Raw genomic sequence first — 144,179 nt, 5'->3', positions numbered from 1 at the left:
TTGGTTGTTCTAATAATCTTGTTCAACTCATCATATATACATTTTAATAAAGTATAGTTATTTTTTCTGAATGCTTATTCTTGTGGTATGCTGCCCAGAAACATATTGAGTTGGGCAGCTTTATAAATGCTTGGAATGAATGAATGAATGAAGGAATGAATGAATGAGATCACAGCAAACTTTATGTCTGAAGCAGGAAAATAATTATGTAAAACATAGTAATAAAAATAGCAATAAAATAGCAAAATGAAAATAATAACATGAAAAGAACTGCCAGGGGGTGAGATGATATGATGTCATTTGTGTTCTTAAAATGTGGAGAGGTTATCCTCCTGCTGTGGTTAGTAGGATGTGAAGATGAGCCTTAATCAGACCAATGTGATCACAGCTATTATGTCAGATACCTTGTCTAATACAATATTTGTTTTGCTCATGGTTAGACCAAGGTAGATTTCTTTTTCTGACAAAATGTGGCTATGTGAAAAAGCTGCTGTCTGGTTCTAAACTACACCTAGTCAGTTACTCCCTTTCTTTTCGATCCCCATGTTTGCCATGGTTTTATCTTTCTCCACAACAGTCCAATATTTTGCACTTCCTGAGCTTGCTCAGTTTTATTGAGTTGTTTTGGGTTTTAGTGAAATTAAGTTAAGTTTAAGTGAATATCATTAATGTCTACGTAATAGTATTCTCATAAACTGGCTGATATCTATTCCTTTCGTATGGGTACGAGAGAATGTCACCTTCTGATGAGACAGTGATGGCGCACAGGACCTCTGGTGGTGCCGTGGTTGAAGTGCAGTATTGGAGGCAAACTCAGCTCATAGCCTGCAGCTCAATCCTGGCAGGGCTCAAGATTAATTCAGCCTTCCATCCTTCTAACGTCTGTAAAATGAGGACCCAGACTGTTGGGGGCAATATGTAAATAATGCTTACATTGTAAACTATCCAGAGAATGCTGTAAAGTGTTATGGGGTGGTACATAAGCCTAAATGCTAATGCTAAATGCTGTTGCTTTCTTTAGAAACCTTTTCAACTGCTCCCTCCTTCTTTAAAACTGTGAAATCTGTAGGGCTCCACATTTACTAGATTTTAGGAAAGTGATTAAAACCTGCCTTTTCCATCAGTACCTGGTGATAGGTGTGTTTTGAAGTAATCCCACTAGGAATGTAGGATATAGATGTTTGTTTACGCTATAGATATTTGTTCTTGGCACAGAATTATGGATTATTGATTGTTATGTGTATGGTAAATGTAATTTTATAGAACAGGATATGTAACCTTCTTAAGGTTGGTTATATGGGAGCCTCATAGATGCCCAGCAAAATAATGAAATAAACCTATGAACTTTGAGTTTACGGTATTGTGATAGTTTCGGACAAGAGATACATCAAATTGTATAGCTTTACAAACATCCAGGAGAAAATGGACTTTTGCTTTGGTCCAGCAAGAGAGGGAGGCTTTAAAAAGGTAAGAAAATCTCCAGATGAACGCACTCTTATACGATGCTAAAGCTCAACATTTTTTATTGGCCTGAGACCAAGCTATTATTTTAGAAAGGCATGGAGGCATTGTGTACTCCCCACTGTTTGTTCAAAAGGCATTCCAAGGGGATTTGTGCTCTCTTGTTTCATGAGCCTCCACATTGTTGATGCTGACTGACGTTGAAGCACACCAGCTGGTCATGTCCATCACTGCAGCCAAGTCGGAGGATTCCTGCTTATACTTAGAACCCATGAGTCAGTGTCTGAGCAGAACTTTGCAACAAACCATGTTTTAAACTAAGCAACCAAGAAGAAAAATGCCTATCTTTGGCTAAAGGGGACAAATACTCTCCCTCAACCGTCTCTGGATAAATCATGAAAGATTGGCTCAACATTCCTCTTATACAGATCTTCACCCTGGCAGCCTTCAGCTTGACAGAGAAGCTCCCTAAAGGTAGGTGTCAATAATGGGTCATCTCTTTGCTTTGCCACTGGTTATATATATTATATTTGATCCTGTGGCAGCCCAGGCTCTGGGATAAATATATAAGCTCCTGGGATTCCTATCAATAAACTCATTTTGCCTGTGAGTGCATTTGTAATTGTCTTTGGAGAATCACCATAGAACAAGAGGAACTGAGGCACTGAGCTTGTCTTGTTTGTACATACCGTATCCTTGCTAGTGAGCAAGGAATTTCCCTATGTAGGTTTTTTGTTTATAGTATGTATCAAAAACAGTTTTCCAAATATAAATAGCCAGCAATGTTGAATGTTTATTTGGGAATAAATCCACGTAACGCAATTGGGACTTCTAAGTAAATATGTATAGATACAGAGATGCTTGAGGAATTTGAGTGAGGCAGATGCTTGTACGAAGTGACATAATATATATCTCCTTGATTAATGTTCAGATTAGAATTTTGAGGATAGCTCCCTGCATTGTTGCTTGCAAGGAAGGCCCATTAAGGTCATGTTGCTGGCAACCAGGTGATCATAGCAAGCTCCTCTACAGATCAACGAAACCGGAAGTCTTGCTGGAATTTACTCCCAAATAAATTGGTATCCAGATTGCAGTTGAAATGATCAGTTGGCCTCTCCATTTCTTAAAAACTTTGCTGCTTTTTTCAACGCTCAACCTACATCATAAATTGCACCTGGCCAATACGTATGTCCAGAAATGTTTGCTGTAAGAAAAAAGAAGCAAACTGAAATTACTTTTATGGATTTTTTTTAAAAGAACTTAAATACAGAATACAATGGAGCATATTTAATAACAGAATAACAGAGTTGGAAAGGACCTTGGAGTTCTTCTAGTCCGGGGTTCCCAATCTCCAGTCGGTGGACCGGCACTGGTCCACAGAGTGGCAGAAATTGGATTGTGCAAACAAGTGGGATGTAGGCAGCACGTGAAACCACGTCCCCTCCAGTCCATGGAAAAACCTCTCTCCATGGAACCAATCCTAGTGCCCAAAGGGTTGGGGGCTGCTGTTCTAGTCTAACCCCCTGCTCAAGCAGGAAACCCTATAACATTTGCAGGACAAAATGATAATAACTCAGAAATATATACTTCTTCTCTGTTGTATGTAGGGACTTGAAAAAAACATTCTCATTGTCTTTATATAGATTTAACAGTCACAAGTACAAAGATTGATTACAGCAATAGCAGCGATTAAACGATGAATTCCATCTGATTTCAATGTTTGTTTGTAAGAGATTTAAGGAGGCTGAAATATGAGTGATGATTAAATACACAGTGCTAAATTCTTTGTTTGCTCTGCCTTCTATCAAACTGCTTTCCCTCTCATCAAATAGAAATTTAGGAATCTTGTATATATATTTGCTCTATAGTTTGAAACTTGAAATTTTGACTTACTGTAGACCAGAAAGGAAAATCTTCAAATCAGACCAGAGTGTTTTTCACTACTAGGAGCTGCAGTCTCATGAGAGTACTTACAAAGGAAGAGAGATACGGGAATAGTAGCATTTTGCAATATTATGAATTTTGGGGGATTCTTTTCTCTACTCATAACATGCCCATTGGTATGTGTCAAAATGAATGCCAAATGCCAGGGACAACAGTCAATATCTTTTTAAAAATTGGGGTTTTTTTTCCTTTTGGCAATTGTGTGTAGTATGTCATTTTCCACCAAGAACAAAAGAATTCATAAATTCTTTGGATATCTATCAAACAAAATTATGTGATTACGAAAACATTTCCATGTATTTTTAAAGCCATAACCAGAGTTACATTTATCTCTGCTAATGTAATACGTAACATATACAAAACGTCCAGTGATAAAGAAATTAGGTATGTGCAGTAGAATTAAAGTTCCATGCTTATATAAATATTGAAGAAAGTTGAAAGGCATTTCTTGTATCTTTTCAAACAGTTTATGTTAAGGGAGGTGATCATTACTTTGCTTGGCACTATCAAGTTTTTTGGCTGTGTCAGACTACATAGATAGCCTCCACTCAGATCTATAATTGGTCATTGTAACATAGCAAACTATGATTTCTATCATCTGTCATGAAGCCAAATTACACTGAAATGTGATTCAGTGATTCATCCTGATCTCAATCTTTGCTATTAAAAAAATGGTGTTCCTGAGAAGCAATCATTTGTTCAGAATTTTATTTACTTACATAATTTGTATCCTGCCTTCCAAGCCATAAAGGGTTCAAAATGGCTTTAATTTTTTTAAATAAAAAAAATAACAGAAATAGTTACAACCTTTAAAATAGATTTTGAAACCATTGGAGAAATGAATTCAAATTGAAAAGGCGTAGCTATAAGGAGGATCTGGATTCCTTTCCCAGAACAGAAAGAACTGTGAAAGAGTGTGATCCCCACTTTTCATATCTGGGGAACAACATAGAACGCCTGCCTTTCATATCTGCAGGACCTAGTTTCAGAAAATGATGGCATCTTTGAAAAGCCTTTTTAATATCCAGAGATTACAATGATCTGAAATAGATTGTGTTTATTAAGATGCTTGGAATATTCAGAAATACTATACAAAGTGGAGAACCTTTGCCATGCTTCAGAATGAAAGAATAAGATAATGTACGAATAAATGCATTTATTTGAATAGCTTTGCTCTATATCTTGACTATTTTCCAGTCAAGTGGAATTGGTTTTGGATTTGTAAAAATTTGCTTCGTCAAGCTGCAGGATCTAATGTGAAATTTATTCACTTTCTTATGCTGTCTTTTTTGGTCACAGCACCAATCATCACTACTCCTCTTGAGACAGTGGATGCACTGGTTGAAGAGGCAGCCACCTTTGTGTGTGTCGTAAAGTCTTTTCCTCAGGCAGAGATTACCTGGACACGCAATAACATTCCTATCAGGTATGAATTCAGTGTACAAAAGACCACAGTATTGGTCTCTACCATATTATTACATCCTATCTTATTTCTGGTCACCAGAGCAGCATTCTATAAAGTTAATTCATGCATTATTTTTATAGGTGTATGATAAATATAAAACATATAATGGTATTTATAGGAAGGCAGGAGGAACAGCTGCAGACTAGACAATAGTCAGATAAGAAGCTTAGCTTGCAGAAATAATGTGGGCATGGCAAACATCTCAGAAGAGCCCCACCTTCTAAGACCAGTTATTTGGACTGTAAAGGCCAGGCTGGGTTGGGGGGGGGGGAGGGAGAAATGTACATTCAGACTTGCAATTTTAAATAATGATGTATCTTAATATGTTCTCAGGTTTTTTGATACTAGATATGCCATACGAGAAAATGGGCAACTCCTAACTATTTTGAGTGTGGAAGACAGTGATGATGGGATATATTGTTGCACCGCAAACAACGGTGTAGGAATAGAAGCAGAAAGCTGTGGGGCATTACAAGTGAAAATGAGTAAGTATACCTTTCCTTTTACTGAAGTAAAAGTCACTTTGAAGTTCAAGTGAGCTAGAAAACAAGGCAATATTTTATTTGAGTATTAATATTTTTATTTTGAATGAATTTAAATTTAAGCAATGTACAAGCAAAGGAATAAATTATCAATACATATAACCCAATATCAACAGTAAAATGATACTGTCATGGATCCACCCCCAGACCTCTCTCCCAATGCAAGTTCAGAGGAGGAGGATAAGTTTAAGTCAGCGGAGGAAAGCACAGTCGCGTGATGGTCCAGATCATAGAGTCCTAGCCTGAAGGAGCAGCCTCAGCTGGGCTGATCAGACAAACAACAGGCTAAGGTTGAGTGAGGCAAACCCACAGCTGCAGCGAGTTGGCCAGGAGGCTCCAGGCAAGGTCCAGGAGCAACTGCCTACAGTTAGTGATGAAGAGGAGGTGAAATTCACACTTCCTCCCGATCCAAAGAGATGTAGGGCAGAGGGGAAACAGCTAGACTACTCGTGAGGAGGCAACCTCACCCCTTGTGGGCATCGCCTACTTAATTCTGCCCTGAGGACATGAACATTGCTGGAGCAACATGCCCAGTTCTTTATCTTGTGTACTTGTGCTGTGTATCCTGACCCATTTGACTTGTGGATTGTTTCCCTGGACTTTGTGTGTGCCCATTGGACTTGGTTTACCCAGCGACTCTTGTGCTGAGATTGGAATCTGTACCTGTGCAACATGGGTGCTTTCTGAGGACCTGTTTGGGGGGTTTGAATAAATATCTTTAGAACACTCGCTATGCGTGCATGTGTGTGTGTGAGGGGAGTGGGGCAGGACAAATACAGATTGTCTTCAACTTACAACACTTTGTTTAATGGTTCAAAGTTACATCAGCACTGAAAAAACTGACCTGATTGTTTTTCACACATATAACCATTGCAACATCCCCATGGTCATGTGATCAAAATTCAGACACTTGGCAACTGACTCATATTTATGACAGTTGCAGTGTCCCAGGGTCATGTGATCACGTTTTGTAACCTTCTGACAAGCAAAGTCAATGGGGAAGCCATTCACTTAACAGCCATATTATTAACTTAACAACTGCAGAGAATCACTTAACAATTATGGTAAGAAAGGTTGTAAAATGGAACAAAATGTACTTAATAACTGTCTTACTTAGCAACAGAAATTTTGGGCTCCATTGTAGTTGTAAGCTGAGAAATGCCTTCCATTTACGACCACATCTGAATATCCATAAGTCACTGCAGTCATAAATCAAGTCGGACCTGATTTTGCGACAATTTTTATGTTAGTCATTAACCAAATCACACAGTGGTTAAGCAAATCACACCATCATTAAGTAAACCCAGTTTTCCTAATGGGCTTTTTTTGCTGAAAATCGTGATCACAAAACCTGATCATTTGAATGCAGGACACTGCATCCGATCTTAAATGTGAGCTAGTTGCCAACCCCCAGATTGCAATGTGACCACAGAGGTGGTATGATAGTTGTAAGTGCCAATACAGGTTGTAAGTCACTTTTTCTACCTAGGCCATTGTAACTTTGAACTATTGTTAAACAAAATTTGTAAATAGAAGACTACAGTACTTGTTATAAAGCAATTTATCTAATCCTAACTCTACTGAATTTCAGTTGGTATCAGGTACCGGCTACTCATGAAGTTTCCTCAACTTCATAAAGATCCTAAAAAAAAAAAAAAGAACTACATATAAATCTTAGGAGATCAGATTCCAAGCATAGCTCAATGAAGACATTGATACCATAGGGTAGGAGGAGCTAGATGAGAGAAAGTTCTGAAATGTAAGGTGGCCATTTTGAAACAAAGAAAAACTAGCAGATTCTGAGCACAGAGAAATATGAATTGTAATCATGTTTTTCAATACATGGCCCAGAAGATCAATATTAGCAGTTTAAACTGGGACCGCTTCTGAAGTTTAGGCAATGTAAAAATTGGCTTCAGAGCAAGATTTAAACACTCTTGTTAAAATTTTAGAAAGAAAAATATCAAGTTTTATTTTGCTGTTCTACCAACATACTTTTTATTTGTGAAATCAGTACTAGCTTAAGCTTTTTGAGCAGTGGCAATATTAATGTTTTCCCCTCACCAGCCCATAAGTTGCAATCTTAGCTAACTTTTCCTGAATTTCCACGATCCCCCTACAACTACATATATTTTCCTCAAACAGGGAGATAGTGTGAGTTCCCTGCTTCTACACTCCTTTGAAGGTGTTTGGAAGATAGCAAGCTCTGTTGCTTTTCCATTGCTTTCTTAGAAGAGAGTGTGAATGCTGATGACGAAAATGGACCCATCATCCTGTAATAATATAATGTGAGTTTAGCACAAAGGGGTCCAAACTTGGCAACTTTAAAACTTGCTGGCTGGGGAATTCTGGGAGTTGAAATCTACAAGTCTTAAAGTTGCTAAGGTTGGACACCCCTGTGCTAAAAATGTGGTTTTAGCATATTTGACTCTATTTCATTTTGATCTTTAAAATTGTAGAACCGAAAATAACCCGTCCACCTTCAAATCTGAAAATCATTGAAGGATTAAAGGCTGTTTTCCCATGCACTACAATGGGAAATCCCAAGCCTTCAGTTTCCTGGATCAAAGGAGAAAATGTGATAAAGGTGAGTACTGTATGTATTTAATTACAACCTGCATCTTTTTGCAGAACTGGTCAGAGAAAAATTGTTGCATTAGTTGTTATTTCATAGAGAGGATGAGTAATTAAGGTATTGGACCGCAAACCTAGAGTCTGTGAGTTCTAGTCCAAACTTAGATGTGAAAACTGAGTGGCTGACTTTGATCCAATTATTGCCTGTCAGTCCAAATCATTTTACTAAGGTGGCAGTTGTGGGGAAACTAGGAAGGACCATTATATAAGCTGCCTCAAATTATACAAATGAAATAGGAATCTAAATCAAATGAATAAATATATACATCTGGGTCATAAGATATATTCTACCTCATTTCACTTGAAGCTTTATATTTTGTGGCAGGAAAATTCTCGGATTGCTATTCTTGAATCTGGCAGTTTAAGGATTCATAATGTGCAGAAGGAAGATGGTGGACATTACCGCTGTGTGGCAAAGAATAGTCTCGGGACAGCCTACTCTAAACCTGTAATTCTGGAAGTGGAAGGTGAGTGATCCATTTGGTCATGTGATCACTCAAATACAGAATCTGCATTCATCTGATATCCGTACTGCAAATATATTTTTGCGAAGTGTTCAGGACAAAAATGGAAGTCTTTGAAACCCAGAGATCAGCTTTGAATGTATGAGTGAATAGAAACTAACAAGCAAATCTAATCAATGAGATAAATCTAATCAACCTAATGGCCTTCTTACCAAAGGTTTGTTCATCTGTCTGCAAGAAATTCATGTTGATGGCCAGTTCTGAACAAATATACTTCTGAAAGAAATACATTTGGGAATTTATCTTATAACATTGCTTCCCATGGGATAATATTTATGGCTTTTCCAAGAATATTTGCGTATGCATATGTGTGTGGGGTAATATATTTGGATAAATGTGATACATTATTCTGAATGACAGGGCTGATGTCAGCTCTTGGTTTGTTCTAGTTCTTTTTCCAGGAATACTTAGATTTGTCTTTCTTAACTGGATGACTTCCAGAGATGTTGGATTTTAACTCCGGAAGTCTCAGCCAGCATGGCCATCCCTCATGCTGCAAGGAAGTTTTAGTCCATCATATCAGAAAGGCTTTAGCTCAGCAAAGGATGGCTTAAATCTCCAACCAGCTATATTAATAATGCACCTCACGGATGACTTATCCACAATAGAAATGGGTATCACTAGCAGCATTGTATACATTGTATACATTGTATGGAACCATGCAATCTAAAACATAGTACAGAACCTCACAGTCCGAAGATTTAGATATAACTGAGAAAAGCACAAGAAGAAGCATAGTACGACAACAACTGTGCTATTTAGGCATAAACTGTAAGTTGCCTGGAGTTGCCTCTGCAAGATGGTTGGCATAGAAGTCTAATAAATAAATAAAAAACTAGGTCCACACCAGCAGCTTTCAAACAACAGGATCTGGATTCTTCTCTGCTGGGTCTGTATGGACCTTTGTACACCAAAGCCAGGTATAAAATGATGAAATGCTCTGCTTGTTTCTAGCACCCTGATAGAGTTTATTTTGGGTGTAACTCTTGTGACTAAAAATGTATAAAGTTTCCCAGTGCTCCTTCCTTTTCTGTTATTTATTTCCATAGACAGGATTATTGTTTTGGTTATTATCCAGCAGAATAAAATTAAGATCTCATTTTACTGAAAAGTACTTACTACTACTTTTAGGCAAAATGGGTACAGCTGGAGCACTGTTCTTGGACTCTTCTATTTGTACAATTTCCTTCTGATCTGTGCTTTTTTTTTTTTTTTAACAAGTGAATTTTGTGCACTCAGCAATTACTATGCAGTAATGCAGTCTCCTGTTCCCAATCCAAATGAGACTTCAGGTCCTCTCCTGTAATAGTTCCTATTTCAGATTTTTCCAGCAATACAGCCTGGAGAATTAAAGAGAAAGAAATTTATCTAAAGGCCACTGCTACATGATGAATAACAGCAACTGGGTTGAGTTTGTTTTTCTTAGCCAATAACTTTTAGGAGAGTTTTATTATAAACTTTTGTGGATTATCTTTGGTTCTTATTTATTTGAAGTCACTGGGAAAAGCCATTAAAAATTTTTTTTAAGGCATCTTAGATTTAGTAGGACACAATTTTTCCTGAACTTTAGGCTATTTTATCTGATGCACAGATTCATTGGATGCACTTAAGAACTAAGCCAACAAGTAAGACATAACTTGACTCTACACTTGAGCTCCTTAAATGCATCATATAAGACAGGGGTAGTTAACTTTGGCTCTTTTATGACTCGTGGACTTCAATTCCCAGAATTCCTGAGCCAGCTAAGCTGGCTCAGGAATTCTGGGAGTTGAAGTCCACGAGTCATAAAAGAGCCAAGGTTGACTACCCCGATATAAGATCTAGCTCTAGCATCAAAAGAGCGTCCTTACCCACTTCCTAGGGAAGGTAATTTGAACAGATCTTATCCTTGCATGAACTTGCCTTTTGGAATTTGCTGCGATATATTTTTCATATGTGGAAAATGAGTCATTTCGTACAGCAGATTTATATAGACACCGGACATTAAACTGTTTTAGTGTTATTTATATTCCCCATTCTCACTACAGCCCCAAGTGAGGACATGTAGATTGTACTGTTTCTGCAGGTTTCTTTTGGATTCACCCATGGAAAGCATACCTCATATAAACTCTTTTTAACATTGACAAAGGAATTTTGAAAGCCTATAGTTAACAGAGGAATTTTCATTTTAAAAGGAATTCAAGCAGTCCATAAGGAAGGAGGGCAGGCTGGACCTTAGAGGTTATCTACTCAGAAAAGTGTGCACCTTATTAGCCTTTGCAAGTCAGGAAGGGTTAAATAAACTCTGAGAATAAAACCCCAATATATCTTTTTTTGTTTTTCTTTCAAGACTAAAGGCAATTCTTCTTTTCCAGAAATATTTTCACAGATATAGCAAATGTTTCTGTTATTAGGGCTCATAATTCAGTTTAGGACTGGACTTTCTGGGGTGATTGACACAAATAGTGATTAAATATCCTTGTATAAAAAAATTAAAAAATTAAATATTCAAAGAAATAATAAACTAAGGGAGATGAGCAATTTAAAAATAGAAAAAATGAATGAATGAATGCATGCATGCATGCATGCATGCATGCATGCATGAATACATACATACATAAATCAAAGTTATGGAAAAATTTATAATTTGTACAATTCATTTGCAGAAGTAAGATTTTGAGAAGAGCATTTGAGTTTCTGTGATACCAAACATTGTTTTCTTTCTAGTGAGGGTAGATACAATTCTCTCTATAGAGGACTAACAATGATGGGAAATACTTTTGTTTTATTTTTTAAAGAACTTAAATCCAACAGTGCACTCTTAGCCCAATGCTTGGGGTGTTTTTTTGAGTTCAGAAACGTTTGGGTGCTTTGGATTGGATCCATTTTCAACTATTTTGTGAGTGTGGGAAACTGCAAATTGTGAGCCGAGGTGGCGCAGCAGTTAGAGTGCAGGCCACTTTAGCTGACTGTGTTCAGCAGGTCAGTGGTTCAAATCTCACCGGCTCAAGGTTGACTCAGCCTTCCATCCTTCCGAGGTAGGTAAAATGAGGACCCAGATTGTTGGGGGCAATGTAAATATATATACATTGCTTACTGATGTACACTGCTTAGAGAGTGCTTGCACTTAAAGCGGTATATAAGTCTCATAAATAAATAAATAAATAAATAAAATATTTCACCAATAGCAGATCTCAGTTTACTAATGTTTTTGCTTTTTTTTCCCATTTAGTTTTTGCTCGAATTCTGAAGGCTCCTGAATCCTATAATGTCAGCTTTGGCTCTGTGGTAACTCTGCAGTGTGTAGCAACAGGCATTCCAACTCCCACTATAACATGGCTTGAAAATGGAAAAGCTGTAAGTATCTCTGCAATTCCTAAATTCTGATGATTAATCCTTTAACCAAATTCAGTTGGGCTTTGAAACAGGGTGAAACCAGCAGAGAAAAGTTGGAGGCTCTTGCAAAGCAGAGATGCAATATGGAAATACAATTCATTTTTCTTTCTGATGTGGCTGGATTATTTAACTTAATAGTTTGGAATCTGTTTTGAGTAACAAACTTCTCATGTGCAAACACCTCCATATATTGTTTACATGGGAAAAGGCCAAGATTATGATATTTTGGCATCTCTAGGTAAGAATGAGAAAGGGTGTTTGATACTCCAAAGATCCTCTACAATCTCCAGAATTCTAGAAAGTGTTTTGCAACTTAAACTGTTTTAGAAAACCCTACTATCATAGATACTTGGTACAAGCTGCAATGGTATCACATGTATCATGAGATGGCACAGTTGATATGAATTATTTGAGCCAGTTGCATGAAGTAACTGACATAAATTACACAATTTGCATAGCAATGCCCTGATTCATGCCACCTTCCTCTCTGACCATGGTTGCCCGTGATTGCTGTGGACTTTTGGCTAACGGATACCTTTTTTGATGTCGCTGGGCTCTGACTTGGCTCTTACTATGACTTTGTTTATTTTTGGTAGGTCCTGTAAACACTATCAGTGTAATTATATATGAAGTAATGAGTTTGTTGTCTTCTATAAATGTAATATACGATTGGGGATTCAGGGTTCCACTTTCCAATCTTTGTATCATCCTTTTAAGCCTTGCCTATGGATAGAGGTTTATTTTGTAAGGTGTGTAGTTCCTTGGTCCCAGCATGATTCTTGCTGTTATCAAGGTGCCTATATACCAGCGGACCCCAATCTTTTGGGCATCAGGGACCTGTTCCATGGAGGGAAGTTTTTCTGCAGATGGGGGTGTATGGTTTTGGGTGTTGCCTGGATCTCAGGCACGTGTGGATGTGGCTCCGCTCACTTACATGGCCCAGTTCCTGGAGGCATGGACTGGTGCTGGTCTGTCGCCTGGGGTTTAGGGACTCCTGCCAGATACTATATGTTGCATGATGCCACATTATGTTTCAGATGCACTTGATTGATAAAAGTCGAAGCAAGAATTTGTATAGCTTCTTTAAATATCTGGCTAAAGCTTAATTTCTTTCCGCAAGGCCTTGCTCCATTAATCCTCCAGGACAAATTTTCCCAGTGGTGGGATTCAGCCAGTTTGCACCAGTTCGGCAGAACCGGTAGCTAATTTTTGTTGCCCAGGCCCAGAATGGACTTCCGGAAGCGGCATCCACACAGAGAACTGCTTGTTCACATATCTGAATCCCACCACTGAATTTTCCTCATCATGGATCAAGGTAGTCGAGTCCAACCTTGCCAAATTAGGCTTCTCTCCAGCCTCAATACTTAAAGTGGACTGCGACCAAGCAAAACAAACCTTGCGACAAGCGGACAAGCTCCAGACTCTATTAGATATGTTGTTACTCCCACCAGTTATCTTAGCCAGTTGGAGTCAGAAAGTATTTTCTGAGTCCAGAGTCAGAAACCATCAGAAAGTATTTTTGCTCGCACGGTACACATGCGCTTCCATCGGCCGTCTTTTATAGCAAGTATAAAAAGATACCATTGACTGAAAGACTCTGCTCCTGTGGCTCAGGAGAGGTGGAGACCTTGGACACATATTCCTTCAATGCTCTTTCTATAGAGATATTCAAAAAAACCATATTCTCCCAATAATCGATAGGTATCCTGGCTATTCTGACACTACATATCTCCAGTGGCTGCTTAAGGACAAACAGGCTATGATTATGGCGCAGGTGGCTAGATTCTACGCAGCAGCACTGGGGATTCGTCAGAAACATAAATAAGATAAATATTATTTTTAGATCTTTTAAATAATTTTTTTATTTTAAAATTAATGTTATCATATGTGTTCTTATTCATCATTAGATCATGCTCAGTGCATGTGTTCTTATTCATCATTAGATCATGCTCAGTGCATTTGTATGTATGTATGTATGTATATATGTATGTGTGTGTGTAGCCTTCAATTGGATATTTTACTGTTTCTGGCCATATGGCTGTAATAAACGGATTTGATTTGATTTCATTTATTTGGGCACTGAAAAACTAGGAAACTACAGGATTGTAAAGCAATGTGTGTGTATGTGAACAAAACCCAAATACTGCACATTTTTTATCAATATGTATATTACAAATTGTTAATTTTAGCCTACATGGGCTCTCCTACTTAAATTAAACACAATAACTTTTGAAGAAGAATTAAGCTAACAAAAAGGATGAAATTTGCCCCTGGGTAAGATAGATGCCATGAATCTTATGTGTAAATATATATTATTTTTACTTCAGGTGCTTATACATGAGTGCCATGTATTGTGTAGGCCAAAAGGCATCACCTCTGTACAACTGGGCACAAGCTTGGGAAAACCCTGATGTTTGCGAATAGAAACACAATCTCACCTGCACATCCAAAATGCCAACAAAAGGTGCAGAACAAAGGACTTTCCACTTAGAATTCTGATAAGACCTGATTGTGTTCAGTATCCACAGACTTCAGTTTCTGGATGGCTTTTATTTTTGAAATGCCCATGATCGTCTAGCTCAGTTTATTTTTATTAATGAATTTAAAACATTAATCTATGTCCACAGGAAAACGTATGAAATTCACATAATGGATGAACCAGGTCAGTCAGTTGCAGTTCAATACTGCAACTAAGTAACCTTGGTTCACTCTTCCTGTGAAATTATGGTTTACTTGAACTTGGATTATTGTATAAACCACAATACTGGGATGGTTTGGCACCATATGCTAAGCCACAAGCAACCAAACCATGTTGCAGTTTTGCATGATAAGTGAGTGCTAACTCTGAGAAAATGGCAGTCTCTTACAAAGTGTTTGCCCTAACACTGTCAAACACCTTGAATTGCTTATAGAATTATTATTAGATAATAATTCTAATAATTAAATAATAATTATCTTTTTCATGGATTTCTAATGGTTCTTTGACTATGAGTCATGGGATTTCTGCAAACAGTTGCAAAGTGCAGCCTGACAGTCTCCAAATTCAAACAGGAAAACTATCATCTTAGAAAAGCTAAAAATACAGTTTTTTAACAATGTGCAACCATTTTTCATTAGTTTCCATAAAGCAAATGGCAAGCTGCAATATCTAACTCCCTTTCAAGCTGTTTTAAAATCAGCTGTGCCGGGGATTCCTTTACCTAAGGCAGACTTGATGAGAGATTGTCCATAAACTGAAACTGTTTGCAATCTTCCCTAACTTATTTTCCAACGCTCTGTGAGTTCAATCAGTGAACGTGGCAAGGAGAGTTTTCTGAGCTGTGTGGTCCAGGCAGAATGAACTGTTCTGACTCACCCTTCAGATTCTCATATTTCTTCTAATAAAAAGCCTTTACCCAGAGCAGAGTATCATAAACATATCAACTTTCTTCAAGTCCTAGAAGCAACCTTGTTACTGGATTCAGAAAACCAAAACGAAATCTAAAGAGGAGAAAATAGAAAGAGTTGCAGTAAACCTATTGAGCAATGAAGCTTAATGAGGCTACATGCTATTTTAATTGATAAAGCTTCTATCTTCATGTAGGATCCCCCCAAAAACTCTGTGTAACGTTTAACATAAACATTTAAATATTTGGGGAAAAGTTCAGGCTAAGACTCAGAACCTGAAGCATAATCCTGAATAGACTTTGTGTGAACCATCAGACTGTGTGGCAAGTATATGTTTATTGTGTTGTGCCAATTCAGAAAATGGAGTTAATTGAGTAACTCATGCATAAGCTAATTGTGGCTAACCAAGTCTATTTATTTTGGTTTATTTAGCTTACATTACCTGCACAGCTATATCAGTTTTACAGGACTGGGCTATGTATATGAGCAAACCAATAAAAAAGGCATATATACTTTTAAAAATTGCAAAACTCCCCAATAAAGATAGATAGATGCCCTCCCACATATTCTAAAAAATCTAAAAGCCTACTGAAATAAAATCCTCCTTCCTTTCCTGTCTCCCTAGTACAGTGTTTCTCAACCTTGACAATTTTAAGGCATGTGGACTTCAACTCCCAGAATTCCACAGCCAGCAATGCTGGCTGTGGAATTCTGGGAGTTGATGTCCAAATGCCTTAAAATTGTCAAGGTTGAGAAACACTGCCCTAGTGTAAAAATACACATTTGCTCAGCTGCAGGTGTATGAATGGTCTCTTTGCAGAGATATCTATTAATTCCATGTGGGAAAGCAGTTTCACTTGGGAATATTATTTAATCTGATGCGTTAGGTCAGACATTACAGCACCTGGATGAACTGAAGGAAAACTGAGTTCATGCTTTGAGGAAATTACTTCTACACTCCAGTAGGAATGGTTTTGGCACTGTTAAATCCAAAAATGATTTCTGCAGGAAGATATTCAATGATTACATATTTTATTCAGAATGAAGTGAAATGTTTCAGCAAAAATGGAAAAAGCAACTCAATTGCCTTGGGATTTAACTGACATAATAGGCATTTTTTCATGACAAACTTTTGATTTTTTTTGTTTTAAATTTTAGCATGAGAGGCAAGCTTATTAATGTAGGAATTACAATACTCTAATACTGTATGTAATTAAAGGAGTGTGTGTGTGTGCAGATATTCATGCCAGTCAGAGTAAATCATTGAACAGAAGTGCTAAATTATTAGCCTTTTTACATCTCTATTCTTATTCAATCAAGTATTGGGGGAAATGACATTTTTAGGGAAAATATTTCCATATTAGTTCATTTATTATACATTCAATACCGTTAAACATTTTAAGTTTAAAGCATTATGTTTAATCTTAAAAGCAACATTATCTCTTGGCCCCACTGAATCTAGAAAAAGGTACAAACTTCAGACAAATTAATTTTTTTGTGATCCTGTACGGGTTAGGACAAAGCTAAGCAAGTTGTTATTCTTTCTTCAAGAATTTTAGTTCTATTATATGAGATAAAAATCCCAAACAGACAACTTTTATGTTCCTTGATTAATCCCATTTCCCAAGATTCTTTGGTTTTAAGTTTTCACATTAAGATTCAGATTCCTGACATAATTGTCTTCCGGCTTCAAAATTCAGTCCCTCCAGATCTCTTGTGAGATGGTATTCTCATTTCAAATCCAATTAGATTTTGGTCGTTATGTGCAAGATCACCAAACTCGCATGAGATTTGGAAAATTTGTGAGTTGTAATAGGTTTTTTTTTTTTAAAAAAAAATGTGTTTGTGGGTCCATGTATATGTGCTTTCAAATCAGCCTTAATTCCTGGGACTATATGGAAAATCCTATGCAGTTTTCTTGGCAATGGTTTCTCATTCCTTTCTTCCTAGAGCTGAGAGACCATGACTGGCTAAGGGTCACCCATGTTGAAGGCCAGATTAGAGCTTCTGTCTCACTGCTTAGCTACTAGATCAAATTCTCCTATAGTAGTAGTAGTAATAGTTTTGGAGTGAGGTTGATATATTAAAAAACAATGTACAACTATTCTTTTTTTCTCTATCGATCTTGAAAAAAGTATAAGAGCATTGGGAAACATTGAAAGTTACCAAGGTAACCGTTAAGAGTAGCAGAGCTGGAAGGGACCTCGGAGGTCATCTAGTCCAAACCATTGCTCTCGCAGGAGACTATACTATTTCTGTCCAGTCTTTTCTCAAAAAGCTCCAGTGATAAAGTACTTACTGCTTCAGAAGGCAAGCTGTTCTCACTGTTAGGAATTTTCTCCTTAGTTCTAGGTTGCTTCTCCCCCAGGTTAGTTTCTTTTGTGATTGCTCTGGATCTCCTATAGATCAGTGATGGCGAACCTTTTAGAGACCGAGTGCCCAAACTGCAATCCAAAACCCACTTATGCATCGTCGGGTGTTGGGTGGGTGTGGCCCATTGGCTGGGCATGGCCCATTGGCTGGGGGTGGCTGTGGTGGTAACAGCAGACTGGGTGGGACTAAAAAGTTCAACCAATCAATTCCAACTTTGCAAGATCTTTTTTTTCCCTGCAAGAAGTTGAAATTGACTGATTGATTGAACCTTTTTTTTTTTTTTTTTTGCACACGGTGGTGGAGGCCTAAAGCGAAAAGGTTTTATAAAACCCAGCTGAAGGCCTAGGACTGGGGCGACGGCGCGCGTGCCCACAGAGAGGGCTCTGAGTGCCGCCTCTGGCAGCATGCCATGGGTTCGCCACCACTGTCCTATACATTTCCCTAAACATGGCAAGACAAGTGCGTCATCAAATAATAGTTTTACAGAACCATGACATTTAAAGCTGTTTTAAACTTTAAAGACCAATGTGTTGGAGAGATGAGACACAGGTTTCATAAACTAATAGATACATAACTTGATTCCTATCCTATTGTCAATGAGTATATATTCTTTAATTATATTGTGAGTGGGCCATTTTGCCTTAATTGCATTCATGCTGAAACGATGCATACTTATCAGTCTCCCTGAATTTACTCAAACATAATTCTGATTGAACATATGTAGAACTGCCTTATGAATCCCCTCAGTTGTTGAAATAGTTTCTTAATGGAACTACAGGTAGTCCTTGACTTACAATGGTTCATTTACTGACTGTTAGCAGTTACAACAGCACCGAAAAAGTGACTTATGACCATTTTTTCACATTTGTGACCATTGCAGCATCCCCATGGTCACTTGATCAAAATTCAAACGCTTGGGAACTGACTCACATTTATGACACTTGCCGTGTCCCGGGGTCATGTGATCACCTTTTGCGACCTTCTGACAAGCAAAGTCAATGGGGAGGCCAGGTTCACTTAACATCCATGTTAGTAATTTAACAACTGCAGTGATTCACTTAAACAACTGTGGCAAGAAAGATTATGAAAAGGGTTAAATTTCACTTAACAAGTGTCTCACTTAGCAACAAAAAATTGGGGCTCAATTGTGGTCATAAGTCAAGGATTACCTGTATTCCAAGGGATGGGGATACACAAAATGATTAATGTTCTATCTCCAGGACTATGCAGGAGATCACATTCCCAGTTTCTCGTTTCTCTCTTTACTTTAGGTGTCAGCAGGATCCATAGTAGAAACAGTAGAAGACAAAATGATTGATTCACGGCTGCAGGTTTATGTCACTCGTCCAGGTTTATTCACCTGTATAGCCACCAACAAGCACAGTGAGACTTACGGCACTGCAAAAGCTGCAGCAACTATTAATGTTTCAGGTATGCGTTAGAAAAAAAAGCTTCTCTTGAAGGATTAGCTGACATTTAACTCTAGCCTAGGATTTTATTCGTGTTCAGAAACCTCGTGGAATGTGAAAGGCACACAAATGTGAGAGGCGTTAGCTTCCTTGTAATTTCCTCCAGGATAAACACAATTTTGAGAATTGGTTTTGTTCCTGGCTGTTTCCCCCTATAATATATTTCAGATATTGGCACAAATTTAGCTACCTACATGCTTGCTGCCATCTTCATTACACTGTCCTAAAGACCACTTTGTAAATTCATCCAGAGGAAGGAAGCAAGGGAGGGTGATGAAGTGTTATATTAATATCCCCTAATGGCCATGCGGAAATAGTTCAGTGAGCTTTTATCATCTTGAGTATAATATTTATGTTGGTAGTATGTTGGTCTCCAAGGAAAACAGAACTCCAAAGTATTCTTCATTCACCAGGACCATGTACATAACTCTTTGAGGATGGAAAATCATGGTGAACTTAGTCTGATTTCTTTTTAATGTGATGCTCTCATAAAAGATGATGGAATGGAATGGTGATTTGCAGCCCTACCACACTGGGGATACTTTAATGAAATCCATTCCTCCATGCAAATCTAAACCATGTGGTAGCTTTTCATGTATGTCATACTTCAAAAAGCTTTTAAATATTTCCTCCCCATTATCATATTTTGCTCTCTTCCAGCTTTAACTACTAGGATAATTAATTTTCTGCATTTCTGCTCCAGTGGAGCCTCATTTGTTTTTTTGTGGCTGTTTTATCAAATTATCCTTAAGTTTGTTTTGGGCTGTGTTTGCAGTGTATGGTTTCTGACAGCTACTAAGAAAAAGGAAAATGTGATCAAGTACTTTCAAACTTATTTCTATTCATAAATATATTAATAGATTTTTTTTTTAGCACAATGCAAATTGCGCTGACAATTTCCTTGTCTCTCCCCAACTCAACTCTTTGTTTCAATGAACCTTCTGCCTGTTCCTGTAGAATGGAGGTAAGAAAAATCTTGGCATAGTTATTACTAATACCGTGTGAGAAATGTATGTAATCACTTGGAAAACTTTTTTTTTTTTTTGCCCAGGATGAAAATGGGTGCTTGCCAAGAGCAGTTGTGCTCTTTTACTTTCAATTAAGTCCATTTAAAATACAGATCACAATATTCTCTTGGTTCACTTCTTTCTTTCTTTGCAAAAAGCAGCTTGTGATGGAGGATTTTGGTGTATGTCTGAATTTAATCAAGAAACAAACCTGTGGAATAATGAAATATTGATAAAGCTACAGGATAAATATATATTTTATAGTATATCAACTTGTCAAGTAACTTTAAGTTGTTTAAACATCACAATTTAGCATTATAATACAAATTAATTTCTGTTTTACCTTAATTGTTATAGCAATTAATTACCTTGCATGTGTGCTTCAGAAATACAAATAAATGATATTGGTTAAAAATTCAGGGGTCTGCTTATCAGTGGATGGGCTTATCTGTGAATATATATGGAATATCCAGTTACTTTTAAAAAGTTGAAGAAAAAACCTCAATTAAAAACCTATTTAATTTAGGATGTCCTCTGCAGATAAGCCAAATCCAATTTTTAGGGTGTATTTAAGCAGCTAAAATTCGCAGCTTATCCACAAATATATACAGTACGATTAATTTGAGTGTAATCTAGCCATAGTAGATATTGAGGTCAATTTCAATAAGGCTATGAAAGAATAGTTATTAAAAATAAAATTTATCATTCATCTTAGGCTCGTAACAATCAGAATAGAAATATACATTCAGCGGCTCCCTTTCTTTTGGGGCTAGTGCACTCTCATAAAATGGCTGCCGTTTGGGAATGGCTTTTCTTGTTTATTAACTGTATAGTATATTGAATGAGATCAGTTAAAAAAGACAACTGATGGGATGTAGTCCTCGACTTACAACCATTCATTGGGTGATTGTTTGAAGTTACAAGGGCACTGGAAAAAGTGACTTATATGTTTTTTACATTTACGACCATTGCAGCATCCCCATGGTCACGTGATCAAAATCCGGACACTTAGCAACTCATCTGTATTTATGTGATCCCCTTTTGAGAACTTCTGACAAGCAAAGTCAACAGGGAAGCCAGATTCACTTAAAAATTGTTTTTCTGACTTAACAACTGCACTGATTCACTTAACAACTGTGGCAAAAAAGGTCGTAGAATGGGGTAAAATTGAGTTGAGAACTACCTGGTCCCACTTTTGGTCCCCAGAATGTTCACTGTATTGAAGGCAATAAAGTTGATGCTAGAAATTAGTATTTTGCTTGACCATTTGTATGTTTCCTGTGTGTGTGTGTGTGTAATGTATGTATATGCATACATACATTAATATATTTTATGCATTTTAAAAATATTGGTTAAAATTGATTCAAGTGGGACAGAAAGCCAAGCTGGTGCTGTGGAACACCAAAAATTTTGGAACATTTGCAATTTAATAAAAGTTAAAACCAGAGCCTGAAGAGGCATAATAATAAATGCAAATTTACTGGAAATAAGGCTGATCTTGAGAGAGACAGGATACAAATATAAAACATACACAAAATAAATATGTTATATCATCCTGAACTTTTCTATTATGCCACTAGAAAGATTTACTTGTGAGTGATATTCCAATAGAAGCAAGACTAGGACAGAGATTTTAAGTCATTCAAAAGTGAACACAGTGCAAAGTTGTTAGGAATGGAAAGCAGTAATTTCGGAAAACCCATCCATCTGCCTGAAAATTGTATTAACCCTTGGAAAACCTGAATTGCATGCTTCTGGTTAGAAGACTGACAGAAGACATAATGAAGTTATTCTGTCTTTTAAATAGACATTTTTTCTGGTAACCAGGAGAGAGAGAGAGAGAGAGAGAGAGAGAGAGAGAGAGAGAGAGAGAGAGAGAGAGAGAGATTGGAAAACACTCCAGGGTTGTAAATTGAAAACATCAGTATCTTATCCTATTAAGATCTGATGAATAAAGGATGCTAATTGCCCCACAAATTGCCTCAGAAACAAAGTCTCTTGAATGGAGACTTTGTGTTCACTAAAACAGACAAATCTTGCTGGATATATACATTTTCTAGACCTTATTACATTCTAATTTTATAACAACAAAATTACAAAGTACTCCATGTCAAAGCTATTAGAATGAATCATATGCCTAATTTTCAGAAACCATGTAATTTGATGAATTAAAGTTGATTGGATGTATTTCATTAAACACATTTGGGGGAATCTGTTTGCAGGCATGTTCAGCAATTGAATAGAATAGATACTAATATGTTATGTGTTCTGCTGGTAAGATATTTCTTTCATCTCCCCAAAACCCCAAGTTGTGTTTCCAAAAGTATCTAACAAAATTGCAAAGTTTAGTGAAATATAATCCCAATTACAAAAAGACTTGAAATTTTGGAATATAGCTTCGATAAGGAAGTAGTTTAATCATCTTTGTATTTTCTGATTTTTTTAGCTTTTTGCTAAAGTGGGTTTTAGTTTTGTGCACAAGAAAGTAAACTCATTATCAGAGGAACTGAAAATAATGGCCCTATAGACTAAAATGAGTTTTCCAAAAAATATTGGAACAGCTTATTATTGCCATTTTTAATTTATTTCACATTCAATTATCCAGTTTAGTTTAATTATTAGATATTGTCTTATTTCATTGAGTTAGTTCTCTTATAACTCTCTTTTGTTAATTATTAGGCATTTTAATGTTTTTATATTTACCATAACCATGTTAACTGTTACAGATGTTTTTATTGATTGCTTTGTAAACAATCAGCCTATATTCAGTGTTATCAAAATAGGACAAACAAACAAATTATGGCTGGATTGTACTGGCAATGGACTAAGCAGAAAGTGCACATCTGGCTAGAAACTGGATAATTTTAGTGAAACTTACTGATATATGCATAACCTCCTGGTGGTCCTCATCCACAAGTTGATAAACAGTGGAAACAGAGTATCAGAAATACCAGATGTTTGCCAAGTTTATAGGCCAATGTTGAATAATAGCTGCAACGAAAGAAAAAAAAAAGAGAATAAGTACAAATAAAAGCAAAAACTCAGATCCAGTCTCTAAGCTTTTTCTTCCTGGCATAAACAGAGCATGCCAAAAATTTGTAGTCTTGACAACATTTTCCAGGATCCATTCTTCGTATAACAAAAATATTCCATGAAGGATAATAGGTTGTGGCAAGATAGCAGCCAAATCTGTCAACCAAATTCCCACAGTTGGAAATGCAGCTGAGAAGACCTTTGAGCAATGTTCATATGACCTGTGATTGACACATAGTGTGCTGGTCAAGACCATCCTTTTATTTTGTTATTGCTGTTAGAGGGATTGGAAGCAACCTCTTGAAGGCACCCATCGGGTTTTTTCTGCCAGTCTAGATTCCTTTTGCAAGAAACCCAGACTTGCCTTCTTGTAGAATTTGCGTTGTTTCTAGAGCTTAAGAGTGTCAACTACATCCAAAGAATTAGTTACTTTCTGTCAATAGCATTTTTAGCATTGTAGTTTTATTAAGGCTGTAGAAGCATGGAGCCAAATTAGGGTACACAATCTGGAAAAGGAAGCAGCAAATCCAGAAACAAGCAGCAGACCAAAAAAACATTGCTAATCTGCATGGACCTAATAATGAACAAGCTTTGCCTGCTAGATGGATGAATAATCTGATTCAATTCAAAGTGATTAACTTTACAGATAAGCAATTTTAGGGGGGTTGCTGGTGGTGGTGGGGTTAACATTCAATTACTTTTGTTTACCGAAAGTAATATGTTATGAGCCCCATCTGGCTAGGTGACAAAGGCAAGCTTTCAGATCAATAGTTTTCTTCTTCTTGTTATTGAAGGGAGTCTTTTGATTTAAATTTGGCTTAAATTAAATTGGTTTAAATTTGGATATCTATTGGTAATTAATAAACGCTATTCAAATCTCCCAATGGGGCATCAAAAGAGCCATTTTCCCATGTAATATAAAGGCTGATAAGAGCAAGCAGAAAATCAACTGGTCGCAGTCAAATCTGCAGTGGGACGATATAAATTCAGACTTGATTTCATAATGCTTTTTCCTCGTTACTTAAAGCAAAGCCTAAATCAATCTACTTTTCACATCTCATAAATAAATAAGAAGATTGAGAAAGATAGCACATCGTTCTCACATCCCCTCTATTCAAGGGAAAGGGATAAAAAAAAATATAGACCGGTCTATCCGCTCGCCTTCTGGCCTATGAGACCTGAGGTGAAGCTATATTTTCACTGTTCTCAACAAGGATCCCATAACTTTCAGGTGTGGAAGACATGAAGCTGGTTTCCTGAGAGACAGTCGGGAAGGCAAAACTCCCCTTCTCTACTGGGACAGAAGGGAAAATGAGCAGTGGCCCAGAATCTACCCCACTCTCTGTGCTGAGAAAGATTCAGGCCAGGGATGTCTGCAGGAGGGGGCCAAAATCAGCAAGGTGGTAGAAAGAATAGTGATGCCCCTTTTGCTTGCAATGACATTGCATACACTTTCAAAAAGGGCTTGCATTGCCCCATTCGGTCCATCATTCCTCCAATTTTGATACCCCCCCCAACACTATAAATGCTCAGCTCTACCCCAATAAAAGGGATTACAAGGTCACAAAAAGAAAAAAAATCATAAGAAGACAGTCCACAACCAGTCCACATAAAATAATAAAGTCCACCCCCTAAAGGGATACCATTAACATATAACAATATATACTGTACTTACAGAGGACAGCTGTCTAATAGGCATCTGCTAACAACTCTTAAATGTGTAATACCTATATACCATTAGTCTGGTACTTTGACCAAAAGATACTTCTCTGATAGCAACGTGCCTTGAAATGAATTAGACTGGCTCAAAAAACAAGACTAAAGTATTAGCTGACTAGATACATACTCAGATAGGCAAAATTCAAGGACATAAACCCAGGGCCTGCTCCTACTCAGAGGAAGCACTAGACTAATGAGGCCTGAGCTTATTCAATAATCTTAAGGACCCACTTAGAGGAAAACAGTAACAAAGTGCGGATGCAGACAATGAACAGGCTGCTTATAGTATCCCCAGAGATTTGGCTGGCAAATGTGAATTCTGAATTCTGAGCAGGGGCTTTGTTTTTAAGCGCTGAAGATGTCCTCCTACGTGTTGTTGCAAGCCCTGCTAGTTCCCTTCATTCAGAAGCCTGTCTTTGACACAATGAAGGCTAGGAGCAGAGCTTGTAAGACTACTGGCAGCATCTCTGTATATCATTCATAAAATCGGAATGGAAAAGACTTGAGCACAGGAAGAAATAGGATTCCTGACTTGCTCTGCTATATCCGCAGGGTTGCTGCACAGCGATCAAGTTACAGTCATCATTAATCACTTCCTTTCCTTCAAACTTGAGCTGAGGGAAAAAGCCATCCAGTTCTGGATGGTAGGCAAAAAAGCTGTAGAACTAAAGATGCAAGTTAAGTTGCAACGCCGGAGAAAGAATTCTAAAACGGAGAAAGCTGACCGGCACTCTTGCAGCTGGAATTCATCTGTAAATATGGAGCGTTTGGAAATGCTCTTCATCTTGTCAAAAGCAGGCAACTTATTTTCCTCCAGGCAGATGGATTGGTGAATGTGAAAGGTTCTGCAAAGGTGCAGTTAGCTGGCATTTCCAAATATTTAGAATGGATATAAATTGAACTCTGTGACCTTTGAGTAAAGCTTCATAAAATAATTGTGGCTGAGCAATCCTGTATGTGTTTCATATGAAGGGAGCTGAGTTGTCTGGAGGAAGAATAGCCTTTGTTTTATTGTGTACTGTCAGCGTCAACTTGTGCGAGATGGGCAGCCATATAATTTTTGATAAATCTATAAATAAGTCTCTGCCATGAAAGGGTTACCATTAGAATGGATGTGCAAGTGCATTTAACAAGACATTGTAGGCTAATGATTTTTGTGCACTTGCCTGTAAAGCAACTGTGGAACAAAAAACAGTCCTCAACATTATAAATGCCTTAAGGACCTGGCTTTTCTCCCAAAAGTTGAGGGATTAAATGATATATTTGCAGTCATGGGCGCCAGGTTTTCATTTTTATTATTTTTTAAATGTTTTATCTTTTAATTGAGTGCGTTTTACAGTCTTTAAAAATGATTTTATTGGAAGCCGCCCAGAGTTGTCTGGAAGATGGAGGGCTACATAGATGCTTTAAAAAAATAAAATAAAAGTGAAATATTGGCAGAAATGCCTTGGTTTGCCATCCGTGTCTAACATCACATTGGTAATCATGATTTGCCAGAGTCAAATGGATTCCTTGGAACAGTAATTTCCTTTAGTAATTAGCCACTATGGGCAGTCCCCCATTTTGAACTGAGTAAATTTGCAATCCTTGAGCAAGACAAATGGGGATAGGGGTATTAAAAAGCAGTCAAGATGGTAGTTGTGGCCTTGCAATCAAAGACCTGTCCTTTTTGCAACAAGCATAAAAATAGAATCACTTTTTTCAGTGCCATTGTAACTTTAAATGGTCATTAAAGGAACTGTTGTTAGTTGAGGACTATAAGTATAGACCTGAGACCTACTGCTTTTTGCCTGAGGCAGGATTAGAATACAGTCTCCCAGTTTTTAGTCTGATGCCTTAAACCAGTGATGGCGAACCTTTTAGACACCGAGTGCCCAAAAATCGCCCTGCCCCCACCCTGTCCTGCCCACTCCACCCCTACCCCGCCTGCCCGCAGGGCCACCCACCGCCTCCACGGCCTGCCGCAGCAGATCACCCAGGCAGCCCTGCAGCACCATGGCAGCCACACCCTCCACCCGCACCCTACGTGCGATGGGACACGTGCGATGGGACGCGAGGGTGGAGTCTTGTCCCTGCTGCCTGGATGACACGTCTTTGGCTGCGCTGCTCTGTATGGGTCGTGCCCAGGGGCGACTCTCCTCTGTGGGAGCTGCTGGTGAGGAGGGGGCCACAGGGGGAGGCGGGACTGGGGCAATGGTGCACGTGCCCACAGAGAGGTCTCTGATTGCCGCCTCTGGCACGCGTGCCATAGGTTCTCCACCACTGCCTTAAACACTACACAAATTGTCAGTCTCTGTCTCTGTCTGTCTGTCTGTCTGTGTCTCTCTCTCTGTTTGTGTCTCTCTCTCTGTCTCACTGTCTCTCAGTCTCTCTCTCTCTCTGTCTCTCTCTCTCTGCAAGGACAACTGCACTTCACTCTTCTGGAGGCTAGGTTAGGTTGACATATTTAAACAACATGTGTGTTCAATTACTATATTCAGATACTTTTTATTTGTTGGGCAAATGGCCCAAAGGAAGAAACTGTGCATGTACAGTTGAAAATATTTAGCATCTGCCAGACACACCAGAGTCCTGATTGCATTGAAAAGGCCACATACATTCCACTTATTGAACAGAGATTTTCCATAAGATCTACTTTCTAATATACAAAAGTTTAAGGATGCCACTTGCAGAGATCTTTTTTTTTTAATTTCTAAATTGCAGATTTTAAACAAATGAGTACATAGCTAGTTTGCTATACATAGTGGATTTGCTTTTGAGGGTCCAAGCAACTCTCTATCAGGTGTCTTGATTAAAAGCTGGTATGTGTGTGGAGGGAATAGGGAACTATGACTGATCTTGGGATGTGTGCCTGTTAGTTTTAGCATTATTATTGGGAAAGAGAATGGATTATTAGACAAAATTGGGAAATTGTTAGATTACTTTGGGAGTTATCCTAAATCTTTCTGATAAAAGAGTGTTGATTTTAACAGCTGGGATTAATCATTCCAAAAATGTGAACTTCCAAAATATTTGCTTGCTTTTTCTTTCCAACAAACCTGGGAGAACCTCTAGGAAACTCTTAACTAAATTCCGGACTTGACCAGAATCTGGTGACTTCAATTTATTCTAATTAAGAATGTCAACTGCAAAGATATGGATTAAAGATCAAATATGCTGTTTCTTTCTTTTCATCTGTTTTTTTTAAACCGTTAGCCTTCTCACTTGATCCAGAATTCTGAGGATTATGAAAGGTTACAATTATTTTGAAAATCTTGCCTAATCTACTACAGGGGTCCCCAAACCCCAGGCTGTGGACAAGTATTGACCAGCAGCCCATTGGAAATCGGGCCACGCAAGCAGTGGGCAAGGGTGTGAAGCTTCATTTGTACATGTGCGGGAGCTAGGTTGCATGTGTGAAACCACCCCTTTCCCCGCTCCCTCCGCTGCTGCTGCTGCCAGTCCACGGAGCTGGAATGGTTGGGGATCGCTGATCTACTAGACATAACACTCAAACATATATTGTACAGGTAGTTCTCACTTACTGGCCACAACTGGAATTAGCAACTCTGTCATTAAGTGATAACGATTGTTAAGTGAGACATCATGTGACTGCAACTTGCAATTTTACTGCTGGTTTCTCCACTGATTCTGCTTGTCAGAAGTTGGCAATGGAATGTGCAAATGGTGATTACATGCCTGTGGGATGTCGCAACAGTTATTAAATACCCATTGGCTGTGAAGCATCTGACTCTTGATCACCTGACTGCAAGGAAACTGTGACATTGTGAAGGCTGGTCATAAACTTTACTTTCCATAAAGTTATTGCTTTAACTTTGAACAGTTGCTAAACTGGGCAATTAAGCAAGGACTACCTCATAGCCCTCAGAATTGCCATTGTTATTTCTTCAGTGGCTGTACACCTTTGCTCAGTTCCAGCCTGCATGGAAATCCTTATCTACATGTGTTTCTCCCATCAGCAAATTCTACAAAGGTGATGCAGGCTACTGCAGTTCATATCGGGGAGACGTGTGCAGTGCTTTGTTGGCAAAGGATGCATTTGTTTTCTTTAATACTTCCTATGGAGACCCGGAGGAGACCCAGGAACTGCTTGTTCGCACAGCCTGGGCTGAGCTGAAAACCATGAGTCCGTTCTGCCGTCCAGCTGCTGAGTCACTGCTCTGTCACTACATCTTCCAGGAATGCAACCCCTCCAGGATTGGACCTGCTCCAAAACCTGTTTGCAGGTAACAGAAATCAGCAAAACACTTTGCTTTGGATTCTTGGTTTATTCCACAAATTATATGCCGTTCCGTTACACAGCCTGAAGTTGAGTTGTGTGATTCAAGTAGTCTTCTTTTCTTGAGAACGTGATGGTGGTTGACTTCACCACTATTCTATACACTGTAAAATAAATATGTTCATGTAAGCAATGATCCAAGTGCATTTTAGGATTAATTGATATAATATTTGAAATTGAGGGGGTCGGCAAAAAGAGGACAGGCATATTGTATTTCTAATTCTTGCACAAAACGCAACTTCTGTTCTACTAGATCAAAGCAAACATTCTTTTTAATTTGGCATTCTGTTTTTAGAGTGGGGCACTTAGATAACACCCCCCCCCCCGGAAAAAAAACCCCAGACAAACAAGAAATACGCACAATGTAACTTCCCTTTCTCGTTATTTTATTCCATCATTTCACAGTAATTACACATTTTCCTCATCTGGTCCTTCGTGGCAATGACCAGAAAGGCTATGTTAAATGTTTGCATCCATTCAGGGCCTCTATCCCATGCCATTGAAAAACAGGCTTTGGACATGTTCTGAGTTTAAAGTTGTTTAGCATGGGGTAAGAGGTTGCATGGAATTATTGGAATCTGACCACCAATGTTTTCCACTTTTGAATCAAGCAAGAGTATAGATTCCCAGATCATTCTGAAAAAATTAAGCCTCCTCAGATCTTTTCTGGAGTAAGTTTCTTCCTTCACCTAGCAACTCTGTACACAGAGACTGTCAACCACCTGTTAGCAGAGTAAGATGTATAGCTCTCTATTTATCATACAACTGCAGTTGGCTTTTTGTGAATGGGTGTTCGGCCATGGCTGTTGACAAAATATGCTAATACATGTATGCAAAATGAACGAAGAAAACAAAGCCAAAAGGTGGCATAGCAGTACCAAAAAAACAGACTCCCCGGCAAGATTTAAAAGATAATTAATTTCAGTGTACAAAACAGATCCTCCACTAGTTTAAAAGAGATTCATAATCGATATTCCTTTGCTTATCTTATTTACACCATTCTGTGGCTGTGTGTTTATGTAACAATCCATTGTGACTGCAATATTGTGATTGTATGGCTGACTATGCATTCCACTGTTTATAAACGATGTAGAGAGCATTGCCTTGCTGTAAAGGATCTCTACTGCTTTAAGGAATGGCTTGCGATGGAAGAAAATGCCCGCAGAGGTATTTATAAGCCGGCACTGATGTTGCTTACTTTGCCAGAGTGTAATAGACTTCCCAGCATGCACCAAGATCCCACCGTCTGCACCAGGATCCCACATTTTGGTAAGTGCCTCAGTAAATTGCAGGATAGTGTAATAAAACTTACCTTATGGAACACCCTCCTCCCAGCAATCTGGCTGACCCTCACACTTTTTAGCCTTCTGGAAAGCCATCAAGAGCTGACTCTTCACACGGACACTGGACTAGAGTGAGGACAGCTGGGGGATGGTGGTTGGGGGCATCCTGGGAGGATGAGGTAGTCCTCAACTTACAACAGTTTGTTTAGTGACTGTTCAAAGTTACAACAGCACTGAAAAAAGTGACTTATGATCATTTTTTTACACTTACAACAACTGCAGCATCTCCACGGTCACATGATCAAAATTTAGATGCTTGGCATCTGACTCATATTTATGACGGTTGCAGTGTCCTAGGGTCACGTGATCACCTTTTGCGACCTTCTGACAAATCAAAGTCAATAGACAAGCAAGATTCACTTAACAACCCTGTTACTAATTCAACAACTGGGTGATTCACTTAACAGCCATGTGAGGAAAGGTCATAAAATGAGGTAAAACTCACATAACCCCTGTCTCGCCTAGCAACATAAATTTTGGGCTGAATGAGGTTGTAAATCAAAAACTACCTGTTCTGTATTTTTAGTTTCAGGTTTTCTGGTTGGAGTAGTTTAATTGTGATTGGAAGCCTCTCAGAGCTGTGTTCGAAGATGGATGGCCATACTATTTTTTTTAAATAAATAAAATAAACATCTCCCCACTTGCTCCACAAAAGTTCTTGTGAAAATTATGTATTTGACATGAGTGCTGTTAGATCCAGAGTCCTGCCCAATTTCCCTTCCCATCTGTTTCCCAATTGATTACAAGGGTAGGGCATATATTAAAAAAATGTAATAAATAGTCATGGGTAACAGGATTCTGATTTAGCCTCTGAACAGTCAAGGACACCACAAGGCAAGAAGTAAAAGTTTTTCTCTTAGGTAGAGGCACGTATCTGGCAGCTTGGGCATCTATGAAATGTTCAACCTCCACATATCACTGAATGCATTTTAATCAAAATGTTGAGGATCTCTTTCATCAATTGGAAGAACAATGTATCCCACAGAAAAAGGTTGGGTTAAAATGTTCTTTCCATGATGATTTATACTTATCTGCAAATGGTGGATCATCTAGCTGGGGATAAAGGCATAGCTATGATGATTGGTTGGTAACTTAATGTTCCTTTAATTATGTCATACTAAATACCACAGCACCAAACCTTTTATCTCGGGGATTACTATATAGGATCTTGATTACATTTTTTTCTATCTTTTTCTTTCCTCAGAGCTGAAAAAAGAAGGCACAACAAGTAAGCAGTTCTCTTTAGAATATGAAGTTTTAAAAGAATATATGGTTTTGTAAAAAGTGTTGGGCAATTTAGCAGGATGGGCAGAAGGCTCTTGACTGTAATAGTAAAAATTTAAATTAAATTAACTGGTCTTATAAAAAAAAGAGAAAGAGTCTGAGGTTTAAGACAGCTGTTACAGCCGCCCCATAAATTATCCTGCTGAGTTCCTGATCTGTCAAAAAGACGCCAGTGAACCATATTCAGTCTCCCCATTTAACCCTTGGGAAAAAAACTTTATTTTTTTCAATATTGCCAGAGCAAATATGGTTTGTCCCCCAAATGGAATATATTCTATAGACCATCCTGTTTAATTTTGTTTCTCTTCAGAAACTTGTTACAAAGGGAATGGGGCAACATATGAAGGTTCGGTGAATGTCACAGCCTCTGGCATTCCATGTCAGAAGTGGAGTGCACAGGTAAGAAAAACTATTTTTCAAGGTGGAGGAAAGCTTTCCTGTAAAGTAGATTTGAATATATATCTTCCTCTGGGAATCACTGATATCAAATCATTTCTGGGCAAGGAAGTAGATTAGCCTTTGTGTACAGGAGAAGAAAGATGTGGGCTTGTTTATGTCAAGTTTATTTGAGATTAAAAAGAGCTTTATGTTGGGAGATGAACAGCACAGTTTGAATTGTAGGAGGAACTTCCTGACAGTGAGGACAATCAACCAATAGAACAGCTTACCCTCAGCAATCGTGGGCGCTCCATCGCTGGAAGTTTTTAAAAAGAGACTGGACAATCTTCTGACTGAGATGGTACAGGACCTCCTGCTTCTGCAGGGGGCTGGACTAGAAGACCTCTAAGGTCCCTTCCAGCTCTATTCTATTCTATTCTAAAATGAGAAACACATTGCTGGCATGCTTGGGGATTTTGTTCTTTTTGTGTTGCAAAATGAAATGGACTGATCTTCCTGACTAATAAAATACAATTCTCTTCTGCAGCTCTTACTGATTTGTTCTGGGGTTCTTTCTAATGAAAAAAAAAAGTACTAAAAATAAGTATGGAAACAAATCAAAAAGGTGGTAATGTATTTTGAAAAGCGGAGAAAATCAACTCATCTTCATACTTTCCTGCAGAATTTTCTTTTAAATAAATTAATGTGGCAGCAGAGTAGACAAATGGTGGGATATGAGAAACATATGGCCGGAAAACAAGTTGATCATTCCATTCATATTTTTAAATGGGGAAGATATAGCCTAGTACTGATTCATCAGCTCTTCCCCCCTGGAGTTTTCATTCGCTCCAAACTTCTGCTACGATTGCTTCAAAAGTGCCAAAAAGTTGAGAAAATACTTGAAAAATATTTACTCTCTTCTCCCTTGTCACTAGGTTCCTCATGCACATAGAAAAACACCTGAGATTTTTCCAGAGCTCTTTGATGCAATCAATTATTGTCGTAATCCAGGGGGTGAAAATGCACGGCCCTGGTGTTATACAAAAGATCCTTCTATACAGTGGGAATATTGCCACATACCTCAGTGTGAAGATGGTGAGATCCCATTACAAATATTATTCAGTCAAAAAGAGTGTTTGATATGAATTTTACCCAGTGGATCTAGTCCAAAAGCTGCAAACTCACTATTTCAAAACTTATTTTTTAAATATATATTTTATTGATTTTTTTAATATAGTCACCTTAATATTTGGTAAACAGCATGTTGGCTGGGTTTTCATTTAAAAAGCAATCAATAACAGTTAATTTCTATAGTTCCATAATCCACATAGTAGCTTTCTTTCATTTTTTCTTTTTCCGAAAATATTCTCTTTTACCAACCTTAAATTAGTACATTTTTTAGTATTTTGATAGATAACAATTGAATATAAATGTTTTTCTAGTATTTAACAACTACGTCAATATAAAGCTTCTTTTTCAAAACATTCTTACCAGTTAAGATTTTCTCAGAGTTAATTACACTTAAGTATTTAAGTCTTTTTTTCTCATACAAGCCATCACAACAATTTTACGTTTCTCATATCTTAAAAAAAAAGAAAAAGAGAAAGAGAAAAAAAAGAAGGTAATAGTATACTACTTGAGAAACATGTCCCTCTTAAGCTAAGATACATTTATATCCAGAATTTTTCTATTCCTTTTATCTATATTCAAACAAATGTTTAATCTTTAAACATTGCATCTAATAAATCCAATCATCTAATATTTTGAATCTATTCAGAACATTCTTATCAATTGAGATTTTCTCAGGATCAATTACACTTAAGTATCTAAAACATTTCCCTCATATAAACCATCCCAACATTTATATATTTCTCATATCATAAAAAAATACTATGTTACTTGAGGGGCCCATCCCTCTTAAACTAAAATACATTTATATCCAGAATTTTTCTATTTTTTAAAACCATATTCAAACAAGTGTTTAATCTTTAGATATTCCCTCTGATAAATCCCATCATCTAATTTCTTAATTCTAACTTTAACCTTTTCTTTTTTTGCCAAACATTTTTCCTAATCAGTATGCTCTGCTGGACCAAAAAGTCTTCCCATAGTCTTGTAGATGTTGTTGTAAGTACAAGAGACAAATCCAGTAAGATGTTTTTGTGGGAGGGTTTCACCCCTTCGTATTCATTGAAAATCTTTTTCTTTCTCTCTGTCTTAATTTATCTTATCATTTTTTGTCTCTCAGGTTCTCGTAGTTCTCCTGACAGCTCTATAATCCGTTTTGTCAAATCTTTTTTCTTGTCCTCAGACTTATTTTGCAATCTTGAAGTGTAGGTTATCTTTTCCATGTCCAATATTTCCTGCAAGTTTTTCTCTCCCTTGGTTAAGTCATAATTCCTTCCATTGTTGGGTTCCATCTTTAAATCTCTTTTCTCTGGTTTATGTTCAGTTGTCTGCTTTATCTGATCGCTCTCTATTTTTATTTTCTGAGAGATTTTTTTGTTGTAAGGTTAAATTGAAGATGTGTTCATTTATATTTTCAAAGTTATTTTTAATTTCCCCATGGTTTGAAATCATTGTTGTTTGAATTAGTTGCAACATAGCATACATTTCCTCCTGGAAGGTATTTGTTTTCTCTTGATATGTACTTTCTGCAGATCTCTGATGTTCCATGATAACCAAAAATCAAAGTTTTCCTTTCTCTGCAAACAGAGTCACAATTAAATGAGTATTTATAATTCAGGAAGGTCAATTTTTTTCCTAAGGTTTATAGTTCTTGCCTTGTAGGTAGCCCAAAATGTTTTTTTTTCTTTGTTTCAGCTGTTCTCTGTTTAGTTAAGACATTGAAGGTCACAAAAACTAGTTATCTTTTTCTAGGCTTTCTGCCAATTCCTGTATTAGAGCAACTACAGTTGTATATTATCATCCAGCACTAGAGGTCAGCAACAGTTTGTTTTTCAGTTTTCAGAACAAACAATTACTTTCTTCTGTTTTCATCAATAATCTTTTGAAAAGAAAATCTTAACAAATTCTACCAATTTCAAACTTATCCAGATTTAAGCCTTATATTCATTTCATTTCAATATATTTCTGTCCTCCATAAGAAGCCACTTCCTTCTGTGGGTGGGTGGGGCAAAAATCCCCCTCCTTCTCACTTCTTAGTCCTCAAACGACAAAAATAAAGACTGTTGTCATGGATTCCGACAGAGATGAATAAAGCAGAACTCCAAGGCTTGCAAATTCCTCAAAGAACATGCTTATTAGTTACAAAGTATTGGCACAGTCAAGAGTGAAACCAAGTCTGGAAACACCCATTTAGGATCCCCAAACAGGAAAAAAATCAGCCATAGGGTATAGAGCCCCGCAATCACTTGGCTACTTGCGTTACTGGGCAAAACTGGAAGTCCACTATTTCAAAGCTTAATTCAACGTTACTCTATAAACTTCTGTTTCTGTTTTGAATTTGGCTGTAAACAATAAAAATGGTTCTGAAATGTTTCAGTATCTTTTTTATCAGTAACTTACCACAATAATTAAAATTGACTAGTATCAATAATTAAATCTGATAATCGATGATGCTTTTTTCAGGATGGAAGAAAAGTTAACCAATAAAAAACCATCTGTTTTTGAATTCACTAAGTTGCAAGGGTTTAACCTGACTTGCTATACAGTAATAAAAATAAGTCCATCACTGAATCTTAGCTATTCATATTGATTTCCTTCTTTCTTTTGAAAAAGCTTGGTGATGTATATGTCTCTGGCTTGTTTATTTTTCTCATATTTCATTAAAAGCAAAACAGTGGAATTATATTATGAAATTAGGAGTGGAGATTGATTTGATTTGGAGATTTGGCACTTGTAAAAAAGGGGGATTACTTAATACTCCTTATCTGCAGATTCTTCCTACAAACAGTACTATGGTATTTTAATCTCAGTTGGGCATATTGGTAACTAAAATCATTTTGAAGTCACATGTGTTGTGAAAATTAAAACAGTTTTAGAAAGGTTTGGTGGCCTCTTTCAGGACTGTTTCAGAAAGGTTGCTTGCAACCAAACATCCCTCCTTGGAACATCAGAGTAGCTGTGATCTGTAGAAGGTTCATGGAGCTACTGTGAAGACTGTCCCCAGCTGTCAGTTCATGCATGCACATGTACAGCTGTTTTGCTGGCAATCTCCATGAAAGCTGGTATGTGTGTTATTGGGCCTTTAAAACAGCTGCAGTCTGGCTTTCCAGAGAAGGTGATTGCTTTAATGTTACAAGGGGAGGTGTTCTGTTTGGACCAACGAATTTTGAGCAGTGGCTCTGTCAAATACATTGTTGCACCCCATTAAAAATATTTATGTCCATTATCACTTACAAAACAGTGCAGACTGCAGGCTGGGCGTTGTGTAAAAAAGCCCACCAAATAATTATATTTGCTTGCATATTTTTATGGGTGGGACTTTTAACTTCATATTGGGGAATTGTTACATGTGTCTCCAGGCTTGGTTTCACTCTTGATCGTGCCGATACTTTGTAACTAATAAACATGTTCTTTGAGGAATTTTCAAGCCTCGGAGTTCTGCTTTATTCATCTCTGTCCATCGGAACCATAACAATAGTCTTTATTTTTGCCATTTGAGGACTAAAAAATGTTATGATTTTATCCTCAAATATTTTTCCCACACTAAATACAAAAGCCCAGTTCCTATTCCCTTCAATTTACCAGACAGTGCTTTTGCTTATGGAGGCTGCTTTCATACTAATTTCTATGGCAATATGATAATAGCAACAATGCCTCTAAAAGTGAAGTCTGATTTGTTTCTATTTTAGATTCCTTGGCATTGGGAACAACAAAGTTGAGTACAGTATCTCCACATTTCCCTTTCTTCTCCTCTCTCTCTCCCACCTACTCCATGACTGTCATCATCTCCATCATCTCCAGCTTTGCAATGGTCATCATTCTCATTATTACAGTCCTTGCTTGTTGTCGGAGACGCAAGCATTGGAAAAACAAAACAAGGTAAGTGTTAGTGAGCACAATCAGATTCAGCAAAATGAAGAGTTACATCAACTTTGCTGAATTGGGTAGCCAGTTTAGTGTTGTGATTAAAGTGCTGGACTAGAAACCAAAGGAAACCAAAATCTTCCCTTACGTGTGAAAGCCATCTGGATAATTTTGGGCCAGACTCTCTCTTTCTTGTCATTCTATTTCTATTTGCAGGGCTTTGTATTTTGGGATTCCCCCCCCCCCCAGTTTTTTCTCTTCTCTTCTGTTGACTCCAGACACTGTCACATTTACTATCCAGACTTTTTCTTTTTGTCTTTCTTTTCAGACTTTTTGTCTTTCTTTTCAGACTTTTTTTTTTGTCTTTATGAACAATTGTTAAGTGTGGGATGCAGTGCGGCAGGTGCTGTGTGTCTCACTTCTAAAGTCCTATGGTAATTTAGCTTCTTCAATATAGCTTCTTCAGTGTTGTTTTTTCATTATTATTACATGGCCAAAGATGGGGATTATGTGGCCTGAAGTCCTTTGAAACTGGAAGGATCAGTTTAGGGAAGAGAGCTTTTTGTATATAGGCAGATTTAGCCTTTTATAGGTGTCATCATAGTGTCTTGGATATAGATGCTTCTGAGAGTAATACTGGAGACAGGATTACATACCTTAAATGACAGGGAAATAACCTCATAGTTTAATTTGTGTTTTATCAATATTATTTTCGTATATTTTTGTATATTCCACATATCCTGGCTGAATGGACGCTAGAACTTTGAGTCACAAAAAGTTGTTGGTCGGTTTGCAAGGCTTATTCCAATTAAGCCACAGATTCTTTCTCTCTCATTCATTTCAGGGAGTTGGTACCACCAGCTCTGACCACTCTTCCTTCGGAGCTCTTGTTGGACAGGCTGCACCCCAATCCTATGTATCAACGCATGCCTCTACTTTTGAATCCCAAATTATTCAGTTTGGAATATCCACGAAATAATATTGAATATGTAAGAGATATCGGAGAAGGTGCTTTTGGGCGGGTCTTTCAAGCAAGGTAAACAAACTTAACCAGTCATGATTTGGCAGCTATCATTGAGTTTTTTCTGTTTAAAGTCCTATAGGGTTAAATAGTTTGAAAATAGGGATGTATTTAAATGAATTGTATATCACAGATAGATGGCACTACATAAGCCAATATTAGTGATATCCTCCTAAATTCCCTTCCAGTAAGAAAGCTTTCCCACTTATTCCAGGCACGCCAAGGCCTTTGCTGCTGTGGTACCATTGTGATTAAGGGGGAATTCTGACTTAGATGCATTGGCTCCTCAAACACCAAAAGTCTGCTGTTCCTTTTATACTGAGCAGAATGACTACTGGGGGAATATATTATCACTAGAGAATATATTATCACTTCATATGGTGACTTCATATAGCCATATGAAGAACAATTGCAGGAACTAGGTATATCTAGTTTAATGAAAAGAAGGACTAGGGGTGACATGATAGCAGTGTTCCAATATCTAAGGGGCTGCCACAAGGAAGAGGGGGTCAACTTATTCTCCAGAGCAGCTGAACAAGAAGCAATGGATGGAAATTAATCAAGGAGAGAACCAACCTAGAACTAAGGAGAAGAACAATTAATCAGTGGAATGACTTGCCTCCAGAAGTTGTAGGTGCTCCAAGAAGAGATTGGGCAACCATTTATCTTAAATAGTATAGGGTTTATTACCTGAGCAGGGGGTTGGGCTAGAACAGCAGTCCCTAACCATTGCTGCTTGGTGACCCAGCTGGGGGAGGGGAAATGGGCCGTGTGAGTGGCAGGCTGGTGTGCATGCATGCATGCGCAGCTCAGCTCATGCAAGTCGAGCTGCATGTGAAGGTGTGTGTGCCAGCCCACCACTCATGTGGCTTGGTTGCAAATAGACCACAACCTGGTAATGGCCCGTGGCCCAGGGATTGGGGCCCCCGAGCTAGAAGACCTCCAAGGTCACTTCCAACTTTTATTCTATTATTCTGTTCTTATTAATAAAATTAATCTACATCAGGTGTGGACAACCCCAAATATGCAGACTGCACTCAACCACTCAAGATCTAACTTATAGTCCTCCATTCCTCAAGACAGTCCTACTCAAATTTGGTGGCCCAATGTTGTTATTTGGAATTTGTTGTTATTTGGATGGGAAGTCATTTCTTCCATGAAATCCTTTAAACTTGCTGGACTGGCTAATATTGCCCATTGAAATAAGCTGGCATTGATGAGGGGGTGGTGAGAGTAATACAAGTCTTTTTAAGAGTGGAAATGAATGTGATTTATCTTGCGGAGGTTTCCCTCTCCCATTGCCACTCATAGTCCCTCCCCCAAAGTCTTGTAAATGGGCAAAAAAAGCTATCCATTCACCTCTCAAGATGTCTTATGTAACCATTTAGCTCATTGGAAGAGTGGCGCTCATTGGTTCTTGGAAACTTTCATCAGTAATATATCCAGTTCATTCTTAATAGTTAATTTAACACTTTGTTGAATGCTGCTTCACCATGATAGGAAGGGGGCCCACTGAAGGATTAGAAAATATTATCATTGCAAGGCAAAAAACAGTTACCCAAGTATTCTTTGTATATTGAAAGGATGTTTTAAAGATAAAGGTGGAATTATTTGTTCAGTTTATATTACTTGTGGCTTCTGAAGAAACTGCAATAATTGATATCAGAATATATTATATATTATATCATGCTGACGGAGACATTGAAAACCTATAACAGCATATTATATGGCTTTCTTGTTTGTACAGTGATCCAAATATGAAATAATGTGAAGATTTGTTTGCTATTTTAATAGATAAATCCTGATCAGGTGGATAAAGTCAGTAATTGTTCAGTATCTTAAATGCTAAAGAGATCTGTTAAAAGAGAGAGTAGAGGATTTGCAGTAAAAGATTCATCCACTTCTGCAATGTGATTGAATTTTGTTCCATCATTGATATAAATTGATAACTGCCTTCTCCCCAACATCAAGTGATAACTTGGAACCTGAAACAACCAAATGTCTTCTCAATATTAGTTGTATCTTGCAAGAGAACAGAGTTTTAGGAGATCAGAAGACTGAAAGATGGATGAAAACAGAAATTGATACTGAATGATGCAATATTATTTCCCAGTGTTAGGCCCAGAGAACAGGATCCTTTGGACCAGTGTTTCTCAACCTTGAAACTGTAAGATGTGTGGACTTCAACTCACAGAATTCTCCAGCCAACCAAGCTAGCTGAAGAATTCTGGAAGTTGAAGTCCACACATCTTAAAGTTGTTAAGATTGAGAAACAGTGCTTTAGACAGAATCTTGCCATACTACTAGCTTATTTATTTACTGTTGTGGGAATGTATTTGGTGATAGAAAATAGAAATAGAAAATCTAATATTCCAAATTGCAGAATTTTAGTTTTGTAGCTGCAGAATTCCAGAGCTTATGTTTTGGCTCTGGAAAGCAATTAAGATTCCCCAATCCAAATTAGAAGTCAGTTGAATTTCCATTGCTCCAACTGCTCAAGGAAGTCATACCATTTTCCTCGTCTCTTTCTCACAGATCAAAATATGTTGCAAGTACATTAAAAGAGCTTCCTGTGGTTCATCACCGGAGCCCAACAGTTTCCTGAAGACATTTCATTGAGCTTAAATATTTGCAAAGAATTTGATGCTCTTGGTTGTAAAGTTAAATAGGCCTGGCTTGCAGTTGTATTGCCACTTGGGGTGATTTGATTTCAGACTGGCATTTTGCCTTATGCTAGCATTTGACAATGATGTGACATTTGCGGCATTCAGCTGCACCTGTCTGGCTGCCACATGGCCAGAGCAGCTATCATAAAAGCTAGAAATATGTTTTGGAGACTAGAACCACTGAATGGCTCCAGAATAGTAAAACAGTTTGACATTTAAGCCAACAGCTGAGCAGGAGGATTGTATGCACTTACTGTTCTTACTAGATAGAAGTACAGAGAGTTACTACATGACTAGGATATCTCTTCCTTCTGGTCAGACCAGATGTATCTATTAACATGAGATACTTAGAAGTAAAAATTCCCTTTAATCATATTCTGTTTGAAGCGTGGTCCTAATTACCAATTGCTCTGCATATTCTTTTTATTTTATCAATAGCTATTTGAACTTCAGGAAGAAATGAAAATAAAGAAGCATACTTTATGAAGCCAGAACAGATATCATTTCTTGCTATGTGCCCTGTTATCTTAGTCTTCCTATATAGGGATGATATACTGGTAGTGATATGCTGTGATTTCTTGCTACACTCTGCCATATCCTACGTTCTGTCAGGGTGATAATAGTGGGATGGGAATGCCTTCCCATCATAACCAATGAGAAAAAAAATGCTTTCCATGCAATGCTAAATTGTAGTTTGAAGTTAAACGGAAACGGGTGTGGCTATAGTAATCTCTTTTATCATTCTCTAACTCATCCTCTTTTAATCCTCCTGTCCCACTAAATCACGACAGTTTAGCAACTGCTTGCTGGAAATTTGGGGAGTTGCATTCCATAAAGGACTCCATCCAACCTGTAACTTTTCTTTCTACATCTTCCCTTAGGGCTCCTGGACTGCTTCCCTATGAACCCTTCACAATGGTTGCAGTGAAGATGCTCAAAGAAGAAGCCTCAGCAGACATGCAGGCCGATTTTCAGAGAGAGGCAGCTCTCATGGCTGAATTTGACAATCCAAACATTGTCAAACTTTTAGGTACCAAAGCCAAATCTCTCGGTTTTCCCTTTCGTATGGTAGACATAAATTTTAAAATGTACCTTTAGAGTGCTGGCTTAATTATATAGACAACTATCAAAGATGACTAATTGATGAAGGATTTGGCAGTATTAGAACGTGAGTTTTGATCTGGCAAAGCTTTGGATACATCTGGCTCTTTAGCATCCTGCGCAACATTACTTGCAATTTTTGAGAGTCTTCTTGCCCTCAACCTAATATTTCAGAGGATCCAATACTTCCCTTCCTTTCTTTCCATAATACAGTGCATCATTTGATAGTTTCGTTCTGGCCCTTTCCTTCTCTGTCATTTCCCATCAAAGGCTATTGAGTGTTGTTGCAATCTGAATCAAAACTGATTTTCAGTAGAAATAACACCTGAAGGTTTTGTTGTGTCTTCCTCTGGCTGAAAGGATTGTCTATATTTCAGCAGCAAAAAAGGAAAAAGAAAACAGGAAATTGACCCTCTGCTGGAGAAATGTGTGTGTGTTTTTATTAACACCATATTGGATACATTAGGAAAGGCCAAAGGGTTATGGGACTGCTGAGCATCCTTTGACCCAAAACTTTCATGTGGACACTTTACTTTGAGTCAGATCTAGATGTTTTCACACTAAGAAATGCTTCCTTTTTCTTTAAAAGTTAGTTGAAGGCAGTAGCAAAAATTCAAACCCAACTACTGAATGTTGATTAGAAAAGTATGATACATATTTATGCATTTCTCAGTCTCCATTTTTCCCATTTTAATAGTACTAGTAGAAGATTGCATGTTCTGATTATATATGATGAACAAAATTCATCGGCTTGATGTCCAGTGCCTCAGTTAACTCACAAATGACAATGAGCTTGAATGATGAGAGAAAATCACTTTGTATACACTTAAGTGATTCCTTGTTTTATCATCCACATATTCCTGGCATGCTAAGCTAATTACGTCATCCATTGTTACTGGAAGCTAAGATGTTTTAAAAAGTGGGATCTGTCGCTAGTGCTGTTGCAAAAAAAAAAATCATTTTGGTTAATACAAAAGAAATTGTTTTGGGGATTTTTTTCAACAGCGAGAAAAGCATCTTTGCTACTTTTCAAAGAGGAAGTGTGATGCTGGCCATTTTTTTTACTTCATATTTTTTTATAAACAGCCTCTTTTTTCTCTTCCTCTTTTCCACCATCATGAAATGGTTACTTCTGTCCTATAAATAATGAGTCTTTAAAACATCTGTTTTTCTTTAGGATAACTCTTCTCTCTTGCAGATTTAATTTTATGTCATTTATTTATTTATATTTAATTCTAAGAATTTATATGGATGCCCATCTCACGGCAGTGATTTCATAACAGGAAAAGCAATCTTCCTTTTGGTAGCCCAATCTGGCAATTAACCCAGTGGGTTAAGCTGCAATTCTCATTGTATCTGGTAAGCCAACAATGTCGGGGAAGCATAATATGTATTCAACTGTTACAGAAAACAATATACAGACAGTCCTTGACTTACAATCATAATTGAGCACCAAATTTCTGTTGCCAAGTGAGGCAGTTTTTAAGTGAGTTTTGACCCATTTTATTACCTTTCTTGCCATAGTTGTTAAGTAAACGACTCCAGTTGTTAAGTTAATAAAACAGCTGTTAAGTGAATCTGGCTTCCCCACTGACTTTGCTTGACAGAAGGTAATAAAAGATGTTCACAAGACCCCAGAACACTGCAACCATCATCAATATTTGTCAGTTGCCAAGCACCTGAATTTTCATCACATGACCATGGAGATGCTACAATGGTCGTAAGTGTGAAAAATGTTCATAAGTCACTTTTTTCAGTGCTGTTGTAACTCCGAACAGTCACTAAATCAGAGGTTCTCAACCTGTGGGTCGAACGACCATTTCACGGGGGTTGCCGAACAACGCGATCCGCCATTTTTTCCGCCATTTTTCCCCCTTTTCCTTAGCTCTGCTACTCCCTCTTATTCTATTGGCTTTCAAAAGCCAATAGAATAGACTCTCTTGAACAGGGCGCAGGGAGGGTTGCTGGCGTGCGTGGGGCCCGGCAGGAGCCTTACCTGCCTTGGGCTGGTGGCCCAGCCGGTGGTCGCCCTGCGCCGCCGCTGCCGCGGCCGCCCGGGAGTGCCTGCCGCCGCCCCGAACGGCTGGCGGCCAAGGTAAGCCTAGCGGGGCAGCAGTGGGCGCAGGGAGGGTTGCTGGCACGCATGGGGGTGCCTTACCTGCTTTGGGCTGGGCCAGCTGGTGGCCCAGCCGGTGGTCGCCCTGCCTGCCGCGGCCGCCTGGGAGCGTCCGGGCCTGCCTGCTACCGCCCCTTGCCGGCTATGCCTCAGCCGGCACAGGGGGTGCTTACGACCGGGGTCGCCGGTATAAAAAGGTTGAGAACCACTGCACTAAATGAACCATTGTAAGTCGAGGTCTACCTGTATTATGAGACATAGACTATGAAGAGAACCAACAGGTACTATTTTTTTCAACTCTTCTGTTTCCTGGCATATGGAATGACTCTTTGCTCTTGCTTTTGAAACGACGGCAAACAAATCGTGTTTTATCTAACAAAGATTCTTGGTTTCAGGGGTGTGTGCTGTCGGAAAGCCAATGTGCCTGCTTTTCGAATACATGGCGTTTGGAGACCTGAACGAATACCTGCGAAACCGATCGCCACGCAGCCTCTGTAATCCAACTGGCAACAACCTTGAGCCAAAGATCAGACCCTCCAGCCATAACGTGCCCACTCTTTCTTGCACTGAACAACTCTGCATTGCCAAACAAGTCGCAGCTGGAATGGCCTATCTTTCAGAACGCAAGTTTGTGCACCGGGACCTGGCCACGAGAAACTGTTTGGTAGGAGAAAACATGGTGGTTAAAATTGCTGACTTTGGTCTCTCCAGAAATATGTACTCGGCGGACTATTACAAAGCCAATGAGAACGACGCCATCCCCATACGTTGGATGCCCCCTGAATCTATCTTCTACAACCGTTATACGACAGAGTCTGATGTCTGGGCCTATGGAGTGGTCCTGTGGGAAATTTTTGCCTTTGGCATGCAACCCTATTATGGGATGGCTCACGAGGAAGTCATTTATTACGTAAGAGATGGAAATATCCTGTCGTGCCCAGATAACTGCCCTTTGGAGCTGTACAACCTGATGCGCCTTTGTTGGAGCAAGTTGCCTTCGGATCGGCCGAGCTTCGCAGGCATCCACCGCATTCTGGAGAGGATGTATGAGAGGGCGATGGCTGCCGAGCAGGTGTGAACTGTTCTCTCAAGCAAGGGACTCCTGAGCTGAACCCTTCAGGTGTATTGGATAACAAATCTCAGAATTCCCAGACAGATTGACTACTGTAGTCCAATACATGGTGGTGATGGTGGTGGTGGGAATTGAGTTGGCAAAGACAGGTTTTGAAGGCAGCGGTTCCTTACTTCTTTCCTGAATGTTTAAATTTGGAAAAAGAAAGAGCTTGCATCTACCGCATCGTCTGTCTTTGTCATTGTGATTTAGGCAGTGTTCCCCATAGGGAAGGGAAGGGAAGGAGGGTCCGAAAGAGACATTGCTACAATTTTTTTTAAAAAAAGTAACTCATTATCTAAATAATATTTTTAGTTTTAAAACTTTTTTTAAAAAAACTTTTTGCCATGCCCCAGAATCCAAGGTGGTTAGAAAATACATTCTACATCAAAATGGATACTAAAAACAAAATAACAGCTAACTCAGTAGCAGAACCTCGAGTACAAAATATGTTGAAAGAACAGACAAGAAGCCTCAGGTGTTTCAAGCTTCAGATTATTTCTGAAAAACCAACTCCAAGAGATTTCCAGAACAAGAACATCACTTTTGATTTTACACATCTTTCTCTCCATATATAGCTGTTTTACCTGAATCTGAACATTGTCTGATCTAGCTTTGTATCATAGTCTGACTGTATGGGCCTTTGGACAGTGGTCTTTCCTGTTTTCTCTTAAATTGTTTAATAGGTGACATGAAGGACTGTATTTGAGATTACTACTGTACCATGGAAACTGTAGGCTCCAAACTGATTTCTTCCCAGATGCAGGGAAGGCTGTTCTAATGGAGTCAGATGAATACCACAGCTATAGCTGGGAGGCTGGAATGAAAATGGAAGATATTTGTGCATGTCAGGTAGAACCTATGCTTCTGAAAAAAAAAGAAACTTGTTTGGAGGGGGAAAAACAATTGTGCAGTGAAAGTTTGCACAAAAGTTCTTCTTTTCAATTCATAATTTAGTGACTGGAGGATATGGACTGTTGAATTTTCTCCACTTTGTCAAATTCAGGGTACATTCTAATATCTGTTACCAATCGCGTTTTCATAACTTCTCACCCATATTCTGCACCCCAAGCCATCTTCTTAAGAAACATTTTGTTTAAAGCTAGATTCAGCAGGAGACTTTGCTATTATACATTAAGAGGTTTTAGAACCAACTGGTTGCATTTTCTCTTTTCTGAGATATCTCATGAAGCTGCCCATTACCAGCTCATTTCCCTCATTGAATCCCATATATGCCTCACATTCTTCTAGGACGGAAAACAAACACCTAGATTATATGGCCATAATCCCAAATCTCTTGATGGATGGTGCTAAAAGCAAACATCATTGCCCTATTGGAGGCTTTATTAAGAATGGATTCATACAAGTGGTGAAAGGTAAATAAATGTTTTCATAGCTTTTTCCTTAATAAAGCCTTCATTGGTATCCTGTGGGTTGGCCTCATCCTGCTGAATTTGGGTGATGATGTAATGGTGGAGTTGGAGAGAAAATGTGGCTCTTTCTAGCCTAGCATTCCAACCTTTGTGGTATTATTAGTGGGAAATAGAGAGTGAAAGTCTATGATGCTTATTAGCCTCTAGTTGCAAAGCAAAAGAGCATAGGTTCCTCTAAATGTGTAGAACACCAGTTTTCAGGAAACTGGTCCAGTATATCTGCAGAGCATCAGGTTAGGAAAGGTTCCTGAAATCCTTTCTTGCAAATAATTAAGAGGGAATAAACAAAGACAAATCTTGTTTTATATATATTTCAGTGGTGAATGCTATTATATGCATAGATTAGGAGCTATTATTTTGATTAAATAGTAGAGCCATGGTGGCACAGTGGTTAGAATGCACTATTGCAGTGTTTCCCAAACTTGACAATTTTAAGGCATGTGGACTTCAACTCCCAGAATTCCACAGCCAGCAACGCTGGCTGTGGAATTCTGGGAGTTGAAGTCCTCATGCCTTAAAATTGTCAAGTTTGGGAAACACTGCAGTATTGTGGGCTAATTCTGCTGATTGCCAGCAGGTTGATCCTGACAGGGCTCAAGGTTGACTCAGCCTTCCATCCTTCCAAGGTAGATAAAATGAGGACCCAGATTGTTGGGGGCCATATGCTGACTCTGTAAACCACTTAAAGAGGGCTGTAAAGCACTAGGCAGTGGTACATAAGTCTCAGCACTATTGCTATTGCTAATAAATACAGTCTTGGTTACAAAATTTTTTATTAGTTTATCCAAATACAATATAAAATACAAAAAATACAAAAGAAAGTAATGGGAAACTAAGGAAAGGAGAAGGGAAGGGAAAAGTTTAGAGCAAAGCAAAGCAAAAAAAGAAAAGGTGTTGATTTCCAACTCCTTTTGGTGTAGTAGAATAAGATAATAGCATCAAACCTCAACTTCCATTTTTGTGCGTAAAAAGGTAATCTTGCTACCATCAACATATATAACATCAAAGTCCCATTTTTTTTTTCAAAATCTTTTCCCATTAAACCCCAAAGTCTCTGGTTTTATCTTTATATTCACTCTAAGAATCTTCTGTATTAAGATGTGAATACTACTCTAATATTTCTTTTCTTTGTCACATGTCCACCAGATTAAATTATTGTTCAAGGGAAGATTACATTGCCTCTCTGTTGTCCTTTTATAGTTTTCTCTCATTTGAGTTTGAGTATTTTAATATATCTCATGCTACATTCCCACCATGTCATTTTGACTTGAAGAGGTAGGTGCAGGTTCATTTCATATTGTTTACTAGATTATTGCTGTTTTACTGATAATATATCAGATTTCTGAATTAAGGTATCAGTGCAGCTAACCAAAACACATCCCTAAAACAAGAAATTTAAAGTTTATGCTTGGATTTAAATACTGAATGGGGAACCCAAGTAGAATCCAGAAAGGGTGAATTGACAGGTTTTGTGTGATTGGCGAACCTAAGCCTCAAAACTCAATATTTGCTAGTTTTGTATAACCAGATATCATGCAAATCAAACAGGGAGTGACAAATCAGAAACATCTGGTCCAAATCTCATTACCTTCTGCCATTTTGTTTAAATACAAATGCAAAGGCTCTCCCAAGCATGAAGAGAACAACGTTTCAGGCAGTTGGGATAGGCATATTTAAACAATAAGACATATCAGAGTTTTCAAAAGCCAAACTCCAAAGTCTAGAGCAGTTAGGGTTTTTTTGTATGATGTTAACTGGGGCTTGATGAGGAGGTGCAGGTTTTCCTTTTTCCATAGCTTTGCCCACCATTACAAAGATACCATATCAAGGAGTGATTCTGGTAAGCAGTGTATGCAATGTATAAACCTGTTTCTAGTTTTATAACTTTTGTTTCGTAAAACATAGAAATAAACTTTATTTTGCATTGATCGTTGGGAGCCTTATTTTGAATGGCATATTATCCGTTGTAGTTCCTCCTCAAAGTTAACTTATATGAAAAGCAAAAAAGTAATCTTTCTGCGTGGCAAACCTATCACGCACTAATAAATTATTACCAGAGTCGAAACAAGCCCCTTCTATTCCAAGGTTCAGAAATGGACTTAAAATATACTTATTTTAACAATCTAATATTTTTAAGTTTACACTTGGGGGGGGAAGGCTTTATAGTTCTTATTTAAATGTTTTATTAGTGTTTTTGTAGTATTTTTCTAGGGCATTCATAGCCATTAAGGAACTGGACAGCATATGAGCTTACTAAACAAAAAGCAAATATATTACTTTTTTTTTTAATATGAAGAATTGTGTTTTTGCAGTCTGGTTGGTTAGTATCAGATTTCCAGAGTGCAGCCCTTTGGAGCTATGAATTGCTCACCTCTGTTCTAAATGATTTTTCTTACAGCTGACTTTATATTTGGTTTGAATACTATGGGAATTTGTCCCCAAAGAAAAGGTCATGGGAAGATGCATCAGATTTTTCTGTCTAAAAATTCAGTCCCACTCATTTATATGTAGATATTTACATGGTATTCCAGAAGCAGTCACCAATTAAATATCAGTCACTGACATTAGTATTGCCAAATTTTGACTGCCACATTACTTCTGGGACTACAAACATGCACACTTTGTGTCATATAATCTACCATCACATAAAGCATGAATGGGTGGCAACTGTACTTGCACACTGAATCACAGCTTGTTATGAATGACAATTTTACATGTGGTTAAAACATAACAGCTGCTGTGGAAATACTGCGAATATAAGCTCATTTCAGGCCTCATATGTTGATTTTGATTGCAAGGGGAATACACAGTATGTTTTAGTCACAGAGGACTTTGAATTTTTGTGACTTTAGCTGGAGGATCAACATCCTGTGTAAACAAATAGCTTGGTGAAGAGCTGATCCAGTAGGGCTAGTGAATGAAAAGAGTATCATTCATTCTCCTTGGCAGTGTTATCACTGACTTCTAAATTTACCAGTTGTATTTTGGAGCTGGGTTTAGTTCATGATATGGGATGCCAAGAAATGAGACAGGCAGGGTTGGATTACAGAGGAGGAGGGTGGGGATCTTCAGCCCAGAGAGCAGAATGATACAGTGTGTCTCCAAGAAAAGAACAGGAAGTTCTTAAGGTCCAGACATTGACAGTCTGTTGAGGAAAACGCCAAGTGCAATTCACCCCTGGTGAAAAGTCAGCAGAGCTATGGAATGGCTGAAAATCCTTTCACATTCACTTACACATTCACGGTAGCTGGTCCAAGAAATAGGATGTAAATTGCAGCTGTGGACTTGTAAGGCCCTAGACAATTCCTAATTATGCGATCAGAAAGATTTCATCTTTCTGATGCAATCACAGAAAGGATGAGTTTTGCCTGCAAAAGAAGTGCTCACATGAAATCTCACTGCACTTCCTTATCATTCGGATAATTGAATATTTGTGCCTTGAGACATGCAAGGTTGGCCTTAGGCTAAGCTGAGTAGGCACTAGCCTAGGGTGCCAAAGTTTACAGCAGCGGTCCCTAACCTTTTTGGCACCTGGGACTGGTTTTGTGTAAGACAATTTTTCCATGGACCAGGCAGGGGGGGAGGAGGAGCACGCAACCTAGATCCCTCACATGTGCAGTTTACAGTAGGCTTTGCTCCTATGAGAATCGAATGCCAGATGATCTGAGGTGGAACTGAAGTGGTGATACCAGTGCTGGGAAGCAGCTGCAAATACAGATGAAGCTTTGCTCACTCAGTCGCTGCTCACCTCCAGCTGGGTGGCCCAGTTCCTAACAGGCCATGGACTGGTACTGGTCCATAGCTTGGGGGTTGGGGACTCCTGGCTTACAGGATCCTGCAGTGCCCCTCCTTCAGAATCCTTCTAAAAATGTACATCTTCAATTGATGGCAGTAGATGCCATCAGTCAATGTGGCCTAAAGGTGCCATATATCTTGAGCCAACATGGGGGACAGGGTTTCAGAAGGCAGAAAAAATAATGAGCTGCTGTTTTAGCCCTAACGTTTAAACCACTTTTGCAATAGAATTGTATTATTTTCCAAAAAGGTTTTATGGAACCAGATCGGGGAATTACCCAATCCAAGATCTTGTTCCATATGGTAAAAAGCCCAATGATTCCGGAAAGATGCCGGCAGTTACAATAACAACAGACATCAAGGGCACATCTTTGAGTGGAATGTGTTGTCTTTTCAGGAAGTGTCTTTTAAAATAAGCATATATTTTTGGGGATTGAGTGGATTGAACTAAAGGTCCAACAGAGATGTATTGGTCATCCCTGCAAGCACATCAGAGAGGTACCTGCCCCACTTTACATCAGAGAGGACTGTGTGGAGAGAGTTTCCTCCTTCAAATTCTTGGGAATCTACCTCTGTGAAAATTTTACCTGGAAAACTAATACAGCCCAGGTGGCCAGAAAGGCCCAACAGAGACTCCACTTCCTCAGGGTTTTGCGGAAGAACAGGATAGAATGACGACTCATGACCTTCTTCTACCGGTCTACTATTGAAAGCATTCTCACATATTGTATTGTGGTTTGGTATGCTGGCCTGACAGCTGTGGACAGGATGGTATTGCAGAGGTTGGTGAGCCTACACAAGACATTGTGGGCTGTTCCCTGACTCCACTGGATGACATCGCCAGGGCCCATTGCCTTGGCAGAGTGAGGAAAATTCTCAGGGATGATTCACACCCTGGTTGCTACCTTTTTACTCCCCTACCATCGGAAACATTGCCAGCCGTACCAACAGGCTGAAGAACAGCTTTTATCCATGGGCTGTCAGGCTTCTGAATGGGACATAACTTTATAACTTTATGCATGACATACTCGTGAGGGTGGCGTGATGTGCAAATTAGTTCACAGGGTGAAATAAGTTGGGGGTTTGTAGTCACCGTGAGTTTGTGGGGGGGGGCACAGAGGGAGGCTCATCCAATTTCACTGTATACATATTATACTTTGATAATAAAGGGTTTGTTATTATCATTTTTATCATTATTATCATATTATTTATTATTATCATTCTTGCTCAATGGAACACTGACCTGTCTCTGATCTTCTGATAGACAGAAGCTGCTGTTACCCAATCCAGCAAATCAGCACAGCATTCCTTTGGTCAGAAGCTCAGCTCATGGTATTTGTTGGAAACCATATTTCCTTGAATATCTGACAAAGAAAAACAGCCTTTTAGGGATTGGCACAGCCTCTTCTATTACAAGCTGCAATGTTTCAGTTGCAGTCCTGTTTTATTAGTGACTTCCATGATAGAAACCCATCATGCCAAACTAATGAGGCTGTTGTTTATTCCAAACCATATGTTGACTCAGCACGATGTTAGCACAAATATTTTTTCTTGGCTAACTTACTGTATAATTAAGCACCCATTTTGAAACAATGTTTCTACCCCCCCACACCCCATTCCAACGAACATACTGAATAAGTCCAAGAGTTTCCTAATTTGGCAGCAGTGTTTAAAATGTTTTAAAGTATTTGGAAAGACACGGCTCTTTTTTTCAAAAACATAGGACGTCTATTATGGAATCAAATGGATGATTCCATGAAAGCTAACAAAAGAATAATTTTTTTCCATTGAGAAGATTGTTTAATCAGCCTCTTCCCAATTTGACATCTTCCAGATACATCGGGATTATAGTTTCCAAAATCCAAATGATTAACCTGGAGATCCTATTTCTTGAGTTAAAATTCAACTTCGGTATGTGTACGATGCACAGCAGAGTTGAGGAACAAAGAAAGGGAAGGAGGGGTCATAAGCAATCAGAAAGAATTATAGAAATCAATCTGCATTAACAACTTAAAAAGAAAACCTCTTAGCCCATTTTGAAATTCAGTTTCTATTTTAATAAAATACACATTTCATCCCTGTCTTCTTTTCCCAAACCTCACCATGTCGCCTTCCCACCCTCATGCCCCTTCCCCTACCCAGCAGAAGCCACTGACCTGTCTGCTGATCTGCATGTGAGCAACCTGGAACTTGCAATTTCCTGCCAGATTCCGCACTGACTTGGTTGTGAGAAGACAGTACGATGATCGTGGGATTTATCTAACTATGGCAACTGGGTCTGCAGGGATTGCTGTCATTAAGTGATACGGTCACACTTTATGATCATATCACTTAACAGTGGAAATTCTGGTACCAATTGCTGTCTTAAGTTGAAAACTACCTATCTATATTGCCATCATATGCAGAAAAAAGAAATGCTGGTTATACAAGTAAGATCCAGGTCCTAGTGCTATCATCTTCTAGTATCCCTACAACTGATTTTTTTTTTCCTTTTGGTAAGTTAATGCACTTGAAAAGCCAAGCCTTTCCAGTGGGTTAAAACTCTGTTCTTTTTATTGTATTAGGATAAATATTTTTTTTTAAAAAAAAACCCTGTTCTCTGGCACCGTAAGGTGAGTTGACCTCGTATTGTGTCTTGCTTTCCAAGAGAAATATAATAATCTATCCTGTTGTTCTGTTTAAAAGGAGCATTCCACACAGCTTATCTATTCTTATTATTTCATTTTGTAGTGTTTCCAAAAGATTTTAAAGAAAGTCTCTATTTTAATATGGTCCTGAATTCAAAAGACCACTGTCCAAACAAGTATTCCACAATTCTGTATCACCTTCCAAGACCACGTGTTTTTTCTTTTTCTTTTGTGCAATAGGCAGGCTCACCATAGCACTAGGAAGCCAAATAACAATCACAACTTTGATTGCAAAGTTAAAATCTATGTTTATTTTCAGATTAACTCTCTTTCAGCCAGCCCAGTAATAAGCACCAGTTTAAAAGAGAATTAATGTGAAATATACTATGCAGGTCACCTTTCTTTGTAACCTAAGAGCAGAGATTTAGATAGAAAATGAGGCCGAGTGTAGTTAATAGGACAACCCTGTACAGTTACAGGTAGTCGTCAGCTTATGACCGTAATAGAGCCTGCCCATTATAGTCTGTTAAGATATTTAAATTTAGTAATTGGAGCAGAGGAGTTGTGCAATGAGCCAGAACACACAATTATGGTTTTTTTGTTGGTGTGTGCTGGCTCCTGTGTGAGGCAATCTGCGCTCTGATTGGTTGCTGTGGTTCTGGAGGGGGAGTTTCCCTTTTTTTCCCCACCTTTTATTCTTTTCTTCCCTGTCTGCTCTGCGATTTTACCTCACGATGCCCCACTTCGCCTAACTATCTCTCTATATATGTACATATAGATATAAAATGTATTTATTTATACAAAACTACAAGTTTGTGTCAGCGGACTTCATTTGGATACCTGTTGCACAATTCCCTGACAGTCACATTGCAATGGCCACTAAGCGAAGCACCTCACTTAATGACCTCCCTCCTTGCTCTCCCCAATGCAAATGAAAGTGCTGGTCATTAAGTGACCACAGGAGGCTCTTGCAGGCCTAACACCGGCTCAAGGCTGCCTGCACCAGGCCTCCCAAGGTCTCTCCCAACACTGAGGCATCTGGTGCTCTGCTTCATGTCCCTTGGAGTTCCCCAGGCCTTGGCTAGCTCCCAGGCCTGCTGTTCAACTGGCAAGGGAACCTAAAGCTGGTCAGCAAAAGCAACCAGTACAAGGAGGGCAGTTACAGCGGGGGAGAGGCACTGCAGTGGTTGTATCTTTGAAACTGGGTACCTTTTGAAGGGTCTAACGTAATTTCAATTATAAATTAAGAACTACCGATACTCAAAAGCAATTTCCAGAGTGGTTAATGGGACCTATTCCTGCATCAATGAGTAATGGATTTCTTATTGCTGTATGAAATATTGCAGTAAGTCAAGCCAACAACTAGGCTTCATTCAGCTGTTTGTTCCCCTTTAGTCAAGGGAAATTCATTGGACCTTTCAAAAAAGTCAAGATCAAACCCTCCTCTGTTTTAAAGTAAATTATACATATATCAGAAAGAATCATGGCTTCAAATATTCAGTCAAACCACTTTCTTGATTCTTTTGGCTTCTCCTGAAAAGGCCCTTGTCTTTAATTCTCCTCATCTGTAGAGGAATATGAAGGCATATGGAATACGAACAGCAAGAATTGGCATTTTTGTTGGAATATTTTGTAGGAACATTGGCTTTAGAAAGTTGCATAAATGTCACCATTACATGTTTAAACCACACAGTCAATAGATACATACTAGGCTGACCTATGGATAACCTCAGCCTTTATTTTTGCTCCCAAGAAATTGAGTTTTGACAGAGGCATGTGGGAAACTACCAAATTAAAGAGTCTTATGATATACAGTGGAATAGTTCAAATCTCAAGAAAGCTACATGGATTAAAATGACATGCATTCTTAGAATATTTTTGTGGCAGGTATATTTAAGCTGAACCTTTAAAGAATTTTGTAAAACAAAACCATAATTTTTATCCATAACTATAAAATTGAGCTTAAGTACAAATGGGATTCTCTGAAGAAAGAAAATATATTAACTGGAATAGTCAAAAGAGCTTTCCTGTAATTCTGATTGAAAAAAACCTTAAACCAGAAATGGGGAGATTTTATCCTCTGCTTATGGCTGAAATATAGCTCTCAGCATCCAAAATCCTTGACACTGCTGGTTGGGATTGCATTTGAGGAGATATGAACTTTTCAACCCTGTTTTAGAATTAGCACAAATTTCATATCCGATAAGAGATATGTGCAGATTTGCAGATATGCATATTTTCAGTTGACTACAGGGAAAATCCATTTTAACTAGAGCTGACAGAAATAAGTCACTTAAAATGTTAAAAATGTTCTTTATAGGTAGCCCTTGACTTACAACCATTTGTTTAGCAATCAACAAAGTTACAATGGCACTGAAAAAAGTAACTTATGGCCATTCCTCGCAATTATGACTATTGCAGCATCCCCATGGTCATGTAATCAGAATTTGAGTTCTTGGCAACTGGCGTGTATTTACAACAGTTTCAGCATCCCGTGGTCACGTGATCACCATCTGCAACCTTACCAGCTGGCATCTGACAAGCAAAGTCAATGGAGGAAGATGGATTTGCTTAACATTCATGTGATTCCCTTAACAACTTTAAAAAACATAGCAAAAAACTCCCCATGACTCACTTAACAACTGCCTTGCTTAGCAATAAATAATAAAATAAATAAATAAAATGGTTTCATTTCTAAAATACAGTGTGCAAGATCATATAAAAAAGCAAGCGTCATGGTTTCGAGAGACAGAGATGACTAAAGCAGAACTCCGAGACTTGCAAATTCCTCAAAGAACATGTTTATTAGTTACAAAGTATCGGCACGTCAAAAGTGAAACCAAGTCTGGAGACACACATAACAATTCCCCAATACAAAGTTTAAAAAGCTCATCCCTAAAACTATGCAAGCAACTATGTTCTCCAATACATCTTCTCGGCGGGCTTTTTACGCAACACCCAGCCTGCAGTATTAGGAGCAGCCGATGACCTTGGTTCCCACGGGATAAAAGATTATTTTGACTAGTGAAGCACCTGGGCAAACCCCTCCCTCCGTTTTATGTGGCAATCTAAAATGAAAAGGAACATGGCTCCATCCCATGTAGAGGGATGAATTCTTGGATGCAAATGGCTGTCTGCTGCTCAACCATGACTGACTTTAAAGAAACTTTGACCATGCGGAAATTCCTGCCACAACTGGCCTTTCGGTTTTCCTCTACCTGGTGTGGTTGTTCAGAGGATATGTGTGGTTAAAGAAAAAAAAAGCAGCTTTGAAAATGGCTTTTGCTACTAAGTAATGGACCAATGCTATCTAAGTAAGAAACAGCAATTTAGTGGGTCTTCTCTGCCATGGCTTCCATGCTCTTTTGTTGGACTACAATAAAATAGGATTGAGCTGAATTTGGGAAAGGAACTGACTGGAGCACCTGAATGAAAAGTTGGGATATACTGTAAATCAATCATGAAGAAATTCCAGGTCTTTAATACTAAAAAATAAAAAATTCCCCAATAAAGACCCAAAGCAACACAATGTTTTTTTTAATGGCATGTCAAATTGTTAGTAATTTTCTGTGTGAGAGAATGATGACATTTTGTGTGTGATCAGTGAGAGGATAAGCAAATGTGCCTTCAGATAGCTGTCTAAACTGTAAAAGAAATACTGTAGTTGTTATGAAAGTAACAACACAGTACAGACACACTTAATGTATCAGAACTTTTGCCTTGCACTAGACAAGAGATAAATCTCATGCAATGCTTCTGAGAATTGCAAAGGATCATATAAATAAAAAACACTTCCAAAATAGCTTTCCTTTGGTTTAAAGGTAGCATTCTGAATTAAACTGGTACTTTCAAGGAACCAAGAAGAGCTGAAGTTATTGAGTACTTTGGCAGTATGTGCATAATGAATTTCCTGAGTTCACCCAATGGACTAGATTAAACCTGAGCTAGGTTCAACTACTACTTTTTTCTGTATCTCAGTGGAATATCCAAGCAGGATTGGCACTTGGGGGAAAGACTACCTTGGAATTCCAGAACTGTTGATTGGACAGGAAGTCAAAACAAATATCATAGAAGAGGACAAACAATTTCTGTTCCTGACAAGAAAACTGCATAGAAGCGGCCAGGGGAATCTTCTGAGTGAAGCTTGACTCAAAGGAGACTTTACCTTTTAATTAGTGGTTCAAGATGTCCATGAGGTTTGTTTGGTTTTCATCTTGATATATTATATGAATGAACTCATGCAGTATATTTAGAAAAACTACCTGAAGCAAAAGGATAGGGCCAGACATGATCTTTGTTGTCCATTGCTGTTCCTCATTTGCAATTTTTTTTTCCTGAGGGAAGTTAGTCCAGATGTCATTATTTCTCATTTGCAATTTTCTCCATTGATTTTCATATGCCACAAAAAAAAAAGGAAGTCACAGTAGCTGTGTCAACTCTGCAATGAACCTGATTGAAGCCATTCTGGCTCATTTTCGGTTGCCATCAGACTGGGAGGAGAGTGGTGGCATTTTTGTGCTAGCCTAAACAATTCTCTGTCCTGTGGGAACCAAGGTCATTTCTGTTCATTAGACTGGGTGGCTGAGCCTAATATTAAAAAGCCCGCCAAATTATTCTACTGGGGAACGTAGTTGATTGCATAGTACTGGGATGGGAAGTTTAACTTTGTAATACTGTAAATATTTGGAGGGAACTTTAGTCTTGGTTTCACTTTTGACCGTGCTGATACTTTGTAACCAATAAACATGTTCTCAAGCCTCGGAGTTCTGCTTTAATTGGTCTCATCTATTGGAACTGTGACAAGCTGTATTGACTGGTAGAGTCTCCTTCAGTTGTAAGCAAATGACATTTCCACAGCTGAAGCCGAACTTTTCCAATTTCTTCTCTGCCTCCTTTGCATAGATACCTGGCTGGAAACTAGGCCTATTTTAAAACTGCAAACAATCCTGTTCTGCTGCAGTTTCTTTGTAAAGCAATATGACCAAATAAAAGTATAACAACATTATTTGCATGTAATTTAAAAGCCTTTTCAGAATTTAAATGCCTTTATTTGTCAGAGGTTAGCTTCACAGTACAGGTTGTCTGTTCTGAAATTTAAGATATAATTCTGAACTGCATATAATTCTGGACGAGGTAAGAATGCACTCCAGATTTTAGAAGTTCCTGATTTTTACTTGTTCTTCCTAACCCATGCTTACTGTACACGCATCACCAAGTCTTCCTCTTCAGTGTTTAATCAAGTGCAGTGTAAATAATTGAACTTTTGCAACCAATGACCATCCAGGTTGTAAAAAACTTCCTAATGTATCAGTATGTGTTTCCACAGTTACTTAGCATACATCTGCACTGCCAGATTGCCCCATCACGAGTATGGGCTGCCAACCTTTTCTAGAGGATAGTTAAAAGACTTCACCTTCTATTTATCCATAGCCACTTGCCAATGTGACTTCTGCCATGGTTTGGTGATACCTGGTGTACAAATGTATCAAATCTAACATCTGCTACACATACAATGAATATGAAGCTCTATTTACTAGCAGAAAAAAACCTGTTGTGTAGCAAGTTCTGGAAACCCCAGTATAGGTTCTGAAGACAGAATTTCAAGAAGCTAAACAAATAGGAAATCCAGCTACTACAAGACTATTTTCATTACAATTCTTCAAATATGAATAATGATGAAAGGATACACACAGCATATATTATATACTTATTGAAAAAAACTTTATTAGTGGCTTAGCGTGTAGTGTATTTTGAAACTTTCTAACAGCCAGACCTGTTTTATTATACAAGTTACACAAGTCAAGAAGAATGGGCTCACTAATCTTAATTTCAGTATGAAATTAATATAGTATTTTTCATTAGATGAACCTTTCATGATCCCTATATTCCCTCTCATAGGATCACTTCGCTTTAATTTTAACCTAGTCACTTTGTACATCGCTAAATAGTCTATCTTTTTGACATTGCTATATTTTGTTCTTAGAAATCTACCTAGTCTATCCAAATAAACATGACACTAGCTCAAATCTATTATCCTTCATTTGAAAACGTTCAATTGATTTGTCTCCAACAAGGATTCTAAGTATTTTTTCTTAATGTAGGCAGGTTTTCAACATAGAAGGGGACTTCTGCAAATAATATTACTCTACAATTATTTATAATGGCCCCAAATTTTTCTAAAAAGTCCTCAGCCTTCAGTGTAAACATTTTTATATTTGATCTTAAGAATTTACAATTACAAAGAGATATTTAAAAGTTGCTTTTCTCATTCTTACATCTGTTTGTTGGATTTGACTACTGTCAAATTCTTATTTCATGGAGTTCTGTGTAAAAACTGTGAATGGAATTTGCACTTTGAGTAAGGAAACAGTTGGGTGTAAGAAAATTACACAACAATGCTCCAACATTCTCATTTTTAGATAGTAAAATTGGGATGCTATTTCAATTACTAGAGGATACTATAAAAATAATAATTCATTTCAGGTCCAGCATCCCTTTGCTTTTTCAAACATCTTACAGCTGCCTGTATGAGGTGCTACAAGACTAGTTCTCCCACGTTACAAAATATTTTTTACTCTGGACAGTAGATTAGTGTAGACAGTAGTCCACCCAATACCCACAGACCTGTTACCCAGATCATATTTTTCATTATAACTAAGGCATAGAGTGATATAGGTCAGAGGTCCCCAACCTTTTGAGCACCAGTTCTGTGGAGAAAGGTTTTTCCACGGACTGGAGAGTGTGTGGTTTTGTGTGCTGCCTGCATTCCATGGATGGGGCTTTGCTTGTTTGTGCGGACCGGTTGTTGGCATGCCGCGGCCCGGTACTGGTTCATGGCCCGGGGACTGGGGACCTCTGATATAGGTGTTGCTCCAAAGGCAACCTTAAAGAAATGCATTGTGAGATCATGTCTACGAAAACTATTTTGTACAGACAGCTGCAGTAACCACCTCAGTTTACATAGCTCTGAGAAATCCTCAGAGATTTTTTTACAGACCATCTGGGCAATGAATGAGTGGCAGAAGCATGCAGAGGAGAACGATGGAGAGAGTCCTGGTTCATCTTCCATCTCAAGAGGCAAGTCTTAGTCCTGCTGCTGCCTAATTAGGTAGCAAGTCTTCCTAGGATGTCCCTGGACAGCTGTCAATCTCTCATTCTCCATTCACACTCTAGCCTTTGGACAGACTGAATATCATGCCATAGTTTCTGTTTGAAACATCAAGAAAAATGGGAAAAGGGGAGTTGGTCTTACCTGAACACCTTTTCTCAGGGCGCACGCTGTGGTAGATTCGCGCGATCCTGGGTTCAGCTACCTTCCGGAGCCTACCCCCCCCCAAGCTGTCTAGTTGCAGGGAATCTTTTTAAAAAGGCTCCCGTTGATCGCTGCGGCTTTGAAAATGGTGGCTGCGGCCCGTTTTCTTCCGAAAATGGGCTCCGTGGCCTTCTGGCAATTTTTAGTGCCCGGGGGGATCGTGGGTGCAGTGCTGGTTGTGCGCTGCGATTTCACCACTTTAGGGTCTAATTTGGGCGAAAAACAGCCTTTGTTGCCTGAAAACGGCAACCAAGATGGCGCCCGTGGTTGCCCTGGCTGCTGGAGTGAGCTCTGGCGATCCAGATTCAAATTTTGAAACCAAGTCTGGAGCTTGCTATTTTCCCCCAAACTGGGAGAAAAACTGGGAGGCTGGGGAGAAAGGCACAGCAAGTAGTCTCTGCTGATGCCTTCTCCCCCCCCCCAGAGCCCTGGGAATGGGATGGGAAGCTGAAGGAAATTCCCCCCCCCACCTTTTAATTAGTTTGAGATCACAAATGATCTCAGTACCTGTGGGGAATTTGTTAAGGGAGAGTAACCAATTTAAGTTAGCCAATAATTTAGGGAGAATCCACCAATGAATTGTCTCTGACTAACCTGAAATATCTGAGAGCCAAGCCAAAACGAGTCTTCAAGAGCTAAGACCAAGTTAAGAAAACCCATTGGTGGATTCTCCATCTCCTGTACTGGAGAAAAGAGCCATCCTCACATGTAGAACCCTTTAGCAAGGAAAAGATACCCCCCCCCCCAAACAATACATTTGATCACCAGAAAGCAGACCTGCTTCTCAGTCATCCATTTTTGGAAGTGTGGCATCAACCTTCCCTAAAATCTGGGACAGATCTTAAAATCTGACAAACAAGTCTCAGCTCTCATTTAAAAACAAAAATAAAAAAACCTTCCCCTTGGTACAAGACAACAAAGAAATGCTTTTTTTTTTTTTTTCAAAAGCAGAATCCCTTTAGTCAGCCTCAGCCTCAAAAATGTGCTTCTTGTAGAAGCTGATCTTTTAGGTTCTTTTTATTCCACATTAAGGTATTTGGCCACAAGAAAGTTGCAACTTACAGCCTTCCTTCTGCTCTTTACTAGTGACAATGAAAATTTCAGGGATGAAATAGCCAGACAACAACACCATTATATCCCACTGATTTCGGTGTGAGGATTAAAGGCATCTGCATATACACAACATGCTCCCAAACATTAATAAAACATAAGGCATAGACAGTTATTTCTCACTGTTATTTTGATATGGTTCTCATTGTTATTGGCATTGTAATGTAAGCTAAAATTGTTTCATTCTTTGCCCAGAAAATGTGTGTCCCAAAGCAAAGTGATGGGGGAATGATTATTAACTGAAATCCATTTGGGGTGAGGGGGAAAAGAGAAAGCTTTAGGCTCTAAATGAAAAGGCAATGGATCACTTATGAAGCTTAAAGAAGTGGAAAGGATTTGTGTTAGGACTGTCATAAAAGCATCGACTGATGAATGGCTAATTGGGATGACCTAAATGACTTGTCCGAATATTTTTCAACTCCCAATGTGAGCTCCTTATGTTATTCTTTATAAAAAAAAAAGGAAAAAGAAAAAAAGCTAGCCCAGGGAATTTGTGTAGGCTGGACACTGGTGAATAAGCACAATAACCCATTAGTGAGTAAGAACTTGTAAAAGTTGTTATTCTCTTTGCTTCAAAGGCTGTCAACAATGCTGCCAATAGCTTCGTTAACTAGGCATTCACCTAGCACTAAATTTATCTTGGTGGGATTCTGTTCAGACCACGGAGTGATCACTGCTGTGCACACCAGCCAAAATGGTGTGATTCAGCGAGGAGGCTGAGCGGTCAGAGCCTTCTGTGGGTCCGTTGGCGCTGTCACTGCGCTGGCAGCAAAGAATCTGCTTGAAGGTGGCACTCATTTCTTTGTCCCGGTAAGAGTAGATGATGGGGTTCATGGCAGAGTTGAATTCGGCAAGCAGCAAGAAGAACTTTTCATATGCTAGGACGTCGCACTGTGGGCAGCAAACGTCAAGAAGGAGCAGAACTAATCCTGGTGTCCAGCAGATTATAAAAGCACCTGGATAGGACAAATAAAAATACATTTGGTCTTCTAGATATTATATAATTATTATGTAACTATTATATAGTATACAGTAATAATAATATAAGGTAGCAATAGCACTTAGACTTATATACCACTTCACAGTGCTTTACAGCCCTCTCTAAGCGGTTTACAAAATCAGCATATTGCCCCCCAACAATCTGGGTTCTCATGTTACCGGCCTCGGAAGGATGGAAGGCTGAGTCAACTTTGAGGCAGTCAGGATCGAACTGCTGGCAGTCAGCAGAGTTAGCCTGCAATACTGCATTCAAACCACTGTACCACCACAGCTCAAGATGCTATATAATATTGCCTAGATCAGAGGTCCCCAAACTTGGTCACTTTATGACTTGTGGACTTCAACTGGCTGAGAAATTCTCCTGAGGAATGCTGGCTGAGGAATTCTGGGAGTTGGAATCCACAAGTCATAAAGTGGCAAGGTTGGAGATCTCTGGTCTAGATATTATATATTCTATCACACACTTTTTTGAAGATGCTTTGCAGCATGTACTCATTTATCCACTGAATGCCTCTGTGAACTGGACTAGGCTTGATTAGTCTAATTTAGACTAATTTGTCTAATTTATGAGGTTGCTAGGGGTCAGAAAGAACTTACTGGCACAGAAGGGTGATGTTCAGAATGAAGCAAGGGGATGAATCTAGATTTATTCCTCTCTATATCATAGTGATTCTCAACATTTGGTTTGCTTTCTAAATTTGTATTCACCCAAGGATCCTTATTTTCAAAGAATTAGACAAAAAAATGACATATTTATTTATGAAGCTGAATTTGGATTAACTTTAGCAGATTAACCAATTACCTTCCAAAGTTTTAAAAAGTAACTAATACAACAAGTAGATTGGATATATGTTTTGAATCAATTAATTCTGTAATCCCAGCATTATTATTATAAAGTTTCTATACTGTACCTTGTGCCTGCTAACTTTGTTCCTCAATTGTATCATACCTCCCAAACGGGAACACAAAGATTGTCTGCAACTAATTATCTGTACACTGAGGGCAGAGATTGGCCCCTTGTACATCTGCTGAGAAGCACAAATGATCCTGTTGTCAGCTTCTTAAATCTAATATAACTTTCCTTGAATAGCTCCAGTTCATTTAAGAAATTGCCAACAGCTGTGATGTTTGCACTCAGACATACTTCAAATTATCTTTTCTCCTTCAAATCCTGTTCACTGCACAACCTATTGAAAAGTATACCGTAGATACCTTTGCAGAATAACCTTAGTTTGCAAGAGGTTTGTTTGCCTGGTGTATTTTATCCTTTTTGTAACATTTCAATGACTCTTCTTTCCTTCCTATCCAATTGTTGTTTTGTCTCACCTCACTGCCATCAAGTTTGTTTTATTATACCAATTTATATGGCTGCCCAAATCAAATTCATGACTCTGAGTGACTAACAGTAATTATACAAACAAGAACACACATATTATTTGCAGCTGAGGTTAAAAAAAAAATCAAACCCCTCAACAACAAATCAGCACAAGTGTTGTACTAGCTCTGCTACACAACAGATCCCCCCAAGCCTGGTATATTTTGCTCTCCTACTTCTCTTCTTCTCCTTTTCAATGCTAGATTCATCTTTTACCCATCTTTTGGGAACTAATATCTTCCATTCAGTTCATCTTCCTATCTACAAATATGCATTGTTTTAATAGTAATCTTAATAATTTGGAAAAAGTTTTATAACCAAAAGTGCAATTCATATTGAAATAGCTCATAATAATAATAAGGTTATTGCCCACTATTTTTAAAGTAAATGAATATTCTACTGTATATAAAATTAAAAGCATGTATCCTGGCCAGAGATGCCTTCAGCAAACCAAAGTGGTGCCAAAGTGTGAATTATAACATCACAATGCAAGCACCACCATTTACATACGTTAATGCAGTGTCACACAAGTATAAAAGTATCAAAATTTTGCATTGTAACACTGAAACACAGGCTCCATTGCTTTTTTTCTTAATGCACATAAAAAAGGAGTCAAATTTGTATGTGATGACATAATGCAGTTTTCCATCCCATAGCCCAGGGGTGTCAAACTGCTGGCCCATGGGCCAGATGCATCATAGCAAAACCGCTCCTACCCCATTGCTGGCAATGGCAAAAAAGTCGTGACACATCACGTTGTGAGTTTGACACCCCTGCCATAGCCCATCCCTTATGGATGCCATAGTCAGAGCTAATATACAGTCATATGAATTTAGAGCCAAGGGCTTAAGCTACAATTTAGCCAACTCTAGTTAACCAATTCCATAGTGATTTTGCCCCTCCTTTCTGGGTAGCTGTTTAAAGTAATTCGGAGAACAGCCTAAGATGTATAAATATTCATGTCTTGAACCTTACTAGTCCTTATTTAGGTATCTGAAAAGAATGAGAATGAAGAAAGCAAGGTTCTCTCCCCAAACTTCAAAATTATAACAGGCCTATCAGCAAAAAAAATCCAAGCACTGAAGAACTAGGTGAATTGTTTTAAATCTTTCACTTTTCCTCCAGGTTTGAAATAACTTTATTTTCCTTCTGCGGTGCACGGCATTTAAGTTGTCTGTCTAATCTCTCTAGCTGTGCTGCTTATTGATTCCTTGTTCAGATCAAGTCTGAATCAGGGGAAATCAGGAGATCCAGACAGTTGAAATGAGTATAAGCTTAAGCTCTCTACAAGAATTTGACCAACTGGCCATTAAGGGAAAGAGAGGCATTCAAGATGGGCTGGGCCTAGATCTCTTGTGAAGGTGCAGGGACTCTGTGAGTTATGATGCATTTGATCCCTCTTTCGGGCTCAGCCTAGTCATCTCCTACAAAGCCATTTTTGTTGTTGCTGCTGTTACTATTTTAATTAATTAAAAGCATTGATTTTCCCTGCTTTCATGTTCAGAAGGAGGAAAGGAAATATATGGGAATGTGGAATGCTTTAGAATGGTGGACTCACAGTGGTATGTGTCTTGGAAGAGGCAGATAAATTGCAATAACCAAAATGAAATGTATAATGCTTGGGAGATGCTTAATCTGTTTGTTAAGAGAATTTTCCAAGTAGGCCTCAACTCATTATAATTTTAAATGACAATTTATCTTCTTCCCAGTACTGGATGCGTTAAAATAGCAGAGTTATTTGTAGGGATTTCAAGAACTGGATTTTAAAATTCTTAACTTCAGAGAACACTTTTCATATTCCTTTATTTATAAAAAAATCAGAAAATTATACTCTAGGGCAGATTCCCAGGATATATCTAAAAATATTTACTGTATGTTTAAGAAATCCAGTAATATATTCATACCACATTCCACTCAATAGACCTTAACTTCAGGAAGAGCGCTGGGTGTAGATATTATATATTCAGAAGCAACACACTGCCATAACACAAAAATAGAAATCCTTGATGTTTTCACATTGCATATTCTCATGAGATAAATCCACTAGTTTTCTTTTTTAATTACATTTAAATATATCACATTGTCCCTACTTGTTATTTTGAGCAAATTAACTTCACATCCCTTAATTTGCCAACAAAACTATATTAAAAAAAGAATACGCTGCTGCTATATATTGACATCTATCCATCCATCCATTTATCTGACAATTCAATGCTCTTGGCCAACATAAGAATGAAATAATCTTCTAATTGCATTGGCAACTGAATAAAACTTTGTCACATTTTTGGAAATTTCATTGTAAAAAAGACATCAAGGGGAAAAAAGAAACTCTAGTTTCAGAGAAATTCACACCATGAGTAAAAAGTGAGGTTCTGAGTTGGGTGTGCCAAGAGCAATAGAGAGGGCAATGAAATAAAATATGACCTACTGTACTGATTTGATTGTGGAGAAGAACAGATGCAGAACTATGTGTGTAAGAGATGTTACTGTATCTCCCACCCATGAGCAACTAACGTTAAGGTGCTGATCCTTGCTAACCTTAATGCTTTGTATGTGTAACAGAAGTCATTCCATGGAGATAATTGAGGAGACGGATTTATAGAAAACCAACAGACTAATATAAATTGTGTGATAGAGAATACATTTTCTTACTGTACTCTGAAAGGTATCTCTCTGGACTGCTCTGTTTAACCCAAACCATAATTAACCCTGAGCTTAATACTGCAGTTTGGCCAATACTATACCTGGGGTAAGTAACAGGTTCTTGGCAAAATTCTTAACACTCAAACAGGATCAGTACCTATTTAGTGGGTGGATGAAGCATCGTTAGTGTAATACAAAACAAAACAAAACAAAAACATGGTACATTTAAAGGCTCTGACCCAGAGCAGCAATTTCTGTTTCAATTTTAGTCAATATAAAATTTTAATTCCACTTACATTTAGTGTCTGAAATATTTTACATGACTTAAATTTTACATGACTTTTTTTTTTTTTTTTTTGGTTAACAAACAGGAGTTGCTGATGCACAGAACTTTCAAGATGACCAGAAGTTTTAAAAGAGGATGGGAAAGCTTTTCAGAGATAGTTAAAGTCAGAAAGATATGTGAAGTTAATGGAAGGGATGAGTCCCAGCTGTTGTCAAAACAATTTGAAATATTTATTGTTAGGAAACACACAAAGCTGCCCCTATGGATCTTATCATTGCTGAAGGCCAAAAATAAACAGGAAGTGTTTATATTTTTCTCTTCTTTTATCAATGAGGCAACAGCTCTGTGCTAGGGAACATACAGTTTGTAAAAAGAGATGTGGCAGCAAACATTTGGCTGAAATGACTAGAACTGAAAAACCAGATGCCGCAGGGTTAAAACAAACTTTACATTAAAACTATGAGTTTTAATGCCTTTTTTTGAGGGAAGAGTAATGGGTTATTGTTTCTCTCTTGTATCAGGATTGTGTCTGTATTACTTAGATGAAATTTCCCCAATTTGATAACCTTCACTTCTTAGACTTAAATGATCATTCCAAAGCCAGCATGGCTAGAAAACTGTGGGAATTCAGTTCTAATATAGTTAGAAAACAGTGGACGGCAGAAGCTACCCCAACACTGGGAGATAATGGTGATGATATGTTTTCATCAACGTTCCCAGTGATATTCTAAATGTTAGGTTCAGGTAATTCAGGTAATTATTTATTAATATTCAACTAGGGAGGTTGATGGAGACCCAGTTTGGTGTGGTAGTTAAAAGCACTTAGCTGGGAGAACTAGACCATGAGTTCTAGCCCTGCATCTTCGGGCCTGTCACTTTCAGCCCTGGAAAGAAGATGGCAGTGACAAACCACTTCTAAAAATCTTGCCAGGAAAAGAGTCTCTAGGCCAGGGGTCTTCAAACTTGGCTCTTTTATGACTTGTGGACTTCAACGCTGGCTGAGGAATTCTGGGAGTTGAAGTCCACAAGTCATAAAAGGACCAAGTTTGAAGACCCCTGCTCTAGGCAATCACCAGGAGACAAAACTGATATAAAGACAGACAGACAGACACACAAAAAAAGGTTCTAATGCAGTGCTTCTCAACCTTGACAATTTTAAGGCATGTGGACTTCAACTCCCAGAATTCCACAGCCAGCATTGCTGGCTGTGGAATTCTGGGAGTTGAAGTCCACATGCCTTAAAATTGTCAAGGTTGAGAAACACTGTTCTAATGTATAATAGATCTTGTTTATGTGTCATAGTTTTCATTTAATAATCTGTCTAAAATGTTAGCCTACATGAAAAACACAATTAAGCAGATACTAACGTCACTTAACTTGTGAGAGCTAGCAACATACTATTTACCTCATAATAAATGAAGATTGTATATATGCAGGTTTCATTTTCTTCCCACAACTAGATTTGGCTAAGCAATTATAATTGTCCAGAGGTCACCCAGAAGGCAAATTGGATTCTGCATCTTTCCAGCCCAACTACAATGCCTTAAGCCCTACATCAGACTAATGTATCAGAGATTCATATTCAAGCAATAAAAATGGCAGGAGAAATAACTTAGACAGACATCCCTTCCTGTTCAAACCATTAATATTAAATTAGAGTCATTAACTAACTAGATGCATTTTTTTTATTATTCCCATAATATGTGCATTGTTCTGGGAAGCACCGAGATTCTGCAGAAGAACATCTAAAACCTTCAAAATACAAAGCTGCTCCTTGACTCACGGAAAGAGCTGGAGTAAAGAGCTCCATGTCACATTATAAAAATACTAAATGACAATTCTTTGTAAACACTTCCTAGATAAAGATTATGAAATACGAGGCTGAACTGTTTAGTCATCTTTCCAATATATCCAGATCCAAAACACTCGCCAAAAGTGTTTCAGAGGAAAATGATCACTAAGCACTTGAGATCTTATGAAACCAGGCCACATTCTAAAACATTCCTTTGGCAATAAAGCCCCTGCCCGTTTCCTGCAAACCATGAAATTTCAAAGCAAATTCACTTACTGCACCTTCTTTGGCTCACCACAAGAGGTCACAAGAAGCATAAAGTGGACAAGGGATATGCATCTGCCAAAGCTGGTAGCAGCTCTGGTATACTTTTCCTAGTTAATTATGATTAGGAAGAACACTACTTTAAACAGAAGGAGACCACACCTTCCTTGTCAAATACCAACATATGAGAGGGCCCAATTCTATTTTGTGCTGGTGAGCCTATTTAGGATTTGGAGAACATGCATAAGTCTCCCAGAAGAGGCTTTCTACAACCCATAAAATATATAAAAGGTGGGAGATCCTCCTCCTCCTCCTCCATTTTTTTCTGGGCTGATGGGCCTGATGTTTCCATTCGTTCTAATCATTACCCAGTTTTCATATTTGAACAACACTTAAACAGTGTGGCAGTCGGCAGGAGCAGACACAATTCTATGTAGGCTTATCTGCAAGTAAATTCTGTGTTTTGAGCTGCGTACCGTATAGCTTTAGTGCTTAAAACGGATAGATGTCATCTCTGTTGAAATCCTAATGAAGCCACCTCTATGCTTTAAATTCACTAAGTATTTAAGTAAACCACTGCCCTGCAGAATATAATGAATTTATGCTGCCCTGCTTTACTAAAGATAGTATAATGATAAGTATTGCCACTATTATTTCTCTTTGTGCCCTGATAGAAAAACATCTGTTGCTGCCTAGGATTGAACTCTTAACCTTCTGAGTGCCTTCACTTCTAAACTACTACACCACTCTTCATATTCCATTATGAGCTGTGGTGGCGTAGTGGTTAGAATGCAGTACTGCAGGCTACTTCTGCTGACTGCCAGCTGCCTGCAGTTCAGCAGTTCAATTCTCACCGGCTTAATGTTGACTCAGCCTGTCATCCTTCCGAGGTTGGTAAAATGAGGACCCAGATTGTTGGGGGCCATAGGCTGACTCTGTAAACTGCTTAGAGAGGGTTGTAAAGCACTGTGAAGCGGTATATAAGTCTAAGTATTGGTCTCCCAGGATTCCCAGCTTACTCCTTTAGTACTCATTGGGATTCTTAGACAGTCTTGGATTTCTGGGACTAATTTTCCCTAAAGAAATGCTGAATTTTCTTAACATGTCTCAGCACCACAGGTTCTTTAAACAGATGTGCCAACGAGTCTGTGAGTTTAACATTTTCAGGAAAGAACATAAAGTTTGTACAAGGGATGGCAGAGTTTATGGAAAGTATATCAATAGAAGAAATAAAAACAATCTGTGACTTTTTAAAAAAATGCACTCAACAAATTTAAAAACGGGAAGAAGAGAGAGAGAGAAAGAGTCCTGTCACTGAGGATGAGGAGGAGAAGCATGATAGCCAAAAAACAATGGAATGTGACACATTTACTTAGCAAGGGATTTGAAATAAAACAGGAATGTTCCACAGGAACAGAATGCACAACAAAGTTTCAGCTTTCTGCTACTTGTACCATTTGCAATGACGGATCACTTGAAAACAAGCTGGTTTAGACATCTAATGAAAACTGGGTTATTTTATGGAGGGAGGACTTATGCTAGAGCTTGTCTGCGTGCAGCGTATTTAGAGAGAGTAAGAGACAGACAGATTGACTGCACATAGTCCTTCACCTCCTCAGCGGGACAATTTCCTTTCTGTGCTGAGATTAGCTCTCAGTATTATCACTGTTTTTAAAGCTGACCAAAGCAGCCTCATGCTGCCAGATAAAACAGATGCTTATTTCATAACTCCTGTCAAACATGCACTTAACAATCTGTCTGGAATATGCCCCATATGTGTGAATACTTTTTTTTAAAAAAAAAAATCAATAGTTTGGGAACTTGTTGCTCAATGAAAGAGGGAAAAAACCCCTCTATATATTCTTCTTTTTGCTTGCCTTAATACAGGGCTTTTCACCCTTTTCACCCATTGTACCACTTTTAGGATATGGCAACATCCAAGTACCACCAGTTGCCTAGCAAGGTGTCAAAAATTTGATGATCAAAAAAAAAAAAAGGGAAAAAAGTGATAAAGTACAGGCAGTCCTCGACTTATAACAATTCACTTAGTGACTGTTCAAAGTTACAATGGCACTGAAAAAAGTGCCCCCCAAGCCACAGCCGAGCAAGACACCTGCCTGCCCGCCCGGCGGCGCTCTTCCTCTTGTCCAAAGTTTTCATTGTTGTGAGCATTTCTGTTGAGGATTGGCAGCAGGCGGTGTTTGGTTTTTATTCCCCCTGTCTGCTGAGTGGTTGCAGCAGGTTTTGGTCACTTCACATGACCCTGGGACACTGTGACTGTCATAAATATGAATCGGTTGCCAAGCATCTGGATGTAAATCACAAGACCCTGGAGATGCTGCAACATTCCAGCCGATCGGCGCTTCTTCTGGGCTCAGCAGAAGCACCAGGATCCGCGCTGAGCTCCAGCTGACAGTCCCGAAGAAGCGCTGATCAGCTGGAAAGCGGCAATGATCCTGGCGCTTCTACGGAGCCCTGATAGCCCTGCAGCTTCAGCCATCTCTCGCTCAGGCTTGTGCGGTGCTGCCACTGGTTCAGCTCATTCCCCTCCCCCACTACTTTTCTAGGATGGTCACATACCACCTGCCAGGTGCCAATGTACCACAGGTGGTACGTATCGCTGGTTGAAAAGCCCCGCCTTAATAAATACTGAGTTTCTACAAAGAAAATCCCAGACCTTGGACCCAGTTAATACATTTTAATGGATGAGTTCCACTGAAGGAAAAGGGTAGAGGAAACGCAGAGCTTTGGGTGCTAAAGCATGTTTCTTAGTGAGGAGTATATGGATATAATACTAATTTTGATTTAGTTTTAATATAATTGGGTGAAGGGCATGATGGAATGAGGACAAGATGATGGAAACTGACCAAAAAACATAAACAACTGGCATTTCTTTCAACTTGCAAATATAACCTGATTTTGGAATGTCACTAAATTACTATTACTAGGCTGGTTGCTACATGGCAAGACAACACAAACATAACCTGTGTAATTATTTGAGATAGAAATGATTTAATTATTTTGTGAAATTTCAGAATTTTGACATTTGTTGCAAATCTTACTTTATTCTGAGCCTTGGCTTTCTTGATTTCATCTTTGTAGGTTTGGGCTATTTGCTGGTGTTCTACCTTAGTTAGGTGTCCCTCTTTCCATTTTTGTACTTATCCTTTTTTTCTCTCAGTTTCTCAGAGAGTTCTTTGTGCAACCATCTTGTTTCTTCATGGATTTCTTTTTTTTCCCTATCATAGTATGGGCTTTTATAATCATATCTTTCAGAGTTTCCCAAGCTTCTTCAGTTGTTTTCACCTTTAAGATTTTCATCCACTGAATCCTTCCCAAGCTCTAGGTTTGTTAAAATCAGGTTTTTTAAACTCTAAGACACTGGTTTGATTATGTTCTAGTACTTGTGCCTGCATTATATTGAATTCCAGTATGACATAGTTCCTGCAGCTTCAACCCTCTCTATCACTTCTTCTCTGTTAGTAAGAATTAGGTCCAGTATAGCTGTCCCACTAGTTCCCTCCTCTGCTTATTGGGTGACAAAGTTGTAAGCTAAGTTATTAGGAACCTGTTCTTTCTCCCCCTTGATGCAGAGATTGTCTCCCAGTTGATGTCAGGATTCTGTCAGTGACTGTATCAGCAATACCTCTATTAATTCACAAGATATGTTAATAGATATTCAATTGAAAGCAACACTGTACGGTACATACATTCTTCTTCTTCCACTTTCAGAAATTCTCCTGAAAGCAGCCTGTTTTCTGTATTTTAGTATCCCTTCTAGTCCAATCTAGCACTAAATAAAATTTGCTTGATTATGGAGCATACAGCTAATATCTGGTGTTCTGGGTACCACCTTTTATGGACCTACATTTGGTAGATTGCAGGAGATGGCCTTTCTCTGCTGCAGTGCCCACCCCATTTTCCCCATCCTGAAGTCAGGTTAGCCCCATCCATGTTATCATTCCAGAAGTCCCTCGGGACCTGGTTATGTCACCAGGCCTGGGGCCCACAGAGAACTAGAAATATTTAGATGATTCTATTGTAGTAGATCTATTTTACTCTTTCTGTGTGGTTCATATATTTTAATTATGTATAGTGTTTTTCATTTTTAATGTTTGTTATATTTTTATAATGATTGTTTTATATGTATTTTACATATCTGTTGTTTTATTGATTTTTTTATGCCACCCAGAGTTGCTTTTTGTGAGTTTCGTGATCATTTATATATGAGTAATAAATAAACAAAATAAATATGCCAACAAGACATTTGAATTATCCTGGAATAAATTCTGCAAAATGCTGTGATAAATTGTCATTTCATTTTTTTTTAAAAAAGTTAAATCACTGACAATAAACAAAGAGGTTTGTGATTCTTGCCCATTCAACACAGGAGTAAATAGAGGTATTTTTGTACATCTATAAATATATTTTCAATATAAATGTTCAGAAGATTACACAGCCTTTCCACATGAACACAGCCTGGATTGTAATAAATTTTAAATAATACATTTTTCATATTCATCACCATCATTTTTAGCCATTGTCTATCCATTGCAGGATGAAGGCCTCTTCCACGTTTCCAACCAATACAGTCCTGAGCTTTCTTTTGCCAATTGGGCCCACAATACTTGCTGATGTCATCGATCCATCTTGTTTTAGGTCTCTTTGATGGATGTTTTTATCAAGTGGGATCCATTCTATGACTGCTTTGGTCCACCTGCCATCAGTTCCTCTTGCTTTGTGAGCAGCCCATTTCTTTTACTCTCTTGATGATATCGTATACATTCATTTGTTCTCTAATTCAGGGGTCCCCAACCCCCAGTCCGTCAGTCAGTACCGGGCTGCGGCATGCCACAAACAAGGAAAGCCTCATCTGCAGGATGCAGGCAGCAAACAAAACCACGCCCCCTCTGGTCTGGGGAAAAACCTCTCTCCATGTAATTGGTCCCTGATGCCGAAAAGGTTAGGGACCTCTGCTCCAATCCATGTGCAGGTCTTTCTATCCTGTCTTGTAATACCAAGCGTGTATCTTTCCATGGCTCTTTGCGCCACTCGTAGTTTTTGTATCGATTGTGAGGTTAGTGTCCATATTTTACTGGCATATGTTAGAGTTCACTGGCACATTTTTCATATTATACCACAAATATTTTCTAAATCTTGTTATTAATGGCATGAAAAAACAGCAAAGACAAGGGTCTTTTATGTTTTTTTCAGGGTATCTCTCATTAATACTGACTTCCATATTATTTTATAAAAAATTGGCAGTGCAAGTCTTGTTATACTTCAGAATGTGCTTAAGGAAAAAAAAACACTTTCAAGACTTCCTAAGGCTTCCAGTGCTTCTTATTTTTATAATTACCACCCACAAGGACTACAAATTTTCTTTTAAATCACAGCTGGCAAAAACACCAAGTTTGTACCAAAGCATTCCACTTCATTTTCACTGTTTTTTTTAATCACTAACGTTTGTTATTTCAACTCAATCCATCTTTAAGGATTTATTTTGCACTGCCATGTATTTAAAATGTATTTATATGGCTGTCCATTCTTAAGCACCTTTGGGCAGCTCACAGCAACAATAATTACTGGTAGATTCCATTTTCACGGTCTTTAGTGGAAAACATTAGCTTTTCCCTATTGACATCGTCCCGAATCATTTTCAATTATTTCCCATTAATAGTGTTTAAAGATGACAAATTTAGGGAAGCTTGAGATCAGGGCAAGAACTATCCTTTACATGTGTATCAGATAAATTTATGATCTATGCAATTTAAAAATAGACTGATTTATATAAAAAGCAATCCTACAGAAATTATTTTCTGCTTTCCTTTCAGAAGAGAACTCAGTTCTTGAGTTTACTGCCTTATTTTTTAACCTCCTTATAGAACTGAAGTTAGAGGTTAGTTTGGTTTGGCAAAATAGAGGCTGGATTCGAAACTGAAAAGTTGTAGTGTTTCTCAGCACTGGTTTCCTTGAATTCTCAGAACAATTTGCTGAGTATGTTTACATGATCTCAGATACCAATTTTCTTGTTTGAAAATTTTAAATAGCAAATATTCTCTTAACACTGATGATGTTACTTAGTTTGGGTAATGAAATGTCTGCAAGAAAACAATTAAGCTTAGAGAGCACCAAGGACCCCTCAATTGTTCTCTTCTGCTTGTGCCACCAATCCCATTAAAGTTATAAAAATGTAAACTTTCTTTCGTCCTCCAAGTCCTTACAGAGTATGCAAAATCTGTAATTTATTTCCGAGAATCAGTCTGCAGAGAGGGATGAATAGCATCAGAAATCACTGAGATTGGTGGGATCAAATTCAGCAGGATCTCCAGATAAGCACTTCTCTGTTGAAATATGTTCTAATTGCTTTGTTAGAGTGTTTCATTTAGCAAATGACAACATCTCTACGCTGTCCTAAATATGAACAAAACAGTTCTGTCTTCAATAGTGTTGCATTTCTACAAGCACTTTTTTTTCTGCATTCTTCCCACATTGTTTTCAAAATGCTCCTTTAAGGTCCACATGAAAACTCCAATGCTTTCAATTTATATACATTTTTGCATACAATTTATCATCAGTTTTTGGAAGCGCGTACTTTTAATATATGTCTTCTCATACAAATTTCTCTAATACATTATTTCTATAATTTATGCAATATTTGTCCAGAGAGAAGGGGCGTTGTCTTACCTGAACGCCTTTTCTCAGCAGGATGATGTAGAGTCCAAATGGATGGGTTCTATGACGGCCTTCCTGCCTGGCAGACTGGGTAAAAACTTCGGCCACACCCCTTCCTTTGGGCGTGACCCCAGTTTTGACTTAGGCGAGAAACTTTGTTGGAATTAACATTGCAGCTCTTTATTATATCTTTATTATATCCCTGCCTAGACCTATCCTCTGGGTGGGCTTGGACTCTACATCATCCTGCTGAGAAAAGGCGTTCAGGTAAGACAACGCCCCTTCTCCAGCAGGATGACTGTAGAGTCCAAATGGATGGGACATACCAAAGCCCTCATGTCCCCCTGGGAGGGAATGTCTAGGCTACCGAACTCTGAGCAGATACGACCTGTTGAAGAACTCTTCTGCCAAAAGCCGCGTCTGCTGCTGCTAGGGAGTCTAAACGGTAATGTCGAATGAAAACCGAAGGTGAGGACCAGGTTGCGGCCCTGCAAATCTCTTCCACCGGAGCTTGCGTTAGCCACGCCGCAGATGTGGCTGCGCTCCGAGTTGAGTGGGCAGTCACCTGAGTGGGTGCTGGCAAATCCTGTGAGACGTAGGTCTGCGCTATGCAGGCTCTGATCCACCTGCCTATGGTGGAAGAAGATACCTTCTTTCCCATAGTTGATGGTTGAAAGGACACAAATAATGCTTCAGTCTTTCGGAAAGCCGAGGTGCGTTTCACGTAGAAACACAGTGCTCTCCGTACGTCTAGCTTGTGCCATCTGTGTTCTAGCCTATGTTTGGGTCTTGGACAGAAATCAGGAAGCGTAAGTTCCTGAGATCTGTGAAAGATGCTATTTACCTTCGGGATGAAGGTCGGGTCTGGTCTAAGAACGACCCTGTCTTTGAAAAAGGTACACAGATCCTTCCTTACTGACAGTGCTGCTAGTTCTGAGATTCTCCTTGCTGAAGTAATTGCCACAAGGAAAGCTACCTTCAGTGATAGGTGATGGAGTGAGCATGTTTCAAGAGGTTCGAAGGGTGCTGATGTCAAGGCTAGAAGGACCTTAGGCAGGTTCCAGGACGGGTACCTGTGTATGACTGGGGGCTTTGTGTTAGATGCCCCTTTTAAAAAGGCATTAACCGCTGGATGCTGTGCTAGGGAAGTTAAGTTGTCGCAGGAGAGTACAGTTGAGAGGGCCGATATCTGTCTGCGGATAGTATTGACTGACAGGCCCTTATTAAGACCCTCCAATAGGTAATCTAGGATATTGGGTATAGATACTGCGGTCGGGTCTAGGTGAAGCGAAGCGCACCACCTACAAAATCCCTTCCATGTAGCGTCGTAAATCCTATTAGTGGACGCTCTTCGTGATGCCTGTATGATCGATATCACCCCTGCAGAATAAGATTGTTTAGTTAAGCTTTGCCGCTCAAATGCCAAGCGGCTAGTTGTAGCCACTGGGGGTCTGGGTGTACGAGCTTGCCCTGACTGAGTTTTACCCTGTCCGGGGGAATCCTCCACGGAGGTGATATCGAAAGGTCCACGAGGTCGGCAAACCACGGGCGCCGTGGCCAGTGAGGGGCAATGCAGACCATTTCTGCGCCCTCCACGATCATCTTGCGTATGGTTGCCGGTATTAGTGGCAGCGGTGGGAAGGCGTACAGGAGTTGCGCCGGCCACCGGCACCTGAGAGCATCCGTTCCCTCCGATCCCGGGGACGGGAATCTGGAGAAGAACCTGGGGAGTTGTGTGTTCTTGTGGTTGGCAAATAGATCTAGGTGCGGTTGTCCGAACCTCCGGGAGATCTCCTCGAAGAGAGCCGGGTCCAGACGCCATTCCGACTGGTCCACCTTGGCTCTGCTCAGGGAGTCTGCCTGGGTGTTTGTCTCCCCTGAGATGTGTTCCGCTCTGATGGAACTCACATTGGCTTCTGCCCACCGAGCCAGAGCCAATGCTTCTTTCATTAGTTCCACTGATCTCGTTCCTCCCTCCTTGTTTACATGTGCCTTGGCTGCTACGTTGTCTGTTAGTACGAGGACGTGCCTCCTCGTTACTAGGTGTGAGAAATGGCGGAGGGCCAGGTGTATGGCCCGGAGCTCTAGCCAGTTGATGCTGTGTGACAGGTCCTTCTGTCCCCACTGGCCCTGTGCTATCTGTGTTCCCAGGTGGGCTCCCCATCCGAACAGGCTCGCGTCTGTCGTGAGTGTGACCCTGTTCGGTTCCCTGAATATGCTCCCCTTGAGTGTCGTGGGGGATAGCCACCATTTTAGTGATTTCATCACCTGTGCTGGTACCAGCACACTCCTGTTGGAGGTGCTGAGGTTCCTCCTCTGGTAGGGTAGGAGGAACCACTGCAACTCCCTCGAGTGGAGCCTTGCCCATGGGATGATGCCCATGCAAGATATCATCTTCCCCAGGAGCTTCGAGAGTTGTAGCAAGGGCACTCTCCTGATCTTTTGAATTTGGTGGATTAGCTTGGATATGCTGATCAGTCGCTCCTGGGAAAGGAATACCCTGCACTGTGACGTGTCTATCACCGCGCCCAGGTGTTGCAGTCTCCTTGAGGGAATGAGGTGGCTCTTGTTTAGATTGACCGAGAATCCGTGCCCCTGTAGGGTTCGGATTGTGGTCTTGAGATCTGCCCTTGCTTGTTCCCGAGATCTGGACTGGATCAAGATGTCGTCCAGATAAAACTGGACGCGAACCGGGATCAACCTGAGATGGGCCGCTAGTACAGCTAAGATCTTTGTGAATACCCTTGGTGCTGACGACAGTCCGAAGGGTAATGCCCTGTATTGGTAATGTCGCCCCGCGTAGGTAAATCTGAGGAATTTCCGGTAGCTGGGGTGGATGGGGATGTGTAGGTACGCCTCTGTGAGATCTATTGAGGATAGTAGATCGTCTTCCCTGACGCTGGCTAGTATGGACTTTAGGGAGTGCATCTTGAACCTCCTGTACTTTATGAAATAGTTCAGGCCCTTCAGGTCCAAGATTGCTCTCCACCCTCCTGATGTCTTTGGGATAACGAAGAGGATAGAATAAAATCCTCTTCCTTCCTCTTCCTTTGGTACCTTCTCTATGGCTTGAATTGACAGGAGGTGAGCTATGGCCGAAGTTATCAGCCTTGTCTTGTGTACTCTTCTGGAGATGGGACATCTGATGAACCGGTTTGGAGGGGGAGAACAGAAGTCTAAGGCCAGGCCATGCCTGATCGTTTCCAGGACCCAGGCGTCGGTGGTGGTCTGTTCCCAGACCTCGGTGAAATTTCCTAACCGACCCCCGATGGGTGTATCCTGTTTGGCGTCACTTGGTACGCTTAAAGGATCTGCCTCCCGCTCCTCTATATGGGCGTCTGGACTGGAACTGGCCCCTGGCTCCCGGGCTTTGGCGATCCTGGGTTCGATCCTGTCTCGGGTAGAAGGATCGTGAGCCTCTGGGCCAGTCCCAGGATTGCCCTGATCGAAAGGGCTGCCTCCATTCCCAGGGGCTTCCTGGGCGGGAGCCCTGCCTCCGGAAGTCCTGACTGCCTCTCCTGTCTAACTTCTTTGATGGATGTACTAGGATTTTTTTCTTGTCTCTGCCTTCGCTGACATGTGGATCCAGAATGGAACCAAATAGGGCCTCTCCACTGTATTTGGACGTCGAGAGACGCCATTTGGACCTCAGGTCTGTCTTCCAGTTTTTGAGCCACAGTAGCCTACGCGAGGCCACTGTGGCCGCAATGGATCTTGCCGCATACTTTGTTGCGTACAGTGAAGCGTCAGACATGAACTGAGAGGCCGCGAGGAGTTTGGCCAATGTCTGGTGTACTCTGACCTGGTCTGGAGGCACCGTGCCCTGCAGTTCCCTCAGCCACATGATGCAGGCCCTCGCGAAGAATGATGATGAGGTGGCTGCTCTGGCCGCCCAGGCTGCAGCCATGTGGGAACGCCGGAAGGAGTGTTCAAATTTCTTCTCCTCAGGTTTCAAGACCTCCGCCATGTCTCCTGGAATCGCGGAGGTAGAGAATAATGAGATCAAGGGGTTATCTACAGTGGGAACCTCTAACATGTTAGAGAAGGAGGGAGATAGGTTGAAAAGCTTCCTCTCCGCGCTGTTAGGTGCCGGCGGGCTTGCAAGTGAGGACCATTGTTCCTCCAGCGTGGTCATGAAGACCTCCGCACATGGAATGTACTTGTCCTGTGGGACCTTTTTTGCAAATAGAGGGTTGGCCTCCTTGCTTGTCGATGGCCTCTCATCCTGTACTGATGTTAGGCTGACTGTGGAAACTGCCTTTATCAGGAGTGATTTTAGGAGCGCTGGGTTAAAGAGGCCAGAGCTCGTCTCCTGCTCAGGTGCGGTTTCCTCGTCCTCCGATAGGGGCATGTCTGACATGTCAAGATCTACTGAGTCACCCTCTCCTAGTTGAGAGGAAGATTCAGAGATGTTGGTAGGGGGTGGCCTAGCTCGTCCCTTACGGGGTGTGTGAAAGGCCACTTGCCCTTTGGAAGCCATGAATTGGGAGAATGCATCCTGCATGAATGCCTGAAATCGTGCCGACCATATGTTCTCCTGCGCTTTGTCGCTGAGGTGAGGCGCTGGAGTGTGGTCGGGTGAGGGAGAAGAAGCTGGTGAGGAGGGATTGGAGGAATCTAACTGTTCAGTTTCCCCAGGAGGAGACCAAGTCTTGAGCACTTCCTCGGCAGTAGGTTCTGTGCTGGGTGCCGCCACTGGGACAGGGGAAACCAAATTTGTCCCATTGGCATTGGTTCTCTGTGCCCTGCTAATTTGTCTTTCTAAAGCCAAATGTCTCCTCAAAGCCTCTCGCTCAGCCGTTTTAGACTGTCCCTTCTGAGTAAGGTGCTTTGTTTTAGCTTTCTTCTTCCCCCCCACCTCTGATTCAGAGGATCTGCGTTTTCGCTGCTGCTGTGGGGGGGACAATTGAGGGACCTGTGTGACTGAATACGAGACATTGTCTGCCATTGTGCCAGACACCCCGAGTAGGAAATGCCTGGGATGGGGGAATGAGGTACGCAGATCAGAGGCAGATGCTTGGGACTGTGCCCTCCTCTGCCTATACAAACAATGGCCGGACAGACAGGATTCTTTGGACAGAAGATCCTGCCAGGCAGTGACTAAAGGCCACTATAGGAACAGTTAGGGAAGAATATTCCTCCTCACCTCCTCACCTAGTCCAGACAAGGTGCAGTTTATATCTCTCTCTCTCTCCCCCAGTCTGTGGCTGTGGCAACAGACCACGATAGGAAACGGTTCTTTTTGCTTTCCCTCTTCCTTCCTCTGTCTCAATTTCCTTGGGTAACCTCAGATCCTTGCAAGGGAAAAAACCCTTTGTTTGCCGGAAAATGGAGTCCGGGTGATGGCCCCGCCCCCAAGAGGAAACGGCGGGAAGATCAATTTCCAAAATGGCGAATGGGGAAGAAGCCACGCCTCCCAATGGAAGCCCGGGAATCCACGAGGTTCAAAAACAATGGCGGATCCTGATTTTTGCAATCAGGAAGACTCCTCTAGTCATGAGGGGGCTGCGCCTTTCCTCTGGATAGAAGGAAATTCAGCGCCGGCTTTGCTCTTGCCGCGTTGTCTATCGCGCCGCTCAGCTGATCGCAGCCGAGCGGCGACCTGGTTTGCCGCTTCCCGCGCGGCTCAGCTGTTTCGCGCCGAGCGGCGCTCAGCTCCCTCGGCCAGACTGCTCAGCTGTTGGGAGGGCCCGGGGGGCTACGCGCAACCCGGTGAGATCCCCCGCGCCAAACAGCTGCTCGGCGGGCCGGAAGAAAGGGCGAGCGATCCGGCCCGTTCCGAGCCTCCCCAGCTAGCCCCACTCACGAGTCCGCCGATCCTGGCTGCCTCTCTCAGTTCTAATCGTTGCCAGGAAGTTTCTCTTGCAAAGGGGAGAAGAGGGGATTCCTTTTTTCTGTTTTCTTTGAGTTTAAATTCGTTTGTTCTGAGAGCTGCCTCTCGCACTTGTACCAGGCTTCGAGACTGAGTCAAAACTGGGGTCACGCCCAAAGGAAGGGGTGTGGCCGAAGTTTTTACCCAGTCTGCCAGGCAGGAAGGCCGTCATAGAACCCATCCATTTGGACTCTACAGTCATCCTGCTGGAGAACTACATATCAAGTCTTAGTTTATGTATTAATGTAGAAGCATAAATTATGTTGCTTCATATGACCCTATGCATACCACAAGCTTCTACACGTCTTCCTGTTTTATACCATACCCTTATCGCACATACTTATATCAGGAATATAAACTCTTATACCACACCAAGGTGAATTGTTAGTAAGGACAAAACAAATAATAAAATATAAAATGTGAAAGAAGGCCAAGATCATCGTTTTGATAAAATAAAGTCATTGTGCCAAGGACTATTCCCATCATCTCTCCTAAACTCACACCTGCTAAAAGAAGCATCTTTTGCTGCAGCTGTGCAAACAATGTTCTACCCTGTTGCACTTTGAAACACTTATCTTCCAAAGTCTCTCAATACACTGCCTTTGATGTGCCAGAGTATCCTCAAGGGCTGAATTCAAGAGAATGAATGCCTTATTAAAAATTAACGCTAGGTATTGTTACTGATCGTGATACTAAAGAGATTATATTGATGTTAAATTTAATTACAGCCGCAAGGCTGTTAGTAGGGCAATATTGGAAGAAGGAATCTTTGCCTACCTTGCAAGAGTGGTTTTTTTTTTAAATTAACGCAACAGTACAGGTTGTATCAAATGTGTATTACTAATTAAGTTTAACTTCATGAGTTCTTTGTGGTTTTCAAGTGACTCAGTATCCATTTATGTCCCCAAGTAATATGTGTTGTTATAATTTTCCCTTTACACAATGAAGCATTAGATAGGCTCAAATGATAATCTCAGCTCAATGAATGAATCTTGTAGATGTGCACTCAATCTCTTCCTTCCTCTCTTTACTGTAAAAGTAAATAAACCAGCAACTCTTCAGTTAAGTATAACTTCCAGTTTCACCCCACCAGTCTACGAGGGGGAAAATTTTTAGGCAAGCCAGGACAGGATAGAGAGTCAACTTTAAGACTTTTGCTTATATTCTGATTTACACTGAAGTTATGATTCAGCATCCCAGATCTGACAAATTAGGGAAGTATGATTGGTAGAACGTTAATACAGAACATTTTACTTTCTTGTAAAAATAAGCAGTATGTCCATCATTGGTGTTGCTCATACCTCATCTTAGGAATAATATAATTGTTCAATATAGCATTTGTTCAACATTTGTTATAGAAAACATCCTCCCTAGAGCAATTTATTTCTTCACCATACAAGTGGGCTGAAGCTGTTGACCTTCAGGATGAAGTTGATAGTACATGATTAATCCCTGTACCCTTGGCTTTGTATTCTTGATAGTTCCAATTGTGGGATCAAGGCTACTTCTCACACTATTTATGCCATGGGATAAAATTAAGTGTAAATATCTCAAGCTGCCGCAGCTGGACACGTGAAATTTGATTCGTAAATTAAGAAATTTCACACAAGATTCTGGTAAATGTTTGCTTTAGTATCTCAGTTCAGAACAAATTTGCTCAGTAGAATTTCAAAGGAATTTGAGTCAAGTATGATTCAGTCAAGTATGATTAGGATTGCAGTCTGTTGGAAATTGCACCAATCTCTATTTCTGCAAGGTTTCTTTTCAAATATAAAACTTTCCTATTACAATTTGAATCTTTGCCTGGTCAAGGGTCCACCGACTTGCATCAACGTATGCTATATAAATCAATCCGATATAATCCCCAGGGAAAAGAGACGTGTTGTGGAAAAAGCATTTTTATATTCTCTATTGCTTTGGATATTTGAAAAGCAGCCTTGTTAAAAAAGAGAATAGTGATCAAACTATGAAATCATTTCCTTCTGTTTGAAATATTTTACTTAGAGGGAAGAAAAGAGTGTAAAGAGGACGGGGAAATCTCTTCTGTTTTGACTCTGCCCCAAGATTCAACATTTCAGCAATTCTGTGGGATGATGCCATTTGCCAGCTCCTGAATGCTCCAGCCAGTTCAAGTCGTTTCAGTCATATGGAAAAACAATGAACTCTCTTGTGAAACTCAACTGGACTCCACATCACTCATGCCAACAAGAGATTTCCCCCCCCCCTTTCTGGAAAAAAGGGAACTATCCCCTTGGAGCAAAGCATTGGCTGGAAGGAAATGGCAGACACAATGTCAGGCATTTTCTCAGACGGATAAACAAGATTCTCTTGTTTGGCCTTTGTACATGTGCAGAAGGATGTATGAAAATACTTTTCTGTTCTTTGGAAAGATTATTCCTCCCCCCCCCTCCCTTCATAAGGGATTGACTTCAAAGAGAGAAGGAAGGAGGAAGGGAGTTGTTTAAATTTCTGGGGGGAGGTTAAATTAAAAAGCAGTATAATAAATCTCCTTTTACAGTCTAATACAAAGACTGAAAGGCTTACTTCTATATGTGCTTACATTAATTTTGAAGAGCTATACATGTATTACTATTAAAACCAGTTTGCTTCCCGCAAGTATAGGCAGGTGGGTGGCTATCATTAGAAATTTTGGGGCTATGAATTAGCCAATGAATCAGAGAAAGAAGCTTTATGTATGTATGCATGTATGTATGTATGTATGTATGTATGTATGTATTGAAGAGACGGATGAGGGGGGACATGTTAGCAATGTTCCAATATCTCAGGGGCTGCCACAAAGAAGAGGGAGTCAAGCTATTTTCCAAGGCGCCTGAAGGCAGGACAAGAAGCAACGGATGGAAACTAATTAAGGAGAGAAGCAACCTAGAACTAAGGAGAAACTTCCTGACAGTTAGAACAATTAACCAATGGAACAACCTGCCTCCAGAAGCAGTGCATGCTCCAACACTGGAAGTTTTTAAGAAGAGACTGGGCAGCCATTTGTCTGAGATGGTATAGGGTTTCCTGCCTGAGCAGGGGGTTGGACTAGAAGACCTCCAAGGTCGCTTCCAACTTTATTAATATTGTGTGTGTGTGTGTATGTGTGTGTGTGTGTGTGTGTATTTTCTAAAAGAAGAAAAATCTTTGACAAATGCATCAAGTTTTGTGGGAAGTAGATAACAGTGGCACAACTAAGGGCTATATATATATATATTGCTCCTAGAAGCACGAAGCCGAAAACACCAGCCTGAAGATGATGAATGGGATTTCATCGAAAGATTGCCAAGACACTTCCAATTTTACACGGGAGAAAACCCGAATAACCAAAAACCTACATACAAACAGCTGCGAAAACCTCAGAAAACATATAATATATAACCCCTCCAATCCATACATGAAGCAAACTGACACCCTCCATGAAGATGAGGCACGACCACGAACGCAAAGCCAAAAAATAGCAAGGCAGCCCAAAATCTTAAACCCCCCTGCAACTCAGACTAACCTGAGCACAACCAAACAGAACACTCCCCCAGCCAATCAGAGCACAGCCAACCCCCCAGCCAATCAGAGCACAGCCAACCCCCCAGCCAATCAGAGCACAGCCAAGCCCCTAACCAATCAGAACACACCTCCACCCAATCAGAACACAGCCAAGCTCCCACCCAATCAGTTCATACCCCCACTGGCAGTTAAAAGGAAGAAACAGCTAAGACCACACATTGCTCCTCGAAGCACGAAGCTGAAAACACCAACCTGAAGATGACGAATGGGACTTCGTCGAAACGTCGCCAAGACACTTCCAATTTTTCGTGGGAGAAAACCCGAACAACCAAAGACCTATACACACACACACACACACACACACACACACACATATATATGATTAATAATATTGGTAAAATATCGACTCCTGGGTATATTCATATTACAAGATAAATTAATAGTGATCACCAGAAGAATCCAATAAGGAAAAATATTTAATAAAACCAAGCTTTCATCGGAAACTTCTGACATCGTCAGGGTTAAAGGCAGTCAATGGGAAGAAACTTATGTAAGATCACCAAGCACTTGCATCCGGCTTCTGGACCGCATCATCGGTCCCAGCTGATCAAATTGCACTCTAAACGTATCCTTAACACCAGCACCCAGCCCTTTCCTGTTTCTACTCCATTCACTCCTATTCGCCCCTCCATCACTAATTCTGAGACTGAGTGGGATCTTCTCCCACCCTTTTCGGGTAGTAGCTGTTTCCATACACAGAACGAAGAGGGACGCCCGAGTTACAGCCCCAGGGGGCAGGGGGAATCGGTCGGAGCTTAAATGGAGCATGTGGTGAGATCAAGAGAGGACCGAATGGCCTACACCCCAGGACCCCTAGCGAGAAGAACTATGCACACGGGGGTGAGGGGAGTATGGAAACAGCTACTACCCAAAAAGGATGCTGGTGTTAAGGATACGTTTAGAGTGCAATCTGGGACCGATGATGCGGTCCAGAAGCCGGATGCAGGTGCTTGGTGATCTTATATAAGTTTCTTCCCATTGACTGCCTTTAACCCTGACGATGTTGGAAGTTTCCGATGAAAGCTTTGTTTTATTAAATATTTTTCATTATTGGATTCTCCTGGTGATCGCTATTAATTTATCTTGTAATATATATATGTATGTATGTCAAAGATTTTTCTTCTTTTAGAAAATACAAATGTTTCCTTCATTCCTCCTTCACTCCCTTCCAAAATATTTTGGCTGAAATACTGGTGCAACAACTAGGCCAATACAAAAGCTGATGTATAATTTCCCCAAACTGTATTGTATACAAGGTTTCCTTATGCGTAAACCATATGTTATTTGGAAAAATAAATGAAACGTGGAAATAAACTTTTAGTAGTATTTTCCACACATACATTTCACAGCATAGGAAGTCCCCCCCCCCCCCAAGATGTGGAAATACTGTCTTGGCTGAAACAGGTTGCTAACATTGCCATACTGCTTAGAAAAAAAGCTCTGATGCAGAACAATGAATTTTCCATTTATATGATCTTTTTAATGATAGCAGCTCTTAAATATAAAGAGTAATCAACAGGTTAAACTTCTATTTGTTCAAACACATCAAATGCTTTAATTTAGGAGAACCCTGACTCTAACTTTCATTTGATCTTTATTGGAAAAGTCTAAATAAAAAGTACTGTAGTCCCAGTCTCTTAAAATAGTGGACCTAGTAATTGATTCCAAAAATAAATCTATTAAAATTATTGAAGCAAAATAAATATAGATAGCACGATTCAAATAGGTGAACTTGACAAGAAACAAAAACTACAGATCTGGAGTTCCTTATGGTAGCATTACTATGATTACATGTGTTAACCTGATTCGAATCAACCTCAGTTATTTGTAACTAAGTAATTGAGACCTCTAAAAACAATTCAGCGGAACAGATTTTGTTTGAACAGTCACTGCTTTGTTATGCAATACATTAAACAGATTTATTTAGCTGCCTGAAGTGCTTATATTCTAATAAATGTGCTCAATATTTTCTTCCTTCAGAAGCACTCTGTCCTCTTTGTTATTAATATTCATTAGGACTATGCAAAGAGGTGCTTCAAAGCAAAGGAACATATACGAAGCATCTCTTTTGGTATTATTGAAGAAGCTGCAATTTTCAAGTTCACGTGGCTGCTTCTGAATGTATAGCTGATTCACGTTTCCCCCCAAGAGGCAAAACAATTGTGCATCCACATACCTGCAGAGACAATCAGGAGACAGTTGTTCCAAACTGCAAGCAAGTCCAAAGTCCAAAGCCATTTTATACAGCCTTATTATTTAGCTCCTCATCCCAGACCTTGAAAAGCTTGCCTCTTTTTCCCCATTACAACATTATAAAATAATGATTCCCCAAACTTGCAGGATTGTAATCTTTGCCTTCCTAGTAGAATCCTGTGTATGAGTGTGTGTTAAGATTTTAATTCATCAACCTTGACTAGTGCCAGAATTAATATATCTGGAAGGGATCAGGCTGTGGACTTTGGGATAGGTTAAACGCTTAGCTTTAATAATAAATATTCAATTTATAATGACATTATTCACAACACAAAAGTCTATTTGAACAGTTAGGGATAATTAAGTAATAAAGAATGGTAGATGAATATTAAATTTCATCTTTCTTTGTGTACATTATTTGAATATTGATGGTTCCTTTTCTATTCTGGGCTTTTTCTTATCCCAGAGCAGTTTCCAACAACTTTACTGTCTGAATGTAGAATGCACATATTTACTTATTAAGAGCCATGGTGGCACAGTGGTTAGAATGCAGTATTGCAGGCTAACTCTTCCAACTGCCAGCAGTTCAATCCTCACTGGCTCAAGGTTGACTCAGCCTTCCCTCCTTCCGAGGTTGGTAAAATGAGGACCCAGATTGTTTGGGAGCAATATGCTGATTCTGAAAACTGCTTAGAGAAGGCTGTAAAGCACTATGAAGTGGTATATACGTCAAGGTGCTATTGCTATTATCTAGACAGAAGAATACTGTTGATTTTATTTAATACTTTCCTCTGTCTATCACCAAGTTATTTTCTTCCTGAATGAATGATAAAAAAATTGTTGGACTCAGGCAGTGGTACAAAGTCTGTTTCAATTTGGGAATAGTCACTCTTTCTCAGCCTAATCCACCTCACAGGGTTGTGAGGTGGATTAGGAGAAAGTAGGAGAAGATATGTTCACCGCCTTGAGTTACTGGCAAAAATAATAAAGGCGGGATATAAATTAAATACGTATATGAGAAAATTAAATCAACAACCAAGGCAGTTAAATTGTTTCACTGTACTCTTTTGTACAATTCTTAAGGCAAAACGTTGAAACCAGTTATATAAAGCCATTCTATCACCAAGTGACAATATATACCGTATATTATGCTGCAATGATTTCAAAAGCATTACACTGTATGTTTCTCTGCAGAAATCACAGGGCAAATTTACTTCCTAAATGTTGGAGCCGCTGAACTTATTTTTGGCAAACCAAATTCATTCTGAATAAGCTTGCCAGGATCTAGATGACAGCAGTGGGCAGGGACAGAACCCTCAGGGCATATATTTTCCAACAAATTTTTCTATATAGAAGTGATATAAACACATTCTACTTAGTTATATGCCAGGGGTAGGCAGCCTTGGCTCTTTTATGACTCGTGGACTTCAACTCCCAGAATTCCTGAGCTGGCTCAGGAATTCTGGGAGTTGAAGTTCATGAGTCATCAAAAGAGCCAAGGTTGCCTACCCAGGTATATACACTCCTTTCTCTTTATGGTGCAGATAAATATTTTAATTAGACTTTTAATTAATCGGACTTAGAGCAAATAGTGGGTGATACTTTCATATTGAAAGACGGGAAGGGTTTAAAACAATCAACTTTTGCCTTCTCAAGCACAAACTTCCTCCCTTTGAAACCATCCACTATGTGACAGCGTTACTTTATGTAAACTTCCAGCGGTACCAGTGGAGATTCTTCTCAGGCATCTTGTAGATCTGGAAAAGTTAGTACAGCATTCAACTGGGCATTGCTATGGTTGGTAATTAGAAAAGGGTTACGAAAAGAGGCTGCACTAAGTGGGGAAGCTCATCGGGTGCGGAGGTATCTCATAATGCAGGTGGTCCTTGACTTACAACAGTTCATTTAGCGACCGTTCAAACTTACAGTGGCACTGAAAAAAGTGACTTACGACCGTTTTTCACACTTATGACCTTTACAGCATCCATGTGCTCACGTGATCAAAATGCAGAAGCTTGGCAACTGGTTCATACTTATGACCGTTGCTATGTCCCAAGATCACGTGAGCACCTTTTGCAACCTTCTGACAAGCAAAATCAATGGGGGAAGCCAGATTCACTTAACAACTTTGTTACTAACTTATCAACTGCAGTGGTTCATTTAACAACTGTGCCAAGAAAGGCCCTAAAATGGGGCAAAACTCACTTAACAAATGTCTCACTTAACAACATAAATTTGGGGCTCAATTGTTCTTGTAAGTCAAGGACTACCGCTACCATGATCTACTATCCTGTGAATAATACATTTCGGGTCGTATTCTGTTATTTATGTAAATATCACACCTTAATCTCTTGCATGGTAATGCCACAATACTAGAAGATAAATTCCTTCCTTCCTTCATTTATTTATTCAAATTTATTAACTGCCCAACTCCAATGGACTCCTATTTGTAAATCTGTTGAGGAAAATTTATTGTACATACATTTTTACACGTCATAAAAACAGACTGTATAAATGTGGACGATACCCCAGAGCTACAGTAGATTTATGTTTATATATTTGGAAAGAAAGATCACAAGTTGAATTCAAGGCTAATGGTTACTATCAGCATAATGACAGACTCAAGATCTAGTTTGGTGCAGTGGTTAAAGGTACCAAGCTAGAAATTCAATTCTACTTTTGCTTTGGACAAAATGCCAACTGTGTGATCTTAAGCCATTCATTCTCTGAGGTGTCCTTGGTGCTCTCTGAGCTTGGTTGCAGACGTTTCATTACCCAACTAGGTAAGATCATCAGTGCTATGAATGAATGAAACGTCTGCCAAAACAACAACAACAACCAACCAACCACAGAGACCACCAAGGACTCTTCATTTCAACCCTGAGCTACCAATATTCTCCTCTACCGGGGTTCACTCTCCTTCAACGTAGGAGGCAGGCAGTGGCAAGGTTAGGGAAGCTCACAGCGATGTTAGGTATGACTAATACTAAGCAACATACAGGACTGATGTCACTGGCAAAGATATCATTGCATGCTCTCCTAGTAGTATTAGAAATTTGAATTAAATTATTTACTTTCTTTTTTTTAACAAGGCCTGTGTTCTTACGCAATAAATAAATCTGCCTGAAACAGTAGTTAAGATTAAAAACTAAACATTACTAAACAATACAACTGTAGTTAATAAGAAAGATGACCTTGGTAGAGATACGTAAGCTCCATTACAAGGTAACAAGCGGCTGGAAGCATTTTTAGGTCCAAAATGGCCAAATAACCTTCAGAAGCAGCTTAGACATATGCCTCCCTAATTCACTGAAGTATAAGGAGCAGAAGGAACAACACAATCAGACTTGCAAGATTATAGCCAATCTGTATAAAAACAGTTTTAGCCTTGTGGAGACGTTTTTCTGCTCTGGTCTACCTTGACGGATTGACAATAACAGTATAATAAGTAACACCCCAAGGCCTGAGGAGCAACCTTAACAGGGGAATGCTGTTTCAAAGAAGGAAAAACAGCAGCTGAAAAGAACAACTCATGGAGACCTACAAATGAGATTTCCTAAAAGTTGGGGCCCAGAGGAAGCCTTCTGTTCCAATTCTTAAAGACAGTTAGAAACAATAAGGAGAGGGTGGTCCTGCAAATATCCAGGTCCCAAACCATAACAGTGCTGAACCATAAAGGACTTTCAAAGTGACAACCGGCACCTGGAGTTGTACCCGGAAACAAACTGGCAACCAGTACAGTTCTCAGAGCAGAGGTGAGACACGGGCAGTTGACTAACACCTACAATTGCCCGAGTCACTGCTTTTAGGGCAGGCTCCAGTTTCTGGATAGTCTTCAAGAGCAACTCCAGTGGGAACACAGTGTAGTAATCTACCACGAAGGTCATCAGTAACACTGAGCAAACTTTGCTGTCCAGGAAAGGTTGCACTTGGTGGATTTTTGCAAAGCCCTTCCTAACCATGTGTAGAACTATTTTCAACTTCCACAATTTCAAACTGGGGCTTTGTGTCTTACAGGATTCCCAGAGTAGAAATCAGCTGTGCACAAGGAAACGCAGCCACGTTCAGAACCACAGGTGGACTATTTCTGAAAGTGGAGAGCTTCTGTTACCCAAAGCCACTTTATTTTACTGGTATTGAATCTAAACATTTTTACACATCATTAAAGCAGACTGTATAACAAGGATGATACTTCTTACTAATCTGTATCCTGACAATATAAAACGCATAGCATTTCCATGAAATACACGGTATCTATTTTGAGGTGGAGGGAAAAAAAATCACATCTCAAGATACTTACCAAGCACAATGACAACAGTCTTTAGGAGACTCATCATGGTGTCCCGATTCCTGCGAGGCCCTGAACTATGCCTTGACATTCTCATAGTCCTCTGGCGCACGTATCCAAAGATATGAGCATACAAGACCACCATGACTACAAAGGTGACTAAATTGAAAACAGCCCAGAAGACCAAGTAAGAGTCGCTGTAGAGAGGTGCCATGTTAGAACAGTGAGTGAGATCACAGATACAATTCCAGCCAACGCTTGGTATAGCACCCATGACAATGGCCACCGTCCAGATGACCACAATCACCACCACCACTCGCCGATTACTCATCCTCGTATGGAGCTGCATGCGAAACACGGTGATGTGCCTTTCTATGGCAATGGCCAATAAGTTGGCCACTGAAGCAGTCAGGCTGGTGTCAATGAGTCCCTGGCGAAGTAGCCATGTGCTGACCGTCAATCTTCTAGTGTTGGGTCCTGTGTTAAACATCAGGTAAAAATATGCCAGCCCTGCAAAGAAGTCAGCAGCTGCTAAGTTAGCCATTAGGTAATAAATAGGAAAATGAAAACGCCGGTTGACGTAAATGGCCACCATCACCAAAAGGTTGGCTAGCATGATAAAAACACAAACTGTAATCCCGAGTCCCATTACAAGCTTGCTCACAGTGTTCCATTCAGTTGCTAGAGTTTTCCCACTTTGGTTATAAAAGAAGGCAATAGTTTCGTTGTAGTAGCACTGAGGTTCATTCATGTCTGCAGACTGGAAAAAGAACAAAAGCAGAATCTGAAGTTAGAATGAGAAAATACTGAAGTGTCAGAGAAGAAAAAAGCTGCTCTACAGCAATGTTTTCCAACCTTAGCAAGTTTAAGAGGAGGTGTGGACTACAGCTCCCAGAATTCCTCAGTCAACATTGGTGAATGTCTTAAACCAGGGGTCTTCAAACCTGGCCCTTTCATGACTTGTGGACTTCAACTCCCAGAATTCCTCAGCCAGGCACGCTGAAGTCCACAAGTCATAAAAAGGCCAAGTTTGAAGACCCCTGTCTTAAACTTACCTAGACTGCTCTAGAATGCGGAGCAGTTTTAAAAACAAAGGAGATTGTGATTTCATTTCAAGTCTAAAACTGGGGCTGTAAAACATTTTGAAAATGATAGTGAGCTGGTTCTGCGATGGTCACATTGGTGGAAGTAAGTTATATAAATTATCAGATAGAACTGTCACTTTATTGTCATCTTATTTGAATTTTTCATTCTTCATTATTAAGATACTTCAACTAATGGACATGGATGCTGGAGAAAGCAACCTACTGCCACTTTCATATTATGTCATATAAAAATAACAAATGATTTGATAAAATTCTTTAGAGCTGAAATAATTTTCTGCCTTGCTGTATGAACCCGGTAGATTTTCCATTTCTTACAGGGCTTAACAAGAGAATATTCAGGGAATGAACCTTTACAGTGATACTATCTTCACTATAGTCCTCTTCCAATGTCTTCTTTTCGTGAAAGTTCTGCAGGTAGGAAGCAGGATAATTCTTCCGCTCGCTATTTTTATCAACCTTGTGACAGCGGTGGGAACTTTTTTGCAGAGGAGAATTAGCTCTAATCACGGAAGCTCTATCAAGAATAATTGGAATAATTTTAAAAATCAGTATTTTAATGTTCTCTCTGAATACATTTCAGAAAGAATCTCTTTGGACATAAATTTATATAAATTAACAGATTGGAATAGGGTCTCCTTTGCACACAATCCCTTCTATATATAAAGTGTACTGAGAATGGCCCTAAGAGAGGCAGAGTAAATGTATTTATTCTTTGTATCTACTCATATTTTGTGCTCTCACACTAGAACCCCTAAAGAGGGCATCTCTCTCTCTCTGAAACTTTTCATAATTGCATTTATAAAGAATGATCAGTCTGAAAAATATAGAAAAGAACATCTTTGTCAAAATTAGTGTTGATGGCAGGGGATATCCAGATTAACTTTGCAAACGCTGATTTTCTTGATAAACAATCAGCTGGTTTTTCTTTCCTTTCTTCTTGTTAAAAAGTCAACAGCAGAAAAATAAAACTGTACTTCGATTTGCAGTGAATGTGTGGTAGAAAGGACGAAATTCAGAGTTGTTGTTTGTTAAGACAGTATGGAGGTATGTAACTTACAAGAGAAATGATATTGGAGATGGTGGTGGTTGTGAGAGAATCTGGTGCAAATATCTACAATGACCCTCACTGCCATCCAGCCTCTTTTGGGGACTGTGAAATTTATATATCTCATCTGCTCTTCCCATTACTCTTCCACAATATGGATATTACACAGAATTCTTTTCTTCTGTTTTAAAGTAACTTTCACTTGTACTATTTACTTTTTACCACCTTGTTTCATATATTGTTTCTCTTCCGCAAATCGTTATTTTCTATTTGTTTAACTCTGTAAAATTATTATTATAGGTTGAAGTTTTATCATAAGCACAGTAAGAAAAAACAGCTATTATTTGTGTGTTAGAGACTGGTAATGTGCTAAACTTTTAAGCTTGAAATATTTTGCTTATTCCTCTCCAGAAATCAGAGAATTATAGTCTGTTTTGGGGCAAGATGAATACCACAGTTTCTGGTATCCATTTTGCTTCCTGAAGTACATCTTCATGTCCATCCAGACTTTGCACTAACTGCCCAAAATTTCAGTCCTTGACATAAATGTACAATTTAGGTGTATCTCATTGTTAAATGAGCATAAATATGAGACTATTATAATTCTGTTTCTTGTAATAACCTTTCTAATAATTCCTCCTATTGTGTAATTTTTGGTCTAGAGCAGTGTTTCTCAACTTCAGCAACTGTACGACATCTGCACTTTAACACCCTGACTGGACAATCAAGAGCAAAGAGAATGTGCATTACTGTAAAAAAAAAAAAATTAGGAAATGATACAACTTATGCAAAGGTCACAGATCTCGTTGGAAGCTATGATTACAAACAGCCACTGTCCCTGTTGGAAACTATGATTAAATCCTCCACAAACCACTCATTTAAAAACATGGAAGAAAATGCTGACCTTTCCTACTATTTATGCATTCTGAAATTACTATACACACACACACATACACACACAAATTAAAAAAGATCGGTTTTTAAGAAAGGGGAAAAGCAGAATATGTTCTAGGGAGAGTTAAGAAAAGACAAATGAATATAGCTTAAAATGCAAAGTGTCACATTCTGAAAGGAATACTTCAAACCTTTTATTCCTAAGGATTATAGAAATGTTATAGCGTACTCGCTTGCTCGAGTTGTGTTCAGCTGAATCCACTGGTGGCATGTGTATAAATCTTACACAAGTTTGCTTGTTTACTTATTTTTTCATCCAAGAAATGCAGTGCAATGGTAAAGTAAATGTGCTATGTAGACGGTTTCTGGGTTCAATGCCAATACTGTAACAGTTGGGAAAAAATTCTGTCTGGAATATCAGTCATCATCAATATAGTGGATTAAATAGATCAATTGTCTGACTTTTTAATATTTAATAATTTAATACTTAATGATGTTATTTGTTAAATCATTTAAGGAACAGCATAAATAGCTACTGTAATAGAGGGGAAAAAGAATAGTGAATAAAGAAAAAAAATTCAATAAGCAAAGGTTCACCATTACAAAATGTAAAATTCATCAATAAATTTAGTATATTTATAGAACTAAGTTCATTATATCATCAAAATGCTACATGGATAATGCACAACTCATCATGATGCAGCTTCGAAATGCAATAAACAGCTAATTAAAACAAAAGGTAATTCTCAAGATATAATATTAATGTGTAAAAACAAAGATAAGACACTTATCCCAAGAAAAAGAAAGCTTTGTGTAGAAAGAGTCAGGTTGCCACTAAATAAAAGATTCAACAAAACATTTGTGACTATATTTGACAAATATATATTTGAAAATAATTATACCAAATTATGGAGAGAAATTAAATATTCTGAAAAGCAAAAAAATAAATAAAACTGTCTTGGATTAGCAATAATTATGACTATTAAAATGATTACTCCAGATATTTTTTTAAAAAAATTAAATGGTACTAATTTCAGTCCCAGAAAAAACTTTTGCAAGATTGGCAAAGAATAGTTGATAAATTTATCTGGAAAACACATTAAGGATTAGAACTATGGCCCTAGAGAAAATAAAATACTTTTTTGTCCCTGAGATAGAGGTCACCAATTGATATGGGAAGTTCTTATGTTTGAAGTTTTTGTTTATAGTGTTAGACTTTATAGTGTAAAAAGTATCATGCACGAAGAGAAACCTTCAATTCAAACCTTCAAAATTAACCTTCAAGGCTGATTAAAAAGCAAAAACATTTCTTGTGCATGCTAATAAAAGTTTTAAGAACAGGAAATCACTTGTGATCATCATAAGTTCTGTCTGACTTATTGATTCATGTGGGAATAATGACATAGCCAGCTATAGCCATAAAGACATTCCAAGGGCCAATGAAATTCTTGGCAATAGGACAGAGAAGCTAGAGATCCAGATGGCTTTTCTTCATCATTTCCTGACAAAGGGCATGGCCCAGGAAGAGAGAAGAACATGGGAAGTCCAACAGCTATGTAGACAGGAACTGTCTGGATATTTGATGCTGGGATATATTTCCACACTGAGGGACTCCTGGCAAAAGCTAAGTTACACCTCACCAGAACTGGGAAGAATTCCACCAGCCTGGAAAGCACCTTGCAAACCGGATCCAGAGGGCTTTAAATTCAGTGGTGTAAAGAACAAAAAGCAGAACAGAACAGAACAACAGAGTTGGAGGGGACCTTGAAAGTCCCTTAATCTAACCCTCTACTCAGGCAGGAAACCCTATAGCAGAGGTAGGCAACCTTGGCTCTTTTATGACTTGTGGACTTCAACTCCCAGAATTCCTGAGCCAGCATGGCTGGCTCAGGAATTCTGGGAGTTGAAGTCCACAAGTCATAAAAGAGCCAAGATTGCCTACCCCGGCCCTATACCATTAAAGACAAATGGTTGTCCAATCTCTTCTTAAAAACGTCCTGTGTTGGAGCACCCATGATTGCTGTGTACTAAGAATGGGACTGGGAGGAGTATGCAGGCTAAGGAGGAACCAGTGCAACAAACCTGTAAATAACATCAAGAATAAATCAAATGATACACCCCAAGGAGTCCAGTCCTTTGGCACAAGCTTAGCTTATTGGGAATAACCAGGAAGAATTAGAAGTCTTAGTGTAGAAAGGCAAATATGGCTAAGTAAGTATTACTGAAAGCTGGTGGGACAAAGTTTATCAATGAAATGCCAAAACTGAAAAGTGTAACTTATATAAAGGGACATACAAGAAAAAGGGGGAGGAAGGATGGCATTATGTGTGAAGTATGTGCAAAGATGCATTAAGATTCAGGAATCTCAGCCTGAGGATCCACTTGAGAGCATGTGGCTAAGAATCAGTGGTGGGATTCAAATACGTGAACAACCGGTTCTCTGCGTGGACTCCACTTCCGGAAGTCCGTTCTGTGCCTGGACCTCTGAGACCCAGAACGGACTTCTGGAAGCACTGGCCTCAAAGTCACCCAGATGGCTTTGTGCGCTCATAGTCTCCTGTTTTCTAGCCTGGTTCCTTAACTGTTACTCTAACTGTTACTCCAAACTGCTTGTCAAAAATAATAATGCAATACTTTAAATGTCCAAATGTTTATTGCAAAAAAAAACTCATCCATAAGTTCAAGTTCCCCAAATTTGTTATAAAATAGATTACTGTTTCTGACTTCATTTTAGAAAGGACACTGAGAAATTAGAGGATGTCTACAGGAAAGCAATCAAGAAGGGGCTTGGAAAGAAAACCATATAAGGAACTGCTGGAAATATTGTATATTTCAACTCTGGAGAAGAGAAGACTATGGAGAGATATGATAGTTGTCTTCTAGTATCTAAAGGGTTGTCATATAGAGAACTGGGCAAAATTATGTCAGTGTTGTTCATTTATTTGTGTGACCTGTATGATCAATACCCTTTCATTTAGGAACTCAGGGTATTGTATATTGCACTCCCTCCACCATTCTCCCCTCCCCCCCCCACACACATAACAACTCTGTGAAGTAGGTTTGTCTAAGAAAGGGGGACTGGCCCATAGCCACCCAGTTAATTTGATTGAGAGTGTATTAAAACCTGGGTCTCCCCAGTACCAATCTTACTCTTTAACACTACAACATAGTGAAACAACAGAGTGTTGAGAAGACAAGACAAAAAACAATGGGTTTAAATTACAACAGAATAGATTTCAATGGACATGATGGAAAATTTTCTAACAATAAAATCTGTTACAATGCAACAGAGTCTTCTTTGTACAGGTGTGTAAACAAAGGCCACCAGTCATGGACGCTTTAGTTAGGCTGAGTAAGAAGTTGAATTAGATGATTTCTAAGGCACATTCCAACTCTCACATGCGATGATTCAACTTTATTACCGTATGTGAATAATGCATCTTTATTAGAAAATCTAGTAACCAAGAAATACATCATTTGATTCTAATGCAGTGGTTCTCAACTTTTTTAATGCCGCAACCCCCAACCGGTTGTAAGTAGAGGACTACTCAACCGGTCGTAAGTAGAGGACTACTCAATTGGTGCAGCACTGTTTGCAGAATGGGACTTTTGGCGGGCTCAGCAGGGCAGAGACAGCCTGGACAATTCCTATTGGCTTTTGAAAGCCAATAGAATTAGACTCTAATCAAGAGAGTCTATTCTATTGGCTTTCAAAAGCCAATAGAATAAAAGGGAGTAGCACAGCTAAGGAAAAGGGGAAAAAAATGGCAGACTGTGTTGTTTGGTGACCCCCGTGAAATGGTCGTTCGACCCCAAATGGGGTCCCGACCCACAGGTTGAGAACCACTGTTCTAATGCATATTTTCTGCTACCGTAATAGATAAATCGAATTGTTTTTTCTATTTGTTTTTGTCACAAGGAATCTTCACATTGTAGAGTTGATGTAATTCATTTAATGTGATAACTACTTACAAATGGTTGTTTCAGGATATATCGTACATGCACCACACATACATTTTTATCAGCTCTGCACTTTATTGTAGAGAGAGGCTTGATGGGGCAGGGAAAGAAGCCAGGGAAAAGAATGAAGAGGATGGTTTCCCAGGAAACCAGCAGAACTGAGAGTCACCCCATTGCCAGCAAACTTCTGATTGCTTCCCCAGAGCACATCAATACATTTTTCATTGCCTACATCAGATTCCTCAGGTGATAGATTAGAAAAAAACACTTTCAGAATGTATCATTTTAAGCCATCTTTGGTCTGTCTGAGCTGTGAGAGGACACTGAGATACAGGCGGAGTCCTGCAGACATGCCCTTGAGAAGAAGACAGTAGTCTGTTCTCACTCCAGGACAAGGTGGTTGTGTAGATTTGCCCTGAGGTTTTCCTTGTTATGCTAGATTTCTCTTGATCATATTTACGTACAAAACCACTATGTAAATAGAATGATGTGGCAATGCAAACAATGATCCTTTTGGTGACACCTCACCGAGGTCAGGCCAGGCATAGGTATGAAAACAATTCCGACATCCCATTGGATATAGCTTACATCCTGAACACTACTTACTCCATGTGTTAAGGCAGTGTTTCTCAAACTTGACAATTTTAAGGCATGTGGACTTCAACTCCCAGAATTCTACAGCCAGTGTTGCTGGCTGTGGAATTCTGGGAATTGAAGTCCTCATGCCTTAAAATTGTCAAGTTTGGGAAACACTGTGTTAAGGTGAGAAGAAAATAAAAGACATTTCAAATTCTACACAGTCTTGGAAATTTTTCTAGTTTTGTTTTTGTTTGCTTTTGAAAAGATTTGAATCTTATCCAAAGCTGTCACAACTATATCTAGCAAAATGTCTGCTTAATTTTTTTAAAAAAATCATAATCATAATCAGCACAATCATAATTACGATTACTCCTTACTATTTTATTCGCCATTCTGGCCATAAGGAATCTGATAATATAAAATCTGAGCTATCTAAAGTCAGACAGTTTTGTAGGCATCCGTGTTATATACAAAAGAGCACAGTTAAGTTTAGAACTTTTTCAACTTACTTCCATTATTTGTGGGTGTGTCATCATAAAAAACGGTACTTCTGCTGAAGGATCTGCCATATTTACCCAGCAAAGTGAATTATTTTTTAAAGAACTCTCTGCCTTCTATGCTTCAGGTGTTATGTATAAATTCTCAAGATTCTTGATCAGTTCTCAGACATGCTGATATTTATCCCTAAAAGACAGAAATAGACTTTAAAACCTTAGGAGACATTAAACACAATTTTCAACAGCACAACCTTTTTAGATGCATAACATTTAACAAAAAGCAAAATGCATAAGAACATGCACATTTTTCAAGGCATAATACAAAAGGTTAATATAGAAAAACAAATGCAGCTTTCAGCAGTTTTTACATCAACAATGTATTCTTTTGTTTATCAATTTTTTATCATAAGTTGCAAACTGAAATCGCACTTCAAAAGCTAATTTAAAAAAATTAATTCATGGATTTGAATTTCTGCAGAATTAGGAAGCGCATTCAAGCAAAGGCTTCTAAGCTGTAGGTTAGCCTACAGCAGTGCCTCCAGAATCCTAAAAATATTTAGAAACATTTGTGCAGGTTAAATCTATATTCGTCCTTTTGCCTACTGGAAAATATAGGGTTGCTAAATGTTCTTAACCCAAACCACAGACTGGAAGAGTGGGACGAAACACTATAGCCCTGATCTTGCATACTCCTTCCTTCCTTCCTTCCTTCCTCAATGGGGGAAAAGATTAGAAGCTTCTGTTCCTCATTAGCGATAAATATTTTCCTGTTGTCTTTAAGTGCAACAAACTGTTGGTTGGGAAGCATAGTTTGCTGCATCTGTATGTAATAGGAACCTATAGTTTGCCGCTGATTAGAAGCAGAAGCTTTTAAACATTTATTTCCAAGCTCAGATGAAGAGAAGGAGGGAATACGATCCTAATATGCATGAGATACCAATTAGTTCCTGATGTGAAGGGTTATCTATCTAGATGGCCACATACTTTTACATTATACAGTAGTCCTGCTGCATCCAAGTCCTGGGTTTTAGGGTAGTGGGGGGGGGGTTTGGAGTTGAACTTCCCCAAACCCATTGGAGGTACCTTTCATGATCAAAACTGTTAGCCATCCCTAAAACTTCCTTGTATCTTACTTTATTTCATTCAAGAAAGTCCTCTAGTTACCGGTGAAAATTTGGGAGTTAATGAGGGATCTTATAGGGAGAAGATGGAGAACTCCACTTCTTCCAGCTTCTGTGCAAATGCCTATATTTGTATGCGGCTGGCTTCAGGGTAGGTCTTATGTATGGAAAGGGTCTGCATCCTTTATTTTTTAAAAAGCACTAGAAGGTTATATAGCAGTGGTGGCAAACCTATGGCACACGTGCCAGAGGCGGCACTCAGAGCCCTCCCTGGTGGCGGGCTGCAGAGCCCCAGAGTGCGTCGGTCGAGGGGCCGGCAGGCTGTGGCTGCTGACGAACACTGTCGGCCCCCATGTGCTCGCTGGCCTCTGTGTGCGGGGGCCGATGGTGTCAGGCAGCAACTGCCCCAGCCCCTGCCCTGCTTCGCCTCACCCCACGGGACGAGCCTCCTACCCACCACCCCACCTGCCAGAGACCCCCTGGATCTCCCCCAACCCTGCCCGGCCCCCGCAAGCATCCCTCCCCACGAGCAACATTGAGGTGACCACACCCACCTTGGCCACCCCCACCCAGTCTGCCATGACCACCACAGCCACGCCCACCCTGGCAATAAATAAGTGGGTTTTGGGTTGCAGTTTGGGCACTCGGTCTCTAAAAGGTTCGCCATCACTGGTATACAGGAAGCCCTTGACTTAGGACCACAACTGAGCCCAAAATTTAGGTTGCTAATTGAGACATTTGTTTTGCCTCATTTTACGACCTCACTTGCTACAGCTGTTAAGTGAATCACTGCAGATGATAAGTTAATAACATGGTTGTTAAGTGAATCTGGCTTCCCCATTGACTTTGCTCATCAGAAGTTAGCAAAACATGACCCCAGGACACTGCAACCATCCTAAATATGAGTCAGTTGCCAAGCATCTGAATTTTGATCACGGGACCATGGGGATGCTGCAGTGGTCATAAGTGTGAAAAATGTCATGAATGACTTTTTCCAGTGACGTAACTTCCAACAGTCACTAAACAAACTGTTGTAAATCAAGGATTACCTGTACAATTTGGTGAAGGGTTACTGTGCATTGAACAGTACATTTGGCAGAATATCAATAAAACACTGTCTAGCCAGTCTCAGCAGGATGAGAGAAATCCTTTCATCCTGTCTTCCATGTTGCACAAAAGTCAAAGAAGGACAGGCTTTTTTATATGTCTGGATTAACTCTTCCAAGTCCTCTATCATGCACAGGGTACTCCACAGAAAAAGGACTCTGCCTGTCACCCTGCAGATATTATTTGCAAACAGGGCAGCAAAAACCTTTCTTGGTATTTCTGATTTCCTTCAAAGTACACTGCAAAACGAATACACATTTTTAGTGCAGGAAATGCTGTGAGTCGAAGCCATAATAGGCATTCTTATTTCTGCCAGATGCAGAGAACAATCCCTCTTTTCTCAAGGACTCTGAATGTGCCACAAACTCGAGAGATCAGGAGAGTGACTCCGTTGAAAACTGGATTCTAGGGACAGAATGGGATCCTGACAAATAAGAACTTTAAATAAGAATATATTTTGTTTTCTTCATTCGCATCTTCCTGGAATAAACTTTAGAGATACCATATCTTAATTTGTAAGACAAATATAAAGTTTATATTGTCTACCCAATTTTGTAATCCCTTCTGAATTTGGATACCAAAGTTACTTTCCTCTAAAGCAGACATGTCAAACACAAGGCCCGGGGGCCAGATGCGGCCCGCGAAATGTTTTCATGTGGCCTGCGAAGCCATCCTGGAAACAGTGAGGGAACAGTCCCTGCTGCCTTGGCCCTGGCCCAGGCCAGCTGGGAACCAATGTACAATTTTGTGGTGGCCATCTATGCTGAAATTCATTCAGTCTTAGCTCCACAAGGCTGTCCAGAAACAGCAAGGAACCTGCCCCTGCCACGTTGGCCCTGCCCCCTGGGTGCATGCTGGAGAGGTGTCACCTTTTGTGAGGAATGAAGAAATACATCATGCCTTGGCGCTTGTCCTGGTTCTACCCCCTTCTGCCAGAGACCCTCAGATCTGTCCCATTCCTGCCCAGGCTCCCACAGGCACCCTTGACGCGAACAATGTAGAGCTGGCCACGCCTACCCAGTAGGCCACACCCACTCCATCCACGCCTATCCAGTAAGCCACACCCACTCCATCCACACCCACCCAGTAGGCCACACCCACCCTGGCCACATCCACCCGGCCCCCCAGGGGCAACCGCAATGCTGATGCGACCCTCAATGAAATTGAGTTTGATACCCCTGCTCTAAAGCAAAGAAAGGGATTATGAAGTCTTAAGGCCACCCAAAGTCCTATTTCCTGTAGCCTAAAGATTTTTGTGAATCCTGAAGCTTTCTCCAACAATCTTGTTGAAATTTGTCAGTGCAAAAATCCAAAAAAATCAATAGAGCAATTTCTCATAATGTTGATGTGAAAAATATATTAAAATAATGTTAAATTTAAAATTACCTCAAAAAAATGAATGAAAAGAACGAAAGAGAGAGGGAGGGAGGAGAGGCAAAATCCAACTTCTCTCTAAAGCAAAAGAAAATGGAAAATCCTGTCTTGATCAGTCCCACTAATTTCACCTCTCCATCATATCATCAATATCATCACCATCTAGTATATTTAGATACTGCTTGCTATGCCAGAACATCTCAAAATAGCTTACAGTAAAACACCAATAAAATATATAATTCAATAATACATAAAGCAGAGTTAAACAATATAAATCATACTCAATGAAATGCATTTAAGAAGATCAGGGAAAGTGGAAACAATCTTCTACTTTTCATACAGAAAAGGCCAGGATATAAAAGGCACCTAAAAGGAAATATATCAGGCAGGTCCTCAATTTCAGGGAACAAAATACAGATACCGCCAGAGAGAAAATCCACCTATAAGTAGCTACTGGGGGCATTCTTGATAGAGAGAACCCTGATTAGTAACTTACTATGACTGTAACAAACAAACAAACAAAAAAAGCAAGCTGGTAGGTAGGTCTGATGACAAGTTATCCTTCTGCATCATAACCAGAACCTTGAATCTGACTCTGTAACTAATTGGAGTTGTTTCCACAGATATCACATATGTGTAGGATGAGTTGAAATTTTTCTAGTTTTTACTTATAGCTATGATATCCCTTCAGTTTGAGGCTCTTGTGACTTATTAGCTTCTCAATACGTAATTAGAGGCTTTTGTGAGCTATGCATTAACTGAGTTATTTGTTATGCCTTTTCCTACTAGAAGTAGTATGACATCTTTTGGCAAGAGCCAGAGCAGTCAACCACAAACACACCATAGGCTGACCATAAATGTCTCCTATATAGACTGAATAACAGGCTACAGCTTTGACATTTAGGTAAGATACTTTGCAAATGAACTACTAAGAAAAGTGTTATGATATTTGGCTTAAGCAGTGGTTGGGAGTGTCCGAACAAGGGTCTGGAGGAAAGCAAAGTTCATCATGCATACATATAATCCTCAACTTACAACAGTTCATTTAGTGATGGTTCAAAGTTACAATGGCACTGGAAAAAATGACTTGTGATCATTTTTCAGTAACAGCCATTGTAGCACCCTCGTGGTCACATGACCAAAATTCGTAAGCTTGGCAATCGGCTCATATTTATGATGGTTGCAGTGTCATCTTTTGCGACCTTTTGACAAGCAAAGTCAATGCTAGCAAAGCCAACAAAATTTGCTTAGCAGCAGCAATTTGCTTAGCAAAACTGTGGTTGTACGTTGTGGAAATAATCAACTTACAATATATGATAATGAAGTAGAAGGGGCGTTGTCTTACCTGAACGCCTTTTCTCAGCACGGAGATGGAGAATCCACCAATGGGTTAGCTCTGTCTTCCTGCCCTGCAGACCAAATCAGCCAAAGTTGCCACGCCCCATCCTGGGCCAGGACACATCCAATCTTGACTTGGTCTCCAGCCCTCAAGGACGTGACAAGTTTGGCTCCCAAAGTAGCTGCAGGTATAGAGTTTATCCCATTGGTAGATTCTGACTCCCTTTTTGACTTCCACAGTAATCTCAATAGCACTGGGATTAGCGCTGTTTCAGATTGCCTGTTGGAGGCTTGGGAAGTGGTTTTTTCCCCCCAGGGCCCTGGGGCTAAGTGCTGAGGCTTCAACTTCTCCTGCAACTAATCCTTTCCTTCCAGCTGCTTCAGTGCTGGGATCAGCGCTGTAGCTCCGATCTCTCCCCAACTCCCCTGGGAGGATACATGAGGCTCCGTCCAGCTCCTTGCCCCAGTTATCACGTCGGATGGTCCAGCCGCCATTTTGGCTGCCGCGTGAGTTCCGCAGCTGCCATTCGGACCTTCAAAGACAGAGCTAACCCATTGGTGGATTCTCCATCTTTTGTGCTGAAGAATTAAATAATTATTGCAGAATTATGGAATAGCTTTGCTTTGTGTGCATGTGTGACTGTCATATAACTTTGTAAGTAATCCACCAATTCTCTTACTTTTGTTTCCTGTAGTTAATTGTATAAAAATTAACTGTGCCTGATTTCTGACACGCTCCTTGGATGTGAAACTGTACGGAAATAAAAGAGTTTTGTCTTTCCCCAATCCTGTGTGGATATTGGCTTCTTCACAACGGGTTCCCATATCTAGCCAGCTTTCTGACAACATATGCATCGTTGGGCAGCCATCGTCTGTAACCTTTTTGCAGCTTCTGAACCAAGCTCAATGACAATCCACATAAAATGCACTGCAACAGTCTAAATAAGAGATGGGCAGTTTTAGCTAGACAGACTGCATGCTGACTATTCTCTTTTGGGGCACAAGCAATTTGAAAGCAAGTATTTCTAGTAATCCTGACAATACTGAGGCAAAGGAGCACCCTCAGATTATCTACTTCTTGAAAAGTATAGCTCTATTTACAATTTTCAGACCCAGGAATAACAAAGCCCTGAAGTCTTTGTTTTACAGGTAGCCCTTGAGTTATAATAATTCGTTTAGTGACTGTTCAAAGTTACAACAGCCCTGAAAAAAGGGACTTGTGACCATTTTTTCACACTTATGACCGTTGCAGCATCCCCATGGTCATGTAATCAAATTCAGACGCTGGGCAACTGACCTTTGGTTATCAGTCACTCTTGGTAACTGACCTATATTTATGACGGTTGCCACATCCCAGAGTCATGTGATCCCCTTTTGCAACCTTCTAAAAAGCAAAGCCAATGGGGAAGGCAGATTCACGCAACAACTGTGTTACTAACTTAACAACTGCAGTGATTCACTTAACAACTGTGGGAAGAAAGGTCGTAAAATGGGGCAGAACTCACTTAATCTTGCTTAGCAACAGAAACTTGGGGCTCAATTATGGTCGTGAGTCAAGGACTACCTATATTGGTATTCATTGGCCTTCATCCAACCAATCAGTATATCCAGGCATGCACAGTGACATGCACAATTTCCTCTGATTTAGATAAGATAGGGAAGTAGAGCTGAGTGTCATCTGCTGTTGACATGCACCTCCCCAATTCCTAATAATTGCATCTGATTGTTTCATTATAAATGTGATAAATTTTAAATAGCATTGGGACAAAACATGGACTACTGGCACCCCACCTCATAGATATCCATCCATAGGTGATTCAATAATACTTTGTGCACTGCCCCAACTCTCATCAGTGGTCCAGGAAAAATTCCCTTTACAGCATTCAAAAACTCATCAGATCCCACAAAGGTCATCTTAATGGGTCCTCTTCCCCATTCTCAGAAAAGAGAATCAGTCAAGATACGGAAACTACATTTGGTTTAATAGGTAGAACTAAGTTTCAAAAAGAAATCAGTAATCCCCAATTGCTTTGTACTGATGACTGACTTCTTTTTAACACAAAGAGAGCAAATTTGATTGAGAAGATCAAAAAGCCACTGCAACTCATCTGAGAAAAAGGAAATAAGTTTTTAGCAACTAGTTAAAACTGTAAATAATGCAAACTAGCTTGTTACGGCGCCAAGATCCCAGGTGGGCACAGCTGAGTCAATTCTACACCACTCAACTCACTCAATTATAGATGCCAAGTTAGCAATTTCACTTTTAGTCAAATGATATATGTATGATTCCTGACTTACTGGAAACTGACCTCGTCCTTGCTATTCCCAAAATGGCAGTGTAGCCCACATGTGCACTAAAAATTTAGAGTGACGTAGATAAATGAACTGACTTATAATTGAGGAGCAGAACAGCTATTTTAGATTAGTTCCAAGGTTTGGACTACATGTATTAGGATTTTTTTTTTCTTTGAATAAAGTCACCCTATATATATTTAGATAATAACACCTGGTGCTGGATCTAAGTGTACAAAGGAAACAAAGGGATTACAAGTCTACATCTCAAAGGAATTATATTCAAGATCTAAAAATTACGATGTTTAAAGTATAGGTATGTCAAACATGTATCATATTGACTTAACATACACTATGTAAAGTTGACAATCTACAATCTATATCAGCAGTAAAACAATGACCTTTTTTAGAGTTCGCAGATTCATCTGGTGATCTACCAGGCTCAATCTGTAATGTGGATACTGCAGTTCTACAAATACAAAAATAAAACAGACTGATGCAAGCACTGACATAATGGAAAGACTGATAATTCATTTGTTTTAATTCTCCTGTTATAAAATATCACAATGAAACCATCTTCTGGTAAAGAAAATTAAAGCTTCTATCCTGATCATTAAAGATCTTTCTAAATGAATTTAAGGGTTTGGATGTTAAATTTTTGGATGTTAATTTTTTTTGTGTGCTTGAAATGCTGACATGGAAGTTACAAAAATAAAGTTTTATCCTAGGACTGAGCAAGAGAGACAGGACTGGAACCAAAAGGCAAAATTGCCTGCTCCACCAAGATTCCCCTCCCTACCACAGATATTTTTATAATGAAAAGTAGCTTTTACAAATTATTTTTAAAAGATAACCACCTCTGTACTTTTAAAATGGCTACAGAACCCTGAGGAGGGTCTTAGCATATCAGTTGGCAAACAGTGACAGGCCATTTTTGACCTAAAAGGAAGACAGTAATCCTTGTTTTGTTATGCATGGAGGAGTTTTGAAATGACACAAAAGGGCATGTCAGGCATAAAAGATCAGGTCCACACGTGGAGGTCCAATTAAATTGATTTATTGCTACATAGCCTATGCACAGGAATCTTCTCAACTAACACCACTTGCCTGAAGTTAGATAAGGGTCAATGGAAATCAAGGGGGGGGGGTTGAACTTTGCTTGTGACAGTCTAAGAAAGATTCTAGGCTTATTTCTCTTTTAACTCTGCCACATCTTCTCCTACAGGACATGCATGGTAGTAAGTTAAAAGAGGAATCAGCCTAGAAACCCTATGTAGCCATAAGCAGTCTAAATTCAATGATATTGATATTGATTTCATTAATATTTTTATTTCTTAAATACTATTATGCCAGATACTTTAACATTCAAGGATACGCCCAGTATGTTTTTACACTGATAAAAATATTTCTCCACAGATTTCACTGAAATCAAATTGTCAACACTTATGTACATAGTTATAAAGAACTTTGAACTGGCTACGGTTTTCTGCCAACCCTTTACTGATGTTTATTGATTTACTGTACTTTATAATTCTACCCAGGCAACAAGAGAGTGTTGGATAAGGGAGTGCCTTATAGCTATTTTGAAACAAAAAAGAAAAAGAAAAACTGCACTGTATGTAAGCAGCTTCCATCATTTTCAATGAACATTCTCTTTAGATCAGTGGTTCTTAACCTTTTTATACCGGCACCACCCCATGCGCGGCGTGCATGCGTGGCGCCACCCCCATGCATGGCACCGCCCCCATGTGCGGCGTGCATGCGCAGCGGCGCCAGCTGAAAAAAAATGGCGGATTGCGTTGTTTGCCGACCCCCGTAAAATGGTCGTTTGACCCCAAATGGGGTCGCGACCCACAGGTTGAGAACCGCTGCTTTAGATAATTGCATGTAAAGGATTATAGCATATATTTACTTGGAAATAAGTCCAATTAATTCATTTGGAACTATGAAATTACTTTTTTGAAATTAAGAAACATGGAGCAACAGAGGGCACAGACACACTTTCCATGAGTTGGGCAGCCATATAAATTTGATTAATAAAAATAAAAATTAATGCACAGCACAGCTTTTTTTATTTATATACATCAATGTACTAGAATTCAGTTTAGTATTTGTACCAAATGCAGCTGTTTTTAATGTGTGCATATTCATACCAATGTATGACAGAAGATGCTGCGTATGCACATATGTAGCATTTCTGAATGCATATTAAACATGAAACATTATTAGGGGAGGGTGATCTTGTGTCTTTTATGAGTTTCTTTTCTGAAAAATCATCCAACTTAAAGACAGGTACATACTGTATAAAGGAGAATAAGGCTAGGCTTATTCATGTTAGCTAGCAGCAGATTACACACCGTTGAAATCTTTCTCATTATTGTGAAATTTAGTTTGTTTACCTATTTAAATAAAAAATACTGTTCCTAGTACACACATTTTATGAAAATCTGTGCCAATACAGAATCATGAAGTCAAACACAAACCCTAAGCACTTCTTGTGCAATAATTGTGATATAAGTTGTTTTTATTTCACATTTTTTAAAAATCCACAATGTGATACAGTATGGCACAAGCAGAGAATCAAACACTAGTAGGAGGTAAGTTTGAAAGACTTGTTGGTAAAATAATTTGTCCCTCACATCACTGACCAGAAATATATAACTCTCACAACACTAGATTCTTGTATAAAGAAGTGCATATTGAGGTGAAGTTTTCAAGTGGGAAAGATACCAATTATGTGCCCTTGGCCCACTGACAAAAACAGCCCTATAATAAAATAAAACGAAAAAATATTGTAAAAGGCAGATAATCGATATGCAGTTTTCTAAACCAAAGTGTGGGTTTTTGTAGTTTAATCTGGATTATTTGCCTAAACTGAAAGCACAAATTCTGTATCACTTGTGAAGGGTCAGATGAAAGAATATACGTGCAGACAAGGCCCTGGGGATCAGAAGAAGGGTCATATATGGAAATAGGATCCCGGTGTGGGTGTGATGGACATGAGAGTGAGGAAGATGAATTCTGAGAGAAACATTTATTCTTAAAGAACTTTTTCTTTAACAACTTTTTCTTCTTCTGCTCACTAAGGGATTTGCAGCACAAGCTTGCTAACAGTTGGCATACTTGATAGCACTGTGAGGGGGGCTGCGGGAGGGGGGAGGCTGCAGGGACAATGAAGTGAGACAGATTCATAGGTCCAACGACTTAGCCAGGATGTTGGGTACAGGAATAGCTCACTTACAAGAAAACCCAAAACCACATAGCAGGCACAGGAAACTAAAAGCTTTGCAAGATACCTGTGACCCGAGGTGGTCAATTGGTGGCGTGACATTTTGCATAGCAAGCGAGAAAGCTTTAGGGGGCTGCAATCCAGGTAACCAATCAATATGATATATTATACATGTATTATTGGGGAGAGGGCAAAGGGGTGAATTGGAAGGGCAAAGGGGTGTATGTGAATCAAAACTGCTGTAAAACTGTAATTGCCGCCATGGTAGCTTTCAAAGTCAAGGCCACTTTAAAATAAAAGTCTATCTGTTCCACTTCTTGGGTCTGGTGATCAATTGGTTTCAACACCATGCTAAGACCCAGTTTTGGGGACAACACTGGAAACTTGGAATTGTGGATGTCAGATGAAAACCTGAATATAAAGTATGATGAATGTAATATTGATATTACTTCATGTTTATATAGGCACCATAATTCAATTAGAAAATCAAATACTATAGGAAGTATGATTATAGCTCTTTAAAAAAGAGCTTCAATTAAGCATAATTAAAATATTTTGGCATAGACCTGTTAACATTTAAGCATGAATTCTGTTGATATTTCTTCCCCCCCCCTATGAATAGAAGGGGCGTTGTCTTACCTGAACGCCTTTTCTCAGCAGGATGATGTAGAGTCCAAATGGATGGGTTCTATGACGGCCTTCCTGCCTGGCAGACTGGGTAAAACTTCGGCCACACCCCTTCCTTTGGGCGTGACCCCAGTTTTGACTTAGGCGAGAAACTTTGTTGGAATTAACCTTGCAGCTCTTTATTATATCTTTATTATATCCCTGCCTAGACCTATCCTCTGGGTGGGCTTGGACTCTACATCATCCTGCTGAGAAAAGGCGTTCAGGTAAGACAACGCCCCTTCTCCAGCAGGATGCCTGTAGAGTCCAAATGGATGGGACATACCAAAGCCCTCATGTCCCCCTGGGAGGGAATGTCTAGGCTACCGAACTCTGAGCAGATACGACCTGTTGAAGAACTCTTCTGCCAAAAGCCGCGTCTGCTGCTGCTAGGGAGTCTAAACGGTAATGTCGAATGAAAACCGAAGGTGAGGACCAGGTTGCGGCCCTGCAAATCTCCTCCACCGGAGCTTGCGTTAGCCACGCCGCAGATGTGGCTGCGCTCCGAGTTGAGTGGGCAGTCACCTGATTGGGTGCTGGCAAATCCTGTGAGACGTAGGCCTGCGCTATGCAGGCTCTGATCCACCTGCCTATGGTGGAAGAAGATACCTTCTTTCCCATAGTTGATGGTTGAAAGGACACAAATAATGCTTCAGTCGTTCGGAAAGCCGAGGTGCGTTTCACGTAGAAACACAGTGCTCTCCGTACGTCTAGCTTGTGCCATCTGTGTTCTAGCTTATGTTTGGGTCTTGGACAGAAATCAGGAAGCGTAAGTTCCTGAGATCTGTGAAAGGTGCTATTTACCTTCGGGATGAAGGTCGGGTCTGGTCTAAGAACGACCCTGTCTTTGAAAGGAGAGTACGGTTGAGAGGGCCGATATCTGTCTGCGGATGGTATTGACTGATAGGCCCCTATTAAGACCCTCCAATAGGTAGTCTAGGATATTGGGGATAGATACTGCGGTCGGGTCTAGGTGAAGCGAAGCGCACCACCTACAGAATCCCTTCCATGTAGCGTCGTAAATCCTATTGGTGGACGCCCTTCGTGATGCCTGTATGATCGATATCACCCCTGCAGAATAAGATTGTTTAGTTAAGCTTTGCCGCTCAAATGCCAAGCGACTAGTTGTAGCCACTGGGGATCTGGGTGTACAAGCTTGCCCTGACTGAGTTTTACCCTGTCCGGGGGAATCCTCCACGGAGGTGATATCGAAAGGTCCACGAGGTCGGCAAACCACGGGCGCCGTGGCCAGTGAGGGGCAATGCAGACCATTTCTGCGCCCTCCAGGATCATCTTGCGTATGGTTGCCGGTATTAGTGGCAGCGGGGGGAAGGCGTACAGGAGTTGCGCCGGCCACCGGCACCTGAGAGCATCCGTTCCCTCCGATCCCGGGGACGGGAATCTGGAGAAGACCCTGGGGAGTTGTGTGTTCTTGTGGTTGGCAAATAGATCTAGGTGCGGTTGTCCGAACCTCCGGGAGATCTCCTCGAAGAGAGCCGGGTCCAGACGCCATTCCGACTGGTCCACCTTGGCTCTGCTCAGGGAGTCTGCTTGGGTGTTTGTCTCCCCGGAGATGTGTTCCGCTCTGATGGAACTCACATTGGCTTCTGCCCACCGAGCCAGAGCCAATGCTTCCTTCATTAGTTCCACTGATTTCGTTCCTCCCTCCTTGTTTACATGCGCCTTGGCTGCTACATTGTCTGTAAGCACGAGGACGTGCCTCCTCGTTACTAGGTGTGAGAAATGACGGAGGGCCAGGTGTATGGCCCGGAGCTCTAGCCAGTTGATGCTGTGTGACAGGTCCTTCTGACCCCACTGGCCCTGTGCTATCTGGGTCCCCAGATGGGCTCCCCATCCGAACAGGCTCGCATCTGTCGTGAGCGTGACCCTGTTCGGTTCCCTGATTATGCTCCCCTTGAGTGTCATGGGGGATAGCCACCATTTTAGTGATTTCATCACCTGTGCTGGTACCAGCACACTCCTGTTTGAGGTGCTGAGGTTCCTCCTCTGGTAGGGTAGGAGGAACCACTGCAACTCCCTCGAGTGGAGCCTTGCCCATGGGATGATGCCCATGCACGATATCATCTTTCCCAGGAGCTTCGAGAGTTGTAGCAAGGGCACTCTCCTGATCTCTTGAATTTGGTGGATTAGCTTGGATATGTTGATCAGTCGCTCCTGGGAAAGGAATACCCTGCACTGTGACGTGTATATCACCGCGCCCAGGTGTTGCAGTCTCCTTGAGGGAATGAGGTGGCTCTTGTTTAGATTGACCGAGAATCCGTGCCCCTGTAGGGTTCGGATTGTGGTCTTGAGGTCTGTCCTTGCTTGTTCCCGAGATCTGGACTGAATCAAGATGTCGTCCAGATAAAACTGGACGCGAACCGGAATCAACCTGAGATGGGCCGCTAGTACAGCTAAGATCTTTGTGACTACCCTTGGTGCTGACGACAGTCCGAAGGGTAATGCCCTGTATTGGTAATGTCGCCCCGCGTAGGTAAATCTGAGGAATTTCCGGTAGCTGGGGTGGATGGGGATGTGTAGGTACGCCTCTGTGAGATCTATTGAGGATAGTAGATCGTCTTCCCTGACTCTGGCTAGTATGGACTTTAAGGAGTGCATCTTGAACCTCCTGTACTTTATGAAATAGTTCAGGCCCTTCAGGTCCAAGATTGCTCTCCACCCTCCTGATGTCTTTGGGATAACGACGAGGATAGAATAAAATCCTCTTCCTTCCTCTTCCTTTGGTACCTTCTCTATTGCTTGAATTGACAGGAGGTGATCTATGGCCGAAGTTATCAGCCTTGTCTTGTGTGCTCTTCTGGAGATGGGACATCTGATGAACCGGTTTGGAGGGGGAGAACAGAAGTCTAAGGTCAGGCCATGCCTGATCGTTTCCAGGACCCAGGCGTCGGTCGTGGTCTGTTCCCAGACCTCGGTGAAATTTCCTAACCGACCCCCGATGGGTGTGTCCTGTTTGGCGTCACTTGGTACGCTTAAAGGATCTGCCTCCCGCTCCCCTATCTGGGCGTCTGGACTGGAACTGGCCCCTGGCTCCCGGGCTTTGGCGATCCTGGGTTCGATCCTGTCTCGGGTAGAAGGATCGTGAGCCTCTGGGCCAGTCCCAGGATTGCCCTGATCGAAAGGGCTGCCTCCAATCCCAGGGGCTTCCTGGGCGGGAGCCCTGCCTCCGGAAGTCCTGACTGCCTCTCCTGTCTAACTTCTTTGATGGATGTACTAGGATTTTTTTCTTGTCTCTGCCTTCGCTGACATGTGGATCCAGAATGGAACCAAATAGGGCCTCTCCACTGGATTTGGACGTCGAGAGACGCCATTTGGACCTCAGGTCTGTCTTCCAGTTTTTGAGCCACAGTAGCCTACGCGAGGCCACTGTGGCCGCAATGGATCTTGCCGCATACTTTGTTGCGTACAGTGAAGCGTCAGACATGAACTGATAGGCCGCGAGGAGTTTGGCCAATGTCTGGTGTACTCTGACCTGGTCTGGAGGCACCGTGCCCTGCAGTTCCCTCAGCCACATGATGCAGGCCCTCGCGAAGAATGATGATGAGGGGGCTGCTCTGGCCGCCCAGGCTGCAGCCATGTGGGAACGCCGGAAGGAGTGTTCAAATTTCTTCTCCTCAGGTTTCAAGACCTCCGCCATGTCTCCTGGAATCGCGGAGGTAGAGAATAATGAGATCAAGGGTTTATCTACAGTGGGAACCTCTAACATGTTAGAGAAGGAGGGAGATAGGTTGAAAAGCTTCCTCTCCGCGCTGTTAGGTGCCGGTGGGCTTGCAAGTGAGTACCATTGTTCCTCCAGCGTGGTCATGAAGACCTCCGCACATGGAATGTACTTGTCCTGTGGGACCTTTTTGGCAAACAGAGGGTTGGCCTCCTTGCTAGTCGATGGCCTCTCATCCTGTACTGATGTTAGGCTGACTGTGGAAACTGCCTTAGTCAGGAGTGATTTTAGGAGCGCTGGGTTAAAGAGGCCAGAGCTCGTCTCCTGCTCAGGTGCGGTTTCCTCGTCCTCCGATAGGGGCATGTCTGACATGTCAAGATCTACTGAGTCACCCTCTCCTAGTTGAGAGGAAGATTCAGAGATGTTGGTAGGGGGTGGCCTAGCTCGTCCCTTACGGGGTGTGTGAAAGGCCACTTGCCCTTTGGAGGCCATGAATTGGGAGAATGCATCCTGCATGAATGCCTGAAATCGTGCCGACCATATGTTCTCCTGCGCTTTGTCGCTGGGGTGAGGCGCTGGAGTGTGGTCGGGTGAGGGAGAAGAAGCTGGTGAGGAGGGATTGGAGGAATCTAACTGTTCAGTTTCCCCAGGAGGAGACCAAGTCTTGAGCACTTCCTCGGCAGTAGGTTCTGTGCTGGTCGCCACTGGGACAGGGGAAACCAAATTTGTCCCATTGGCATTGGATCTCTGTGCCCTGCTAATTTGTCTTTCTAAAGCCAAATGTCTCCTCAGAGCCTCTCGCTCAGCCGTTTTAGACTGTCCCGTCTGAGTAAGGTGCTTTGTTTTAGCTTTCTTCTTCCCCCCCACCTCTGATTCAGAGGATCTGCGTTTTCGCTGCTGTTGTGGGGGGGACAATTGAGGGACCTGTGTGACTGAATACGAGACATTGTCTGCCATTGTGCCAGACACCCCGAGTAGGAAATGCCTGGGATGGGGGAATGAGGTACGCAGATCAGAGGCAGATGCTTGGGACTGTGCCCTCCTCTGCCTATACAAACAATGGCCGGACAGACAGGATTCTTTGGACCGAAGATCCTGCAAGGCAGTGACTAAAGGCCACTATGGGAACAGTTAGGGAAGAATGTTCCTCCTCACCTCCTCACCTAGTCCAGACAAGGTGCAGTTCATATGTCTCTCTCTCTCCCCCAGTCTGTGGCTGTGGCAACAGACCACGATAGGAAAACGGTTATTTTACTTTCCCTCTTCCTTCCTCTGTCTCAGTTTCCTTGGGTAACCTCAGATCCTTGCAAGGGAAAAAGCCCTTTGTTTGCCGGAAAATGGAGTCCGGGTGAAGGCCCCGCCCCCAAGGGGAAACGGCGGGAAGATCAAGTTCCAAAATGGTGAATGGGGAAGAAGCCACGCCTCCCAATGGAAGCCCGGGAATCCACGAGGTTCAAGAGTAATGGCGGATCCTGATTTTTGCAATCAGGAAGACTCCTCTAGTCATGAGGGGCTGCGCCTTTCCTCTGGGTATAGGGGAATTCAGCGCCGGCTTTGCTCTTGCCGCGCTGTTTATCGCGCCGCCCAGCTGATCGCAGCCGAGCGGCGACCTGGTTTGCCGCTTCCCGCGCGGCTCAGCTGTTTCGCGCCGTGGCGCTCAGCTCCCTCGGCCAGGCTGCTCAGCTGTTGGGAGGGCCCGGAGGGCTATGCGCAACCCGGTGAAAAAACCCCCCCCGCGCCGAACAGCTGCTCGGCGGGCCGGAAGAAAGCGAGCGATCCGGCCCGTTCCGAGCCTCCCCGGCTAGCCCCACTCACGAGTCCGCCGATCCTGTTCTAATCGCTGCCGGGAAGTTTCTCTTGTCAAGGGAAGAAGAGGGGATTCCTTTTTTTTTTTTTTTTTTTTTTTGAGTTTAAATTCGTTTGTTTCTGAGAGCTGCCTCTCGCACTTGTACCAGGCTTCGAGACTGAGTCAAAACTGGGGTCACGCCCAAAGGAAGGGGTGTGGCCGAAGTTTTACCCAGTCTGCCAGGCAGGAAGGCCGTCATAGAACCCATCCATTTGGACTCTACAGTCATCCTGCTGGAGAAAAGCATTTTACCTTAATCTTAAATTAAATTCTGGAAAGTAATACTGGGAAATGAGTGGGAGAGTGTTGCTTTGAGTGTTGTTGGCTACAAAAAGACATTATGCTAACTCCTGGGGGGGGGGGAAGCTTTTATACAAACGTGACATTTAATAACCGGACTCAGACCACAAATGACTTTCAAAAACCAATTAAGCGAATGACAACTATTATTACTAATGCAATTTCCAGAAATGCTCAGAGTTCTTTACAGTTACTTCTTCGATATCATCTTACCTCTTTCTATTTTATTAGAAAGAAAGAAAAATATGCGGAGATAACTTTTCCGATTCTGAAAGTGTCGGAAAACAAACAGACCAAAGCACTGAGGAGTCTTTTGGTTTAGTAACTTTTTAAGAATAAGTTAACAACATTTGAAGACCACACCAAGATTTCCCCTTATCTCAGCATTTGAGATTTCCTTTTTTTAAGTCACCAATGAAGATTGAAAAGAATAAATATGTTACAGTGATTGCAAAACAAATACAGCTCTTGAGATAAAATAAGAAATTAAAAAAAATCTTTTTCTAATTTGGATATAAACTGAATTTGGTAATGAGTACTGGCAAAACATAAACAGGAAATCCTTTACACCTGTAAATTTTAAAAAAAGCAAATGCAATGTTTCCTGCCCAATACGCTTTAAGGACTTCTCCTTAGCTAGCTTTAATGTCTTGTCTTCAATCAAATTGAATGGAGGGTATAAAAACATCCTTTTTGTAGAGTGATCGTATTCCTGAGATCTGGAAGAATCTCAGATTTTAACCCCTGTGTTCCTTCAGTGTCTTTTATACAGCATCTTGTGTCTACTCTCATAATTCTGCTTGCTAATAGAAGTTCCACCTGTTGTGAAGACAATTGCATTTGCTTTTTTATTGTCAGATGGGAACTCTAAAATTTCCAAGAGGGTTGCAAGTTTTTTTTTCCTAGTTGTATTATTCTACCCAGGGAAATACTCTAATTTAATTCCCCTGCACAAATATACAAAACCTTCTATGCTTTCTACAATGTTTTATGTTTCCTGTTATGTCTCTTGTCAGTGATCATAACTTATATATACACAAACACAAATTTATAGATACTCAGTATTTTACTAACTCAGTATGTTAGTATTTCAATATTTTACTTTTATGGTTTAGTCAGATTTAAGTATTTAAAATCCTTTAACATATTGCATTCACCATTAATAGTAATTTGAAGTGTTTCGTTTCGTTTTCTTAATCTTTCAGATGATGTCTAGGTAGATTAAATTGGAACATGTAACTTTTTACTAAGAAGTTGAAAAAACCATGATGAATATTTTTGAGACAATTTATCATACCTTCCAATTCAATATTCAAAATGCCTATATTCAAAATCTTCCAAAGGCAAAGATTAGACTGTAGTCATATATACATTGATCTGAGACTAAATGAGGTGGGGCTAACTTTTACATAGGATTCCTCTCTTTGCACCAGTTGTCTTCGTCTTACAACAGTTCATTTAGTGATCATTCAAAGTTACAACGGCACTGAAAGAAGTGACTTATGACTTTTTTTCACACTTACAACCATTGCAGCATCCCCATGGTCACATGATCAAAATTCATACACTTGGCAACTGACTCGTATTTATGACTGTTGCAGTGCCCCAGGGTCACGTGATCACCATTTGTGACCTTCTGACAAGCCAAGTCAATGGGGGAGCCAGATTCACTTAACAACCGTGTTACTAACTTAACAACTTCAGTGATTCACTTAACAGCTGTGCCAAGAAAAACTGTAAAACGGGGCAAAATTCACTTAACAATTGTCTCACTTAGCAACAGAAATTTTGGACTCAATTGTGGTCCTAAGTCGAAGGCTACCTTTACGTTAAAATAAATGTGAGGAAAGAATTCTATAGTATAACTTTACATATACTTTATTCCAGGATATCATATTTCAAGAGGAAAAGCTAAGTTGTCTAGCAAGATGTTTCCTCCCTCTCCCCAAATTTGCACACTATTTCTTTGTTATTAAAGTAAACACAACCTCCTGGCGTACATGAGAATTCTTAGATGTACTGAGATGCAGAAAGCTATGACAAATAAAAAAGTACTGGGCTAAACTAATACCTTAAATTAAGATGATATGCCAACTAATACTATATTTATTTTTGTGTGTGTGCCTTTGAGTCATTGTTGACTTCTGGCAATCGCCTGGACTAGTCCTTGCAGTTTTCTGGGGAAGATTTTGAAAGTGGCTTGCCATCCTTATTCTTAGCTAACTGGGAGTAGCCAACAGATAAATTCTAGGTAATCCTTCTTTTGTTATGTATGGAGGAGTTTTGAAATGACACAACTGGGCATTTGATTGAATGCCCAGTTGAAACTGGGGAAACAGCTTCATGACAAGCTGGGGCCATGATCAAGCAACTTTACTCATTAAATAGTACATGAGGGGTGTGGAGTGCAAAGTGACATAGGCAGATTCTCAAATTGCCAGTGGACCAACATATAAAGTACTTCCTCTAATACTGCACAATTAGTTTATTCAGGGCATAGAAAGCTTTTAGTCAGGTAAGGTATGGTGGTACAATCAGGGAAATATAAAACCATCCCCTACTCAGATGTCTGCCCCTTTTCATCATATTATATCCTTTTTATATATTCTATTGTTCTGTGCTGGCATTTGGCCATAAAAAAAAATCCAGGTTTATGTTAAACCATTTCATTTCTGTTCAAAGAAGGCCTTAGACCAGCCTTCTAAATAGCAATCATATAAGATAATTTGTTCTCTGATTGTTTACATTCTGGTAGTTCTATTTTTCTGAATAATTCCTGCCTGTTCACATCTGACACCCTGTGGGTTACCTGATCATGATTTATATTTTTGCTGATTTCTGGCAAAAAGTGCCCATTGGGAAATCTGGGATCGCTTAATGATCCTAGTGAGTCACTTAACAAGCACCATAAAAATTGTCTTGAAATCCCCCCCCCCCCGCAATGATTTATGACACAAATTCTGGTTCCTATTCTGGTTATCAGTCATTACCACCTATAATGACTTCTCTCAAGTCAGACACCAAGATTACACCATTTCCATCCAAATACAATAGCAGGCTGAGAAGTTTTAAATAACTCCTTTTTAAAGTCAACAATCACTCTTGTGTTTCTTTACATTTATTAAGCACTGTTTCACAACTTTACTATGATTTGCATTCATAGGGCAGCCTTGGCTTTAAATATAGCTTCAATCAATCCTAAATAGATGCTTTATTGCTCAATCAGGAAAACAGAATTGTTGACTGGAATGCAGTTAAGCAAAAGCCTTTCATAAATACCGATTGAAATATTTATTACAGTATTTCATATTTCTATTTAGTATGCGTTTATGTGTAAGTGCGGCATAAAGTCTATCTTTTATGATCCCTATGTTGGCAGTCTAATGTTCAGAGATTAGTTTCATTACCTGTGTCACAAAAAGAAGCATTGGTCAATATGCCAGAATTTATAGTGAATAAAAATATGCAACAGTTGAGGAAAGAAAACAATGTGCAACTGAATAGAAATGAAAATACATGGACGTCTCAAAATAAGGCATAGCTGAGTGGCTGGACAGTAGGGTTTATTTTTTTGCAGCTCCCACTAAGTTTCCACGCATTGATGTAAAAATGCATGGAAAGAACAGAAACTTAGATTCTACCTACCCCTTCCTTTTTTCAATCTGAAGAAGACCTGTATCTCGCTTTGCCTGAATGCAGCTTGCAGAGCAATCTAGAATTATAAACTACTACAAAATGTAGTATGCAAAAAAAAAAAAAAATCTTTCCCACAATTCTAGTACGCTTTCTCGTTCCATGGTTTAGTTTATGTTGTGGAGACCTGAGTAAATGCTATATGGAAAAACTTTCCAGCTTCCAAGCTCTATTTTTTTTTCTCTTTGTTTTTTAAAAAATATCTTGCAGTCTGTGAAGATGATGAGATAGATTTGGAGCAAAAATCCATGACTTTCTGCAATGATGTCCTTTTATTATCAATGGTTTCAATGGTGGTTGTGTGTTGCTACATTGCCTGTAGACAGACATGAGGAACAAAATGCTGAAGTTCAGAGCCAGAATGAGTAAAGAGCCATTAACTTTTGGAAGAAAACACAGCTTTGCTTTAGTTTTAGATAAGCTGGTATAAAACCAGGAAAAAGTGGATAACACTGAAATTTGGAGCAGATTCTGAACTGGGACAAAGGACTCATATGCTTAACCCATTGGCCGTTCTTCTCCTAGAATTATTGGGAAAGAGAATGTAAATCAGCATTCAATGTCTGTGAAATGTCAAAGTCACAAGTAGTAAATTCAACTAAATGTAACTTATTAGCTTACTAATATTTTCTTTCAGAAGTAGATAATTTACTGTAGTATCCTCTACAGTTGCACTACACTGTAATTCTCATTAATAACTGTTGGCAGTGCCAATTTATTTAATATTTAAAAAATGCAAGCCAAAATGCAATCATTTTTTATGAAATGTTATGATTTAGCTCTCCAGGCTATTTTTTTAATGCACATTTTAATTGAACATGCACACAGAAATCCGCAAAAAGATCATAATAGATCAGGAGTCGCCAGCCTTTCTGGGTTGACAGCCCAGTGGGAAAGGGAGGGACAGGCATCTTTATGCGTGCATTCACACACATGCAAATGTGCGTGGGCACGAACGGGGCCGTGAGCACACACACTCTGCAAATGGGGCTGCTAGCGCCGGCACACGGCTTGGCTAGCACCAGCGAAAGGCTCACAGATCGTGGCTTGGCTAGTGCCAGCGCAAGGGCAGGGGGTAAGCGCATGCCCATGCATGCATGAACTAGCCAGCCATTCACATGGCCCAGTGGCCAAGAGGCCACGGCCCGGTAGTGGGATGCAGCCCACACGTTGGGGACCTGTCATAGATCATGATCATGAGATCACAGAGAGTCATATGTTAACAGGAAAGGTTGGGAGCCCTAGATTAACATGAAGATGGATTCTTGCAAAATGAAAGAGAGAGGGAGAAGGAAGGGATGAGTTGCTCTAGAGGAAATTGCCTTTTCATTGATAAAATGGTCTGGGAACAGAATAACTTCACTCACCATGCAGTCAAATCTTGCTTGGGATCATCCTGTTCCATTAGCCACTTAATAGAAAGGTAGTCATTGGAAAATGGCACAAGCCCAATGTACCCATTGGGTTAGAAGGAGATGCATTAGACTATGGGTGAATTTGAATATCCCATAAATAGAACAGAAAATAAATGGAGATTGCTATGCCCTTAGATGTGCTCTTATAGCCTCCATCCTGTTTAAGCCCTCACCCCTTTTCAGCTTCACATAAACTGTGACCCCATAAAACTAGCCCTGCACCCATCTTTATCTTAATAGCAATTTTCTTAAATAAAATTACTAATGAACACTTGGCAGGATATTGGAATGAATAAACTATTCAAATTTCTTTATGCAGCATCTGCAACAATTCTAACAAAATATATAGTGATGTCTGCAAAATGTATTATTTTCTATCCCCTTTAGTGCACTTCATTTTTAAAAAAAATCTCCAAAAATGTCATTTACTCAATTGCAGTAGCTTCATTAAAAAAATAAACCCATTATTAGGTTAATATATATTACTGGCAGACTGTTTTTTTTAAACAACCCTGTAATCCCTTGCATCGGGGTGGAGTTGGGGTGACTGAATGGAGCTGAGCGTTTACCGGCCAGATGCCCTTCCTGACGTCTATGCCGAGTTCGCAGCAGATATTTTCTCTTAGCGCCCAGAGAGAGAAATATCTGCCACTATTTAGGATTGAACTCAAAAGTCTTCTGATTGTGAGACAAGAGCTCCACTTCTAGGCCACGACACCACTCTTTACTGGCAGACAGTAACTTGTTTACTTATTTGACAAAGCCAGGTACACCAACTAATGTGTCACTGTACAACAGAAAGTTTACTATGGACATTAGAAGTGAGAAAATATTTTAGTTATTTTAAATAGTATACCTTCAACACTGTATATAACGAAGAGCACCAAAAGATAATACCCACTTGTCTAAATGAAAGAGACAGGGTGCATATCAGTAAAAAAGGAAATTCCACAGTACTAGAGTATAATTGAGGGCATATCTGCATTTAGAGTTCAAGTTTCTCCTGTCCTGTGCTTATGCTGTTTTAATGCTAAATCAGCTTTAGAAAACTCTGTCCAGACTGTGATATTTTGGCAACATCAGCAAGGTACTATTAAATCCTCTAATGGACGATTTCCTTGCTGCTGTGCCCTCCAGCTTCGTAGTCCAAGTAAAATAATTAGTACAATAATTATCATGGGTAGACTTACCAGAATGTATACTTTTATATATGTACATATAAATATAGAAATACACACACACAGTTAAAATGAATTTCAATAGGTCAGATACTGCTTAATTTCTTTGTTTTCCAGTTAACTGATGTATAACAGTTTAATCTATGAACTATTTTGGAGCAGAGACCTTTTTAACCTTAGATGACTGAAAAAATGATGAAAAGATACAGTGTTGGACTTTTTAAAAATGCAGGTAAAATAGGATGCTCAGGAAACATAAAAGAGTAATTGAAAAAGGGTTTGGCAGGGTTTCAAACCAGCAAACCTCTATTTACAAGGCAAATGCTGTAACTAATGTACAACTGCAGCATTCCTGATTTTAAAAAATGCTCAAAATAACATTAGGGATTATGATAACAAATACAGTAACTCAATTGCATGAGCATTCCTGTCTCTGCAGTGTAGACATTGAATTGCTGGCAGTAGCTTGAAATAAACTGAAACACACAACAGTATTCAAAAATAACATGAAATAACATTCTTTAGAAGTGGACAACAAAAAAGATGCGCCCAGAAGTTGCCTTTTCAGTGAGTAGATCAATAAAAGGCAATGTTATCCATTTCTGCTCTCCAGAAATAAGATAAGGTGAACTCCAAACCAAATGACCTAACTATTTCAAATCGCCTTCTAGGATGAAAGTAAGAGAATAACAGGTTTCTGTTTTACTCATGTGGTATATAACATAGTACTTAGGCCTTAAAATGTATCCTATTCATTTTTGTCTAATGACAACTAAGGACATTCAAATATTATTAGTAAGATTTCCATTTTCTGTTGTGAAATTCTGAATCACAGTGAAAGCAAAGCACCTCCAGATCCACAGTTACTAAACTAGGGTTTCCTAACCTTGGCAACTTTAAAACAGTGGACTTCTACTCCCATAATTCTGCAGCCACCCAGGGGTATTCTGGAAGTTGAAGTCCACCTGTCTTAAATTTGCCAATGTTGGAAAACCCTGAATCAAACAATCTCCCCTTTTAGTCTGCTGTAACTTCTCGCATTGCTTTCAAAGGAATTAAATTCAACAAATTTAATCTGAATCCAACCCTGTAATAATTCTCAAGTTTACCACATGATTTTTCAATTTACAACCCAAACATTACATTGACCCTGGTATATATTACATTATATGGAAGGGGGTTGGACTAGAAGACCTCCAAGGTCCCTTCCAACTCTGTTATTCTATTCTATTCTATTCTATTCTATTCTACTCTACTCTACTCTACTCTACTCTATCTACTCTACTCTACTCTATTCTTACAAAAGCAGTAAGATAACTAGAATTCTGAAAGCCTAATTTGAAGTCCTCAATGTAACTATCTTAAATGACTTTGAGTGGAATTGTGATATAATGTTTCATTTTTCAGCTTAAACAAATATTTTCAACTTAACTGTTTGAAAATTAAAAGGAATGCGATGGAGTAAAGTAGGAGATACTCTGCTACAAAGGCTAAGGCAGTAAAACATTACCTCAGGTAAAGGAGTCAAATTGGTATTTGCATCCTGCATTAGTGCTTCATTACCACATCAAAGGAACATTCTTTCTTTCAAAGTATTTACCCTCACAACAGAACACATAAGTGTCAAACAGTCTCCCAAACCATTCAATCAATCACTAAAAATACACCTGCCCTGCAGGCACTTGCAGGACACAGACTGACATGGAAATTGTTTTGGAATTTGAGATAATAATGCACTATAACCTCAAAACAAAGCAACAGCGATGAGTCTTCCGTTAGTCATACTGCCTAATTATTGTTTCATTTTACCCTTCCTTTCAGAATTTAAGAAGTATATAGCACATAACTGCAGAAATATCTCCAGACAATGCTGGTTCCCTAAGTTAAGAAACGAAGATGATCACTGCCCCTTAGATTCGGACACAACTTTATATACAGTGGCCAAATACAAACTTAACATTGATGAACCTAAGTTGGGTGATTAGAAGCAAGACATATATTCTATGGTATCACATCATAATAAAAACTTAATCCTGATCATATTTCCACTATCCTTCTTGGAAAGCCCACTGAGACATACATAGTCACCATAAATGGAAGTATAAGCATTATACAATAATTTCCCCAGTATTCAAAAGTACAACAAATATTAATATCTTGATTCTGGCATCCAATTAAGGCAGGGGTTTGTTAAATATGTCGAGCTGATGAATTCACAAAATACAGTACACCATAAACCATAGATTACAAATTACAGAGTAATCAAATGTTGCCTAAGCATGAAGTATGTTTAGTTTTGATGTACACAATTGTGTAAACCCAGCCAAATGGTTACTAAATCCATCTGGTAAGTGAAAGAGGCAAATGTAAATGGATTTTCTGGTTCTCTCTAAAGGGATGTATCAAAGAGGAAGTTTCTGTTGAATCAGTCAGGACTTAAATTTTTAGGGCTGAGGTGTTCCATTTTCATTTTGCATTATGCTGTTAATTAACATACAAAGTCTTCATTTCATGCACAGATTAAAAGAATAAACAGTGTAAAATCTATGGTAATTTAGTACAATTTTTAATCCAACAAATATCAAAATCTATCCACCGCCCGCTCCATCCATCCATCCACCCACCCACCTATCTATGTTATAATGAGGCTAAAACATCAGAACATCTATTTTACATACTTTTGTGTATTTTTTGATAATCAAGCACTATGACCTATTTTCACATATGTTTGTTTTTACATAATGCTGAAACTGTATGAATGAACTGGAAAGCCTTCCATTTTTTTAAGCATAGTTATACCATAGACATAAACCAAGAAAAACAAAACTAAATCCTTAGCAATATAAATAGAAAGAACAGGGATCTTTCCTCCAAAAATACTGTTTTCTTCACAACTACAGTCAATTTGTGTCTTGATAAAGATTTCTCTTCAAGATGCAGAAAATGTTTCACTGAGTCATAATTCCTGAAAGAACTTTAAACCTTTATTTAGGGAAGATTCTTAACCAAGACTAGACTATAAGAAGCCTTTTAGATACTCTGCACTACAATTTCTATAAACTCTGATAAGATGCCCCATTGGCTGAGGCTTATGAAGCTTTATTCCAGAACAATTGGATGGAACTTTACTCCCTAATCGTTTTTAGCATCTCAGCACTAAGAATGTGGTTTAGAGGATGTCACAAAGTAAAAAACAAAAAACTATTAAAAATTATAAGTGCCCATAGCAAGAAGTTTCAGCCAGCTAACATAAGTGGATGTACAAGATAAATACATATCTCCAATGTTCTTTGGCCAATTACTCCTGATAGAAAATTATTTCCAAATAGAATTATAGAGCTAAAAAGGACCTGTTTAAGCCATTAAGTTCAATCCTACTACTCCATATTGGAATCCAGGTTAAAGTATCCCAGACATATGGCTATCTTCATTTGAACACATGGAATGAAGATAAGCCCACCGCTTCTTTGAATGACTATTGCTATGTGGATCTTACTCTAAAATGCAATTATCAAAATAAATATTACTCCTTTATATATTTAACTCTTGTACATTTGATTTTTGTCTCCTATGTGAAAAACTTTGTAATTATCTCTGTAAAAGATCCCTGCTCTCTAGCAATGATTAGAGTTTATTGGCTATATACTATAGCATAATCATTTTTTATTAACCCTAGGCTTTGATCCAGCTAAGAACTTGAATAGATATTCTGAATCCTCAAAGACAGAAAGATTAGATTATTTGAAGCATTTTGATAATCAGATACACAGGATTATATTATAAAACTTAACAGCAGCATTTACATACAATTTTAAAGTTAAATTCAGACTATTTACATACTATAAAACATTGGGAACAAAAAAAAAGGCAGTTTATTCACAATACCTATATGGTCCATGTCACTGAATAGTAATAAGAGTTAATAATAATAGTTCAGAATTTTAATTTGCCCAGAAATTGTTTATCATTTTTATACTGAAACAGAACAAACGACTATTTTAAAACTGAAATATCAATTGCAACACAGTTCAGATTTTGCAAGTAAAAATATAGAGTTTAAGTCTGCAGTTCTATGCAGACTTTCCTGTGATTAAATTCTGCAGATATAGCAGGACCTTCTCAGTTAATATGAGGTTTTCTGTACATATAAATGCACTGCCATTACAAATGACAGAGCAGAAACCTAGTGAGCCAAAATTAACTGTATAAACAACCTCTATGACACAAATATCACAACCCAAAGCTTGAAATGCTAAAAACTGTTGCGTATATATTTCCTGCTTTATAGTAATATGAAAATTTTGCCCTATGAGAATTGGGCAGATTGAAGAACTGGCAGTTTTCACAGATGAACAGAAATTAATTTTTCCCCAAATATTGGAGGAAAAGGCACAATGCAATGTTGCAGGAGAATAACAAATTTTCTGAATAACAAACTTTATAAAGCTTTTGTGGAAATGAAGCACTAGCTATCATTGTCCAGTAACTCTGGACAGGTGAGGAGAAAATAAAAAAAGAAAAATAGAATTTCAATGAATTCTAGTCTGTGACATCAGATTAATCTTGCTCTAGGGCATTGAAGAAACCAGTGGAGGTGGTCCCAGAACCTCCAAATACATTCTTTGATAAAAACTAGTAAGGTCTCAGAAGATCAGAGGAAAGCAAAATAGAGAAGAAAGACATATGAATGTACAGATTTGTCTGTAATGAAGCACTATCTGTCTGTAATAGCTTCACACCTATAGTGGGCAATGTGTTTGAGAAGCATGTTTGTGAGCACTTCAATAGGAGTGCAAAAATCACAAGCCAGCATGGGTTTGTCACAAGAGATCATACATAAATTAACCTTATCTCTCTTTAGACAGTTACTAACATATTAGATAAAGGGAATGTTGTGGACATAGCTATTGTGAACTCAGAAAAGCATTAGGTGAAATCTTTTATTACCTCCTCATTAAGAAAATGTTAAAATATACGAGCTTTGAGAATACATCTGATAGACAGATTCATAATTAACTGAATGGCCATCCTAGAGAGTACTCATAAATAGTTTCCATCAGCTTGATGAGCACTTAAATACCGGGTATGAGCCAGCAGTGTGTGGCAGCAGCCAAAAAAGCTAATCCTTGGTTGTATAAACAGAGGCATAGAATCAAAACCACGCGACGTATTAGTAACGCTTTATAAAGCTTTAGTAAGGAATACTGGAATACTGCATTGAGTTTTGGTCACCACATTGCAAAAAAGATGTTGAGGTTTTGGAAGAAAGTGCAAAGAAGAGCAACTAAGATGATTAAAGGCCTGAAGACTAAAACATATGAAGAACAGTTGCAGGATTTAGGTTTGTCTAATCTCTAGAGCAGTGGTGGCGAGCCTATGGCACGGGTGCCAGAGGTGGCACGCAGAGCCCTCTCTGTGGGCATGTATACCATCACCCCAGTCCTAGCCCTTCAGCTGGGTTTTATAAAACCTTTTCGCTTTAGGCCTCCGCCGCCGTGTGTAAAAAAAAAAAAGGTTCAATCAATCAGTCAATTTCAACTTCTTGCGGGGAAAAAAAGATCTTGCAAAGTTGGAATTGATTGATTGAACTTTTTAGTCCCACCCAGTCTGCCATTACCACCACAGCCACGCCCACCCAATGGGCCACACCCATCCAATGGGCCACACCCATCCAATGGGCCACACCCATCCGACACTCAATGATGCATAAGTGGGTTTTGGGTTGCAGTTTGGGCACTCAGTCTCTAAAAGGTTCGCCATCACTGCTCTAGAGAGAAAAAAAGATTAGGGGTGATATGATAGCCAATATTTGAGAGGTTGCCACAAAGAGGAGGTGCTCAACTTATTTACCAAAGCAACTGTAGGCAGGACAAGAAACAATAGATGGAAACTAATCAAGGAGAGAAGCAATCTGGGACTAAGGAGAAACTTCCTAACAGTGAGGACAATTAACCAGTGGAACAGCTTGCTTTCAGAAGTGGCAGGAGCTTTATCCCTGGAAGTTTTTAAGAAGAGACAAGATAGTCACCTGTCTAAATAGTATAGGGTCTCCTGCTTGAGCAGGTAGTTGGACTAGAAGACGTCCAAGGTCTCTTCCAGCTCTATTCTGATTGAACAAGTATGGATTTTGGATTTCTGTCCTGGGTTTCATGCTGTGTAACATGAATGATTTGGATGAGGGGATTGAAGTGGTCAAATTAATAAAATGAAATTTAACAGGGAGAAATGTAAAACCCTATATCTATGGCTCTGGGATACTTAAAAGTTGCCATCACATTGTTTAGCATTTTCAGCTTATGATCTACTGGAACATCCAGCTCCCTTTCAGATCTACTACTGGCAAGCCAGATTTGTCCAATCTCTACTTGTGTTTTTCATTTTTTCCCTTCAAGTTGGTCTCTGGAATGTTGTTCTTAGAGATGTTTAGCCTATCCTATTCTGAACAGTATTCCTTTGATCAATAAAAGTCTTTTTGTTCTGCCAGATCTCTGTCCTGTTGAGTTGATTTGTGTTTCTCCTAATTGTTGATGGTCTATTTTCCTTGATACAATTGCTTTTACAAACATTTTTATTAATTGTATTTAGTTCTACAATTCTAACTTCTTGGGAAAGCAAAAATGATAAAAACAACCATGATAATAAAAATTAACAAACATGATATAATATTGCCTTAAAATTTAGTACAATTAAGCATGCTTAGTAGGGTATAATTTTAGTATTAAAACATTTCTTTTAACATTTTCTCAAGATGGGAAGTCATTGTGTATATATAAAACCTACCATCAGGAATCAAATGTTCTGGAGAAGTCTTGAATGTTTCATTTGGTCCTCTGGATCACACTGATCCAGCTGTTCTAGAAGTGGTTGGACGGTTTTCTAGAAATTACTCTTCCCAACTGGAAGTCTATGGTGGCTTCAAACATGGTTCCCAGATAAAAAGAGTCTGGTTTCGGGGTCTATCCATGTCCAATATGAGAAACAGATTCTGGTTCAGAAAATTAACTTCTGGAAAATCACCCAAACAGTTGAACTAACATGGTTTGGAAGAGAACTTGAATGATTTAGGGTTCAATAGAACATTTGATTCCTGGAATGATAATTCTTGTCCATCTCTAAAAATCATATATATTTATTTCAAAGATGTAATTCCATAAATACATGTCTACCAAGGTCTTGTTCCTCATTTATACCAACCTAATTTTTCCTATAAAAGGCATATAGTCTTAATTGCCACTGTTAATTGCCTTATAAGAGTAGTCTTAATTGTTTGGCCCCAAATTGTTTAGGGGTTTGAAGGCCAGTGCCAACATTGTTCCTGGGGGCCAAATAATTTAATTAGTTCCAAATTGATTTAATTTGCTCCAACCATTTAATCCCCAATTAGAACACTGATTCTTTGTTGACATACAAATTATATACAACCTATAGTTTTCTAATTGGCTAGTTTAGCTTTTAGCTAAACAGCATCTCTGTTTTTTCAAGATTATGGTTTTGCTTTGTTTGCCCTCAGTCATCATATAACTGAAACCTATTCAGAACATCTACTGCTTGGACAATGATTGCGAGAGTCATAGTTTTATATAACTGGTGTACTGATGGCATAATAGTTCTAATATTTGGATATTTCTTATAGTGATAACATGTTACACTATCACTTTACTGCTTTTAAAGTTCAATGGTAATTATGAATCCTTATAAAACTAATATGGCATCTTCCACTAAGAAGTGGGTGCCAATATGTTTGGGTTTACCTATCCATCGTAAATGAACATTAGACAGCAATTTCTTCAGAATCAGACATGGAATTGGACTAATTCCAAAGAAGGAGAGACCCGTGCAACATGGAGTGGAACCCAGCAATGCAAGATAATACATACTCAATAGTCTAATGAAAAGAATTTCCATTTCACTTTTTGAGTCAAAGCACACAAGCAATGACAATACTCTCTGGTCCATTTGATTTAAGCTTTCATTTATTTTCTTTTTGTATTGTTTTTCATGTGACATACATTATGTTTGGTTAGGCTTGGCTTACTCGAATCTTCCGTAGATTTCATTGGATAAAATAATGTTCCAGTACATTGGTATTAAAGCTTCTCAGCCTTGATCCCTCTATTAATATTTCACAATATTATACCAATACACTTTCTTCTCTTTGCTGAGAGAACCTGTGGATATATGATGAAGTAGATGAATAAAGGACCTCTCAAAGGCCTTAAGTCAGCCTAGAGTTTATGACAATTCTGTGTCACATAACTCATATGCATCTTATTATTTTGGAAATTATGTCAATATTGTCCATTGAAGAAAATCACAACATATCTAGCATCTATATTGTACACCTACATTCCACCAAATATAGAAAAGCAACTGTTACGCTACAAAAAGTGAAATGCAAATATTTAATCAAGTAAGACGAATCCCCTGATTTACCCATTCCAATGCTCATAAAACAAGATTTGGATGGTGATGCAAAACCAATTTAAGACCAAACAGTTTTCGTAATCCATGTAAGTACAGTATTACTGCTATACAAAGACATGAAACAGAACAGAATCACCGGCATAGATTGCATAACAGTTCATCAACCATTTTGCAATGCTGCATCCGTGAATATGAATAAATCAGTGGGAGGGAATACACAATCCCTATTAAATTACATTACAGGCACTCTCTAAGTAAACATTCTGCCTTGGGAGGAAGAAAGTGAAAGAGTTAATGCTCCAATAGAGCCTTTCAAGTATCCCAGCACTTCAGCCCAGGGTGGAAGTAATAACTCTATACAGAGTGCCTTCTCTTTTTAAACATTAAAATACCACATGCTTTCAAAATGAAAGGCATAAGTACACATTTAAGCCATTTGGAAGATAAGAACTTAAAACTGCCGTTTCCCCCTCGAGTAGAACTATAATTCCCCAATTCCTACAGATGCTGAAGGAATCCTGTTTATTATACGGCCCGTTTTACTAAAACAAAAAGCTGAAGTCCACTTGAAGAGGAAGGCAGCCCACACAGAATAAGTTTGCTCTCGTTCCCATTAACATCCCTAGAAGAAGGCGGCGGGGGCGGGGGGGGGAATTCAGTTCCACTAATTGAAAAGCCAGAGACGTGTCAGCAAGAGGAGGGGGAGAAAGCCATGGAAATGGGGAGGGGGGAGAGAGAGACTTTCAGACGAGAAAGTATCGTTCCTAAACACTCCGATTATCTTTCTCAAATGCACAAGCAGCGGGGCAGAAGGGAAAAAGTTTTAAGCATAACCCCCCCCCAAAAATAAATAAAGAAGCGGAAGAAAACTCAAAAGTTGCCGAGGCAAGAAGGGAAGGTGAGAAGAAAGTTGGGATTTTTTTTTTTTTTGCGATGACTTTCTTTCCTGGGGCGGGGGGGGGGAGGGAAAGCAAATCTGGTCTGTCTTTCTTACCGAATAAACCGGCCAGGAATGGTGGCTGAGACACCAAAAAAGCAAGCCCTTGCCTGAGCAAAAGAGAGAAAGGAACGACGCCAGTTGCCTTTCCAGAAAACTCCCCCTTAGTTCCCCCCTCCCCACAATCCAATTACCTGGGCCAGGCGAAGTCCCCTCCGCCGGGCTGCTGCTGCTGCTGCTGTTTACCCCGCAGATTTTTTCTCGTCCCACCGAGACTGCAGACTGAGCCAAGAGGGGGTCTTCCCGCCCTCGCCGCCTCTTCCAGCCAGCCGCCTGCTGGTGCCTCTTTCCAAGTCGGCGGACTCCTCGCAGTTCACTTGGCTGCGGGGTGGCTGCAGCGGGGAGGCGGCGGCGGCGGCAGCAGCAGCGGCAACGTAAGGAACACCATCCTTTTAGCCCCGGCGGACGCTTCAGGCAGGGGGCGAAAGCGAGAGAGAGAAAAAAAAAAAAAGAGGCGAAGGGGAGGTTTGCTGAGAGCCTCTAGCCGCGGCAACCCTGCTCATCCGACGCGGCCAACACAGAGAGAGAGAGAGTGTGTGAGTGTGTGTGTGTGTGTAGGGGGGGGAGAGATAAAATAAGCGCGCAGGGGAAAGTTGCGAGGCGTCGCCCGCGCCTGCAGCAGCCACAGGGCGGTGTGACTGTGTGTGCAGTCCGGTGGGTGGGGTGGTTGCCTTGCGCTCCTTCCTTCCCTCCGCTTTTGGCTCCTGGCCCGGCCAGAAGCAATTTTGCAAGCCGGCGGCTTCTTCTCCTTTCTTCTTTTTTTCCCGCTCAATCGGCGCCTTTTCTCACCTGCCTGGGGTGTGCTGAGGTAGCGCCCCGCCTGGCTTGTCGGTGTGGCGCGCTTCTTCTTTTTTTTGTCGTTCAGCGCCTTCTCCCAAGTGGATCTCTCGGTGCTTCACCCGCGTCCCCTTCGCAACGGTGCGGGCTCTCTTTCTTCCACGCTCCTTCTCCTCCCAGTCAAGTTATGCTATTCTTCTCTTGACCCGGTTTCCTTTGGGCCATCTCAAAATTGAACCGAGGGAAGGTTACGAAAACCAGAAAAACTAGTTCAGGAACGCGGGGGGGGGGAGCGGGTGAAAGTTGGCCCGGCAAAGCGTTTGCAATTGGTAAGCAAAGGTTCGAGTCAGGCTAGGGCTGAACTTTAAACTCCCGGAACCCGATAGTAGTAAAACCAAATGGTAGTAGCTCGGCTTCCTCAACCAGATTGCCCCGCAGATAACTTTGGATTACCGTGTATTTTATTGTGTTGGTTTGCTTTCTCGCAAATTGCTTTATGGCTCAGCCAGTTTGGCGGAATAAACGCTAACGTTAAACCTATAAAAAGATGAATAACCTCACCGGATAAGCATAAATATTGGTTCCGTTCTGCCAGAGCTCTTCCCATCAATTCTGGAGAATGAGGATACCTGGAGGGTTGGAGAACTATAAGCTATAATACTTCTCTATAAACTACAAATTAACAGGAAATAGGCGGGGGAGGGGGAGGAATATGACAGACTCCACCCTTGTCCTCAGGAGAGCATTTTGAAAGTCTCATCTATTCAGTTGCTCATTTGTGATATTTCTCAATTTTCTTTGTGGTCTTTGTTCAGATGTTTAGGGAGAATGGGTTTGAACTCTGTGGCCTTGACCTCACTTACACTATAACAGGTGGGTCTTCAAACTTGGCCCTTTTATGACTTGTGGACTTCAACTCCCAGAATTCCTCAGCCAGGCATGCTGGCTGAGGAATTCTGGGAGTTGAAGTCCACAAGTCATAAAAGGGCCAAGTTTGAAGACCCCTGCACTATAACATAGTACAGTCCTGCTCTAACAATCCCATTCCTCCCCTTTGGCCCCATGGCATAGCTTCATGTTGAAACTTTTTGTTTTGTCATGTGTTTTTGGTATGCCCCTTGAACTTTGGACCGCTGATGACTACATGGACAAGTCCATATATTTTGCTAGCCACCATTTTTAGAAGTGGTTTGCCATTGCCCTTTTCCTGAGGTGGAGAGGGCGTGCCCGGCCCAAGGTCACTGAGCTGGCTTTTATGCCCAAAGTAGAACTCAGGTTTCCCACTCCTAGTTCAGCATTTGAACTTCCAGACCAGACTGGCTTTCACTGTAATCATTCGGTATACTGATTTTAAAGTAGTAAAAAACCTACTTTTTTACTTACACTGGAATTATCTCACCACAGGTTTTGGGGATGGGTAAATCAGTAATGTTTTATATCTGTTTCCCAAACTTTTCCCCTTCATTACCCAAGCTGCCTATCAGAGAATCCTTGGATGCTTAAAAGTTACTTAACTTTAGTTTATCTAGCTATAAAAATCAATTGTGCAGTCATGACAAGGCCTCATTCACTTTTTTCTGGGGCTTGTTTCTCTCCTGGTATCTTCCCTGAGTTTTCATTATTTCACTTTAAAAATAATATGGAAATGCCTACATGAGATTTGGGAGGAAAGGCAAATCAAGAAGCTAAGAGAAGCCCAACTGAGTTGCAAAGTCTTTCTTTCACACACACAAACACACACACACACTGAAAAGGATTGGCAGCAAAGCCCCAGGAGAAAGCTGAATGCCCTGCCTAAAACAAGTGGCATAGTTACAAATCAGCACAACACTATTCATCAGTGACTTGGAACAAATGCTGGATAGGAATTGAGAGTGGGGACAATATGGTTTTTAATTGACTGAAAAATGAGTGAATAGCACTTTTAACTCAGAAGGGGTGGAAGGAATCCTTTAGCTGGACTCAGACATTGTGCTAAGTTAACTCAGATAACAATAACTGCAAAAATAAATAAAACAGTTGAAGTCAACTACAGAAATGAGAGCTTAGAAGAAGTAACAACAAACCAGTACGGGACAGTATTGAAACAATCCATCAATTGACTCCCTGACAAGAAGAATTAAAACAAAGAAAATTCTAGCATTTGCAGAATTACAGTAGAAAGACAAAGTCTACCAGTATTGAAAGCACTGCCCAAGAAACCTCTGACATCTTAATGAAAGATGTGAATAAGGCACTTGAAAGGATTAAAATAATCTCTGTCCAACAGATTAAACAGAATACAGCAGTGGTGGTTACAGAAGAACTGGGTATTGAAATTAGAAAATCAAAAACAATCCCAAATGGGAAAACCATTGACAAATACATCCTTATGCCATTTGCTGCTCTCTTGATTTCATATTATAGTCCTCATGGTGATTGTCCAATAATTTCCTGGTAACTAACCTTTTGTTTCCCTGTTGTTTCACTTCTGTAAAATGCAACTTGTGTTGAGATCTATAGAGGTATTTTTGAGCACAGCCTGGGTTTATTCTATATTCTCAATATGGTTTATCTAATAAAATCATTTTTAAAATCCACATTAACTTGTGCCATAAATACCCATGCCATCCAAACCTCAGATTATGCTCTTCTAACTCTAAAAGTCTTTTGTGTCTCAGAAATATCTATTGTTTCATTCAAACCAAACAACAAGCTGCAAAATATAATTTCAAATCCAATAAACCTTATTCTCCTCTTTTATTTGCATCTTTTAATACCTTATATTTAATTCGTGATTTTTCCCAGACAAATTTAGATATATCTTTTTACTATTGCTTGAATGATACATCTGTTGTCAAAATAGATATTGCCTGAAACAAAACAACATTATAGACAAAACATTCATTTTTATCAAATAAATTCTCCCAACAGAGACAATTTTAACTTCTTCCATCTCAACATGTCCTTTTTAATTTCATTCCATGTCTTAAAACAATTATTTTGAAATAACATACAATTTATATTTGTCATAATGATGCCCAAGCATTTTATTTTTTTCTCAGTCTTAAAACTAGTTTTCTCCATCAATTCCATTTAATATTATTAGTTGGTTTTAATAAAATTATTACCCATCTGTTTTTTTCTCTTATTTTGAGCAATTAACAATATATGAATGTAAAAATAGAATGAATCTTGTATTTTATTAAATAATACATTTTACTGTAAACATTTTACACAGCTAAAGCAGTGTAGATGATTAAATAAAAGTAACTAAGAAATTAACATTACTATCAAAAACTTCTGACTTTATTAAATATTAAGAGTAAACAGAAAGAAGTAGAATCTTGTGGGGAAAAATGAATACTAATAAATAAAACTTATTTATTTTTCCAAATATTTTATTGTAGTTATAACTATAGTTTTGTGAATAGCCTGAGTAAAATGTCAGCTACTGACCTGAGTTTGCTTGTCTAAACCAAAATATATACACTGATGATTTAAGAAACTTGAAGCAGTTTATAGGAGTCATAAACTCAACAACAATGGAATTATCTCTTCTATCTTCCCAAAACTCCTCACAATAACTACACTAACTTCCAAAACTTTAAATCAAATAGATAAACAAAAAAAGGTCACCCATTAGCACTTATACACTTTATGAAATAAAAACATTTTACCTGATTTGTGCAAACACAGAAGAGAAGAGATCCCATCAACCTCAGAGGGCAAACAGTTTGATAGGGTGCAAATTGGCACCCGGGAAACATGTCACCTACTTCTCACTTCCTTCCCTTCATGTGATGGGAATGCTCACTATAATCTTCAGAAATATTCTTTCAAAAGAAGTGAGATCTCATCTGTACTAAGACTCATCACTGGCACAGACCCAGCTCAATTACCCCAACTTATTTGGGTCAGTTGGAAATACTAAGAGCAGTTGCCTATCTAACTGTGTGCCATTTTTGCTTTTTTAGCTTAGTTTTAACTCAAAGTTTCATGAAGAATCAATGGGGGGGGGGGAGACCTAGCGATTGATACCAGCCTACATGCTCTCATTTTAAGTTTTTAATGGATTTCTAATTATGTGATATTATTTCTTCTTTGGAGTCTTCTGACATATAGTTGCAATTTACTTTTTGAGGTTTGTTACACAGTTGGATTTTACAGGCAGCACTGTTTCAATTCTGGATACTGCTGACTTCAGTTGTTTGATGTCATAGAAGCTTTAGATAATTTACAGTTTACAGGTGGGCAGATGAAAGCTAGAAATAATAAGAGATCTTGGGATTTTAACTCCAGGATCTATAAGCAACATGTGTTTTATTGAAACAAATAGTTATTTCAGGCATGCAGCATAGCACCTTGGCACAGACTAGCTGAATATTTTTGAAACCTTCTGATGAAAGAAGAACAATTTCTGATTTTGTACAAAACAACAATCCTTTGCAAATGGAAAAAATAGAAAATATTATTACAGGAAGATTGGATAATCAAAGATTGTAAAAAGAAACTAACAGAATTTTTTTGAAAAAGATTTAAATAAAGACACAGACTTAAGAACACTTTGGGACACAGGTAAAGTGGTCATTAAAAGCAATTTAGAATTCATACAAATTGTACAATTTTACAAATTACAGGAGAAAATGCAGGTAATTAAAAGAAAAGTTGAATTAAAAAATCACCCATAAATGTAAATATTTCATATTAAATAAATTCTTACAACAACACTTATCCATGTTGACACTAAGAGAAAAGGAGACAAAACTGAACTATGTTAAATAAAAAAAAACTATAAATATGCAAACAGACCTGAGAATTGGTTGGCCTGCAAATTAAGGAAAGAGAAAGAAAAGGGGATGATCTTGAAGTGCCTAGAGGGAGATACGATTTTAACAGATAATTTTACTGTACCAAAAACTTTTCATCAATGCTACTCTAAAAGGCAAGACCTTTCCCTGGAAAAAATAGAATGTTACCCTTAAGAAGCAAAATTTACCATGACTCACAGATGAACTGCATGTTGCTCCAGATAAACTATGTCAAGATGTGGAAGGAAGCAAGTGAAAATAAAGAGAAAACCATGTGACTGAAAGATTATTAATCTAATCAAACTTGATTATGGTTTTAAACCAGAATACAGTCCAAGTACTGGTTGTCAAAATAAAAATATTCAGTATAGTGTAGTGCAGCATAGCGTAGCGCAGCGTAGCATAGTATAGCATATTGAGCCCCAAATTTTTGTTGTTAAATGAGATATTTGTTAAACTTTTGCCCCATTTTATGACCTTTCTTATCACAGTTGTTAAGTGAATCACTGCAGTTGATAAGTTAATAACCTGGTTGTTAAGTGTGTCTCTTTCCCTATTGACTTTGCTTATCAGAAGAACGCAAAAGGTGATCACATGACTCTGGGACACAGCAATGGTCAAAAGTATGAACCAGTTGCCAAGCATCTAAGTTTTGATCACATGATCATGGGGATGCTGCAAAGGTCATGACTGTGAAAAATGGTCATAAGTCACATTTTAGTGCCATTGTAACTTTGAATGGTCATTAAACAAACTTTTGTAAGTCAAGGACTATCTGTAGCATATTAATAGTAATAGTAATAGTAACAGTATAGTAACAGTAACGATATAATATAATAACAGTATGGTAATAGTATATTAATAGTAATAGTATATTGATACTAATGGTATAGTATAGTATATTAATAGTAATGGTATAGTAATAGCCATAGCATAGCATAGCATAGCATAGCAATAATATAAATGTTATTTCCTTTCCTCCAAATGTCTTTGAGTCAGCTCTCCAGAGTCTTTATGTGTGTTCTTGTTGCTAAGGAGTAAAATTTGGCAATTCTTAAGTATGACCTCAGAATTTCTATCAGCTAAAGTAATTGCACATAAAATTCATCTGAATGCCTTGGATTTTATGAAAATAAAAGCTGAATTAAATTAAGCCAAGAATCTAGTGTTAGAAGTAAGGTCTTCATCCTGGTTCATCCAAGCCGGGAATAAATAAGCAAACATGGTGACTGCTTTGGGAAGAAGGTTACAGTTTATTGCAGAAAGATGGTTCTTCAGGAAAGTGCAGAGGAGAGAGAAGAGAGAGGGGCAGGAAAAATTGAGCACATGGGCAGTAGGTTTTATACCCCCCCTAGCCTTTTGTTTGGAATAATTTCCTGTTCCTGTGGCATGAACCTTGAGGCTGTTTCTGAGTGTTTGTCTAGGCCTTGATATCTGTGGTTTAATTCTATTATCATATCCTGCTTCCCAGGTGATGGGGCTGACTCCTAGAGTTTGGGTGGGGCATGCAGATTTTCTCTTTTGTATTCTTGATTGCTCTGGCTTCAACTTTCTGATGGTTTTACATCCGCATTTGTTTAGGGCTAAAGTCTTGCTTGGAGCAGAGAGATAGATTTGGGGCCAGGTTTGGTTTTAAAAAGTCCTTTTGAGGAAAAATATATTTTTCTGCCCTTTTTAATATTTCCTTCTGGGCTAACTTTCATCACTAGTAATATTAATTGTGGTGGTGATGTGTTTCTCTCAGTTTTACCAAATTCACACGGACAAAACCTCTGAGAAAATGAAGGTTTATGAAACCTGCTTCTGAAAAGAGTCAAAAGCAAAATATTAAATTTGGCTCTAGAGTATTTAGGATGGATACGCAAATGCAGAAGAGCTGCCTAATTAGAAAATCTCTGTAGGGTTGGTATATTTCATTTTGTAATTCTATATCCCAAATCCTCTGTTTTAAAAGCCCTGCAGCTTGTGTAGTCTTAAAGATAATAAATGCTTGGACAGTAGGAATACATTTGTCTCATGGTTTTCCATTATGTACAGTATATCTAAAATTGTCAGATTGTACTAATGACCACAATCTAGCTGATTTCAGGATAAGTCTTAGCTAGATTGTCAGAGTGACTATTTACATTTTGGCTTCAATTTTGGGCAACACAGCCTAATTACCTTACCATTGTATTAGGAAGGCTACCATTCCAACTACATTGGGGAAACATCTATGAAGCTGAAAAGGAAGATATAAGAAACTTGAATGAACTTTTTAAAAGCAGGTCTTGCTGGAATCAGTTTCTAATTATGTCCTGTGTGATAATTATATGATTTATCAGCATAGAGTTTAGTAGCTACACTTTGATTTAGTTCAGTGGTTCTCAACCTTTTTAATGCCGCAACCCCCAACCAGTCGTAAGTCGAGGACTACTCAACCGGTCGTAAGTCGAGGACTACTCAACTGGTGCAGCACCGTTTGCAGAATGGACTTTTGGCGGGCTCAGCAAGGCAGAGACAGACTAGACAATTCCTATTGGCTTTTGAAAGCCAATAGAATTAGACTCTATTCAAGAGAGTCTATTCTATTGGCTTTCAAAAGCCAATAGAATAAAAGGGAGTAGCACAGCTAAGGAAAAGGGGGAAAAAATGGCAGACTGTGTTGTTTGGCGACCCCCGTGAAATGGTCATTCGACCCCAAATGGGGTCCCGACCCACAGGTTGAGAACCACTGCTTTAGTTGGAAATTTATTGTTACTGCAACAATTTTTTTCAGCCATTAAGAAAGGGTGGTTCACTTGAGCAGTTTTCTTTCAGGCAGCTTGGTGAAAAAGTATCCTAAGGCAGGGGTCCCCAACCCCCAGTCCATGGACCAGCACTGGTTCGCACCATGCCAGCAACCGGGTCCCGCAAGCAAACGAAGCCCCATCCAGCATGCAAAACCACGCCCCCTCCAGTCTGCGGAAAGACCGTTCTCCATGGAATCAGTCCCTGATCCCTGAAAAGTTGGGGGGCGTTGTTCTAAGTGATGTAAAGTATTTAAATTTTTCTATGTCATAATGATCCATATGCCATCTGTCTAGCTGAGTGACTTTTGTCTCAAATACTTAATGACTAACTATTTCTCTTGGCAACGTTGAAAAATAAATCTATTAAGGATTCTATTAAAGGCTGTGCAACTAATTGAGTGTCATCAGCATAAGGTGCAGGAAGAAGAGGTTTGTCCTACAGGTCTTTTATAAAGGAATGTATTTGTGTGTGTGTATGTATGTATGTATACAAATAATTAGGCAAATTATTCGGGGGGGAGCTGATGAGATTTTATGATTGGGACTTGTTTACCTTGAGTACCATGAGTTATTGTTTGTAAATGTTGTTGTCAGTCTTGGTACACAACCTAGAATCACTGTTGTAAAGTGGACCATATAAATTACACACAAACACACACACACAAAGAAAGGGCCTCCAGAAGCAGTGAATGCTCCAACACTGGAAGTTTTTAAGAAGAAACTGGACAGCGATTTGTCCGAAATGGTATAGGGTTTCCTGCCTGAGCAGGGGTTGTACTTCATGACCTCCAAGGTCCCTTCCAACTTTTTTATTATTATTATTATTTTTATTATTACTAGTACTACTACTACTACTACTACTACTACTACTACTACTACTATTACTACTACTATTACTATTATTATGGCCATCTTTTTCAGATGAAGTGTGATGAAAGCATGAGATTCTATCAGGAAAATTATAAGCCCGACAATCTTATCTTTAGCCTCTCCTTCAAATGTTTTTCATGCTGCTTTTCTCATACTCCACAAATAAATTAGGAACCCTAAGAAAAATGACAGAATTTCAAACACTTATACAAAATCAATACCAATAAAGGAGAATATTTGTAGCTCAGGAATGAACACTAGAAATGCAAGTGTACAGAAAAAATAACCCAGGTGCTTCACTACCAAAGCAACTTCCCACAAGAGAAGTTGCGTAAGGACTTTATTTAGATGAGCCCAAACATACTGCAGCAACCCAGAACAGCAGAAAAAGCAAATGGAACATCTGTACAATTAATTCCAACAAAATGGATATCCAGGCAACTTTATCAAAAAGTCCCTGAACACTAAACCCAATATAGAACAACCAACACAAACCCTAAAAACAACGACACACCCATACATCAAGAATATCTCAGAAACCACCAACAGACTACTACAACCACATGGAATCAGCATAGCACACCAGCCAATTCACAACATCCTAAACAAACCAAAAGATCCATCCACTCCAGAAGAAAAAATAGGAGTCATCTACAACTTAGAATGTAAGACCTGCAACAACTACTGTGTAGGACAAACAGGCAGAAGACTGGCAGAACACATCCATGAACACTGAACTAGCAGTCAGAAGACATGATGAAAATTCTTTAATTTCACAAGGTAATATAGACAAATTTAACCATAGTTTCAATTGGTAAAATGTGACAATCCTAGACCAGATGACGTCCAAAAAATGGGAATTTCTAGAAGCCTGGCACTCTGACAAATTAGCCATCAATAGACATATAGACATTAATAACATCTATAGATGAGGAAAAGAGACAATCATCCAGCCCAAAAGGGAACAAAAAAAACCCCAAACACCTCTCCACCAGCAATCAGCACCCAGATCAGCATAGATTAATTCCAAGGTTAACTTCAGACCAACAATTAAGTAAACAATACCCAATCAAGAAACTGCCAAAGAGTCAACAGTAAACAGCCCAACCAAAGAATCTTAAGACCACCCCCACCAACAGTGACAGGGCAGGACACCAGAATATAAACTGACGGCAAATGGCACTCCTTACTAGCACTGATGATGTTACCTAGTTTAGATAATAAAATGTCTGCAATAAAACAAGCAAGCTCAGAGAGCACAAAGCACCCCCTCAAAATAAATACCATCTGTTTAGGATATATATGTAAACATCTACTCAAATATGATACACAGAACAAAGTTAATGCATGATAAAATGGATGCAAAGCTGTAAATAAACAATTACAACATAACAATGGAAAGAAATATGGACCAAATCCATAAAATTCACTCCGAATTATAATCTAAGAGAACATTGGTATATTTTTTTTTTACTGTTGGTACATAATTCCATCAATAATTTCCAAGATAGACAAATCATACAATAACAAATATTGCAAATGCTAGGACACAGAAGGAACATTTTTCCACACTGAAAAAAACCCTCAAAAATAAAATGTACAGGTAAAATGTGTTATCCAAATAATGAAAAAAAGAAAATTGAAATGATTTTTTAAAAAATTAGGTAAAGTTCCAGAATGTATTAACAAGAAACATCACAATTTACTGTGTTATATGTTCACAGCTGGGAGAATAAACTTTGCCGAACATTGGAAGAAAGATACAATACTGGAAATATCCGACTGGAAACTTGAACTTGGAGAATACAGAACAACAGCAAAATTAACAGCATATATCCATCACAAAAGATTAACCAAATTTAAGCAAGAATTCTTTCCATATACAAAATACATCACACAGCAAGGCAAATTCAATCACAGTATGGTTTTTAAAAGGTTCTAAATGTTACAAATTCTACCAATCAGTTGGAGTATAAAGAAAGGAGAAGTTAGAAATCAAATACCTACTTTTTCAAGTAGGCTCTCTCCTCCCTCCCTCCCTCCCTCCCTCCCTCCCTCCCTCCCTCCCTCCCTCCTTCCCTTCCTTCCTTCTTCCCTCCCTCTCTCCCTCCCCCCTCTTTCTGTTTGTCTCTCTTTCTCCTAACATTTATGAACAATAACAAATAATAATTGTGGAGATCTTGGTATTTAGCATTAAGTTCACGATAAAAATCTTTTTTTATTATAAAACAATTCAATGCATTTGTCAATATATTGGCAATATAGTCAGTTTACATTGACTAACATTTTAGATATTGTATTCAACTTTGTTGTATACATTTTTTTTGCTTAGCTTTAAAAGTTCAACTTCTTGAAAGTAGCACAGTGTGAACAATTTCTGGTTCATCGTACCCAGCTAATATCTGTATTTTATACTGGAATATTCAGATCTTATAATGAAATGACACAATTACTTGGAGGAAAAAATGCAGCATTACTTGACTCTCTTGACATTGAAATGGAACTGGAGAGCTGTCCAGCACGACTGCATCTTACTATGAGAACAATGATTCCAAAAGGGGAACCGTCCAGGACACTTTTGCCTTTTATTCATCCTACTGGAATAAGCTTGTTACCAGGAGCTTTGCCTTGTTTTAACTGAACTATTCTGGTCTCTACATTCTTAAAGTGAATATAAAGATAAAACCAGAGACTTTTCTTTCAGGCCTAATGGACTAAGAACTTGGGGGGGGGGGGGAAATGGAACTTTGATGTTATAGAATTCAGGGGTAGTCAACCTTGG

The 144,179-nt window shown here is 39.5% G+C and overlaps 2 protein-coding genes across 8 annotated transcripts in view; one reads left to right on the top strand and one right to left on the bottom strand.

Annotated features, from left to right (window-relative positions):
* MUSK (muscle associated receptor tyrosine kinase) overlaps positions 1–47,120 on the top strand; it is a 90,659-nt gene extending 43,539 nt beyond the window's left edge. For 3 of the 4 annotated variants that reach the window (XM_039343461.1, XM_039343459.1, XM_039343460.1), the window contains 17 exons: positions 1,635–1,935; positions 4,705–4,831; positions 5,204–5,355; positions 7,872–7,999; positions 8,372–8,513; positions 11,782–11,906; positions 18,977–19,136; positions 20,132–20,138; positions 28,893–29,159; positions 30,306–30,481; positions 31,760–31,783; positions 32,150–32,238; positions 33,153–33,312; positions 37,035–37,224; positions 38,054–38,245; positions 41,778–41,926; positions 44,509–45,191. In XM_039343461.1, the coding sequence (XP_039199395.1) occupies positions 1,857–1,935; positions 4,705–4,831; positions 5,204–5,355; positions 7,872–7,999; positions 8,372–8,513; positions 11,782–11,906; positions 18,977–19,136; positions 20,132–20,138; positions 28,893–29,159; positions 30,306–30,481; positions 31,760–31,783; positions 32,150–32,238; positions 33,153–33,312; positions 37,035–37,224; positions 38,054–38,245; positions 41,778–41,926; positions 44,509–45,191 (2,850 nt within the window). In that variant the 5' untranslated portion in view covers positions 1,635–1,856. Of the gene's footprint in view, positions 1–1,634; positions 1,936–4,704; positions 4,832–5,203; positions 5,356–7,871; positions 8,000–8,371; positions 8,514–11,781; positions 11,907–18,976; positions 19,137–20,131; positions 20,139–28,892; positions 29,160–30,305; positions 30,482–31,759; positions 31,784–32,149; positions 32,239–33,152; positions 33,313–37,034; positions 37,225–38,053; positions 38,246–41,777; positions 41,927–44,508 lie in introns of those variants that run through there. The other variant, XM_039343462.1, reaches the window with a different exon arrangement.
* Positions 47,121–58,783: 11,663 nt separating this feature from the next.
* On the bottom strand, positions 58,784–133,200 carry LPAR1 (lysophosphatidic acid receptor 1). Of its 4 annotated transcripts, none has more exons than XM_039343455.1 (5): positions 132,979–133,200; positions 107,164–107,231; positions 99,543–99,717; positions 91,462–92,209; positions 58,784–62,457 (listed from the first exon to the last, which is right to left on the bottom strand). In XM_039343455.1, exons 3-5 carry the CDS (start codon positions 99,600–99,602, stop codon positions 62,156–62,158), a joined length of 1,110 nt encoding a protein of 369 aa, XP_039199389.1. In that variant the 5' UTR covers positions 99,603–99,717; positions 107,164–107,231; positions 132,979–133,200; the 3' UTR covers positions 58,784–62,155. The 4 variants fall into 4 exon arrangements, with proteins under 4 accessions (XP_039199389.1, XP_039199388.1, XP_039199392.1 ...); XM_039343454.1 differs by lacking the exon at positions 132,979–133,200 and adding an exon at positions 132,324–132,963; XM_039343458.1 differs by lacking the exon at positions 107,164–107,231.
* Between the last annotated feature and the right edge of the window lie 10,979 nt (positions 133,201–144,179).

Source organism: Crotalus tigris, unplaced genomic scaffold (genome assembly GCF_016545835.1).
Source record: "Crotalus tigris isolate CLP2741 ecotype Arizona unplaced genomic scaffold, ASM1654583v1 scf7180000017854.1278166, whole genome shotgun sequence".
NCBI lineage: Eukaryota > Metazoa > Chordata > Lepidosauria > Squamata > Viperidae > Crotalus > Crotalus tigris.
Note: the sequence above shows the minus strand (reverse complement) of the source record. Positions and strands in the feature narration are given on the sequence as shown.

Coding starts and splice junctions, on each gene's coding strand:
- LPAR1 (XM_039343455.1), bottom strand. CDS start 99,602: ATGGCAGATCCTTCAGCAGAAGTACCGTTTTTTATGATGACACACCCA. Junction 92,210..99,542: donor CACACCCACAAATAATGGAA/GTAAGTTGAAAA, acceptor TTCTTTTTCCAG/TCTGCAGACATGAATGAACC. Junction 62,458..91,461: donor GACTGTTGTCATTGTGCTTG/GTAAGTATCTTG, acceptor TGTCCTATCCAG/GTGCTTTTATAATCTGCTGG.